The 144,179-nt window shown below is 40.9% G+C and overlaps 3 long non-coding RNA genes and 1 other non-coding gene across 5 annotated transcripts; all 4 read right to left on the reverse strand.

Moving 5' to 3' along the window:
• Positions 1 to 7,746: 7,746 nt before the first annotated feature.
• TRNAT-GGU (transfer RNA threonine (anticodon GGU)) lies at positions 7,747 to 7,818 on the reverse strand. Its single transcript has one exon. It is a non-coding gene; the product is annotated as a tRNA-Thr (tRNA).
• Positions 7,819 to 11,654: 3,836 nt separating this feature from the next.
• Positions 11,655 to 69,333, reverse strand: LOC116150707 (uncharacterized). The gene is made up of 5 exons (XR_010379401.1): positions 69,277 to 69,333; positions 38,621 to 38,776; positions 14,941 to 15,073; positions 14,332 to 14,403; positions 11,655 to 11,952 (listed from the first exon to the last, which is right to left on the reverse strand). It is a non-coding gene; the product is annotated as an uncharacterized LOC116150707 (long non-coding RNA).
• Positions 69,334 to 112,928: 43,595 nt separating this feature from the next.
• Positions 112,929 to 120,143, reverse strand: LOC135320153 (uncharacterized). Its single transcript, XR_010379402.1, has 5 exons — positions 120,078 to 120,143; positions 119,419 to 119,521; positions 117,282 to 117,373; positions 116,622 to 116,724; positions 112,929 to 113,024 (listed from the first exon to the last, which is right to left on the reverse strand). It is a non-coding gene; the product is annotated as an uncharacterized LOC135320153 (long non-coding RNA).
• Positions 120,144 to 122,032: 1,889 nt separating this feature from the next.
• Positions 122,033 to 125,269, reverse strand: LOC135320154 (uncharacterized). 2 transcript variants are annotated; one of them, XR_010379403.1, is made up of 3 exons: positions 125,125 to 125,269; positions 122,828 to 122,919; positions 122,033 to 122,278 (listed from the first exon to the last, which is right to left on the reverse strand). It is a non-coding gene; the product is annotated as an uncharacterized LOC135320154 (long non-coding RNA). The 2 variants fall into 2 exon arrangements; XR_010379404.1 differs by lacking the exon at positions 125,125 to 125,269 and adding an exon at positions 124,583 to 124,597.
• Positions 125,270 to 144,179: the final 18,910 nt, after the last annotated feature.

Below are 144,179 nucleotides of genomic sequence, written 5' to 3' on the forward strand. Positions count from 1 at the left end.
TATTTTCCCAGAAATGGAGTCACCATCCCCACCATTTCCCTGGGAGGCTGTTCCATTCTGCTATGAACTGAACTGTGTCCACCCTCCTCAAATACATATGTTGGGATCCTAACTCCTCAATGTGACTGTGTTTGGAGATAGGGCCTACAAGAAGGTAATTAAGAGTAAATGAGGTCATAAGGGTGGGGCCATGATCCAATGGGTTGGTGCCCTTATAAGAAGAGGCACCAAAGGGCTCATTCTCCCTCTCTCTGTGCCCTCACACAGAAGAGGCCATGGGTAAACACAGCAAAAATGAGACAGTCTGCAAGCCAGGAAATGAGCTCTCACCAGAAACCAAACCTGCTGACACCTTATTCTTGAACTGCCCAGCCTCCAGAACTGTAAGAAAATTAATTTCTATTGTTTGAGCCACCCAGTCTGTGGTATTTTGTGATGGCAGCCTGAGCTGACTAAAATACACCTCAACTCCATTCTGCCCATTTCCTTCTCAGTGATGCCCTCTTACTACCTTGCAAATTCCTGTTAGGATTTACAGCCCTGAGTCAGAGGCACATTCTCAACTTTCCTTAGCAGCAGTTTCTCTGAGCTATACATACTACATTCTTTTAACCTCACCTCATTCTTCCAGTCGTTTTTGTGGCTCTTGTCAATACTTTATACAATTTGAACAAGTAAATTACTTGTTGAAAAATTGGATGTCTTTGGATGAAAAATTCCAAGTCTTTAAACCATCTTGCATCTGCAATGACAAGATATAAGTACTCAAACACTAATTGTATCCTCCAGTACAAACGTGTGTGCATATGTGCACATGCACATGCATATACACATTCTCTCTCTCTCTCACACACACACACACAAACACTGGATTGTCACATATTTCATGGACAGGGTGAAGACGCCAAAGGTGTTCAGGTTTCCTTGATTCTTCCCAAGTATAAATTCTGAGAGAACCCTGAGTTCCACCTCCCAGATCTGGTCCAAACATTTCTCTCCAATGACATTTTAGAAACCCCTCCAGGGGTTGGTTAAAGATGGCAAAATGCATGAGACCTACTTTCTGCTTATCCCCAAGCATAAATTTACTCCATTAAAAAGCATTAAATAGGAGCAGGAGTGGGCTGAGCCCCACCCAGAATCCTGTGTGAGAAAACCTGCTAGCTGTTCTGCTCTTGTTAGAGGCATTTAGAGAGAGCCCCTACTGGGAAGCTCCTCAGAGAGGGACGGACTGAATCCATTGGTATCTAAATGCCAGATGGGATCATTTTGGGAAATGCACCCTTTAGCTCAACTGACGAGAGGATGCTGAATTCACTGTCAAAACTTGCCCACATTCCGCTCCCCTCAAAGGAAACCTCAGAGACGAGGTACTAAAGTGGCCTTGAGCAAACAGAAGAGTACAAACGCCCCCTGCTGCCGTGCTGTTGCATTTGGTGTGTAGACAATGAGCTGCTGTGACACTGACAACAGCCCAGCTCTCTCCTTGTTGATTTTGGCTGAGGGCCTCCTAGGGACGGATCACTGCTGCTTGGGCCCACTGTGCATTTTCGTACTTTTTGATGCTATGTATTTCACCTGATTTTACTCCAGTGGTGAGGGGTGGGGTAAGCAACTGTCTATAGGACAGAGGTTGGGAAGAAGTGGCCACCTCCGCTTCCCTCTGGCACACACACAACACAGAGCCCTGCAGGCAGCAATGCAAAGCTGTCCATGAGAGCCAGCAGGGCTTGGCTCTGATGTATGTTACAATATGTTCACTTAGTAGCAACTTTTCCTTCCCGTTTGGCATCTGTGAAATCACAAATGTATCAATCATCTATCTATCTATGAAGGCTGGTAATGGCTTTCTTCTTCCAGCTCAATTGATACATGCAATGCATTAAAAGGAAATTATATGTGCCACAACTTCTTTATCCAGTTATCTGTCGATGGACATTTAGGCTGTTTCCATGTCTTGGCTATTGTAAATAGTGCTGCTATGAACATTGGGGTGCATGTACCTTTTCCAATTAGAGTTTCCTCCAGATATATGCCTAGGAGTGGGATTGCTGGATCATAAGGTAAGTCTATTTTCAGTTTTTTGAGGAATCTCCATACTGTTTTCCGTAGTGGCTGCACCAAACTACATTCCCACCAGCAGTGTAGGAGGGTTCCCTTTTCTCTACACCCTTTCCAGCATTTAGTGTTTGTGGACTTTTTAATGACGGTCATTCTGGCTGGTGTGAGGTGATATCTCAATGTAGGTTTGATTTGCATTTCTCTGATAATTAAAATGGAATACTATTCAGCCATAAAAAGAATAAAAGAATGCATTTGCAGCAACATGGATGGACCTGGAAATCATCATTCTAAGTGAAGTAAGCTAGAAAGAGAAAGAAAAATATCATATGATATTACTCATATGTGGAATCTTTTTTTAAAAAAGACACAAATGAACTTATTTATAAAACAGAGACAAACTCACAAGCATAGAAAACAAACTTAAGGTTACCAGGGGGGAAAGGAGGGGAAGGGATAAATTAGGAGTTCGAGATTTGCAGATACACACTACTATATATAAAATAGATAAACAACAAGGTCCTTCTGTATAGCACAAGGAACTATATTCAATAGCTTGTAATAACCTATAATGAAAAAGAATATGAAAAAAGAATATATATATAACTGAATCACTATGCTGTTACACCAGAAACTAGCACAACATTGTAAATCAACTGTATTTCAATTTAAAAAAAAAAAAAAGCAATTTCAAGAAATCTTTTAGTCAAAGAAGAAAGTTGTCAGCTATTGCTTAGCACTGTGATAACTGGCAATTTGTGTTCTTGGAGAGATATAATTAGCATACCTGCCACTGTGCTTCAGGCCAGACCTTTCTGGGAGAACATTTATAGAGCCATGTGTTTATTCTGCCTCTGTGTGAGGAGGTCTATAGATGCTCCTCAGTATAACACATCACAGTCGATAACTCCATCACGTGCAATCTGGATGTGGGCTGGGACCATCCATGTGCAGGTGCCAGTTCTGCCAGAGCTGGCGACAGAGACCAGATGGCTGCTGGGAGGCTTTCTGCCTCTCCTGATGCTCTAGACACACCCAGATGGGAATGCACTAGCAAACACACATGGTAGTTTCTCTGGATATGTTGATGCATGAATAACTGTCCTTCCTTCATGAAGTGAAGTTTCCTGTCACTGCTGTAACAAATTAACAAACTGTTATTTGGTGCCATGAAACAACAGAAATGTATTCTCTCACAGTTCTGGAGGCTAGAAATTGGAAATCAAGGTGTCATCAGGACCATGGTCCCCCTGAAGGCTGTAGGGAAGAATGGTTCCTTGTCTCTTCTAGCTTCAGGTGACCCCAAATGTTCCTTGGCTTGTAGCAATGTGATTCCAATCTCTGCCTCCATGTTCACAAGCCTTTTTTTCTCTTGTGTTTGTGTCTCAAACTTCCCTTTCCTTTCTTTTATAAGAGACATCAGTCATTGGGCTTAGGGCCCACCTAAGATGATCTCATCATTTTTACTGAAGTGTAGTTGGTTTACAATGTTGCGTTAATTTCTGGTGTACAGGATAATGATTCTGATACACACATACACACACACACACACACACACATATACACATCTATTCCTTTTCTTTTTTTTAATATTTTTTATTGATTTATAATCATTTTACAATGTTGTGTCAAGTTTATCTATTCCTTTTCATATTCTTTTTCATTAAAGGCCATTACAAGGTATTGAATACAGTTCTCTGTGCTATACAGTAGGACCTTGTTGTTTATCTATTTCATATATAGTAGTTAGATCTGCAAATCCCAAACTACCAGTTTATCCCTCCACCCTCCCTTCCACCTCCTGGTAACCACAATTTTATTTTCTATGTCTGTGAGTCTGTTTTTATTTTGTAAATAAGTTCATTTGTCTAATTTCTTTAGATTCCACATATAAGTGATATCATATGGTATCTTTCTTTCTCTTTCTGGCTTACTTCACTTAGAATGACAATCTCCAGGGCCATACATGTTGCTGCAAATGGCATTCTTTTATTCTTTTTTGTGACTGAGTAGTATTCCATTGTATATGTATACTACATCTTCTTTACCCAATCAGTATGATCTCATCTTAATTACCCCTGCAAAGACCCTATGTACACACAAGTTCACATTCATGAGCATTAGGGATTAGAACTTGGACATATCATTTTGGGAAATGCAATTCCACCAACTACAGGCAGCATATTCAAGATTCCCTGTGGCAAACTGACTCATTACAAATTTCAGGCTTCCTGAGATCACTTTTTTTCTTTTTTATGCCTCACAGACTAAGACTAAAGGCAGGAGCTTCAGTGAAAACATGGGCCATACTCAGAGGGTTTGACTTCGAAGCAGGGAAGGAAGGAGAATTTACAAGACCGTGAGATCTGGGCAGGCTGGAAACTCTACGCTTGCTTCCATTGACTCCTATAAAATCAAGATCTCTGTGGCCAGACCGCAGACAAGTGTTCTGAGGCTCAGAATAACCCACCTAAAATCTGCCAGCAGTCTGTCTATGGGACCACAAGGCCCCACACACTATGGTTGTTGAACAGACTGAGCGGTGCAGCCTCAGAGTCAACATTGTTAAGAGATGAAGGGAAGAAGGGAGTCATTATTCAGCTGTACGGTTGTCTTTAGGTAGAGCTAGAATAGATCATTTCCTCCCTGTGCTGCCCCCAACCTTGTAAGTGCCTGCTTTCCTCCGCAGGGAACAATCCCTTCCAGTTCCTAAATACAGATAAGTTTTAAAAGAAAATCCTCTGGAGAGCAGTAGCACCTGCGCTGAAATGCATGTCAAAAGTAGACGAGATCCTTTCCAGGAGCAAATCCGAACAGATGAAGTAAGAATAGAAGACAGCAAGGGCTGGCTGCAGGTCCCCCTGAAGAAGGAGGCTGAGGACACTCTAAAGACAGAAACTGGAAGTCCCGTTCGCCTGCAGCACCCAGCCTGTGCTGTCTGATCAGTTCCATGCAGGTGTGGCAGCTGGCTGATTCTGGGTCAGTCAGGCACCTCTTTCTGCCTCAGTTTCCCATCTATAAAGTAGGGATAAATATTTCCATCAATCAAGGATCTAGAATGGCTTCCCTGGATGCTGGCTTGGGCAATGTTTTACATGGAAACATTGATCTGGGAGACAAAAGTCAAGTTAGGCCACCAAAAAGACATCAGAAGAAGGGAACGTTTTGTTAAACCAAAGCTTTTTAAAAATTTTTTACCAAAATATAATTCACATAACAGAAATCTTACTATTTGTATGTGTGTTAACACTTAAAGAAAAAAGAAAAAAAAAGTCTCACTTCATGGAGGTCCCGGTTTCTTTTCCCTTTTTAAATTTTATTTTGTATTAAAGTATAGTGTTAAGTTTCAGGTGTACAGCAAAACAATTCTGTTATACATATACATACATATATATTTTCTTTACAGTTTCTTGTTCATTATATGTTATTGCAAGAAATTGAATATAGTTCCCTGTGCTATACAGTAGGTCCTTGCTGTTTACCTGTTTTGTGTCTGTTAATCTACAGCCCCCAATTTATCCCTCCCTACCCTTTCCCCTTTGGTAACCATAGTTTGTTTTCTGTGTCCATGAGTCCGTTTTTGGTTTATAAATAGAATTTGAATCATTTTTCCTTAGATTCCACATATAAGTGATATCGTATGATATTTGTCTGACTTACTTCACTTAAAATGATAATCTCTACGGACATCCATGTTGCTGCAAATGGCATTATTTCATTCTTTTTTAATCACTGAGTAATATTCCATTGTATATATAACCACATCTTCTTTATCCAGTCATCTATGGATGGACATTTAGGTTGTTTCCATGTCATGGCTGTTGTAAATCATGCTGCTATGAATGCTGGGGTGCTGGTGTCTTTTTGAATTATAGTTTTCTCCAGATATATGCCCAGGAGTGGGATTGCTGGATCATATGGTAAATTAATTTTTAGTTTTTTAACTCCACACTGTCCTCCATAGTGGCTGCACTGATTTACATTCCCACCAACAGTGCAGGAGGGCTCCTTTTTCTCCACATCCTCTCTATCATTTATTATTTGTAGACTTTTCAATGATCGCCATTCTGACTGGTGTGAGGTGATGCTCATTGTAGTTTTGATTTTCATTTCTCTGATAATTAGTGATATTGAGCATTTTTTCATGTGCCTATTTGGCCATCCGTATGTCTTCTTTAGAGAAATGTCTGTTTACATCTTCTGCCCATTTTTTGATTGGGTTGTTTGTTTTTGTGATATTAAGCTATATGAGCTGTTTGTATATTTTGGAAATTAATCCCTTGTTGGTCATGTCATTTGCAAATATTTTCTCCCATTCTGTAGGCTGTCTTTTCATTTTATTTATGGTTTCCTTTGCTGTGCAAAAGCTTTTAAGTTTAATTAGGTCTCATTTGTTTATCTTTGCTTTTATTTCCATTACTCTAGGAGCTGGTTCAAAAAAATACTGTTGCAATTTACGTCAAAGAATGTTCTGCCTGTTTTCCTCTAGGAGTTTTATAGTATCCGGTCTTACATTTAGGTCTTTAATCCATTTGAAATCTTACCATTTTAAAGTGTAGAATTCAGTGGTTTTTAGTACATTCACTATGTTGTGCGACCATTGCCACTACCTAATTTAAGAACATTTCCATCAGAAAAGGGAACCTTTTGAAAAAGAATTTCAGTGTGTAAATATTTTCTCTAAATAGAGAAATGATGAGCAAGGTGTATGGAGAAGACAATGCCAATTCCAGGAAATAAGCTAACGGATTCTTTCCGTAGAGCTAGGAACTCAGAGCAACACAGTTAAAGTCCCAGCACAAAAATGTTTGAGACAATATCGCTAGACACTCCCTGACAAGAGAATAACTACACTGGGAACAGCAAGAAGAAATCTAAGGTAGCTGAGAAAAAGCAAATAGGCTAAGAAATGAAGCAAGAGGGATTGCAGTTAGATATGTAGAAGAACTTCCTGACCATCATAGGGATAAAATGTTGATCAAAGGAACTATGGAACTCATTGACCAGAAATATTCAGAAACATGATATAAATTTCTGTTTGGTTTCCTAATTGCACAATAGTTTTCTCTTCCTCAGAATCTTTTAAGAGAAAAAATATCCTTTAATATATATATGACCCCCCCCAAATATATACATTAACCCATATTTGTTTTTTTATGGTTTTACTTAATAATGACTGGTATTATTTTCCTAGTATTGTAAGTATAATGATTATTATTTTATAGAATTATTTACTAATATTTGTAGAACATCTCTTAGATGACACATGCTTTCACACATGAAAGCTCATAAACACCTGTAAGTTAGTAAAAGAGTAATTGCCCAAGGCTGCATTTGGGAGTCCGTGTCCAGACTCCTTTAGCACCCTGTGCGGTCACACTGTGTCTCACCTCACACATGGCTGTTGATTTGTTTTCTTGGTGACAGTACTCAAAGATATTCAAAGGCAGTGACCGTGAACTTTTCATAAATGACTCTTCAGCATATACTCACAAGTCATATGCTCTCAACAACTGTGTGAATGGAAGAATGTCTAGTAAGGGTCTGGACTCTAAATCAGTACTTAATAAATGCTCACTAGCTCAATGACTGCACTGGTGAGACTATGTGGGATCTGCTCCATATTAATTGAGGATTCTCTTCTCTCTGGGCGCTCAAGCCTCACTTCACTTTTCCTCCCCTTAACAGAGGCACTGGGGATCGAACCCAGGACCCCATACACACCAAGCATACGCTCTACCATTGAGCTATACCCCCACCCCACTAAACGTCACTTCAGACAGCAGAGCAAAAGCTCCCAGAAATAGAGGAGGGGAGTGTAATTCCTCTGTAAGCAAGAGAATGGTCCATGGCCACTAGGTAATTCTCCCTGTTGTTTGTATCCAAAACTGCTTGTCTTCAACAATTTAGGCTTTGGGTTAGTCACCATTACAAACGTGCTAACTCCTTGGGACAACAGATTATTTTTGGTTTAAGGTTATGAATAAAAAGCAAGAGGGATTGGTAATGATGTCACAGCATAAAGATGAGGGAAATAATTTAATTTCCTTTCTCTGGAAGGTCAGTTCTCCCAAGGAGAAAAAAATTCTCCTTTAGGGTGTCAATACCCTTCCTGGCATCTTCCCCTTCTAGTTTGCTTTTCTCTGTCTCCTCTTGATCCTTAGGGAGGTGAGCATTTATAATTTAAAGATGATCAGATGATGATGTTGGGAAAGTGAGAGTTGGTGAAGGTGGGCAAAAACAGGCAGTGCTTTTTTTTTTAAGTGAAGTATAAGTCAATTTACAGTGTTGTGTTAATATCTGGTGTACAGTATGGTGATTCAGTAATACATATATATATATGTTCCTTTTCATATTCTTTTCCATTATAGGCTATTACAAGATATTGAATATTGTTCCCAAGTTTATACTTGTTTATTTTATTTTTTTAACATTTTTTATTGATTTATAATCATTTTACAATGTTGTGTCAAATTCCAGTGTTCAGCACAATTTTTCAGTTATTCATGGACATATACACACTCATTGTCACATTTTTTTCTCTGTGAGTTATCATAACATTTTGTGTATATTTCCCTGTGCTATACAGTGTAGTCTATTCTACAATTTTGAAATCCCAGTCTATCCCTTCCCACCCTCCACCCCCCTGATAACCACAAGTCTGTATTCTCTGTCTGTGAGTCTATTTCTGTCCTGTATTTACGCTTTGTTTTTGTTTGTTTGTTTGTTTGTTTTTGTTTTTGTGTTTTAGATTCCACATATACTTGTTTATTTTACATAGTAGTTAGTATCTGCAAATTCCAAACTCCTACCTGGTAACCATAAGTTTGTTTTCTATGTCTGTGAATCTGTTTCTGTTTGGACAAGCAATGCTTTTAAAAGGAAGAACAAAAGCATACACTTTAATTTCCTAAGTGTTTCAGGATGTGTCTTTAATAAAAGGAAAGAAGTGGCTACTTGTATGGTCATTTAGACACCGCATTTGCCAGTCTGTGCATACAAAGAGGCTTTGTGGAGGCAGAAGATGGCTGAGTCCAGCACATCTGTCCATATACCCACCTCCTCTAGAGGACATTGTGGGCAGGGGGTATAGCTCAGTGGTAGAGCGCATGCTTAGCATGTACGAAGTCCTGGGTTCAGTCCCCAGTACCTCCATTAAATAAATAAACTAAAGGACATTGTATGCTGATTGGTCTGACCCTCAGTGGTCTATGCACTCTCTGGCCCTGCATTGCAAGCTCTGGGATCTCAGAGATTAGCAAAGTGAGAAGGACAGGAAGAAGAGGAGGAAATCCAGCAATAGGGGCAGGGGTGACTTCAAATACAGCAGCGAAAGCATGAGGAGGATCACCTATTTCCAGGAATTAGCAATGATTAAAAAAATGAGAGGGTAGAGTATAGCTCAGTGGTAGAGTGGGTGCTTAGTATGCACAAGGTCCTGGGTTCGATCCTCAGTACCTCCATTTTTTTTAATTTAAAAATAAATAAATAAACATAATTACCTCCCCCGCCAAAAGATTTAAAAAGAAATGAAGTACACAAAATAAACAAAATGCTAGGAGACCAAACTTATTTACCAAAATGCATGACCAAGGTTTTCTGAAGATCTTGTTAGTTCTTCAGTCTACCCAGATCAAACCCATTGCCTTTTTTGCAAATTATGTGGGACTATTTTTTTTAATGCTTTCTTGGAGAAAAATACAAGCCACCACTTTTGTTAGTCTCTGTAGCCCTAATCTAGCTAAGGTAACAATATGGCAAAGGCTATGTATAAAGCACAGAAAATGCAATGGCAATGATCTTAAAAATGGAGGTTGTGTAGACATGACTGAAGTGATCAGTCAGCAGCCATTCCTTCCTGACTTTAGAATGAAAAGGATATTTAACATAGTGAGTATTCAGGATGAAGGAAAAGCCCATCTTATGGAAAGCTTTCTGTTGAAGGCTTAATTAAGAATCCTTTTTTTTTTTTTTTTTAGTGGGCTGAGGTAATTAGGTTTGTTTATCATTTTTTCAATGGAGGTACTGGGGACTGAACCCAAGTCCTGGTGCATGCTATGCACACTCTACCACTGAGCTACACCCTCCCCAAGACTCTTTACTGACATATATAAATAAGAAAAAAAATAAAAAGCATTTTTTTCACATTTAAATTTTGTCTAATCAGTTAACTGAGTGAAATCTGATTGACACAGTGAGTGTCATTGGCCTTCAATTTGGTAGCATGGTAATTTCAACATCATCAACTCTCAGCTACTGATGGCAATGAGGGATAGAAGAATCATGAAAATGGAACGGACCCATACACCCTTGGGCATATTCATAACTGAAAATCAAAAACCTTGTCCTTTTTACCCAAGGTCAACCCTGTGAGGAGACTCCTGGAAGAGGACCTGTGGCCACTCATGACAATATGATTTGAGGCCTTAAGAGTCCCCATCCCCACCCCACTCAAGGGCATCTTTCACCTGGGGTGACCATGTTTGAAGTTCTAAACATCAAGAGTCAGTCTCTCCATCCCTCTATGTCAGAAAAACTGTGGATAAAGAAAGCAGTTCCACAGAAAGACGATCAGTAACTCTTATCTCCAGCAAATGATTTGTAGTAAATTGCTTTTCACACTTTTTGGACACAGGGAAATCCGAAAATGACTTTAACTACAAGAATCTGATTTTATTTGCAGCTTACCAGTGGACAGGCAGCTGGATGGATGCTCATGGAACAGAAGAGCAAACAACTTTCAATTCAAATAAATCTCTATAAATAAAACAAAAAGAATCTGGTTTTAGCACAGCCTGGTTAAACATAGAGCTAAAAAATTCTAAATCAATTCTTTTAGACCCTTCCCAGAATCAGCGTTTCCATGTTACACGATTCCAAGGAGTGTGATGAAGCCATAGTCTATGTGAATAGTGCCCCCTGCAGTTGTACAGTTCACAGCTTGTGAGGCCATGTGTGAGATCCCCTTCCAGACCTCTCCAGTGAAATAACGATGTTGACCAGTTTGCTATGGAGATTTCAGAAGAGACAATTAGAACCACTGTGAGTGCCTCCCAGTTAGAGGGCTTGTCATAGAACCAGGAAAGATGATGGGTAGCATTAATAGTCCCTCTCCAAACTTCAGGGATTTTAACAGCCTTTTTAATCATCTTTGAGGTTTTTCAAATCAATCTTTCAGGAATGGAGCTAACACTGCCCCTAAGAAGACAAGGTAAAAATTACCACTGCTGGAACTACCCTGTTTGATCCTATAATGGTGAATACATGTAACTATGTTTGTCCAAACCCACAGAACGCACACCGCCAAGAGTGAACTCTGGGGTAAACTATGGACTTTGGGTGATAATGTGTCAACACAGGCTCATCAATTGTAACCAATGTACCACTCTACAGGGGGATGTTGCTAGTAGGGAAGGCTGTGCATGGGTGGGGGCAGGGTGTATATGGAAACTCTCTATACATTCCACTCAATTTTGCTGTGAACCAAAAACTGCTCTAAAAAATAAAGTTAAATTTTAAAAATTGTTTAAATTACCACTGGCCTCAACCAATGTTCTCGATCAGGAATTGTGTGGTATTTCTTCCCTTGAAAGCTCAACAGAACAGCAAACCACTGTTTTAATCCCAGATACCTCATTTGTATATCATGTTAAGTTTTCAAGTCAGTTTCACATCCATTTTTCAATTTGACCCTTCCAGTAAGAGTTGGTGTTGCTCACAGGAGGTAGATTAAACATTACTAGTCCAATAGGACAGGGGATGATGCTGGAATGAGGTAGGCTGAGGGACTTTTCTGTGGTTCCACAGTCAGTTGAGAGAGCTCCAGCACGGATCAACATTTCCTCCTCCACAGCCAGTGCATTTCCCTCTTCACAACGCTACCTCCAGGCCCTGCCAAACACAGCATCCAAATGAGACTTCAGCTGGGCAGCAAAAAAAGGCATACATATGTTTAGAGTATCATACCACATGCCAAAGCAATCCTGTTCTCCAGGAAGGAGAGGGAGTAACACTCCAGTATTTCTGCTGTTGGGCAGTAAAGGATTAACTCAGCAGGTCTGGGTTATGGGAACCCTGCACGTGCCAAAGAAAAGTTACGCCCTTTCCTGCAGCTCCTGGGAGAGAACCTCTAAGCCCCTGGAAGAGCCTGCCTGTTAAGAGCATCTCTGACTATCTGGGGCCTTGGCCATAACAGATATGTTATGCCAACAGTATGATTTATGGTGGGGGCCTTGGGTCATGTGGTGTTATTTGGCCTCTGGAGGGCTGGAGACTGAGTAGCTAAGGTCAGTCACATGGGTGCCACATGGTTGTCCCATGCCTATATGACTGGTCCCCTATAAAAACCCCATTTACCAAGGCCCCAGTGAGCTTCCCTAGTTGACCATACTCCATACACATTGTCACACTAAGAAAATTAAGCGCTGACCATTTGACTCCATTGGGAGAGCACAAATAGAAGCTTGCACCTGATCTCTCCTGGGCTCTGCTCTATGCACCTTTTTCCATTGCTGATTTTAATCTGTATCCGTTCACTGTAATAAACTGTAACTATGAGTTTAATAGCTTTGCTGAGTTCTGTGAGTCCTAATGAGTGATTAACCCTAAGGGTGGTCTTTGAGACCCCCCAAACACAACTGTGATTATGGATGAGGTCACTTACAAAACCAGACTGTTGCTGGCTTGGCAAAAATTCACATATTCATATACTCCTGCCCTCACCATCCAACCAAACCCAGGAATCTAGGATGTGCCCTTCACCACCCAGGGTTCACCCGGCAGACCCCAGACAGTAGCTGCCTTCTCTCTGTGCTCCATGTGCACACATCTCACTGTCCTACCACAAACCCACTAGAACCTTCCCAAGAGGGATCTCCCTCCAGCCAGCTAAATAGGGACCTGTCCCAAAGGCAGCTGGGCCACGATAAGGAGACAGTGTCACTATTAAGAGGCTAAGAAGCAAACACAACACACCTACAATTATTTCTGTTGAATGGTTCCAAGAGGGACCTTGGGCTTCCTACTTGATGACATACGGCCGCTGCTGTCCTGTGGAGGTGATTTGCAGTCTCATTAGCCCCTTTCCCAGCTGCAGCACAGCATGGTAACCATCTGTCTTGTTGGCTCATAGAGCACAGCCTGGGACCTTTGGGAAGTGTGCCTCATTCCACAGCTAGTCTTCTTCTTGACCAGACTATTAAACCTTGTCTGGCCGTCTTCCCAGCCCCAGCTTGTTAATACTAATGGTTTCATCAGCACCCAAATATTATTGCTAGCAAATGTAATTTCCACTTTGTTTTCCAACAGGCAATTGAGATGTTACACCTGAGCGTCCTGGCCAGAACCTGGTGCTGAGCTGTCTCTGGTTTACTTTATGGTGTCCACCCGTCTGCCTCCTGGGCTCTTTTCACCCAAGGTTGCAGAGCAGATCAGCCAGGTTTCCAACTGATTGCGTCCTCAGAGGGCCCTCTGTCTGAAGGATCTAAGATGGGAATCGGCACATATGTTCACATTTGTGAAGAGAGAGTAGGACCAAAATATAAATGACCTTGAGATTTCTGCTCCACAACAACCCCATAAAGCTGGCATTTTTAGCCTAATACATTCGGCCCTCCACATCCGAGAGTTCCACATCCACGCATTCAACTAAATGCCTATAGAAAATATTTCTTTTAGTTTCAGAAAGTTCCAAAACGCAAAACTTGCCTTTGCCACAGGCAACTGTTTACACAGAATTTACATTGTATTAGGTATTATAAGTAATCTAGAGATGATTTAAAGTATATGGGAGGATATGTGTAGACTACATGCAAATACTACACCATTTTATATAAGGGATTTGTGCTTCTGCAGGTTTTGGTATCCACGGGGTCCTGGAACCAATCCCTCATGGATACTGAGGGATGACAGTATTTTTTTACAAAGTCAAGCCCCAAGACTCAGGTTAAGTAACCTGTGCCACGTGGCACACATACCAAATGCCAGAGCTGGGATTCAAGCCCTGTCACCACGTGCTCAAACGCCAGGCTCTTTCTGGCCTCCAGTACTGCCTCTCACTGTGAACTAACCTATGTGAGGTTCTCCATCTAACCATGTGGCCTAGTGGGGGTGGACAATACATCCTGGGTCCAGGTAACTCTGGGGTTTTAGACTTCTCCCTCCTATGGTGGCCCTTAAGGACTCTCCTAGGAAACGGCTGATCGGGGTTTCCTTGGCAATCCCACAGCAGTTTGCTCACATTGTGCTTACTGTCCCAAAGATGTGGCTCACCTGGTACTGTATCCGATTCCTTAACAGGTTATTCATCGTCATGTCTTCTGCTTCTGGCATGATGGCTGCACACTGTAGGTAAAGATAATGCATCTCACTAATAATGAACTTAAATCACACCTAGAATGCTCCAGAAGTAGGTTGTAATTGTAGTAGTTGACTCAAAGACTTTGGGAGCTAGCAAAGCTTCAGAGGTTCTCATCCCAGGTTGGCCGGCTGTTTGGTGCACTTTAATTTCTTTGAACTTCGGTTTTCTCATCTGTAATTTCTGATCTCAGACTGCTGTTGTGAGAATTAAAGGAGGGAAGATGTTATGTAAAACACCCAGCACGACACCCCACACACATTGGGTACTCAACCAAGTGGGTGCACCTTTTCTCCTGCCTTCCCTTTGAATGCTAATTTAGGGCGTGCCTTTTGGAAGGTGGAGGTCTTTTAGAAACCCAGAAACTGCAGGGATTCAGAGCTTCTTCAGGTCTCTGCTAGTCTTTGGCTGTAAGTTCAGTAGACTGAAGCCATTAATGACTCACTTATCAGTCTCAACAAACTAACAGATACCGTCCCCCGCATACACGATGTTCTAGTAACTCAAGCAAAGGTATAACTTACCCTGTGAATTTGAGAAATGTCAACGTGCAATTTGGACAGCTCAGACTCAACTGCACACTTTAGTTTCCTTCTACATGGCAGGATGGGTTTTGGCTTGAATCATCTGAGTAAGTTCCTCTGCTCCCCAAGTTTCCTAAAACACATGTTTCATATTCTGAGTATAGACACTATGCAAAAAGGTATTATTTCACCTCCTGGGAAGGAGTGGGAGGAAATTGTGCTCTACACTGGAATTTGACACAACATTGTAAAATTATTATAAATCAATAAAAATGTTAAAAATAATAATAAAAAAATAAAAGATACTTAACAGGCAAATTTTAAAAAAAAAGTAAATCTCAGACAATGTCACACAGTTCCTCCAGAGCAAAGCTGAAAGGTGGTCTCTGGGTCTCCAAATTTTTGATCCTTTCAGCATATTTAAAGAAAGTGGTGACTGCACTTAAAAGCATCTAGGCTTTTAATATTAAAAAAAAAAAAAAGCTTTGCAGTTGTGCATTTCTTCCCTTTTGTGTAAAAACTTAAAATGATGCTGATGTAATAATGAGGTAATCACATGGTAAGAATTTTTATGCTGTCCATTCCCCAAATGTCAGATATGCTCATGCTTTGGATTTTTTTTTAATTGAAGTATAGATGATTTACAAGATTATATTAGTTTCAGTGATTCAATATTTTTGTAGATTATATTTCATTTAAAGTTGTCATAAAAATACTGGCTCTATTCCCTGTGCTGTACAATGTATCCTTGTAGCTTATTTATTTTGTATATAATAGTTTGTAACTCTTCATCCCTTACTCCTGTCTTGCCCTTCTCCTCTTTCCCTTCCCCACTGGTAACTACTAGTTTGTTTTCTGTATCTGTGAGCCTGCTTCTGTTTTGTTGTATTCATTCATTTGCTTTATTTTTTAGTGATAACATACAATATTTGTCTTTCTCTGTCTGACTTCACTAAGAATAATACCCTCCAGGTCCATCCATGTTGTTGCAAATGGCAAAATTCCATTCTTTTTTATGGCTTGAGTAATATTCCATCATCATATATATATCTCATATCATATCATATCTTCTTTATCTATTCTTCTGTTGTTGAGCATTTGTGTTGCTTCCATATCTTGGCTACTACAAATAATGCTGCTATTGGGGTGCATGTATCTTTTCAAATTAGTGTTTTCATTTTCTTCAGATATACACCCAGGAGTGGGGCTGCTAGAGCATATGGTAAGTCTATTTTTAGCTTTGGAAGAAACTCCATACTGTTTTTCATAATAGCTGCACCCATTTACATTCCCAGTTTTGCAGAAAAACGTGTTACAGCTCAGTGTTACAGCTCAGCTGTGACAGCAACCTGGATCTGGGCGAGAGACCAAGCAGCACTCAGAGAGTTGGAGAACTCAGGTTTATTATGCCACCCAGCCTACAGGAGTTAACACTCCAAGCTCTGGACCCTGTCTGTAGTTTACATAGGCTTTTAGAGGCTGCCAGTTTACACTTTGCAACATCATATGCAAATAAGGTATAACAAAAGTTGACTAATTAGGAACAAGCTTTGTATAAATGGACCAGTCAGGAGGGAGAGAAATAACCAATCAGGAGTGAGGGAAATGGGCCAATCAGGAGTGAGAGAAATAACCAATCAGGAGTGAGCTCCATGCAAATAAAGTACTACCAATGGACCAATCAGGAGTGAGGGAAATGGACCAATCAGGAGTGAAGGAAATAATGAATCAGGAGTGAGCTCAGGGAACCAACAGAATTTTAGGGGTAAGTTCTACTTTCCTAGAAGTAAGCTGTTTCAGAGGCAAAAAGTGAGATAGAGCCTCTGGGGCAGGGAACCGGATGGTGCTGGCAGGAGAGTAGTGGCTCTGCCTGGGGTTCATGCCTGTCTTTTTTTTTTTTAATGGGGGTTCCCACCTCACCATCAACAGTGTGCTAGTGTTCCCTTTTCTCCACATCCTCATGTTGTTTAAGACTTAGCATTTTGTACTCAGATAAAGCAGAAATAATAGGTCAGAACCTCTATTTTTCATTGCCAAGTGAGAGTGATGCTAATGAGGGGTCACAGATTCATTCATTCATTCACTCATTCAAGTGTTTCTCAGGCCCCTCCACTGCACAGAAGACTGTACTCTTCCAGGCTCCAATCAGGCAAGCTTCCTGCAGGAGGTAGTACAATGAGGCTCCATGAGGGAACTGGTGCTGATGGGTGAAGAAGCTGAGGGGGAAAAAAATGGAAATGATGACATCTGGTCTACCTAAGTCACAAAAGTTATTTTAGGAATTGTGTGGGATAATGTAGAAGGCATTATTTGAAAATAATGAACTGTACAAATAGTATAATCCAATAAGGAAAGAGAAATAAGACTGTGACCAACTAAGGCTGTAAATGCTATGCACCAAATTCACAGAACAGACATAAGTCTTCCAGAAGGCTACAGAGTGAAATATCACTCCAAGCCTTGGTAGTTGGAGAATAACCCTTGTCAGAGCTGGGGCTATAGTAGGATCTTTCATTTGTCCTGATCTTTTATTCTTTGGGTGAACGTATATTATTCCAGGACATCCATGTTATAACCTATGATTTCTTGAAATATAAATAGGGAGAGGGTGTTAGCCTCCATTTCACAGATAGGAAAGTCAAGGTCAAAAGAGGTGAATTTGGTGACATACTCAATGTCACAAAGCAACTCAGCCCAGAAGGTGGGAATCCATACAGCTGGGCAGTGGAGCTGGAATGACTGACAGCAATTACCATTTTAAGGATTAGAGAGAAGCCCTATTTGTACATCCTAGCCACTGATTTTATGGAGGAAGATGCTAAAAAAAAAATGGATGTCTGCAAATTACCTGCAGGGTTCAATCCACAGCTGGATGTCTCTTGCCCCATCTCAAGTTATTGAGAATTCTTAGCACCCCAAATCCCGTTCTAACCTGACCTACTGATTGCTCTTTATGGGAGGGTACTTCCTACTTCAAGAGTCCGGTGGAAGTAACTAGCACTAGGCAGGGGGCTGGAGGACCTCAGATCCATTCTTTCTTTGGGACTCCCGGGCTATATAATCCTAGAAAATTCCCTGAAATTACCTTTGGTGGAACCAACCTTCTCTTAGGTAAAACGGGAAGTAATACGCGTATCTTCTTGCCTCACCAAGTCGCTGGGTGATAGTGATAATGTACCAGGAGAACACAGTTAACATAAATGACCAAAGTGCCATACAAATGCAAGGTATGTTCCTAAGACTTTCTGTAGTAGCTGTTTTAGGACAGAAATAATACGCATGATAGCCAGGCAAAATTTCAAAACAAAAATGTCATAGGTGCCCCAGAGATGGGAAGGAACCAGGACAGGATCCCTTCTTTGCAGGTCAAGCAACAAGATGTGGGGAAGTGATGAGTGAACCCAGGCAAGCTCTCCCACAGCAGGAGCATCCAGTGACAGAGGCTGAACACTCAGGGCCCATCTTAGGAAATACGTAATTTCAGAGACAGGGGAAATGGTCGATTAGGTCAGGGATAAATGGGAAGGCAAAAAGTAGAGGAAAAGCTATTCTGATTAGGAGACAGCATGTCAGCCCACAAGAGCAGAGCTTTGTGAGCTTCCCTGCTGGGCCCCAGGGCCATGCTTCATGGATGCACCACAGATATTTGCTGAGTGAGGGAACAGACGAGGTGTGGCATGAGCAAAGGGAGGGGATGAAACAGTGGATGGGCTTCCTGGCGGGTGCCATGAGTGTTTTGTCCTTGACAAGTGATTACAGCTAGTGATGGCTTTATCCTTGGGCAAGTGAGGGGCTATTGGTATAGAGGCAAGATCAGGACAACCCTTCTTAGGCTGCTCTGGCTTTCAACAAATACTTTCTAGCCTCCAAGGTCAAAAGAGAGCATGAGTCACTAATGGGACAGAGATCTGCGTCAACAGGTATAGCTGAGGCATGGACACAGTTGCAGGAGGAAGTCTTTCTGAATGCAAGCCTTTGTCATATTTGCTGCATTTTGCCTGTTAATGCACTTTCACCAAGTGATACTTTGAACAAGAATAGTGCGACAGGGTGGGACGTCTGGAATGACAGTGTAAGGAGCTCAGTGGACCCTTTCCCCACTTAAAAAAAAAAAAACCAAACCACTTAATGGTGAACATTATAAAAAAAAACAATATAAAGTTCCTGGAAGTCATTCTAATATCATACAGCAAACTGAGCAGCATTTATTCCAGAAAGTCTAATAAGCTTGGTAAGAACAGTGAGAATCTATGGCATTTGAGCTAGACCCTGCCTTCTTCCCTCCCCTTCAACTCCCCCCACCCAGCTCTGTGTTAGTGCTGTGTTACAGAAGATTTAACTCCAGGAAAGCGCAGCCAAGAATATTGGGGGAGGGGGCTCCCTTTAACCACAACTTCCAATTAGAGTACAGTTTCACCCCAGGGGGGGGCAGTTATATCTCTCAACCCCCACCAGCTCTGTGTTACAGAAGCCCTATTTCATGGCAGAAAAGACTGGGGATTCCTTCCCCTACTCAAAGTGAAGGCTCATAAGGTAGCAGCTGTACCACAGGCAAGGCAATACTGGGGCCCTAATAGCAAGCCCCATCCTCAACCCCCCTCATAGGGCAGAGGTCCCATGCAGGTAGGGACAAGTGGAGAAGATGGCAGCTACAGTCCCCTTCAGCTTCCACTTGTAGGGTAGTGGTATTATTTTGGGAGAAGCAGGCCACCATCCCTGTCCCCAGCCATATCTCCAATGCAGGAGCACAGAAGTTCTGCTCAAGAGGAGAGGCAAGACTGGAGGACTTCATAGCTCTGCTGAGGAGCTGATTTTATTTGGAACAGAATGTGAAGTATAGGAGACCAGAAAATGCCACCCCAAAATATGACTTAGGAAATTAGTATAGGCCACCATAAAATACACCTCTTTGGCATAAGGATTATTTTGGGAACAACAGACACAGGATAAGCTCTGAAAACAGAGTAGAACTAACCCTTTTGTAAGGGATATTTCCATTTATAAAGGAAATCTCCATTTATAAGAGTGTCTCCCTCTTTGTACCAGGAAGAGAAGGATGACTAAATCACAAGAAACTCTTATCAGTGGAAAAGGCTCTCATTTAAATCTGAATAACAAATCTTATCACACTTTTTATTGTACTTTTCCTGGTCACCTCCCCATAACTGCACCTACACCCTTCTTTTGTCTTTAGTTGAAGATGGTATTTAAGCCTGAGTTCTAAACCATCTCTAAGTTACTCATTTTTCCCTGGCTATCTCCTATGTATACATGAGGTATACATGTTAATAAACTTTTGTTTGTTTTTCTCTTGCTAATTTGTCTTTTCTGGTGGTGACTCTAGCCAAGAACTTAGAAGGGTAGAAGGAAAACATTTTTCTCTCCTACAGGAGGAACCCATGCCTTAAGGTGTAGTCAGAAACAATAACAATCTTACTGTCAGACAATTATAAGAAAAGGCAAATAGTCTCAGGAAACTAGTACTAAAAGACAAAACAGCAAATCAGCCAGAAGTTTAACAGAAAGAAACAGGGAAACAGACAGCTCGAAAGTTCCCTATTAAGATCATACTTCTCCCTGGGGGTTGTGCATATGTGTCAGACTGCACCTAGTAAAAAGCAACTGATGCAGGCACTTGAGAGCTATTGGTCTCCACTAGAACATGCAGCAGAATGTAAAGCATTCACCACATCAATCATAAATCTATCAACAAATGCCTGAACACTTACTGGTGTAGGAGAGGAAAATGTTTTCCTTGACCCTCTTAGGGTCCCTGGCTGGGCCTGTTAATTAAACTGACAAAGACAGATTTAGAGGAGAAAAGCATACAAATTTAGTTAATATAAGTTTTATATGATATAGAAGCCTTCATAAGAAAATGAAGACCCAAAGAAACAGACCTAAGGATTTTTATGCTAGGTTTGATGAAGAGTGGACAGTCGTGGAGACTAGATCAAAGAGTATGAGGAAAGTGTAGTAAATGAGTGAAATTTAGCAAGGCCTGTTTGTTCAAATTCTTTTCAGCTCCCTTTACCTTTGGAGATAAGGATGCTCCTTTCCCCTGGGTAGAGGGAGGGCACCTCTCACATGAGAGTCTCATGACCTGCTTCAGGGAAGAAGGGTAGGGGGAAGGTCAGAGTAACATTATTATTTCTGCATTTTCTCAAATTCCTTCAACTTTAAAATATCCAGTATGCCAAGATGCCATATTTGGGGGTAGCATGTTCTGATCCACATTATTGGCTCAAGACGCATAAGCATGACCTCTAAATAGTCACAGATTGAATATTAAACTATGCTAATCTGGGACAAATTCTAGGAAGCCAGGCTTATAAATAAAAAATGAGGCAAAAAACTGAGCAGTGACATCAGAGACTGCACACTGTGAAGGAAATATACTTCACAGAATTAATCCAGGAAAGATATTAAACAAATAACAAAATAAAAACAAAAGCATTAAGAAGGCTCAGAGGAAGTACTGGGCTAATTAGTATTTAGAGTTGCTACAATATATTATGTGAAATGCCTAGTGTTCAACAGAAAGTTATAAGACATGAAATGAAACAGTAGAGTGTGATTCTTGTACAGTTTTTTTTTAAAAACAGGCAGCAGAGACCAACTTAAGGGGACCTAGATGTTGGACTTAGCAGACAAAGACCTCAAAACTTTATAAATACACTCAAAGAATAAAACAAACCATGTATAAACAATTAAATTTCTATGACAATGATTTATCAAATAAAGAACATCAATAAAGAGATAGAAATTATTTTTTTTAAAGAACCAAGTGGAAATTCTGAATTTGAAAAGTACAATAACTGAAATGAAAAAAAAATCACTGGAGGAGCTCAACAGTAGATTTGAGCTGGCAGAATAAAAAATCAGTGAACTTGAAGATAGATCATTTAAGATTATACAATTTGAAGGACAGAAAGGACAAAAGAATGAAGAAAAATGAGCAGAGCCTCAGAGACTGATGGGACACAATGAAGTAGAACAACATGCACATACCTGGAGTACAAGAGGGAGAAATGAACAGAAAAATTATTTGAAGAAATAACCACTGAAATTTTCTGTAATATAACACAAACCATTAATCTACATATCCAAAAATTCAGCAAAATGCAAGTAGGATAAACACAAAGAAATCCATGCCTAAACATATCATAATAAAAGTGTTGACAGCCAAAACCAGAGAAAATCTTAAAGGAGCAAAAGAAAAATAAGTGTACTCCACTGTAGGTGGGAATGTACATTTGTGAAGCCACTATGGAAGACAATATGGATGTTCCTTAAAAAACTAAAAATAGAACTACCATATGATCCAGCAATTTTACTCATATATAACCAGTGTATGTGTGTATATATATATATACTTATATATACCTACTCTTTTGTGTATCTTTTATATCCAGAAAAAAAATTAAAACACTAATATGAAAAGATACATGCACCTCAGTGTTCATAGCAGCACTGTTTACAATAGTCAAGACATAGATACAACCCAAGTGCCCATCAACAGACAATTGGTTTAAGAAGATGTGATTTTATCACCTCACACTAGTAACAATGGCCATCATTAAAAAGTCCACAAATGATAACTGACAGAGAGGGTGTGGAGAAAAGGGAACCCTCCTACACTGCTGGTGGAATGTAGTTTGGTGCAGCCATTATGGAAAACAGTATGGAGATTCCTCAAAAGACTAAAAATAGACTTATTATATGACCCAGCAAACCCACTCCTGGGCAGAGGAAACTCTAATTTGAAAAGATACATGCACCCCAATGTTCATAGCAGCACTAGATACAATAACCAAGACATGGAAGCAACCTAAATGTCCATTGACAGATGAATGGATAAGGAAGATGTGGTATAATTCTATAATAGAATACTACTCAGCCATAAAAAAGAATGAAATAATGTCATTTGCAGCAACATGAATGGACCTGGAGATCATCATTCTAAGTGAAGTAAGCCAGAAAGAGAAAGAAAATTACCATATAATATCATTCATACGTGGAATCCTAAAAGGGAAAAAACACAAATGAAACTTTACAAAACAAAAACAGACTCATAGACATAGAAAACAACATTATGGTTACCAAAGGGGAAAGGGAAGGAGGAAGGGCAAATTAGGAGTATGGGATTCAGAGATACAAACTACTATACATACTATATGTAAAATAGATAAACAACAAGGACCCACTGTATAGCACAGGGAACTATATTCAATATCTTGTAATAGCTTATAATGAAAAATAATCATATACATATAAAATTGAATCACTATGCTGTACACTTGAAACTAACACAATATTGTGAATAAACTATACTTCAATAAAAAAAATAAGTGTACTCCATTCTCTTGACACCGCATTGTTTCTCACTGGTTGTGATTCATCCAGTGTTGGGCAGGGGCAGCTCTGAAGATGGGGCTCCACACACCAGCTGAAACATATGAACTTATTCCTGGATCCTGTTCTGTGGTTATTCCTGAGATGTCATCTATATCAACATCATAGAGTTTTGATGCAGCCCTTCCACCTATTGCTGCCCTTTATGGGCTATGTAACTTAGGGCAAGTTACTTATTAGCCTCTCTGAGCTCATCTTCCAAATATCTAAGAGGACCTCGTCTCCCTACCTTGTCTTACTATTGTGAAAATTAGAAACAATATATGTGCAGTGTCCTGACTGTGGATGTTACTGCAGAATTGACAATAGCTGATCTTGGGGGTTTTTTGTTTTGTTTTGTTTTGGGGGGAGAATTAGGTTTGTTTATTTATTTATTTTAACAGAAGTACTGGGGATTGAACCCCAGACCTCATGCATGCTAAGTGCACACTTGGAAGAGAGTAGTTATTATGGGTCAAGTTTGGTGTGGTGATCCAGGAGATACGCCACCAGAGGATATGCCAGCACTGGAAGGTACAGGAGTACAAACTGCTGACCAAGTGAGCACCATACATTCATGACCTCCAAGGGCACAGCAGGGGTTGTGGTGATTTAATCCTAACAATGACCTTTAGTGCTGCCCAGCTTTAGTCCAGGCTACTGTCCTTAGGGCCTCAATTTGAGTAAATAAGCCATCTCCACAGCTTCTCAATAAACCTGTCTGATTCGTATGATGATGCCTGTTTTACAGGTAAAGCAGACATTGAGGTTTCAAAGGTGTGAATTCATCTACACAAGGTCACACAAGATGTAATAGGTAGAGCTAGACTGTAGGCTCAGAACCCTTTACTGGCAAATAAGAGCTCTTTTCCCGTACTCCGCTGCCCTTCAGATTCACATTTATCCTGTATGTATTGAATACCTCCTGCACACTGAGCACTTGGGCCATCAGGACTATGCATTCACTTGGACATTTCCTGTGACGTGAGGCTTTGACTTTAGCCAAGGTGTTAAGTGCGTTGATTTTTCTCTTGGTTTGGTTTGAGCTGTGCCCCCAGGAATTATAAGTACATAGTCTTCTAAGGAGCAAGTTCAGATAGCTCCTTGGTTCTCTATGACCCACCCCTGAGTTAATCTCTCCAAGATTCCAGAGGATCCAGTGTTAAGTAGTGGTCTAAGTTCTCAGAGCAGCCTGTCACATGATCAAATCCTAAGACTGCACCATAGAGTGACAGTTGGGACTTCAGAGTGGTTCCATTCTGCTCCAATGAGTGTGTTCTCCCATTATCGGCAGGTGCTTTTCATAATTCAGTAGAGAAATGGATGTGAGACAGGGAGGACAGCCCTCAGGTGACGATTGAGTCCTTTTTAGATTTGTTCTTATCTTACAGACCTTTCCTAGACACGGGCCCTCAAAGAATTCAACCTGAGGACACAGATCCTCAAAGAATTCACAGACCTCACACCCTGAACACAGACACCTAAATATCTCAAAATAAAATATTGAGAAACTAAGGACAGGGAGGTATAAATTAGGGGTTGGGGATTAACAGACACACATTACTATATATAAAACAGATAAACAACAAAGACCTACTGTATAGCACAGGGAAATATTTTCAATACCTTGTAATAACATATAATGGAAAAGAATCTGAAAGAAAATATATGTATGTATGTATATGTATAACTGAATCACTTTGCTGTACACCTGAAACTAGCATTGGAAATCAACTACACTTTAATTTTAAAAGTTTTTAATAAAATATTTTAAAAATAAAAAAATATATTGGGAAACAGAACAGTACAGAGTATAGAGATATCATACCTTGAATGCCAATCCTCAGACAACTCAGACTGAAACCTGGGAACATAGACTATCAAAGAATTCAAAAATGTCATGCCCTGAACAAAACCCCAAAGGCCTTAGACTCAAACTTTAGGATATACATCCTTAAAGAGTTCAAAGACCTCACACCTTGAACACAGATCCCAAAATCTCTGATTAAAAATTGAAAGAAAGTCAATTAAAGAGTCCAAAGACCTCACATCCTGAACTCAGACCCCAAATAATTCAAATTGAGCTTGGGACACAGAACCTCTAAAAGTTCAGAGAATTCTCTCCTTAAACATGAACTCCCAAACACCTTATACTTAGTGGAACACAGACTCCTGAAAGATTTTAGAGATTTCATATCCTGAATACGGTCTCACCAAATACCTCAGACTCAAGCCTTGGAGAAGAGACTCTCTAAAAGTTCAGAGACTTCATATCCTAATCATAGGCCTGCAATTGGCTCAAACTCAAAACCTGGGGCATTTAACTCCAATGAGATCAGACAACTCATACCCTAACCAGAGCCCACTAAATACTTAAAACTTGGTACTCCAAAGTTCAGGGACCTCACACCCAGAACACAGACCACAAAAACCTGAGATTCAAATCTTCAAAAACAGACCATCAAAGACTTTGAGGCACCTCACACCTTGACCACACAACTCTCTAACACCTCAGACTCAAATCTTGCAAAGCAGACCTTTGAGGAGTTCAGGGACTCATACCCTGACCAGAGTAACACAATACTTAAGTCTAAAATGTTGGTATACAGACCCTCAAAGAATTTGGAGACCTCACAGCCTGGACACAGACACCAGAATACCTCAAACTGAACCTTGGAACAGACCCAGAAAGATTTCAGAAACCTCACATACTGAATACAAACTGAAAATTACCTCACATGTAAAACCTAGAAACACAGATTCTCAAAGATTTCAGAGGTCTCATATCTTGAATGAGAACTCTATGAATACCTCAGACTCAAACATTGGAACACAGACCCCCAATGAGTTCAGAGACCTAATACCCTGAACAAGGACCCACAAATACCTCAAATTCAAACCTTGGAACAAAGATCATCAAAACATTTAGGAAACACAGACTCTGAACTGAGACCCTATCAAATACATTAAACTCAATCTTGAGGACAAATACACTTAAAGATTAAGAGGCTTTCACACTGAATGAAGAACCTGAAATATTTCAGACTCAAAACAACAAAAATTTCATAGACCTCACACCAAGAACATGGACTTCCAAACACCTCAGACTTAATACTTGAGACACAGACCCTCAAAAATTTCAGAGACCTCACATCCTGAACAAAGACCCCCTAATACGCCACATCCAAACTTTCGGTCACAGATCCTCAGAGATAGATATTTCAAGCCTTGAACACAGACAGCAAACACCTCAGACTAAAACCACAGGACACAGACTGTCAGTGTGTTCAGAGATTTCACATCAATAATAAGGCTCCCAATAAATCAAACTCAAACATTGAGATACACACCCTCAAAGATTCCAGAGACCTTGTATTAACCATGTCTTTTATTTTCTGTATTCTGATGCTTTGATAGCTGGGGCCTTGCTGACCCTAGAGGGACTGTCCCTCCCAGGGTTGATCAAGTCCTAGAAATAGTTAAAACAAAACAAACAGACAGACAAACAAATAAAATCAACTCACCCTAGAGAGTGCTTTTCAAATACAACCCAACTAATCCAGAGCTGACACTTCAACCACCTCCTCTATCAGGGTCTCACACTCCAGACCACTATTCCCCTGCCCTAATCACCTAGGGCCAGGTACTAGACAATGAGGGATAGCCTCTATACCCAGAGCCCAATGAAATTCTTCAAACTAACCAACTCTAAGCCTGCTTACCCTGCCTAGCCCATTCCTTCCTATGAAAACCACAATCAAGACTCTTGTCCACAATTTTCCCATCTCCCTCTGCCTTCTGACTGACCCTGGTGCTTCCTATGTGGCATCCAAGGTATGGCATGCCCCCTTCCGTTGAAATCTGTGAGTATAACAATCTATCTTTTCAGTGGCAGTCATTTCCTATCTGTTGGCCTTACCATACCCAAATTATAATAAAACCTACATTAAAACAGACTTCACATTCTGACCAGATTTCACCAAACACATATGCCTCAAAACTTAAAACATACAGTTTTCTGAACTTTTCAAAGAGTTCAGAGAATTCTAACCCTGAATGCTGACCCTGAATTGTCTCAGGCTCAAACCGTAGGATGGACCATGGAAGAATACAGAAACCTCACAACTTGAACCCAATTCCCAACTATCTCTGACTCAAACCAGGCAACACAGACCCTCAAAGAGTTCAGAGAACTCAAAACCTGGGTGCAAACAAAAAATAGCTTAGATTCAAAACTTAGAAAATAGACTCTGAAATACTTCAGTGAACTCACATCCTGAACTTAGACCCCCACGTACCTCAGATTCAGACCTTGAGACAGACCCTCAAAGAATCCACTTACTACACACCATGAATTAGGACCCCTAGTTAACTAAGACGCAAACTTTGGGACACACATCCTCAAAAAATGTAGGGATTTCACAAACTGAACAGAGACATCTAAATACCGCATAGTTAAACCTTGGAACACAGATCATCAAAGCGTTTAGAAAGCTTACAACCTGAAAAAGACCCCAAATACCTGAGATTTAAACCTTGGAACAGAGCTTCAAAGAGTTCAGAGACTTCACATCCTGAATATAGACTCCCCAGATACCTCAGATTCAAACCCTGGGACACAGAACCTCCTGCAGTTCAGTGACTTCATAGCTAGAACAGAAACCTCAAATATATCAGATTAAACTTTGAAAGAGAGCCTCCAAGAGTTCAGAGACCTCACTTCCTGAAAGCAGACCCCAAATACCTCAGACTCACACCTGGAACGTAGACCATCTAAAATTTCAGAGACCTCACACCTTGAACAGGACCTGCAAATACCCCAGACTCAAACTTTGTGACACAAACCCTCAAATATTCAGAGACCTCACACCATGAACACAAATGCTCAAATAGCTGAACCATTACAATGGGACAGAGCCTTCAAGAGTTTGGAGATAGGAGGCCCTGAACATAGACTCCCAAATACCTCAGACTCCTTTCTTGAAACACAGACCCTCAAAGATTTCATGGACTGCACACAAACCCCACACACCTCAGATTCAAACTCTGGAGCACAGATACTCAGAGAGTTCAAGGATTTCAGTCTGACTTCCCACACCAAACACCTCAGAATCAAATTTGGACAGACTGTCTGAAAGTTCTAAGATTTCAGACCTTGAACCTAGACCTCCCAAATAAATCATATAGAACACTGACTCTGAAGGATTTCAGTGACCACATACACTGAATTCAGAACCTAATTACTTCAGACTCAAACCTTAGAACACAGATCATCAAAGCATTTTCAAACCTCATACCCTGAAAAAGATTTTAAATATCTTAGAGTCATACCATGGAATATAGACCCTCAAAGATCTCAGAGACTCAACACCTAAACACAGACCAAAAATACATCACATGCAAACCTTGGGATAGAGACCCTATAAAATGCTGAGAGCAGCATTATTCATAATAGCCAAAAGATAGAAGCAACCCAAGTATCCATTGAGAATGAACGGAGAGACAAAATATGGTATATACATACAATGGAACATTATTCAGACTTAAAAAGGAAGGAGATTCTGACACATGCTACCACACAGATGAAACTTGAGGACATTATGCTAAGTGAAATAAGAGAGTCACAAAAAGACAAATACTGTATGATTCCACTTATATGAGGTACTTAGAGTAATCAAATTCATAGGAAGGAGAATGGTGATTGCCAGGGACAGGGCGGGGGTGTGTGGAATGGGGAGTTAGTGTTTAATGGCTACAGAGTTTTACTTTGGGAAGATGAAAAAATTCTGGTGATCTGTTGCACAACAATGTGAATGTACTTAATGAATTGTACACTTAAAAATAGTTGAGATGGTAAATTTCATGTTATGTGGACTTTACCACAATTCAAAATATAGGGATTGGGCAATGTTCACAGCAGAATGATTTACAATAGCCAAAACATGGAAAAAACCTAAATGTCCATTTACAGATGACTGGATAAAGAAGTTGTGGTATATTTATACAATGGAATACTACTCAGCCATTAAAAAGAATGAAATAATGCCATTTGTAGCAACATAGATGGACCTAGAGATTATCATACTAAGTGAAGTAAGTCAGAAAGAGAAAGACAAACATCATATGATATTACTTACATGTGGAATCTTAAAAAATGACACAAATGAACTTATTTACAAAACAGATCAGATTTACAGACATAGGAAAAAATTTATGGTTACCAGGGGGGAAAAGGGGTGGGAAGGGATAAATTGGGAGTTCAAGATTTGCAGATACCTACTACTATATAGAAAATGGATAAACAACAAGGTCCTACTGTATAGCCCAGGGAATTATTTTCAATATCTTACAGTCATCTATAATGAAAAAGAATATGAAAATGAATATATGTATGTACATGTATGACTGAAATATTATGTTGTACACCAGAAATTGACACAATATTGTAAACTGACTATACTTCAATATTAAAAAAGAGAAAAATATATAGGGATTGGTGATTTTACCTGGATTATCCATCTCTGCATTATCTGCTTGATTGTTCACCTTGGACCAGCCTATAGCTCCTCCTTAGTACAATATCGAGTTGCTTAGTCACCATCACTCAGAGGCAGCATCCACCCCATCGAATGTGGTTTAAAAATTACGAGGACACTAACACAATGGTGGAGGATCATCTGTTATTGTCCCCGTCCTCAAAGACAAAGAATGGTATGTAGTGACAATGAGTAGACAGAGACACAAAAATGAGGATTTGTGGAAAAGAGGGGATTGTAAATTAGAGAATCTCTCCAGTTTAAGCAAAAGAGCCATAGGGAAATATTATTTCTATCACTTCTTCAACTGAGCTCAAATTCCCTTGTGTATATGATCAACATAATCTAGCCAAATAACAAAAAAGAATTACAATGATTATTATAATTGTAATATTAACTCCCACTGCCTTTCACACATATATAGTGCTTTACAATATTTACAGCTTTTTTGTGTGACTTAGTTCATTTAATTCTTGAAACTGTAACAAGAAGACAAGATTGAGTCAAAAATCTCTGGCTTAGGATCAGTGGTTATGTAGGCATCTCTGGCTCCTGGGGTCATCACCTTTGCCATGTGACCTCCAAAACATTGACCTCTGGTAATTGTCTGATCTATGCTAATCTTCTATCTGCTTCTCTTGTCATATACCCCTTATAGATTTGATTTACAGTACCTAGTCCCTATCATCTATGATCTGTCATAAAGTTTTGCAAGGTTTACCTTTTAATAGTCCATCTAGAGTCCATCCACTACTCTCAGGCCTTTTATCATCTCGCAGTTGTACTATTTATTATAACATCCTCCCAACTAGTCTCTCTACTTCCATTTTGGCCCCTTAGTCAGCTTCATGGTGATTAAAAAAAAAGAAAGTTCGTTCAAAGTGTTTAAATAGAAAGACTTGAGTTAATGGTCCATTCACAGAGATTTTAGCAGAGTTAAAGGAACAAATTAAGGATGATGAGACATTTGGGGAATAGCAACAGGGAAAAGCCATTACTATCCCTAGATGCAGAAGGGCAAGAGGAGGAAAAGGTGTTACTGGAACCCAGTGAGACCTGGAGTGGGCAAAGAAGCACCAGCAGACAGGAGCTGGGGCTGTAAGGAGAGAACCATGGCCACCAATGGATCCACAGCTAGGCATGGAGGGAGTTGGAGTGGAGGAAAGACAACCACAAACTCTCTTTCTCTCTAAACACACTCTGATCTACTGGTACCCACTTCTCCCCCCACCCCAACATATATGCATTGTTCAAAATCAAGCAGCAGTTAGAGGATACAGTGGTTTAAAAAACATCTTCAAGTTCTTTTGCAGTCCTCTCATGAAGGGGTGAAGTCTAATTCTCCTCCACTTAAATATGGACTGGCCTGAATGACTCATCTGTAACAAATAAAAGGTAGTGGAAGGATGCTACATAATTTCTAAGGCTAGACCATAAAAGGCAATACAGCTTCTGCCTGGCTCTCTCTCTGAGGATGCTTACTTTTGGGATCCAGCCATGCTATGTGGAAGCCCAAGCCACCTAGAGAGACCAGGTATGGGCTGTATTCTGGCAAAAGCCCCTACAGAGGTCCCAGCTGGCAGCCAGCACAAACCACCAAGTAAGTGAGTGAGGAAGCCTTCGAGATGACTCCAAAAACAGCCAGCTGTCTGTCTGAAACCATATGAGAGATCCCCAACTGAGGACCGCCTAGCTGAGTCCAGTCAACTCTCCAATCTGTGAGAGAGAATAATAATAAATGATGGTGAAAAAAAATAAAAGTAATGAAGGAAGAGAAAAAAAAATAAATGATGGTGATCACTTGATGTCACTAGGTTTGGGGTGGTTTGTTATGCAGTTAGAGGTAACCAGAACTCTGAGAGTCTAGGGGATGCAGTCTGTGAGGGCTCAGCCTTTGGGCACAGAGCAAGGCAGAGAAGAAGCAGAAAGTGGATGCTGGGTAATACGTGGAGGATAACCAGCACAGCCCCCTTAAATCTCTCATCCACATTACAGCCAGAAAACCTTTCACTGGCTACTAGTGAAAGCCCAAGCCTGGGACACAAGGACTCCCAGGACCTTGCTTTCTCTGCTTTTCACTACCATCTCCAGGAATTCCCTGTTTTGTGATTTATTTTAATGGTTATACTGGATTCATCGTAATTCTCCCAACACATTATGCTGTTTCTTTCCTCCAAGACTTTGCTTCAAAGACTTTCCTTCTAGAATATCCCTTCTTTTTTTTCCCCCTCCTTAAGAAAAGTTTATCAAGAAACTTTCTATATTAAACACTGGCAAAATAATGAGTAACATTATTAATATAAACTTACAAATATGCCTTTAAAAAGATGTCATTACATACAGGTGGCCAATGGACACATGAAGAAATGCTTGATATCACTAATAATCAGAGAAATGCAAATCAAAACTACAATGAGGTATCACCTCACCAGTCAGAATGGCCATCATTCAAAAGTCCACAAACGATAAACGCTGGAGAGGGTGTGGGGAAAAGGGAACCCTCCTACACTGCTGGTGGGAATACAGTTTGGTGCAGCCACTGTGGAAAACAGTATGGAGATTCCTCAAAAGACTAGGAATAGACTTACCATATGACCCAGTAATCCCATTCTTGGGCATATATCTGGAGGAAACTATAATTCAAAAAGATACATGCACCCCAATGTTCACAGCAACATTTTTTTACAATAGCCGAGACATGGAAGCATCCTAAGGGTTCATCAACAGAAGACTGGATAAAGAAGATGTGGTATACATATATACGATGGAATATTACTCAACCATAAAAAAGAATGAAATAATGCCATTTGCAGCAACATGGATAGACTTGGGGGGTATTACTCTAAGTAAAGTAAGTCAGACAGAGTAAGACAAATACTGTATGATTTCATTTATATGTGGAATCTTTAAAAATGACACAAATGAACTTATTTGCAAAACAGAAACAGACTCACAGACATAGAAAACAAACTTATGGTTACCAGGGGATAAAGAGGGTAGGAAGGAATAAATTGGGAGCTCATCATTTGCAGATACTAACTACTATATATAAAATAGATGAACAACAAGGTCCTACTGTATACCACAGGGAACTATATTCAATAGTTTGTAATAACCTATAAGGGAAAAGAATATGAAAAATAGTATATATGTATATGTATAACTGAATCACTATGCTGTACACCAGAAACTAACACAACATTGTAAATTGACTATACTTCAATTTTTTTCAAATGTCATTAATGTTTTTTATTTCTTTTACAATAAATGTGATAATATATATAAAGCAGTCTGTAAATGTTGGCTATTATGACAATTTTAGCAATAAGAAAATTAGTGAATACTGACTAGAAATATGGACTATTCAGGATGTTCAGCAATTAACAAAATATCTCCCTTTCTTCCTTCCTCACTCTACTCAAAAATACCATCCAAAAAAATGTAACTGCCCAGGCAATCTGCTGGGGCAGGTCCAGATTCACTATCAGATGCACATGTGTGCAGTAGCCTCTCCCCTGAAGTAATGAGCCAGGTACCAGCCAGATGTGAACATAGACCCGTCTGTGACTATCCCACCTGGGAACTGTCTGGTGCAGTCCTAGCTCCATTTCTTAGCTATGATGCTTTTCTTCTCCTAGGAGAGCAAGGATGTAGCAGATAGGCTGGCTTGGCACTCACTGGATTTAAAATCTAAAAGTCTTCAAACTTGAGAATTTTCTTTCTTCACCAAGGTTCTGAGAGCCACAGACCACCTTCTGAATGCTCACACATAAGTGCTGGGAATACCTATGTGGTTTGGCCAAGTACCATCAGTTTGGGCTTCGGAAAACTATTGCTGTTTCTTTCCTCCAAGACTTTATGACTTTCCTGGTAGAATGCTCTTTCCTTTTTTCCAACCTGTCAATTGTGAATGTCACATCCTTTAAGAGCCTTGGCTGAAAATCCTATACGTATCTTTTTCTTATTCACTTTACCCTAATGTAATGAAATTCTCTCTCTGTGACTGTTAAGTCTGTCTGTCATACAGGGGAAGCTCCTGAAAGGTGGGGAGGAGCCTTTATTCATGAGGGTATCTCAGCACACAGCTACTGCCCCCAGTAGCATAATGGCAGAGATAGGACAATAAGCTTTTATTTTAAAGGAATTTTTAAGGAAAATGAAGAGGCTAAGGCAGAAGGTAACTTGTGCACCCTTAAAAAGCCTTTCTGTTAAAGGGAAAAAATGATTCTGACACTTATTAAAATGGTAAGGAAGATTTTATAAGGTACTATTGCAATATTTATATTAGGGAGTAAACACTTTTCCTCTGTTCTCTTAGTTTAAGTGATTGGGAACCTGCAAATTGACACAAGACAGTAAAAAAAAAAAAGTAGCGGAGTATGCAACCCCAAAATATGCCACTTTGGTATAAGGATCATTTTGAACTGAAGTTAACTGAGAAGAAGCAGGTACAAGAAAAGCTTTCTGCCTTCCTCATCTTTGCTCCAAAGTAGGACATAAATTTGTAAAGGCACCCCCCCAACCTTCCACCACCACCATCTCTCTACTAGGAGGGACAGAAGTTTAATCAATCACTGGAGATAACTCTACACCCTTATCATCCCGGAGGTGGCAGCAGAGGGATCTACATAACAAATTTTACTAAGTAGCCCTTATCTTCCATTAGTTCCCCCATATATTTAACTTCTCACAATTTGCCACCCTTAGAAACTCAAGGTCCTTTTCCTTTGTCTCATCGCTTCTCTAAAATGTTAAGATGATTGTTAAGATGCTACATAAGCCCAAGTTCTAAACACACATTTGAGTTACTCATCACTGAGTAGTCCCATTTATGTACATGAAGCATGCATTAATAAACTTGTTTATTTTTCTCTTGTTAATCTGTCTTTTGTAGAATATGAAAATGAATATTTGTATGTATATGTGTGACTGAAACATTATGCTGTATACCAGAAATTCACAGACACATTGTAACTGGATTATACTTCAGTTTTGAAAAATCTGCCCTTTTTTTCACTCTCATTTGCAAGATGTCAGCCAATGAACCTAGGATGGGTAAAAGAAACAGATACTTTTCCTCCCCTATAACAGATTAGCAAGAGAAAAGACCTATTTTTTAAATTCATGTATGTACATACAGGAATTCACAGAAAAATGTGATCTGAGGAGGCATTTAGAATTAGGGAAGGGGAGAGGAAGAAGGGAACTTATGGGAAAAAAATAACTTTGTGGAAAGAGAAAAAGGCCCTGAGGAGAACAGATGGGAGACATGGTAGTTTTGTAAAATACTGTTTATGTGATGCAGCAGCTTCTCATCTTTGATGATAAAAGTCAGTCTTCCCTGGTTGCTCTCAGAAAGAGGATTTATGACAGTTTAGTTCTTTGGGAAGGCTCTTCTTTTAGGCAGATAAGAGATTTCAAGAATTCAACTGCCTTCTTTTTCAAAACAATTTTTATGCCATAGTGGCTTATTCTGGACTCCATCAAGTGTCAAGACTATCACAATAGGGGAGAGAGATCGGGCTCAACTCTGAATACAACAAGGTCAAGTGGGAATTTATAGCCAATGGGCAGAATGAGGGGTCAGTGGATGGAAAATTACTAAGAGGAGACATCAAGGTTAGGGGGATTCTTGCTAAACCAACTCTACGGGATTCTTACGTGAAGGCAAGCCAGGGTCATCAGATATAAAGGGTGAGGGATATCTTTAAACTGACTTAGTAGGATTCTTGCTACAACTGGACTAAGCAGGCAGAAGACAGGGCCCAAGGACAAGGCCTAGTTGAAAAGAGGTCTCAGAGGAGCCTGACTACAGTTTGATCACAGAAAGAGTCTTTGTCACTTCTGAACTCAAATTGAAGCTCACTGTAGTATTTATCAGGTGTCATCTGAACTCCAAGGTCGCTCTGTGACGATGGCCTAAATACAGCCAGAGACACAAATGTGGCATTTGAGCCTTCTGGTTTTATATCTTAGCTCCATATTGCTTTTCCTGCTCTACTCACAATAAAGAAAGGAGAAATACCATCTAACCAAAAATGACCCAGGAAACCTATGGAATGGTAGAAAATACTTTTAAGCCATATATCTGATAAGGGGTTAATATCTAAAATGTATAAAGAACTCACACAACTCAATAACAAAAAAATCCAATTTTAAAATGGGCAAATGGGGAGGGTATATCTCAGTGGTAGAGGGCTTAGCATGCACGAGGTCCTGGGTTCAATCCCGAACACCTCTGTTAAAAATTAATTAATTAATTAATTAAACCTAATAAACTCCCACCAACAAAATTTAATAAAAATTTTAAAAATAAGTAAAAATTTTTAATTGGGCAGAAGCACAAAACAGACACTTTTCCAAGGAAGGGACCCAAATAGCCAATAGGTACATGAAAAGATCTTCAACATCTAATCATCAGGGAAATGCAAATCAAAACCACAAGAAGATATCACCTCATGCCTGTTAGGATAGCTATCATCAAGAAGACAAGAGACAACAAGTGTTGGTGAGGATGTGGCAAAAAGAGAACCCTTGCACACTGTTGGTATGGCCACCATTCTACAATAGAAAACGGAATGAAGATTCTTCAAAAAATTAAAAATAGAGCTATTCTATGATCCAGCAATCCAACTCCTAGGTATATATCTGAGGGAAATGAAAATAGGATATTGAACAGGTACCTGCACTCCCATATTTATTGCATTATTCACAATAGCCAATATATGAAAACAACCTAAGTGCCTATCAATAGATGAGTGGATAGGGGGAGGGTATAGCTCAGTGGTAGAATACATGCTTAGCATGCATGAGGTCCTGGGTTCAATTCCCAGTACCTCCATTAAAAATAATAAACAAACAAACAAACCCGATTTCCTTCCTGCCAAAAAAACAAAAACAAAAAAATACCAACAAAAAAAACCCCAGTAGATGAATGGATAAAGATATGAGCGGTGTGTGTGTGTGTGTGTATGTTACAAGGGTGGGAAAAATTTTTGCTTCTACTCTTCTAGGTTGTTTGGCTGGTCTAATAATTAAATTGACATAAGACAGATTAACAGGGGAAAAACAAATTTAATCTCAGACATACAGGAATCCCATAAAAAATGCAGAAAGGCGAATGACGTCCTTAGCCATCCAGAGCTAAGGAATTAGATAGGGGCCTGGAACTTCAAAGGAGAGGAAGGCAATTCACAGGATGATAAGAAAAGCAGATGTTTTCCCTGCTATGCGGGTAAGTCTTTCAGATAAAAGGCTATCTCTGGTAATAGCGCTCTTTCTGGACCAGGTCCCCTATCTAAATCCTTTTGGGCAGTTAAAGGAGAGGTTAAAAAAAACTTTCTTGAGTTTGCTGGGTTTTGATTGCCTTCAGCTTAAAATAATCCACAGTGTGGCACATTTTGGGGTGGCATATTCTGCTCCCCTTTAATATAATGAAATATTATTCAGCCACAAGAAAGAAGGAAATCCTGCCACTTGCAACAACATGGATGGACCTTGCAGACATTATGCTAAGTGATATAAACCAGACAGAGAAAAACCAATACTATATGATCTCACTTACATGTGGACCCTAAAAAAGCCAAACTTGTAGAAACAGAGAGTAGAATGTTGGTTACTAGGGGCTAGGAGGGTAGAGAATTGGGGAGAAGTTGGTCAAAGTGTACAAAGTTATGATTAGAAGATGAATAAACTCTGGAGATCTAATGTACAGCATTGTGATTAAAGTCAACAATACTGTATTATGTATACTTCAAATTGCTGGGAGACTGATCCTAAATGTTCTCATGACAAAAAAAGAAATGATAATTATGTGATGTGAGAGAAGTGTTAGCTGATGCTATGGTGGTAATCATGTTGCAACATTTAAGTGTATCAAATCAATTGTATACCTTAAACATACATACCATCATATGTCAATTGTGTCTCATTTTTAAAAAATGACCGAATGAGTGTTCATAAATATCCTCTCGATGCTATAAAACCTAAAGGGGCTGTGGGAATTCTATTGTAGAAGAAAATATAAAAATTATTTTTAAATAAAAGTATTTCTTAATAAGAAGAGGAACAAAGATTCTTGACGGTGATAGGGATCAGGACACGCTATCCCAAAATATGGTACCTTGACATACTGAATATTTTAGCTGATGGAGTTTGAGAAAAGAGCAGAAGCACCTTCCGTGCATCTTTCTTCACTGAGACAGGTCACAAAACCCTCATGTCTGAGGTGCCACAGATACACTCAGAGGAAAGGAGCATCCTTATCTCTGAAGACAAAGGGACACAGAGAAAAATCAAAATGGGCCTTGCTAAGTTTCCCCCAGCTTACTATACTCACTCTTTGACCTATCATATTCCTCCACAACTGTCTACTTTTCATCAAGCCCAGCATAAAAATCCTCAGGTCTGTTTCATCCAATCTTTATTTCCTCCAAAGGCTCCCATGTCACATAAAACTTATATTAAATAAATGCGCATGCTTTTCTCCTGTTAAACTATCTTTATTGTTTAATTTTCAGACCCAGCCAGGAATCCTAAGAGGGTCAAGAAAACCTTTTTCCTCCCTATGGCTGCATTCAGGGAGCTTTTGAGCAAAATTTGTAGGGGCCTGTTCTCACAGGAGTGGAACTTTTGGCTCCCACTAAACTATTTGTTGTGATGAGCCTTCCTAGTTCTCTTGTCTTTTTTATCTCCCCTCACATCCTCTTGCCCCCCACCATGCTTACCCGTGTCTCCATTCCTTTTCTCACCTCATTATGGCCCCCCAGGGGCCCTCTCCTCTGTAACTTGGTCCCTCAGCTTCCGCAGGTGGTTCATGAAACTCTAGCGACTCCTTTTGATTCACCAGAGCAAAGCTGTAGTCATTCAAATGACGAAGGAAAAGAGAGTGCAGAGGAAAAACTGTCCTGAAAGGGAAATTGAAAAGGACAGAGTTATTTTAAAAATTAAAGCCAACACAGAAAGATAAAATATACAAATTTCTCATCTCCTTCTTTTCTTCCCCCATCCCCTATACAGTTCAAAGCGATCCAAAGTTTTCCAAAAAACCTCACTATGAACAACTTCAGAGAAGACCTGCCTCAGTGAAAAGGTCTGTAGCCACAGGAACTAGAAGCTGCTAAAATCAGCTGATAGGAATCCTAAAGCTATTAGGATCAAATATGCACCCACTGGAATTCTGTGCATTAAAGATTTAGAGACTCTGTACAAACTACTATGTATAAAATAAGTAAGCTACAAGGATGTATTGTGCAGCACAGGGAATATAGCCAATATTTTATAATAACTTTAAATGGAGTATAATCTATAAAAGTATTGAATCACTATGTTGTACACCTGAAACTAAGATAATATTGTAAATCAAGTGTTCCTCAATTTTAAAAAAAATTAGAGAATCTAAAATCAAACCTTCTCTGTCACCCTGGAAAAAAAAAAAATCATTGTGTCTCCTGCTGATCATATGGCAAGTCCAACCAAATGGTTAAACTTTTGGGACTTCCTTACCCTTCCTGAATTCCTAGTCTTCTTCCTATTCTGCATGCCCTGCTTTTCACACCTCCATTCACCTGGCCAGAAGCCTTGTAGAGAAATATTTGTGTTTCATTGGTAACCTCTGAGTCACCTACAGCATGCCCATCCAGGGTTATCCTTCTGTGAGTCTAGCCCTGTTCATTGTCTTTGAGCTACTTTGCAATTCTTTGCAAGCTATAGGTAACTGATAGATATGTAAACTGTTTGGTAGTAATTCTAATTAGCTTCCTTCCCCCCAAAATGGAAAAACCAATGGAAAAAATGTTTTTTCCATTTTGGGGGGCATTTGCAATTCATCTCAACAATCTTTTACTTCATATAAATCTGTGCTGGTTTGAGTTTTGCTTTGAACCGGTCATAATATCTGTCTGGTTCTCTCATATCATAGAAGTGACAAAGACTCTCTCATTGACCAAACTTTGGTCAGGCTTCCCTGAGCCCTCTTCTCAGGTAGGCCTTGATGTTGACCCCACATCCTTGAAGGGCCTGCATAGCCCAGTTGTAGCAAGAATCCTGCTTAAGTCAGTTTAGAGAGTTCCCCTACCCTTGATATCCCATGACTCTGGCCTGCCTCCAGCAAGAATCCTGTTAGGTCGGTTTACTAAGAATCTCCTTGATGTTTCCTCTTGGTAATTTTCCATCCACTGACCCCCTCATTCTGCTCCTAGGCTATAAATCCACCGCTGTCTTTGATGTATTTGCATTTGAGCCCAGTTCTGTACTAAGGTCTCTTTCTCTCTAATGCAATAGTTCCTGAATAAAGCATGTTTGTATTGCTGTAACTACTGTCAGGCTCTGGTTCTCTTTAATAGAAGTAGAATTAATTCTTTAGCATGTGTTTATTTTCATATCTGTATGAGAGTCACGATTTTACCTTTCCAGACAAGCCCCAAAGCTTATCTGTCAGTTCTTCAAAGGAAAATTGATTCCATACATATCTCTTCCAGAAAATCTTTATGATGTGCTCCTTCAGTTCTGAACCATTGCATATTTGATGAATGTGTGATATGTTGCTTTGGTCTTAGGAAGATTTACTATCCAACATTAGATTGAGTTCCCAAGAATCCAGAGTCATGTGTTTCTTTGATATTCCCAAAGGACCTTGCACAAGACTCTGGTGGAATTTATGTTTGCAGAAATGGCCTCCTGAGGGTGTCGGTCTGACAGGCACCTCCACAAAGGCTGGAGGCAGGAATCATTCAAGCAAGGCCATGGAGCCCAGGAACAGCCATTAACATAACCCATGCTCTAAAGCTGCACAGTTTCATTGCCCTGGGGCCTCATTCAGATTGGAAATTCTTTCCCACACACAACACTCACTAATAAGCTTGTTTGTCTAATTCCTTCCTACAGCAGATTAGAAGCAATGACCTAAAAGTGGATTCTTAGCAACAGGCACAATACCAGAAGGGTAAGGGAAAGCTGCATGAAACAGAAGGAAAAGATTTTTAAAAGGAGTACATCAAATAAAATGAACCACTATATTGCTGGCCAGTTTTTTAAAAATAGAAGTCTACAGTGAGAATGAATATATGTATATTCGTGTATGACTGAACTATTGTGCTGTACACCAGAAATTGATACAACATTGTGAACTGACTATAACTCAATAGAAAATGTTCAAAAAGAAATAGAAGTCTACGGAAAGGAGCTTGGAACTATGTATAATATCCTCTGCTAAAGGTAAGGCAAAGTATAATATATTGTAGTAAATGTACTTCATATATATGAAGTACTTGTATACATGACATCGCCTCCATTCATAGGTATATCAGATAGATTTGCTATTACTGAAAGATACAGGATACATCCATATTATTGTTTGGTTAACATTATCATGATATCAGTACCAGTTAATATACCTGTATTAGCTTCTAACCATTAGAATACCGGGAGAAACCCTGGTCTTCAGGAAAAACAGCTGCTGGAGACATTATCTTATAGTCAGGAACTATTGCTACATCTTAACCACTGATGTGTTGTCTGAGGCCAATGTCCCAGAGCCCCTGCTTTGGGGTTCAAGATGACAGCAGGCCTTTTTTTCCCCAAAGCATGTCTTACAGGACGCCCAACTCTGGGCATTCCTAACTGTGCTAAGCTCTTCCCATGAAAGCAAACTTGGCCAAAATTCAGTTGCTATCATAAGACCATCACTTACATCTCTGGCCCCTATGGCCAAGGTTCATCTACCTTGTTTCCATGCTGTAGAGCAGTAGCTAGACAGGTGGAAACTACAGAAGACATCTTCTTAGCCTCTCCCCGACCCTACAGATCCCGTAGGGATAGAAGCCTTACCACTTCAGAACAGCACCCAACATTTGTCAACTGGTCACATTGCCTCCTATAAATTCTTCTAAGGTCTGCTTCACACAAAACTGTTAAATATTGCTCTAATCTAAATGCTGGTGTCCTGTTTCCTCTTCAGAATGACTGACTCTCCTGACTATCCAGCAGCCATTTAAACTTGAAGGATTCTTCATCCTGACCTGACTGATGGTCCTTTACAGCAGTGGTTCTCAAAGTGTGGCCTTCAGCATCATCTGGCACTATTTAGAAATGCACATTCTTGGGTCCTACTCCAGATCTTTTGAATCAGAAACTCCAGGAGTGGAGCCCACCAACCTGTGGTTTACTAAGTCCTCCAGGTGATTCTGATGCAAACTAAAGATTGAGAACCACTGCCCTAGACAACCCTATCTGATGTTGGTTGATGGCACATATCTTGAGAATAATCAAGGTATATTTTGTGCTGGCTATGCTATAATTTCTGAATATTCTGCTACTGAAGTTGCTCCTTTACCAGCAGCTCATTCTACTCAGATGGCTGAATGACAGCTACATCACAAGCATGTCACTTCACTAAAGATTTAAGAGTACACATCTAACATTCATCCCAATGTTCACAGCAGCACTATTTACAATAACCAAGACACAGAAGCAACATAAATGTCCATTGACAGATGAATGGATAAAGAAGTTGTATACACACACACACACACATACACACACAATGGAATACTACTCAGCCATGAAAAGAATAAAATAATGTCATTTGCGGCAACATGGATAGATTTGGAGATTTTCATACTAAGTGAAGTAAGCCATAAAGAGAAAGAAAAATACGATCCAATATCACTCATATGTGGAATCAAAAAAAATGAGACAAATGAACTATTTACAAAACAGAAACAGACTCACAGACATAGAAAACAAACTTAAGGTTACCAGGGGGGAAAGGGGGCTGTGGAGGGATAAATTGAGAGTTCAGGATTTGCAGATACACACTACTATATGTAAAATAGATAAACAATAAGGTCCTACTGTATAGGAAACTATAGTCAATACCTTGTAATGGCCTACAATGCAAAAGAATATGAAAAGAAATATATATATATATGAATCATTATGCTGTACACCAGAAACTAACACAACATTATAAACCAACTATACTTCAATTTTAAAAAAAGGGTACACATCTATACTGATAGGCATATCTTTGGAGATGTTCATGATTTTAGTACATTATGGAAACAAAGGTTTATTAACTTCTTCAGTCACTCCATATAAAGTGGAAGAAATGTAATAATTCATTGGAGACAATAGAATATCCAACTGAAATATCATTTATAAACAGAAGCTCATTCTAAAGATAATACTTTTAAAGCAAAAGGGAATTCCCTAGCTGACTATCATGTAAAACAAGCAGTCCTTACTGGTTTTGCTACCAGAGGTATTCTGAAGACACTTGCTCAGTCTGATTTCATGAATCCTGAATGGTTTATTCAAATATGAAAATCAGCCCCCTCAGAAAAAAAAATTATGATCAGCTTAAAACTGTCAAATATATGATAGACATTGGCATTGCCAAGATGGCTGCTTAACGTCACCAGAGGCCATCTCCAGACACTTACTGCTTTCTCTGTGAAATTATTCACAATGGTAGAGAAAAACTGGTTCAAACTTAACAAAAATATTGGTGAGGAAACTTTACTCAAGACAGGTGGCCAATTCTTGCCTTATCTGTCATTATCACAACCCAGGAAAAGTTATAAAGAACCCCTGCCTCAAAAATCATTTGAACATTTTCAAATGGATTTCATTCAATTGTCCAAATCACAAAGGTCTAAATGATACTGAAGGGAATTAAGATATGCCAAAATATGTCCCTTTGACATAAGGATTATTTTGAATTAAAGGCAACTGAAAATCAACAGATGCACAAAGAAGCCTTCTCAGAGCGTCTCTTATTACCTAAAAGCAGCAATTTCTGGGAAATGAGGCTGTCATAAATTCTCTCTTCAGGTTGGGTCTACCCCCAAGAGAGACCATGAGTAAACCTGCTATAAATGCGCTCTCCAGGGAAGGTTCACAGCCATGAAGAAGGCAGAAAGACCACTTGAACCTGCATTAACAAATATCACAAACTTATCTCCTGTTTGTTCTCCAAAAAACCCATTTGTCTCTTTCCTAAAGAAATCTATTTGTTCTTTCCATAAGAGCCTTTTCTCCCCGTTTTTCATTACTAAAGCATATAAGCCCCCAAATCTACCACCCCTTTGAACGACTTATCACTCAGCACTCCCGCATGTCTATACATGATGTATGGAAATAAACTGGGTTTCCTCTTGCTAATCTTTTGTCAGTTTAATCCACAAGCCCCCTAAGAAGAACTAAGAAGACAGAGGAAAAGTTTTTCCTCCCCTACAACACTTTAGTCATGGTTTGTGAGTTTTATGCTTGGATTGAAGCCTTCCCTTGCCAAAAGGCTAATACTGTGTCACAAAAACAAAAACAAAAAAGATAACAGATCTTGTTTTCCCCATCTGGATAGCATATTATTACTCTCTAGTGATAGATAATCTCACTTCACAGGTGAAATACTTAAGCATCTGTGTATAGTACTCCCATTAAAACAAATATTTCCTTGCCCATATTGACCCATAAATTTTTGGCAAACTTGAATGTGCTAGTGATCCTTTAAAGTCAAAATCATCCTGATTTTGAGAAGAGCTTAATCTCCTCTGATTTAAAAATCTAATCATTAACTCTGATGATGGTGTGATCTTCATCTCAAAATCCTCAGAGACTCTCCTCATAGGAAATGATTCCAGACCCTGTGAGACTGCGGTGATACCTCCTCTATTAGGCTCCACCTTGTTAATAATTCCAGCTTGTCAAATAGTGTCCAAAATGATATCATTGACTCAACAGGTGTAAGCTACATTCTCAAAGGGAATATAACCAGATACACCCTTCCATGATTTGCAGTCAGGAGACTAGGTTACTGGGAAGAGACCAATGGAAATGCACCTTATAACTGCACTGGCGAGGACCATTTCGGGTCCTTTTAACTACAAGTACCACATGTCTGGGAGAAAGAAGTTTTCCTTCACCCTTCTAGGTTCTTCTGGATGGTCTAAGAATTAAACTGACATGATTAACAGGAGGAAAAACAAACAAAAATTTAATAACATATATACACTGGAGAGACCCCAGGAGAACTAAGTAACTCACCAAAATGGCCGAAACCCTCACCTTAAATACCACCTTCAGCTAAAAATTCAATAGCTTATAATAACCTATAATGAAAAAGAATATGAAAAAAAAATAGATCTACGTATAACTGAATCACTATGCTGTACACCAGAAACTAACACATTTTAAATCAACTATACTTCAACAAAAAATTTGAAATTAAAATTTTAAAAATTTTTAAAATGAAAGAGGAATACCAAATGATATCACTCATATGTGGAATCTAAAAAAAAAAAAAAAAGGAAAAAGAAAAGAAAAAAGAAGACACTAATGAATTTATCTACAAAACAGAATCAGAAACAGACTCACAGACATAGTAAACAAACTTACAATTACCTGGGGGAAAGAGGGTGGGAAGGGATAAATTGGGAGTTCAAGACATGCAAATACTAACTACTATATATAAAATAGATTAAAAAAACAAATTTCTTCTGTATAGCACAGGGAACTATATTCAATATCCTGTAGTAAGCTATAACAAAAAAGAATATGAAAACAAATATATGTATGTATATGTATGACTGAAACATGATGCTATACACCAGAAATTGACACATTTTAACTGACTATACGTCAATTAAAAATAAATAAATATAAATAAAAACAAAGTACATGGGAAAAAAATTTAAAAATGAAAGAGGATGTTGGGGGTAGTGGTTTGGGACTTCAAAGGGGAGGAAGGCAATTCAGTGAAGGTGGAAGAGCAAATGTTTGGTAACAAATGTTTGCTGGGCCATGCACACAATGGGATACAGAATGAACTCTGATCTCTAGGCCCTGCCTAGAGTCGCCCCCACCATACCTAGCCCATATTCATCGCAGATATCTCTGGCGATAGCTCTATTCCGGAAATAGGCCCTTTATCTAAATTCTTTAGGCAGCTACAGGGGAGGTAAAAAGAAAGACTTCCTAAGTCTTCTGTTTCTTAAAAACAATCAGCCTAAATTAATCCTCATGCCATAGAGACACATTTTGGGATGGCAAATTTTGCTCCCTTACAGTAGGCACCCATGGGTACATGCAAGCAAGTGCCAATGATACAAACAACACAATTGTGCCTTTTTCAGTGTGCACTCCTGGGACTTTCTTTTGGTGTAATCAAATGGATTTCCTATCCTTGTCACATTAAAATATGCCCTACAGTTTGGTTACAGTCATTCAGCCTTAAAAAAGCATTCAAAACAGAACTTCCCAGTGCTCTCATTTTATTAATATTTTGACATGTCATCTTACCAGGACATATTCAAGACACTTTCACTGATTTGTGCAAGGATTTATACTCTGGCTAGGAGTTCTGGAACTAGATCATGTTATCCTAAATCTGTATCAGACTCTGGCTCAAACAGCCAAACAAATAGTTCAAGCATTCAAAGTACAACAGACCAGTAGAAATTTATCAGATAGAATTTTTATTTGCTCACCAGCCAAGGTGGAGTCTGGGCAATGGGTAACACATCTTATTGTACCTGAATAAATACCTTAGAAGTGGAACAATCAATCAATTAATTAAAAAGCCACTTGTAGTTTTGATTTGCATTTCTCTAATAATTAGTGAAATTGAGCATCTTTTCATATGAACTTATCTACAAAACAGAAACAGACTCACAGACATAGAGAACAAACATGGTTACCAGTGGGGAAAGGAGGCAGGAAGGGATAAATTGGCAGTTCAAGATGTGCAGATACTAACTACTATATATAAAATAGATAAACAAGCTTTTACTGTATAGCACAGGAACTATATTCAGTATTTTGTAGTAACCTATAATGAAAAAGAATATGAAAATGAATATATGTGTGTATATGTATGACTGAAACATTATGCTGTACACCAGAAATTGACACTACATTGTGAACTGACTATACTTCAATAAAAAAAATTTTAAGTAGACTGGCTATACTTCAATTGAAAAAAAGACACTTGCTTACCTAATATTGACCAAGTGAATCCATGTGAATTGCCCTCTTGGTTGGGCTTCAGCAAACTAGGAAGTTGGACATGAAGTGGATTCCAAGACTTCTTATTATTATCATCATCGTTAGGTTCTTTGCCCTCCTCCATTATCTAACATCCAGGTTCTTAAAATGTTGTTGCACAGCCACGATCCCAAAGCAGTTGTTAACAGATTAGCATCAGAAGGAACCTGCAGCCTTCATGGTCAGCCCAGCTTGGCTGCTTGAATGACTGAGTGGGCTAGTTGGAAAATTCTGGGAAAGTTGCTGGTGCAGGGCTGGCAGAGCTGAGATGGAGGTGCAAACTGAAGGCAGTGGAAGATGTACTACAGACACAGCCTGTCACACATTGTTCAGAATTTAACTCCCGAGGTCTCCTGGGGAATCCATACACAACTGAACTCTTCCTTAAGGACCCGGCCTGCTACCCAAGGGCAGAACACCCCAGCTAGTCCTTTGCTGCTTGCTAGCTCACTCAACAAGAGGCAAACAATGTTCACCATTTCCAAATATAGCTGTGGTTTTCCTTCATTCCTCACTCATCTCTCTTGTAGATAAAGCCTCTGTTACATAAAATCAATCTATTATTAGTTTTTTTGTATTCAAGTGAATCAGTATGATAATAATTAACAACATCTTCAGGTTCTTCTTTGACATACGCTACCTAACTTCTATGAGCCTCAGTTTCCTCATCTTGTAAAATGGGAATGTACAGCACAAACCCAGAGAAAATTGAAGTGAAATCACTAAAGTGCCAGTGCCCAGAACAGCATCTGACACATATGCAGAAAAGCTGCCTTCCCAGATGAAGTTGATGATAAAGGCCTTCAATTAGGCAAGCATTACAGGCAAGAAGGAACTTAAGCAAAATGCGTGGTGGAATCCTATTCAAGCAATTAACTATCGTGTGTGTTAAGCTCCCTGTTCTGGGGAAGATACAAAAAGCCAGATGTGATCCCTTTAAAGAAACAGAAAATGCGTTGGGGAGATAAAATACACTCACGAACCAGTACTTGAAGAACGTGGCCATGGTGGAAATTAACAACTGCAATAAATTGTGGAAAGGCAAAGGTGAGTGAAGGTAGTTCATGCAAGAATGCATGAAGCTGTGGAGGAACAGAATCACACCAACAGAGTTCCTCAGCACCACATGTGACAAGCTGATACCCTAAATGGAAACCTTGAGTTGTATAAGTTTGCTGTGCCTCAGTTTCCACAACAGTGAATAATAATACCTACTTCAGCGAGTTCTGTGCTTTAAATGTGATAATGGGTGAAAAGCACTTAGCAAAGTGCCAATATAAAGCAGGCAATATAGAGTAGTTGTTATCGTGATTTTGTTTATCTATTGTGAACATTGCCTTTCTATTCTTTATTCTCTCACCTCCCCCCTTGTAATCATGTTGGCAAAATATCACTGTGTTCCCAGGTTCATAAACATTCCTTGCTTTTTCTGGCTTCTACCTTTGTTTCTGCTGAATATACACCGTAACTCCCCCGCCGCAACCCCCCCCCCGCAACCCCCCCCCCCGAATCCTACCTCTCCCAGACATGCGCAGTATGGCCACTTGGTAGCTTTCAACGTCAAGATGAAATCGGGAAAATATTGCCAGTTTCATTTGCCCACCACTCAACATTTTTACCTTTACATAGCACCCTTCAAGGACAGCGCTGCGTTGTAATTGCTTTTGTAGGCAAAAGCCTCTTTTTGGTTTATGAGGCAAGCATTCTGCTTTATTAACATTTAGTTCCCCAGGGCCAGCCAAATCAAGACACATAGTAGGCTAGCTAGACCTCAAAAGTCAGAAATTTTTGATTTGGGTTTTCCAAGAGAAACGCCAAGTGGCTCCCCCTGCTTCTAGAGACCACTTGGGTTCTGCATGGCAGTGGGGTAGGCTATCAGTGGAACTGATCTAGGAATGAGAACCAACAATCTGACAATCAGGGTTCATTGTCAGACCTCATGGCATTTTGAGCAATAAACCTTTTTGGTGACTGAAACCCCTGACAATGGTAATTCATAATTCCTGGATTGCATGTGTTCTGGTGCCCATGTGAGTCCAAATGGCACAAAACTGTGTTGGGCGGCTGCCTGCTTGTTTTTCAAGGTTTCAAAACCTACACTAACCAGAGCATACTCAGCTCTAGCCTGGACTGATATAAGAGCTTTCATTGTGTAGGAACATATGAGGATTTTTTTTTTTTAAACAAAAGCCAAGTGTTCCCTTTGGATGAATTAAGTTCCTCAATCTCACAGTGAAATATTGCATTTGTCAGTTTCAATTCATTGTTTCTTTAAACATCACATATTCCTTTGCATATTTATTAGTTTCATTAAAGACACACTGCTTATCTTTTTCCTGGCCACCTCCTTAAAGGCAAAGGACTCAGTGAGGGGACTTTGGAGGCCCAGGTAGACAACCCTCCCTCTCTGCTGAGTCCCTCCAGCTGTTTCCCTTCCACTGGCTGCATCAAAAAACAAACCAACAATCCTCTTCCAGCTGTTGCTATGGAGTTTATGAAAACATATATTAAATTGAATAACTTTGGTTATGGTGTCCAAGCAGCAGTGGTGGTGAACGACTTAACTTGCTGAGAAATGTGCTTCATGGAGATCGACTCTTACCTTGGGCACCAGGAAAGATAAACAGGATAATCCAAAAGACTCCTGTGCAGTCATAGGAACCTGGAGCCATCTGGTCAGGACAAAAATAAACCAGCCATGAAGCCTGCATGAATCTCCAGGGTTTTGGGCCGACTGAATTAACATCACTTGGATCGAAGAGCAGAGGAAACTGGCAGCAGAGACAGCTGAAACGACTGTAATTAACATACACGGAGCAAAGGGCTTTTAGAATGAAATGCTTTGTATTGTCTGGGGCTAAAACCCAGACAATCATTTGAAAGTTCCCCAGCTTGATAAAGGCAAATCAAAGCATGTATTGATGGGAAGATAAACTCTGGTGCGGTACAGAAACACAACAAAACACAACAGAAAACAGAAATGTCATTTAATTGGCACTTCACAAACCAGAGGGCTCAGCCGAACAGAATGATTCAGCTGCCTTGTGTTGAGCAAGTCAGTATGTGATACCACTCTCTGAGTCTCTGCGGCTGGACTACATTTCTCCATTTTTCCATACATTTTCCAGATTTAGCAAATCACAATTAGGCAAGATTGGGAACACAGTTATGTTTTAAAAATTGTTTGTTGTTTATATAAAATTCAAACTTAATTGGAAACCCTATATTTCATCTGGAAACCCCTACTGTGGAAATAAAGAAAACCCAAATGATGATACAAAGAGGCTCTTTATTCAGAGCTTGCCATAGAAAGGGCATAGACTATCATCACTTGTGTTTGGCTGAGACTCAAAGGCAGGCGGGGGAGTGGAAAAGCTTGGTAGTGATAAAAGGAAAGACTTCAGGTGTGCCCTGTGGAAATAAATGACCAACCAAATGAGAAAAGCAAAGGCTATTTATTCCGAGCTTGCTAAAGCAAGAGAGTCAGACACTGTTACTTGTGTGTTGGCAGCAGAGAAGTGGGAAAGCTTTAAAGTGGAAAAAGGGGAAGGCTTCAGGTGTGCCTTGATTGGAGGCTGGTGATGTAGGGAAGCTGGAGGCAGGCTAACTAGGAGCGGGGCATCCTATGGGATTGGTTAGGGGTGCATATTTGGTTTTCTTCCTTTGGTCCTCAGTTGGAAGTAGGGACGAAAATTAGGGAAGCTGTCAGTTCTTAATCAAGTCCTTGCTGATTGTTACAGAAGTTATTGTTTAGCTTCCCGGATTGTCACTAGAGTTAGTAATCTGGCTTCCTGCAAGTCTGACTTCCAGCAGGCTGGCTTCCTGGGCTGGTTATGGGAGATAAGGGTTGATTTCCTGGGCAGGGTGTTGCAGATTGTGGGTCAAAGTTCTATTTTTATATATGGCCTGACCATTGTCCTTTGGTATATTCAGCCTCTCAGGCCTGATTGGAGGTTGTTGACAGGGAAAGCTGAAAGTGGACTAATTAGAAGTGAGACATCTTATGTGATTGATTTGGGGAGCAGATTTTGCTTTCTCTGGTTGGTCCTGAGTGAATAGCTGGGGCCCAAATTCAGGAAGCTGGCAGTCACTGATGAAATCCTGATGGTTTGGGGTCAATTCCTACAGAGGTTGTGGTTTGGCCTGCCCACAGGTTGCAACAGAGCTGCTGATTTGGCAAAGGACCTGAATAGACATTTCTCCAAAGAACTAGAACAAATGACCAGCAAGCACATGAAGAGATGTCCAACGTCCTTAGTCATCAAGGAAAGTGCAAATCAAAACCACAATGAGAAAATACTTTATACCCACTAAGGTGGCTGTAATTAAAAGACATAATAACAAGTGTTGATAAAGAGGTAGACAAATGGGAACGCTCATACATTGCTGGTGGGAGTGTAGAATGGTGCAGCTGCAGTAGAAAACAGTTTAGCAGGTCCTCAAAAAGTTAAACATAGAATTACCATAAGATCCAGCATTCCACTCCTAGGTATAGGAGGATTCCACCCAAGAGAAATGAAAATATAAATTCACACAAAAAAATTGTACACAAGTGTTCACAGCAGCATTATTCACAATAGCCAAAAAGTGGAAATAGCTTGTATGTCCATCAGCTGAGGAATGGACAAACAAAATGTAGTATATAGATATGATGGAATATTATTCAGCCATAATAAAGAATGGAGTACTAAGACATGGCACAATATGGTTGGACCTTGAAAACATTATGCAAAGTGAAAGAAGCCAGGCACAAAGGACTGCATATTTTATGATTCCATTTATACAAAATGGCCAAAATAAGCAAATCCATAGAGACAGGAAATAGATATGTGATTACCAGGGTCTGGGAGGAGGGGAGAAGTGGAAAAGACTGCTAATGGGTACTGAGTTTCTTTGGAGGAGGATGAAATTGTTCTAGAATTAGGTAGTAGTGATAGTTATACAACTTTGAATATACTAAAAAAAAAACCCAGTAAATTGTAGGGTTTTTTAACTCCTATATTCTCTTCACGGGCGTATTTTCTAGTCACCTCTTGTGTTGAGTGAGGCATGTCTTTTAACTTTTGCAGCCTTCCTGAATGTACACTCTTCTGGACATCTGTACAAAATGGACCTTCTTCTGGTTTCTTGTCCTTGTCCCATGTTCTTCTGCAGACACAGCTTAAATGTGTTCTATCTTGGTCTCTCAGTCCATTAGTTATGACTGCCAAATGCTGCTGGAGGCCCAAAGAGAGGAGTTGAGAATGTATCATGGGCCACTTTGTATAATAACCTAGTTCAAGTACTACTGTAAAAACTACAAAATACCCTAAATTTAGGAATTATGTTTTCTTCTTTCCTTGTATTCTGCTTTTCTCTCTACAGACTTAGAAAATGTAATTGTCACAGCCTCATATTATGAGGGAAACCCAGAAAACCCAAAATCACAGCTCTAATGCCCTCTAGTGCTCTCTGCTTCACCATCTTCAGATATCTAGCTTGTGTCTGATTTCTCTCAAGCAAGGCCTCCCAAAAGTGTCTGATCTACCAATCTCCAATAAACAGGTTGACTGTAAGATGATAAGAGCCTCATTTTTACCTCTCTCACTACCGCTACCATTTTACCAAAGGTCTACTAGTAACATACGTCCTCAACCAGCCCTCCTCAACCCTAGACACACATTCGAATACCCTGGGAAGTAATTTTTGAATATTGATGCCTGAACCCCAGGCCCAGATTAGTTGGTATAGGGTGGGGCCTGAAAATTGATATTTTTTCAAAGTTCTCCTAGGCAACTTCAGTGGGCAGCCAGGGTTGACAAACTTGTGGAAACCAAAATTAAAAACATAATACCATTTACAATTGTGCTAAAAAAATTAAGTAGGGGGGGTATAGCTCAGTGGTAGAGCACAAGCTTAGCATGCAGGAGGTTCAATCCCAGTATCTCCATTAACATACAAAAAAAGAAGAAGAAAGGGGAATAAAGGAAAATTAAATAGTTAGATATAAAGCTAAAAGTATGTACAGGATCTATATGCTGAAAATTACATAACTCTGACAAAATAAATGGAGAAACATATCATGTTCATAGATTGGAAGACTCAGAATAGTACAGATGTCAATTCTCTCCAAATAGATCTAGAGATTTAATGCAGTTCCTATCAAGGTTTTTTTGTACACATAAACAAGCTTATTCTAAAATGTATATGGATGATTATCGCTTATATGTGGAATCTAAAAAAAAGGACACAAATGAACTTATCTACAAAACAGAAACAGACTCACAGACATAGAGAACAATTTTATGGTTACCAGGAGATAAAGGGGGTGGGAAGGGATAAATTGGGAATTTGAAATTTGCACCTCTTGGGGAGTGATAGAAATGTTAGCTATCTTGATTGTGGTGGTGGTTTCATTGGTATATACATCTATCAAAAGTTAAAAAAATGTGACAATGAATATATGTATGTTCATGTATAACTAAAAAATTGTGCTCTACACTGGAATTTGACACAACATTGTAAAATGACTATAACTCAATAAAAAAAAGTTTTAAAAAGTTATCAAACTGTACATCTGAAAAAATAAATAAATAAATAAATAAATAAATAAATAAATAAATAAATAAAATGTATATGGAAAGGCACAAGCCCTAGAATAACAATAATAAAATAGAATTTTAAATAAAACATACCTAATTTTTAAATTTAATTTCTAAAATATTGAATTAAAAATAAAATATTTTTAAAACGAAGAACAAAGTGGGAGGAATCAACCTGATGGCTTACTATATAGCTAGAGTAATCAAGGTAATTATTGTCTTAGCAGAGAGATGGACATAGATCAAAGGAACAGAAATAAAACTCACGTAGACTCACACAAATACACCAAACTGACTTCTTTTTTCCAACTGACTTTTGACAAAGATGCAAAAGCAATCCAGTGGAGGAAGGATAGCCTTTTCAACAAATGGTGCTGGAGCCACTGGATATCCATAAGCGAAAAAAAAAAAAAGAACCTTGATCTAAACCTCAAACCTTACAAAAATTAACTCAAAATGGATTGTGGAGTTAATATAAAATGTAAAACTCTAAAACTTTTAGAAACAAAATATTGGAAAATAAATCTTTGGGACCTAGGACTAGATGAACAGATGTTAGACTTGACACCAAAAGCACAATCCTTAAAAGGAAAAATTGATGAGTTGGACTTTATCAAAATTAAAAACATTTCTTCCAAGGGGAGGGTGGAGCTCAGTGGCAGAGCGTGTGCTTAGCATGCACAAGTCCTGCGTTCAATCCCCAGCACCTCCATTAGACATAAACAAACCTAATTACCTCCCCACCAAAGAAATTTTATAAATTAATGATAAATACAAATAAATAAATTTTTTAAAAAATATTTCTTCTATTGAAAGACCCTGTTAAGAAAACGAAAAGACAAGTCACAGACTGGGAGAAGATATTTGCCAACTATATCCCCAATGAAGGCCTTACGTCCAGAACAGATAAAGAACTCTCAGAACTCCACAATAAAAAAAGCAAACAATCCAACTTGAAACTAGGCAAAAGACATGAACATATATTTCACCAAAGAGGAGATATGGATGGCAAATAAGTATCTGAAAAGATGTTCAACACCACTAGCCATTAGGGAAATGGAAATTAAGACCACCGTGAGATATCACTAGACACCTGGTACAACAGTTGAAATAAAAAATAGTGATAAATACCAAATGCTGGTGAAGCCACAGAGAAATTAGATCTTTCTATTTTGCTGGTGGGAATGTAAAATGGTGCCTCCATCTGGAGAAGAGTTGAGGGTAGAATGAATATGTACAAAGGGATAATATGAAGGGGTTCTTTCGTGGCGATGGGGACCAGTTCTGTATCTTGATTGTGGAAGTGGAATAGAACCACATGCATGTGCACACACACACACACACACATACAGTTTTTTTAAACAGTGAAAACTGAATACAGTCCGTAGTCTAATTAAGATTAATATACCACACCAGAAACTAACACAACATTGTAAATCAACTATACTTCAATTAAAAAAAAAGAATAATGTACCAATGTCAGTTTTGATATTATAATACAGCTGTGTAAGATGTCACCATTGGGGAAAGCTGGGTGAAGGATGAAGTTGTACTATTTTTGCAATTTCCTCTAAGTATATACTTATTTCAAGATAAACATTTTTTAACTTTAAGAAATATATCCCCCCAAAAGTCCTTTTGGTCTTCTAGAGTCTACTATTAAAACACAAATATCCCTGAGGGGGTGAAATCCTTAAGCAATTGCCTCCCAGCTATAGCTTTATCCGGCTCAGCTTTTTAGGTCATTTTCTGCCCTGAGAGCATTTTAGAATATATCAGGGGTGCTTCAGGAGACAGAAGGAGGGAGCCCCAGGAGAATGGGGAAGGGTCTCATAAGAAGGGGTGAATGTGCCAACCATCATCATCTCTTCCAATGCTCATGCAACATTACCCTTTCCTGTCTCAATATCTCTGCCAAGATCCATTGGTTTCATCCACACGCAGAGGCGGCAAGACAGAAATCAGCCTGAAATTCACTGCCTGCTCTTCTCTCACATCTGCCAGACGCTTGCTGTGTGCCTAGATTTCTCTTGTGAAGAACAGTTGTGCCAATGTGCTGTAGTAGCTTGGAATAAGTGGGCTAAAGAAGAATTGTAAAGTATAGTATATTCTGGAAATTAAACCTTTGTCAGTCGCATCATTTGCAAATATTTTCTCCCATTCCGTAAGTTGTCGTTTCGTTTTACTTCTGATTTCCTTTGCTGTGCAAAAGCTTATAAGTTTAATTAGGTCATATTTGTTTATTTTTGCTTTTATTTCTATTGCCTGGGTAGACTTCCCTAGGAGAACACTGCTGAGATTTATGTCAGAGAATGTTTTGTCTATATTTTCTTCTAGGAGGTTTATAATGTCTTGTCTTGTGTTTAAGTCTTTAAGCCATTTTGAGTTTATTTTTGTGTATGGTGTGAAGGAGTGTTCTAACTTCACTGATTTACATGCTGCTGTCCAGTTTTCCCAACACCACATGCTGCAGAGACTGGCTTTTCTCCATCGCATATTCTTGACTCCTTTGTCAAAGATTAATTGATTGTAGGTCTGTGGGTTTACTTCTGGACTCTCTATTCTATCCTTCAATAAAAAATAACAAAACAAAATAAAATAAAAATATCATAATGGCAAGCTTGGGTGATTAGAGCAGCTTGGGATTTTTAAAGGATTGAGAGTCTCAGTTTTTGACAGAAAGGCATCTGAATTGGGGATAGGAGGATCTCCAAATCCTTCCACATCAACAGGCTCCTCCTGTTGGTCTAGACTTTTGTTCCTGAGACATAAGGCTTTAGGAGTCACTTAGAAGTTGTTCCCCTGCAGAACATATAGAAACACATGGCGAACATTACTCCCTTTTTTTTTGAGATGTACATCTGAATGGCCCAACATCAAGGCAGGAGAAACCCCACTGTTCGGAAGGATTCTGGTTCTGACAACAGCAGGCCATTAATTTGGAGACAGAGACAACTGTTACAACTCAATGGCAGAAGCAGGGAAAATGTCTAACAGCTGATACACTCAAGTGTCTCAGCTACTGGTATCTAAAACCAGGCCACACAGAGTTGGAGGAAGGGCACAAGAGTTTGTCCGAGGAGACCAAGGATGAGGGGCTAAGGAAAGGGAAATGTATGCATTGTGACCAGGAAGAACTTTCTGATGAGCAGTATTTCTTACACTCAAATTGCTCTGTGTTTTACAGAACCTGGCCAGAAAGGGACCCTGGGCATGAAAAGGCAGAGAAACACCTGGAAATAAAGCAAGAAGCTCTGAGACAGAAGGTATTAAAGGAGCCAAGGGAGACATACCTGCTGGCAGCTTGATGGATGCAGAGGTGTCATGGCCCCTTCCTTCAACACTAACTGCAAAGTCATTGGCTTTAAGGAAAGGACACAAGACAGGGAATTATGACAGACATGATTTTCAAGGACTAGCAAGGATACCATCAGAGTAAAACCCTGAAGTGAACAAAGCCACTGAGGCTCATGATTAGTTTGCTGAAGCTAATGCCAGGTTGGTATTAGAAACTAGTGGAAATAGGGCTTCTGGTAGGAAGAGATGAGAACACTCAGTTTCTTGTTATGCAAAACCTATCCCCCCCTGAAATAGCTCAAATGTCCTACCATGGTTGAATTTAAGCTACAACACACAAATGTTTTAATGATACAGTCCTTTTCAATGACACTGTTGACTGGTAACGTGTCTGTGTTGGCTTAGAATTTAATTTCTGCCCTTAGATTGGCTTGCAGACTGTGCTTTTCAGTAAAATGGCATCGTTTATCAAGGTGCGATTGTGAATTCTCTCCAGATGTGTTAAGTGCCGCCGTCCTTAAAGCCTACTCTGCAGGGCCAAGGGGACAAAGCCATCTTACCTGAGAAGAGAGAAGACTTCTGAGGAAAGAGCTGTGAATAGCCCCTGGAGTGGAAAGGCACTCTGGAGAGAGGGAGCAGACAAACAGGGAAAGAAAGGCCCCCATACATGCCCAGCTACTTGAAGATGAGTGCCAGAACCTAGCATCCACTGGCATGCAGGCATGGGAATCCTCAGGCTAGCCCCTGGCCCAGGGCCATGCTGTAGAGCAGGCCAGGAGTATCTCCCTAGTTCTTGATATTCCTCTCTGTCCTTTTTGGAGACTTGCTCTCCAAAATGTTCTATGACCTGGGTCAAGAGGAACACAAGAGGAGATAAACAAGGCCCTACTGTAATGCACAGGGAACTATATTCAACGGCTTATAGTAATAAAAAAGAATATGTATATATGTATATGTATAACTGAATCACTATGCTGTACACCAGAAACTAACACAACATTGTAGATCAACTATACTTCAATTTTAAAAAATGGGGGGGATGATTAAAAAAAAAAAGGAGCACAAGAGAAATATTTCAAACAAACTTTTTCACACTGAGATATGACCCAACATGATTCCTTACCCACACTCCCACCTCCACTCTTACCTTTCAGTTCTTAAAGAAGATAACTGAAGTGAGCAATGTATAACTCAAAGGTGTTGGGGGTCTACGCAAATATGCAATAAAGCCCCTTTATTCACCCCATCCCTAAAACAGACATCTGACCATGATTGTTCTATCTCAGACTCTCTTTGCCCTGCGCTGGTAAGAGAACCCCTTTATCCTGCAAAGAATCCATTATCCTTACTGTTTGGATGGAGCTGCAACCATCTGCCCCTCCTGACCATGGGACTGGGACCTAAGCTGGCCAATCAGCATCAACCTCCCTCTTAAGCATAGTACTTGGATAAAGGGAGGGCACGTTACACAAATTAGCCAATCAGAGTCCTTCCTGGGACCTTTTTTTTAACCTACTAAGGAAGTTACCATGGGGCAGCCCTGATAATGCTATTTGAGTCCCTAGATCCAGCTGTGCTTTGAAGCATAGAACACACATTTCCCAGTTGTGTGAGTCAATAAATTCCTCTAAAAACTCTGATGTATGACAGAGAGGATGCAAAAAGCCAGCAGTTCTCATGAGTACTAACTATAGCGTTTGCCTTGTTGCTGTGTCCTTCTAGCCAAGTCACTCTGAGTCTTTGAAAACGTGGGGCAGAAATTGAGCCACATCCATTGGAGAGCTTGGATGGAAATAATGATGGGACAGTTAACATCAATGTGATGTTTGGGTGTAGAAACTTTCCGTGAATGCCTAAAATTACACCATAAAGGAATCTACCCATCCTGGGCAGATATATGGCCCCTCTTGCCAATGAAATTCATTTCTGCCTAAGTTGAATGCAATAAGCATGTAACATGAGGAGGCAGATGAAAGATCATAGCCAGAAGTTAGGTCAACTTTCCTACATGCCAAGGAAGAGAATTTCAGACAAATACAACCCAAAGCTGAATCGAGTAAAAAGTGTCTAACTGGAGGAAAATAATCCATATGGAAGGCTATCATCTTGTGACAACAAGGCAACCTCGGACACCTAGGTGACTCCCCCAGGAAGATGTTAGCCATGTGGATTTCTTTATAACCTGGCAGGAGAGGCTGTCATCTCCAGAGTCTGACATCAGAAGCTCCAGATAAATGAGCCCTTGTTTGCCATCTTTCAGAACATGGCAGCATAAGTTTAATTTAGACAAACCAGAGCCTAGAAGTAGACTCACAAAGCCTTCCTCACAAGGGAGCTGGCTCAATTTCAGATGTGGAGGCAGGACAAATAAAGTGCCCAGGAGCTGTGGGAACAAATGGCAGAGAGCAGTCCAAGTCAGTGGTTAGGTGAGTTGGATGAGGGGGCAGAGGAAGCTCCAATTTGAAGTGCCAAGGATTCCAGCTAGTTCTCAGAGTATGGCAGCAGGGTATCGAGGGGCTGGCTACACATGGATGGTGATTCTTGGAAGTCTAAGCAGATTGACAGTCATCCTCAGGGGCATCTTACAACAAGGAGCAAAACTATGGGTGTTGGACTAGCTATGGAAGCCAAAACTCGACCCCATGGGTAATCAGATTGGGAGAAGGTATTAGGATATCCTGGAAAGAGACAAACACAGAGTTGTAATCTGAGAGCATCCAGGAGAGGAGACATATCATCATGGCAGATACCCAGGCTGAAGAAATGAGACAGAAGTCTAGTTCTGTGAACTGGATAATGAAGACCCAGAACCACTTTAGAAGCAAGCAGAGCCCAACACTGAGCCCAGAACGTTAAAGGGGGGCTCCAGAAATTTTCGCTGAGAACACACAGAGTTTGTGGTAGAGAAGGAGGCAAAATTTAACCTCTAGGTGGGAACTCAGGGGTCCTTTTAGGAGAAAAGGATAATAGTTACTGGGAACCCAGCTGGAAAGGTCACTGGTACCATCCTGAAACCTCCCTCAGTTCTATGTATGCCACCATTAGAACTGGGTTTTGTTTTTAGCAAACATTCCTTATGAGAAAAATTCTTATTAGTATATGGGTCATAATTTAAATGGTTATATACCTTATACTTTAGTATGAATTTGCTTACATATTTCTTTCCTAAGAGCAGGTTTTGATGGAGGTTGGAAGAACTTATTCACACAGCAGAGTCTTACTAAGAGGCTAAGAGCCAGGCACTGTGCTATGCACTAGGGGTACAAAGATGAGGCAAAGCAGATGTGCTTCATCCGTGGAGAATTTTACAGCTTTCTAGATTAAAGGTGGGAAGGCAGCCACTAAAAGGAAAAAAAAAAAAAGATGTGCAAGAGGGAAGCTGGGTAGACTACACACAAATGTTTTCTTATTTTCCAGTGTTTCCAAATCTGACTCATTTATTTCTCCATGGAAATCCCACAGATGATCCTTGCCATCTTCCCACAGCCCTTAGCTCTAACTCTTCAATAGCATCAGGGCTTCTTGGTCCATGCTTACAGTCAGAGGTAGGGATGCTGGGAAGGTCATTTTGATCCTCTGATTTATGGAAAATGGGTTCCCTCAAACCTCTTGTCAAAATCCTTTCACTGCATCACAGCATCTCCTGACAATAGGCTGGTAGGGGCTATAATAACAGAGATTTATAATAACCCCAGGTCACTTATTCTCCAATGTCCACTACATAAAATTCAAACCCCTTTCAAGGCCTGGCTTTCAAAGCCTTCCACTCTCTTTAGTCTACATAACTGTACTAGATCTTTCATTACTCATCTACTTCAATTTTTTGACTTATGTATCCCAGAATATAATCTGTGCTTTCCTATTTCCATGTCCTTGTTCATGCCAGCCTCTCCACCAGATGCCCTACCACCACCATCTCTATATAAAGAATTTCTACCAATTCTTCAGTGCCATCCCATTCACAAAGTCATCCCCAATCTCACCTGCCAGAAAAGATCACTAGCCATTTTTGTGCTTGTACCATTCAAATGGCTGTTACCATATACCATCTTCTCAGATGGGTATTTTGTAACTGTCTTATCTGTCCTAATGAAAGACAGGGACTGTAATGCATATCCAGAAAATTCTGGGCATCATAAATATCTGATGAATTGAATTGAATTGAATTGAATTGAATTGATTGAATACATGTGGTTGACAGAAAGGTGGAGACCAAATCAAAGCAATGCTGTTTCAAAGGTTAGCCTGGTTGAGGCAGGCAAATAGGCCAGAGGAGAAACCAGATGGAGGCTGCAGAGGAACCAATTAAGGGACCTGTGATTACCATGGAGTGAGGAGATTAAAGTAGAGATCCAGATAGTAGAACTGGGCCTGGACAGGAAAAAGCAAACTGGAAAGGCCCTGCAAGCCAAAACATGGGGACTGGAGGAGATGAAGGATAAGGGTTCATCTTGGGGAACTAAACCTGGGGGTGCCCTAGACACAAATAAGCAGATAGCACTTGCCAAACTATGCTGTGCTTTTTCTTCTTTCTTGATTCAAGGTCTGAGCTTAGTTGATAACCATTCATTTTTTTATTGTGTTGAAAGGTCTTGGAAGTTTCTGAGGCACAGATATGCAGACTGTGTTCCTGGAAACCCTGTCCTTCCACCTCCTCCCACCATCCATGCTCTGTGGAGACATCTCAAAGCCACCAAGACTGTCAAGTGGCAGTAGAGGCAGGGTTCTGGAGCTCCAACTAACTTCACTTCAAGTACTCCACTTTGATTTATCTTGTATTTATGGAGTTTTCCATAAAATGTATCTTGAGAAGAAGAATTTGCTGTTTAAAAAGTGTTTTATATGACCCAGCAATTTCATTCCTTTCATTCAATAGAAATGAAAATATATGTCCACACAAAACCTTGTACGTGAAAATTCAAGGCAGCACTATTAATAACAGCCAAAAGGTAGATGCAAGCCTACGGTCCCTCAACTGATGAAGAGATAAACAAAATGTGGTTTATCCATGTGATGGAATATTATTCAGCCTTAAAAAAGGAACAAACTACTGATACATGCTAAAAATGAATGAAGCTTGAAAACATTATGCTACATAACAGAAGTCAGTCACAGAAGTCACATATTGTATGATTCTATTCATATGAAATGTCCAGAAAAGGCAAATCCATAGAAACAGGGAGTAGATTAGTGGTTGCCTGAGATTGGGGGTGGGGATAGGGAGTGACTTTTAACAGGCATGAAGTTTCTGTTAGCAGGGACAAAACTGTCCTAAAATTAGATTGTGGTGATGGTTGCTTGACCTTGTAAATACATTTCAAAAACCACTTTAAGAAGGTGAATTGTATGGTATGTGATTTGTATCTCAGTAAAGCTGTCTCTTCAATAAAAACCTTTAGAACCTTTTACTCTAGGGCAGTGGTTCTCAATGGGGAGCATTTTGCTCCCATGGGACATTTGGCAAAATCTAAGGATGTTTCTGATTGTCACAACCAGAGAGGTGCCACTGGTACCAGATAGAGGCCAGGGATGCTGCTAAACATCCTACAATGCACAGGATGCCCCAACAACAAAGAATTATCTGGCCCAAAATGTCAGTAGAGCCGAGGCTGAGAGACTCTGATCTAGGGTATAAGTGCTTTAAAATAAAGATGATTGTTCCTAATATTCTTACCAGGGTTTGCTGTTGTCACTCTTTTATGGCATTTGCTACTCACCCGCACCCCCTATACACCTGTGGGACTCGACTTTTTTAGCATCTTTTGTAACTGGCCTCTCAGAGCTAAAGTGGCCACTCGGATTCATGAATCCCTATGTTTATAGCAGTGATCAGCTCCTCCCCTCTCACAATGGTTAGAAACCACTTCAGGATTAGAGTCACAGCTCTTGAAAATATTTATGTAACAAACAGTTTTTCAAGATGGTTATGATTCTAGAAAATGGGCAGGGGATAGCTTAACATTCTAAATAAAGTACCATATTTTAGAAAGCAAAGAAACATCCATATTTTCTAGTCTATAAAATTTAAAATCTATGCTTTAAAAAGAGACCATACATGAAATGCATACACGAGTCAGCAAGTTTATGTATCAGTATACACTTGAACCTTGAATAACACAGGAGTTAGGAGCCCTGACCCCCTCTAAGCACAGTGGGAAATCTGCCTAGAACTTTACAGTCCCCTCTCCATATCTGCGGTCCCATCTGCAAATTCAACCAACTGCAGGTTGTATAGTATTGTAGTAGGTATTTGTTGGGGAAAAAAATCACATATATGTGGACCCAGACAGTTCAAACTCCTGTTATTAAATGATCTACCTCATATTTATACAAAAGGTGTATTATAAAGCTAGGGGATCTGGTGATATTGGGCAAGTACTTATAGCCCGGATCTAGATGAGGGCAAATGCCTATGGAAAAATTTTGTGACAGGCAAGTTGAAGTTCATGGAGAAAAGCCTCTGTATGGGGCCAACTCTCCCACACTGGGAAGCTGGAAACATCTGTTTTCATGAATCAGAACCTCTCTTGCCTGCTTTATTGGTTTCCCGTAGGGACACCTCTCAGATGTTAGAAACCTTATTCTTCCCACCTTACCCCCATCACACATCTAACAAAACCAATCCTCAAGAAAAACTGCTGACACGGTCTTCACCTGGAAATGTATACATCCTGTTGTGAGTATGGGCTGGGGGAGTGTACATTTCAGTGGGATTTGTTAGCCACAGCAACACTTGGATGTCAGTCTTTGCAACATTGTAGGTCCTGTTCTATTTCATATAAGCAGAATTATGTGGTATTTGGTTTTTTGTTTTTTGTTTGTTTTTTTTTTTGTGACTGGCTTATTTCACTTAGCTTAATGTCCTCAAGGTTCATCTGTGTTGTAGCATGGGTTGGGATTTGCCAGGACGTATCTTTTTTTTTTTTAACGTGTAAGTCTCCACTGAAGATGTCATAGACTTGCCCCAGCGCCCCAGGAGTCTGAGTTGGGACTCTCCCACTGGGGCTTGCCATACATTCTCCACCATCTTTTTCCTACCACTGATATTTACAACACCCTAATGTCTGCCAGGTCATGGCCCAAGCACTAGAGCTGTGTGAATTGCACCTTGAACCTGATACAGGCACGTTCCTGCTCTGGGTTCCAATAAATGCAGCAACCTTCTATGTCACCCGACACGTGGGCCAAAGCAATAACCCGCAGTGTCCAATATGCTGCCTGTAAAATCTGAAGAGGCCCACCAGGCACTATCCTTCCTCTGTGATGGGAGATGCAAGATGCAATGATTCATCTTTTATTTTGGAAGGGATGTTCTGGCACTGAAATCTAGACCACTGAAATCCTAACATTTTTAGATGTGTCAGAGTCCTGAATTTTCAGTGTTCATCTCCCACCATCTGGAGCACATTACCAAATCCCTCAGTGGGATGGCCAACCTCTTACCTGGTAACTGATGTAATAAATCAATGTGATGTTCTGTGAGGTGTCCAGACAGTCCCGATTATACTGTACTAATGATGACAGAAGACAGGAGAGTTAAAAGAGCTTTGGGGAAAAACTGTAAATTAATATTAATGTCCATTCTGTGTGACTGTAAACTGTATTTTTTTTAATTTTCTGATATGGATAGAAGAGGATGCATTTGACAAATCAAAGACCACAAATCATGTATCTGAGGCCATGTTAGTCTTCTCTAGTGATACCACACCTGGTTGCCACTGGGATTGTTGTTATTTGGTTGAGCTTGTGGCAGTCCACTGTCAACCCTCAGAATCCAGCCAATTTCTGCAGGAGCCAGAATGGCCAATGAGATGGAGAGACAATGGAGACCACCATTACTGCATCCTTTAGATCCTTAAAGGTGGCACTAATCTTGGCTATACTCCCAGGATATAAAATTGACGCTGATTTACTGCCTTTGCTGAGTGAAAGGTAGTGTTATGGGTTGAATTGTGGCCACCTGAGATTCATATGTTGAAGTCCTAACTCCCAAAACCTCAGAATGTCACCTTATGTGGAAATAGGGTTGTTGCAGATGGACTTAGTTAAGATGAAGTCATACTGGAGTAGGGCGGGCCCCTAAGCCAATATAACTGATGTCCTTATGATGTCCTTTGGAGACACACACAAAGGGAGAAGGCCATGTGAAGATGAAAGCGAAGATTGGGGTGATGTTTCTACAAGCCAAGGAAGGCCAAAGATGGCCAGCAAACCAGCAAAAGCTAGGAAGGGGCACAAACAGATTCTCTCTCACAGCCTCGGAAGGAACCTACCCTGCAAACACCTGACTTTGGACTTCTGGCTTTCAGAACTGTGAGATGATAACTTTCTGTTACTTCAGCCACCCAGTTTGTGGTTCTTTGCTAGAGCATCCCCAGGAAATGCACACAGGCAGTTCCAGAGGTTTCCACTTAGTCTTCCCCACTATCATAGCTCTTACCCCACAGGCCAAGGAACCAATACAGAAGTTGCACCAACTGTCCATTATCTCAATCCCAATTATACATTCAAAGACTGGCAAAATGACCACAGGTTGGAACTGTGGACTCAATGCCCCCACTGTAGACTAGACCAAGTCACACTTTAAGCTAGACTTGGGCAGGACTCCATTTATTACCAGGTCCTTATACATCCTCACTCTAACAGTGAGGCCATGATGACACTTAAAGTTTCCAGTTATCAATGTTAATTCAGACCCTGTGTCCAACAGTCCTTAAGAAATCTGTCACCTCACACCGCTCAGAATGGCCATCATTAAAAAGTCCACAAACAATAAATGTTGGAGAGGGTGTGGAGAAAAGGGAACCCTCCTACACTGCTGGTGGGAATATAGTTTGGTGCAAACATTATGGAAAACAGTATGGAGATTCTGCAAAAAACTAAAAATAGACTTACCCTATGATCCAGCAATCCCACTCCTCAGTATATATCTGGAGGGAACTCTAATTGGAAAAGATACATGCACCCCAATGTTCATAGCAGCACTATATACGATAGCCAAGACATGGAAGCAACCTAAATGTCCATCAACAAATGACTGGATAAAGAAGTTGTGTTATGTTTATACAGTGGAATACTATTCAGCCATTAAAAATAATGAAATAATGCATTTGCAGCAACATGGGTGGACCTATCATACAAGGTGAAGTAAGCCAGACAAAGACAAATATCATATGATATCACTTATATGTAGAATCTAAAAAAAAATAATACAAATCAACTTATTCACAAAACAGAAACAGACTCACAGACATAGAAAACAAACTTGTGGTTACCAAAGCAGGAAGGGGAGGGGGAGGGGTAAATTAAGAGTCTGGGATTCACAGATACTACTATATATAAAATAGAAAAATGAAAATGCCAGAACACCAGAAACTAACACAACATTGGAAATCAACTCTACTTCAATTTAAAAAAAATCTGTATATCTCCCTTCCCCAGTGTAGTTGTCCAAAACCAGTTACAGTGGCAGGAGCTACTGTTCATCCCACTAATCTCCCTCTTCTAAGTTACCCCTCAGGAACAGGGGCCCACCAGAATTTGGGGGGAGCAGCACCCTCATCATATGTGGAGAAGGGGATCCATTTGGCACAAGGGGTGGGCTGTGCAGACACAAACAAGAGCCATCCAGACCCTCTTCAAGCTCCTTCAGCACCTGCCTCAGCTTCAGAGAGCCACCTGGCCTGAAGATACAGCCTTCCCAGCACAGCACACAAGCAGTGACTGAGGGAGGAAGAGGGGATAAAGGCCTGACCAGCTCCACCCAACATAAGACACTCTGATGGGCAGTACTTAACTGCAATGGATTGAATGTTTGTGTCTCTCCAGAATTCATATATTGAAACCCTATGCCAACATGATGGTATTTGGAAGTGGGCCTGTGGGAGGTAAATAGGTCATGAAGGTGGGGCCCTCAAGTGGAATCAGTGCTCTTGTAAAAGAGGCCATAGACGTAGCTGGTTCTCTTTCTGCCAGGTGAGGATACAACAAGAAGATGGCAGCCTGCAGCCCCGAAGAGGACCCTGACTGGGACCCAACCACGCTGGCACCTTGATCTCAGACTTCCAGCCTCCAGAACTGTGTAAAATAAATATTGTTGCTGAAGCCGCCCAGTCTATGATTACTTATTGTAGCAGCACAAGCAGACTGAGACACTTACTCAAGGGTTCCCTCCTGGATTGGCTGGCTGAGGCTTTGTTAGGCTTTCAGTCACATTTCTACTTCTTCCTCTGCTCATTTCCACTTCTGTCCTGTTCTTTCACAGGTGTTGGTCCTTAATAAATGTCTTGCCCCCAGCTGTCTCCAGAGAATGCACCATGTGACATGTGTTCATTCCATATTTTAGAGTATTAGTGTTATTTTTAACTGTTTGAAAATTATACTTTAACAGAGATTTTGCAGGTAGTATAGGTGTGTTCTTTTTTAATCTACTTTTTTTTTACTCTTTTTGTGTGGGGGGGTTATTTATTAGGTTTATTTATTTTTTTAATGGAGGTACTGGGGATTGAACCCAGGCCCTCGTACATGCTAAGCATGAGCTCTACCACTGAGTTATACCCGCCCCCTCTAAGAATCAGTTCTTTATTAAGAGCTATGTGAGGTCAATTGATGTCTTTGCTTTTATCTCAAGCAAAACTGTTATTTTCCTTTCCTTGGAAGCAGATGGAGGCATGTGTGGAGAGGGGGCTACACTAAAGAATGTAACTCTCAATAACACTCAATAACATTGTAAAATGGGTTATGTTCCTTCAGGGTCTTCCCTTCTCCCTCCTCCTTCTCCTCCATTAATCATGTGAACTCTCACTGGGACCTGGGTCCCTCGCAAACCTCCAGGACCTTTTCCCCCATCAAACTCCCCTGACCACCAGAAGTGACCCATTCTTCATCATCCCTGTGGGTCACATCCCCTTAGACATGTGCTAAGTGACTCATTAATCAGGATCCACCAGGCTATTAATAGCTGCCAATAGCAATGTAAACAGTCCTGTTCCTATGCTTTTTCCAGAAGAGTATAATGCGGGGATTTTAGAGCCATGAGGGCACCAGGAGGGCAGACCATCATAAGTAGAGGCAGCCACAAATTATGGCTTCTCAGCAGCCACTTTAACATGGAAAAACAGAGAGAGATCAGAATGGGATTCTAAGAAAGGGTTAATGACAAGCACCACGCTGGGTTAGGCTCTCAGCAGCTACAGCGACCTGGGCTACTCCAGGAGCTGGAGAAATGGTGAAGGGACCTGAGAGGAAAGTGAGACTGCTCCAGCCACCTGCTTACAAAGTTCTGACTCTTGTACTGAGGCAATTCCAGACAAGTAACTGATTTAAACAGACCATTTACCCAGTCTGCCTTTGTCTTGGAGAAATTAGTCAGGATAAATGACAGCATCCTGATTAAAATAAACAGGAATCATTCAGAAATCTTGACAAAAAAGAAAACAAAACTGAGTTGACTACTGAAGGCTGTGTGGATGGAGACTTTTCTCTGTATGATGACCAATATTGGCACAACCAGAGAAAGTTATCTGGAAGAATACTTTTCTCTGTGAACTATCAATCTGATCGAGAGTTTGGTTCAATTGTGTATGCCTGTATTCACTTTTAGAGTTTGCTTTTTCCTCCCATCCTTTCCCATTTACTTTTAATTTTTGACTATGTAGCTTTCCCCACTTTCCTATGCATCACAAGAGGAAATGTTGGAAATATACGCTGCAAACACAAGAGTGTGTTGTTGCCTTTAGATAAAGATTTCTGTTGTGTTTTAAAACTAGATGGCAGTACGGTTTCCTGATAAACCTGGTTCCAGGTCCTTAGTGTATTTCTGCAACTAACAGCAAAAAGAAAACCCACCTGGGGAAATATTTCATTGCAAAAGCACCAACTGCTGGAAACTGGGTTCGCCTAAGGAGCCCTGCTCTGTGGTCCTGGGATCATAGGCCCTCCACCAGGGCAGGATTTCTGCTTAATAAAGTAACTTTTGTGAAATTTCCCTAAATCACAAATCCGACGACGCAATTTTAGCAATGGAGAGAATGAATGAATAAATGAATGGATGCATGAATTAATGAATGCAAGGAGGCACAGGCGCCTGCTGGGCTTGGGATTGAGTTGAGGGGTGAATATGGACCATGAGACTGCAGCTGCTCACACGAGGACAGACCCCATCACTGCTGCACTAAGAGGCATAGCTGTAAATTCTGTTACAAGAGTACCATCTTCAGCACCTTTGACAAGTGAACAGACTAAGTCACAAAGACGGGATTCGAATCCTTTCTCCACCCCGAAAGCCCTTCTGCCATAGCCGGGAACTCTGGCTAAGCAACCATTGCGCCTGCGTCAAATCAGCGGCCAACTGGAGTTCGGCGTGCGACCGGGGTGGGGTTGCGGGGAAGGCGGGCTAATGCCCTGTGAGCACAGAAAATCCTCAGGATTGGTAAAAACTCGCATTGACCAATCAGGTCCCAAAATGAGCCTTGAGGCCCGCTCACCTCTCCGCGGATCCAATCGCTTGCTCCTGCACGCTCAAGCCGCCGATTCAAAGGTAAAGAACCTAGAAAGGAGGAGACTGAGAAGCTGCGAGTGAAGCCTGGGCAAGTTGGCGGCCTCATTCCAACAGTGGGTGCCTGCCCGGGACTCGGATGGGAACCGAGAGGATGGGTGGGGGCTGCGGACTGCCGTTCCTGCCTCCATCACGAGCTTGTGCAGAAAACCCCCTACACGGGAGGTGGTAGCGGCCCGTAGTGTCCCCTCCAACCCCACAGTGGTTTCTTCCAAAGTAGACGCCACCTACCTAGTGGTACCTTCCAGAGCTGACTGTTCCATCTGCGCCTCCCGCAGTGGTATAACCTGGGGGACGGTTCTATCATCGACTTTTCATCTCTGCGTCCGGAGGCCCCCTACTGGTGTGATCAAGGAGGCTTCAATGCCAATACCCTGTGAACTGTTCCTTCTCAGCCTCCTCCCATTGTGTGGACCCTTCCATCTCTATCTCCTCCCACTCCACACCCACGTTCCCAAATGGACTGCTCCAGGCCTTGACCCTGAAGGCCTTGCAGAGAGCAAAGGCTAAGGACTACAACCCCCTGCCTTAAAGCTCCTGCCCCAGGAGTGGGCTGAGGATGTCGATCATTGGACAGCAATGTGGCAGCATCTATCAAAATAAAAAAACTGGAAATATAAAGAAGCTTTCACTCAATTAAAAAAAAAAAAGAATTGACGAAAATAAAAACTGAAAGTATCTTCCACTGGAATGTCAGCTCCACCAAAGCGGGAACATGTAGCTTTCTAGTTCCTTGAGTCTTCCCAACACCTAGAGCAGTGTCCGGCACAGAGTAGGCACTCCTTAAGTTGTTGAAGGGCTGACTCCTTAGATTCAGCAATTACACTTATAAGATTGTGTGCTAAAGAAACACACACATGTGCACATTACTGTGCGCACAAGGGTGGTACAAGCGAACTACCGATGGGCTGGGGAGTGGTGCTCTCAATGACCATTTATAGCCAACGACTTGCAGAGTAAAATTAATGACTAGGGTTCATGTTATACCACACAGCACCCGCTAGATATGATACAAAATGAGTGGGACTCTGTGTACCTGCAGGGGCAAGGGGGAGTGCCTTCTACAGGACACGCTGTTAACAGAGAAAAGCATGTGGAACGTGTGTGTTCAGAGAAAAGTGTCCGACCCCAAAAGGCTAGTGCCCGATCCCTGCTGGAGGAGCGGGGACTGGGCTTTGTTCACCGCAGATCTGGCTCCATACCGCTCGCAGGGCTATCCTAGGGGCTTGGGGCCGACTGGCTCAGGAGCCTGGGAGGGGGTAAGCCATTCGTTTCAGCTTCATTCATTCGCAAATGCTGTGAGCTGAGTGACCTTTATGACTTGGATGAAGATGCGATGAAAGCTCACCCAGACCAACAATGGGAGGACAAGAATCTCCAGATCCTAACAGTCTCTGGGGATTCAGGCCTCGTGGGGTGACCTACACAAGGCCCAGAATGAGGCCCTGGCACCACTTGGGCACTTGCATGGCAGGGAAAGGGGGTTCCATGTCAGTTTGGGAAGGGACCCTTAGGAGCCACAGGGAAATCTTGGAGCCTCAGTAACAGGAGTACCATCCGGAATGGAGGAGGGGACAGGGATGGTAAGGGATGGAGACTTAGCTAGGACTAAGGCTAGAACTCTCCTAAAGGGAGCACTTTAAGAAAGATGTAACAAAATAGGCACAATAAACTTCGGAGGGTAGTGCTGTCATCACCTCCACTTCATATATGAGGAGACTGTTGGCTCTTCTTCCCCAGTATCCCTTCTTGAACTTCCATGGGCTGCACTCCTAATTCAATGCTTTAAAATGATTTCATTAGCAAGCCCTTATTAAATATTTCTTATATGTCAGGAACTGTTCAAAATTCTTTACAAATATTAACTCATGGAATACTTTTCACAACAACCTAATGAGGTAAGTAGTTTTGTTTTCTCCATTTTATAAATGTGGCACCTGAGAAACAGAGAGGTTTAGTAACCTGCCAGAGGTCACACAGCTGGGAAATCATGGAGCCAGGATTTAACCCAAAGCCATCTGGATCCAGAGCTCCAGCCTCATAAGCACATACTGCGTTGCCTTTTTGTTTCCTTTTTGTGCTTGTGTGTGTGTGTGTGTGTGTGCCTCCCTCACCAGACTGTGTGACTCCTGAGGGTTTGTGTGATGCCTGTGGGACTGCCAGGTTTCCAGCAGCAAGGACATACTTGACATTGCATGGGCCTCCCTGAGCAGATGCTGATTTGGTGGAGTAACCCCTCCCCCTTCCATCCAGGAGCGGACATCCGGAGTGCCCTCAGTGTGGCACCATGGGGAGTGAGCTTCTGTGTACCTGACCCTAAGAAGACCTTTCTGGGCAGCTGGGAGAGGCCGAAGGGCCATGACCCCATTCCGACTAGTACAGTCATCTCAAATTTTCTGTAAGATCGAATCACTCGTTTTAAGTGAAATATTTTGGAAAGATTCTATCACTGCACAAAGTTGGAAACAATGTATTGCCACAGGAGGTAACTGTAAAAATAGACAGTGAAAAATACCGTATCTTATCGATTCTAAAATGCTTTTTTTTTCACATTTCAACATATCAGAAAACAGGAATGCATCTTTCAGTCACTGAGATAAGGCAATGGGTCATAGGTTAATTAGCACCCTTTCTTTCCTGAGGCTCACTTAAAATAATGGTGTGACACAGTCTATGGCATCTGAGATTTAATGAGATATGGTAAAAAAAAATTCCAAAACTTTAAATTTTAAAGAATAACTTTCTTTTAGGTAATCACAGATCTATCTCATTTGCAGTGTCCTAAGCACTTCTTTTTTCTCCCCAAATTTATTAAGACATAATTGACATGTACCATTGTATAAGTTTAAGGTGTACAACAACATAATGATTTAACATATGCATATATCGCTAAATGATCACCACAGTAAGTTTAGTTAACACCCATCACCTGACATAGTTACAATTTTTCCCTTGTGATGAGAACTTTTAAGATCTAGTCTCCTTGCAACTTTCAAATATACAATACAGGATTGTTAACTAGAGATAGTCACCATGCTGTACATTAGATCCCCAGGACTTACTTATCTTATAACTGAAAGTTTTTACCTTTTGACCACCTTCACCCATTCCCTAGCCACCGTCTTCAACCCCCCACCTCTGGCAACCAGCAATCTGCTCTCTGTTTCTATGAGTTTGTTTTTTCAGATTCCACGCATAAATGAGATTATCCAGTCTTTGTCTTTCTCTGTCTGGCTTATTTCACTTAGCACAATGCACTCAAGGTCCATCCATGTTAGTAGCAAATGGCAAGATTTCCTTCTTTTTTATGGATGATCCCAAGCACTGCTTAGGTGCCATCTCACTTAATCCTCACTTAGGCCCCTTAGAGGAAAATCCTGTCACCCCTGTCACTGGTGAGGACACTTGGGCCCAGAGAAGGCAGGCAACTGGCTCAAGCATCTAGCTCCGGCCGGGCAGAGCACAGCCAGGTGCCAAAACCCATGAGGACAGCAGCTGGGGCGGTCCTGGCATTCACGCAGCTCCAGACCTCTCAGGGTCTCCTACCTGTCCTCACAGACTCAGCCCTGCACCCTGTCATCCCAGCTCCTGCAGGACACTCACTGCAGCTCCTCCCCTCAGAAACCCTCTCCCTTCCCCCTAGCCCTGGGGGAACTGCCCTGGACTCCTGGTCTGGGTCTGGAGTTTCATCTGGATCCTGTAGAGATTTCCAGATGTGCCCCAACAGGGACCTTATGCGCGACCCCTGTGTGTGGGCAGGAGACAGGTGTCCTGCAGAATGTTCTGTCCTTGCAGGGAGCAGGGAGGGTCCTGAGGGGATGCTCTGAGGCAGCGCTGGGTGCTGGGTGAGAGGAAGCGAACTGGGGTGGGGGTGTAACTGAGGCCCTGTGACTAGGGCTGGGGGAGGGGCTAAAGAGGCCCCAGGGGTGGAAGGGGAGGCCTGGTGGCTGGTGAGGGGAGATCAGGGAACAGACATGCTGAGGTGTCTGGAAGTTCTGGTCCAGACACCTGCGCTCTTCATACTCTGCTGCCCATCTCCCCCCGGATGAGAGACTTTCACTCTCCCTGGCTGCCTCCTGCTCATGCTTAACAACTAGGCCACTTTAATGGAGGACAGAACTGCAGAGCTTTGTGTAAGGTGTGTTGAGGGTCATAATCCCCTGAGTTACATAGATACATAACCCCTGAATTATGAAGATTAAACCACAAATGTAAGATACCATGTTCTATGTGTATGAGAGAGACAGACACACAGACAGAGACAGACACACAGACAGAGACAGAGAGGGGGAGGGAAGGAGGAGAAACAGAGAGAGAATCAGACAGTCAGAGACACAGAGACAAGTGAAGCCAAACGGCCTCTCTGTAGGTTCATAAATGGTAGTGATTTGGCCACTAGCAGACCCTAAAATCCATCCTACAGTTCTAGCTCCCTGAATGGTCTATTCTAGGGGCAAGGGTATAGCTCAGTGGTAGAGCATGTGCTTAGCATGCACGAGGTCCTGGGTTCAATGCCCAGTACTGCCATTAAAAAATAATGATCCATTCTAAGGAGGTCTCCCCTGATCCCTCTGGGGGTCATGGTCATAACCTGAGGCAGGGGCTAGGGGCACAGGCTGCAAACAAACCTGGAGTTCTAACCCTCACACCTCCACTACTTCCCATCTGCATGACACTGGGCAAATCATATAACCTTGCTGGGACTCAGACTGTCAATTGTAAAATGAGGACAGTGGCATGTATAATTCACGCAAAGCACTGGCACACGGCAAGCCTAGGGCAAACAGTAACTGTTACGATCAACACTGTCACTATTATTATTCCTGGTGGCCATTGACTGTTGCAGTATTTTTCTCCTTTGTGGGATGGGGACCTTTGCCGCTCTCAGAGGTAGGCCCCATCTGTCCACCCCTACGGACCCATTTGAGGACAGTGACAGTTACCACAAAGGTTTGGGAGCAGGAAAGGAGGTGTGATACACAGAATAATGACCCCCTCCCCCAAAGATGTCCACATTCTAATCCCCAGAACCTGTGAATGCATCATGGCAAAAAGGACTTGGCAAGTGTGATAAGTTAAGAATCTTGAGCTGGGGAGATTATCCTGGATTATCTGGATGGCTTCTGTATAATCACAAAGATCCTTATAAGTGAAAGGAGGAGGCAGGAAAATCAGTGTCCATAGGACCATATTCTGGGTCATAACAAAATCTTAACAAATTTAAAACAACTGAAATAATTCACAGTATGTTCCTGGGCTATAATGGAACCAAACTAGAAATCAATGCCAGAAAAATATCTGGAAAATTTCCAAATGTTTGAAAATTAAAGACACTTACAAATAACCTATGAGTGCCTCAAAGAGTATGTCACAAAGCAAATTAGAAAATATTTGTATTAAATGACACTGAAAATGCAACATAACAGTATTTGTGGTTTGCAGCTAAAGCAGTGCTTAGAGGAACAATTATGACAGTAAATACTCATCTTACAAAGGAAGGTTATAGAAGAGGAAAGTTTCCCTTGACCCACTTAGGGTCCTTGGCTGGATCTGAAAATTAGAATGACAAAGACAGATTAACAAGAGAAAAGTATGCAAATTTATTTAATACAAATCTCACGTGACACGGGAGCCATCATAAGGAAATAAAGACCTGAGGAAACAGACCCAAGTAGTTTTATGCTAGGTTTGATTACAAGTGGACAGTCATGGAGAAATAGGATAGGGTCAGAGAGCATGTGGTAAGTGTAGTAAACTGGGGGGAAAGTTAGCAAGGCCTGTTTGTTCAGATTCTTATTAGGATTCCTTTATCTTCAGAAATAAGGATGTTCCTTTCCTTTCTCACATGAGGGCATATGATCTGTTTCAGGGAAAGGGGCAGGGGGAAGGTCAGAGTGACCTCCCTGCTTTTGCTGTCTTCTCAAACTCCTTCAGCTTAAAGTATTCAATAAGCCAAGGTGCCATATTTTGGAGTAGCACATCCTGAACCCCATCAATGATCCAAGCTTCCAACTCATGAAATTAGAAAAAGACAAACAAGCCTAAAGCAAGTTGAAGGAAGGAAATAATACAGACAAGAAATTAAGAAAATCGAAAACATAACAATAGAAAAAACTCAATGAAACTAACAGCTAATTGCTTGGAAAGATCAATAAAATTGATAATTAAAAAAAAAAAACTCTAGCCGGGCTAACCAAAACCACAAACAAATCAAAGAGAAGACAAATACCAATATCAGGAGTGAAAGAGAGACAGAGAGGGAAATAGGGAGTTAGTGTGTAATGGGTACAGGGTTTCAGTTTTGCAAAATGAAGAGTTTTGGAGATGTGATCGTTCACAATAATGTAAATGTACTTAATGCCACAGAACTGTACCCTTGTAAATGGTTACAAAGGTAAAATTTATGTTGTGTGTATTTAATCACAATTTAAAAATAAATAAATAGTGTTTTAAACTTAGCAATGGTTGTTATCAGTACCCCAAAGCAGGATGTTTCAGTGAAGGAGGAGGAGGCTGCTTACCCACAACTGCCGCAAATGCTGCAAGTACTGGAATTCCACTTGCCCATGGCCCTGACTGACCTGAGCTGAGCAGCCTAGAGAGGCTGGTGCCTCTTTTGGAAATTCATTATCGGATTCTCAGCCTCATGATGCCCAGCAGACACATCTGGTGGTCTCTGGTCATCCTGAGGCCTTTGTTCCTGTGACATAGACCAATTTGTGCAACTATAAGCTGTACTCAGGCCTAGATAACTATTTCTTCTCCAAAGGTCCCAAGCTGAGGGTGTTGACACCAATCTTCAGCATGGCTTCTGACCTGGACACACAGTGCCTGACAATGGTCTGTGATCCAAAGCCTGAGCAATAAAAAGAGATTTCCAAACACCTTGAATGGGTAGACTTGAGTCTAAACAGACCAGATGTCAGAGATTTGTCTTCCTCCATAAGAAAAAAAAATTCCCTACCTTCCCTCATTCTGTGTATTTTCTGTCTTCCCTTTGAGTGCTTCTTCACCTAAATTTCTAAATCAAAGACCAGTTATCAGATGACTTGTAGCGAAAACCAGACATCAACCAGTTTTCCTTGGCTTTCAGCTCATTGAAAACACTCCAAAGTTGATACAACCTAAGAATTTCTGCTCCCTTGGGCCATCTTTTGTCCTTTACAAAAGGTTATTGTCAAAGCTGGGGAGGCCAGGGTTTGTAAGCCCATGGGCAACATACAATTCCAGTGCTCTGTAAAGTCTTCCACTAGGGAGGGAAACAATGAGTTTCCAATATTTTGTAGGAATTTGCCATAATATTGGTATCAGAACTCAACAAAGAGAACTTAAATGGATAAGGTAAATTGTATGTTTATATTTTAAGCATCCATTAATTAAGGAAAAGTACAAAAGTAGGTGTTTTTTTTTTTTGCTTTTTATGTTTTTAAAAACTTTTTTGAAGAGAAAAAAATAGATTTCAAAAAAATCTCTTGGAAATCAGGTAGCTAATATAAAACATTTAATGGAAGACTTAAAAAAACAAGTTGAGCAAATCTTCCAGAAAGTTGAATAAACAGACAAAAGGAGTGAAACAATTTTTTTAAGTCTTAATAAGGTGGTCTAAAGTTAGATTGAGAAAATTTCCAGATACTGAGAACAGGGGAGAAAAGGCAAAGAAAATTATCAAAGAAATAATGCAAGAATGCTCCTAAAAAATGAAAGCCAAGTGTATCCAACACAAATGAATAAAAGACAAAGGGGTGTTACTGGAAAATTTCAGAATATGAAGAAAAAATAAAAATAAACAGTAAATCCTCAAAAAAGAAGACAACCCAGTAAAACATGTACAAGATATGTGAACAGACAACAATACATATTGATGAAAAATGAGCACATGAAAATATATGCTCAACATGTTGAAATGCAAATTCCAACCCCAGGGAGATGCCACTACACACACCCCTTTTAGAATGGCTAAAATGAAAAAGACTGACCATCCGAAGAGTTAATGAAGATGTGGAGCAACTGGAGCCCTCATACACTGCTGGTGAGGATGCACCACTTTGAAAAATATTTTGGCAGTTTGGCACTAAGGTTGTAGAAATAAATAAATCAATAAACTCCAGAGGAATTAAAGAAAAAGAATCTATGGTAATGGAATACTCCCTAGCCATAAAAAAGAATAAAATAATGCCATTTGCAGCAACATGGATGGACTTGGAGATTGTCATTTTAAGTGAAGTAAGCCCAAAAGAAAAATGCCGTATGATATCACTTATATGTGGAATCAAAAAAAAAAAAAAAAAAGAGGCACAAATGAACTTATCTACAAAACAGAAACAAATACACAAAGAAAACAAACTTATGGTTACTGGGGGGAAAGGGGGTGGGAAGGGATAAATTGGAAGTTCAAGATTTGCAGATACTAATTACTATATATAAAATAGATATACAAAGGGAGAGGGTATAGCTCAGTGGTAGAGTGTGTGCCTAGCATGCACGAGGTCGTGAGTTCAATCTCTGGTACCTCCACCAAAAGTAATAAATAAATAGATAAAACTAATTACCTAGCCCTCCAAATTTTTAAAAATAAATAAATAAAATAGATACACAAAAAGTTTCTACTGTATAGCACAGGGAACTATATTCAGTATCTTGTAGTAACCTATAATGAAAAAGAGCATGAAAACGAATATACGTGTAGATATATATATATATATCTGAAACTTTATGCTCTGCACCAGAAATTGACACAACATTGTAAACTGACTACACTTCAATTTAAAAAAATCAATGATACATTTACAATAAAAGGAATTTATGGGGCAAGCAGAGCAAAGAAAAGTATTTATGATGAATTTGAAGTAAGACAGAAGAAAATACTGAAAGCAAATAGATAAGGAGAAGTACACAGGGGTTTAAGAATCCTGGGTTGAAAACTAGCTGCACTGGGGACTAGTGCTTTGACCTTGAATAAGACACTTATCTTCAATAAGATACTTATCTTCTCTTATCCTCAATTACCTGATCTATAAAATAAGGATAATAGAGGGATGAATTTTTTTTAATGAAAGAGGGATAGTAACAGAGAGACTAACATGTACTTATAGTGAAGAAGTACCAGAGCACATACATCATCCCCTAGGAGAAGCCATTCCCTGACCACCTGGGTTACAGGGCTCTCCTGTTCTGAGCATCCCCTCGCTCTCCCCTGTCACTGCTCTCATCATCCTTGTTCTGTCATTACCTTCTGGATGGTTCTTTACTCATTAATTCGGAGCTCTTTGAGAACATATCCTGGCAGGAATCAATCATTCCTATGTCCTCAGAGCCTGCCTATTCCAGATTCCCAGCAGGTGCTCAGAAAAGATTGTTTTTTGGCTTTGGATTGGGTTTGGGTTTGGGTTGTTTGTTTGGGGTTGTTTTGTTTTGTTTTGTTTTTGGTCTGAGTGATGACGACAGGCAATGCTCATTTAATCAAGTATAGTGATGATAGGATTCAGGACACACTGACCTCAAAATATGGCACCCTGGCATGTGGAATATTTCAAGTTGAAGTCATTTAAGAAACGGCAGGTACAGGCAGGATTTTCTGACCTTTCTCTGAAGTAGGTCATAAGACTCTCACGTGGGAGCTGCCCTCCCTCTATCTGAAGGAAAGGAGCATCCTTATCGCCAAAGACACAAGGACACTGCCAAGAATCTGAACAGACAGGCCTTGATGTTTCCCCTAGTTTACTATACTCAGCTCACACTCTTTTCTATCTTACCCATGTTTCCAGGACTTTCCACCCTTCATCAAAAATAGCATAAAACGCTTAGGTGTAACCATTTCTTCAGGTCATGTAAAACTTACTATATTAAATTAATATGCTTTTAACTCTTGTTACTTTTCCTTTGTTTCAATGGCCCCAGCCAAGAACTTAGAAGGGTAGGGAAAAATATTTTTTTTCCTCCCTATACCATTATTAAACCAGCATTTGGTTATTGGAAACAATACATTATAAACAAGAGATCATAGGAAATATCTCTGTGCAAACTTCTGTTCTCTTAGAGGGAGGTGTGCAGGAAAGTTACCTCAGCAGGCTTGGGTTGCTCCAATCCTGCACATACCAAAGAAGACTGCCTCCAGTACTGACCCTTGGATGGCTCCTAAGAGATAACCTCTGAGCCCTTGGAATATTTTGCCTTCTTGAGACCTTGGGCCACACTGTACCAGCAGGATTGAGTAAGTTTATCCTAACAATGTGATTTACGGTGAATATCTGTTTTTGCTTTGGGGACATAGCATCTGAGTAGCTGAGGACAGTCACATGAACTCCGCATGCCTATGTGACTAACTCCCAAGAAAAAATATGGACCCCCAAGGCTCAGATGAGCATCCCTGGTTGGTAAATGCTTCACATGTATTGTCCCACATCATTACTGGGAGAATATATAAGTGTGTCCTCATGCAATTCTCCTGAGAAGGGACCCCTGGGGAGGAATCTAGCACCTGGTTTCCCTTGGACTTCACCCCACACACCTTTTCCCTTTGCTGATTCTAATCTGTAACCTTTTGCTGTGATAAACCGAACCATGACTGTTAACAGCTTCTGGGCCCTCTGAGTCCTTCTAGCAGATCATCAAGCCTGAGGGTGGTCTTGAGGATGTCTGCCACAGGGAGTGATTGCTCTTTACCCCACACTGTTTCAGAAGCATCTAGTACCAGGGTATTGCCTACTTTTATATTTATAATGGATCTTAGTCACTGCTTCTTTCTCAGATCAACCTCAGTTAGGGGCTCCTTTGGCTAATTCGCTAAGGTCTTCCCATATACAAAGGGGCTGAGGAAAAAACTAAGCTCTCAGTAAACACTTCTTGAATAAACAACACTGTCAATCTGGTTATTTTAGTTTTAAGAGTAAGGCATAGATGTCACTTGGCCTTGCAGCAACAGAATCAAGTATGTGAACCCAGTGATCAGTGAGTATGGGAAGCCCAGTTGACTTCTTCCACCCTCGTGAGTCTCCGCTCCTTATTTTCCTCCTGCTTGTGGCCACCCCCACTCACCACTTTTTTCCTAGGTCCCTTCCCTGTGCTCCCCTTTTGCACTTCAACTGCCCTTCTGTTTATGAGTCTCTCTGCCCCACCAATGTAACATTCCCCATGGAAAACACCACATGTATCCATACGTTATTTCCCTTATTCACCACAGTGGTAATTTAGTGTAAATATTTTAATTCCTAATTTAGAAATGAGGAAACAGACTCGAAGGACATAGTTACCTTTCCCAACATCACACAGTGTATGTTAGAGCCAGGATCAAAACCAATGGCTATTCCATACCATGGCCTATAAGGAGACAGAGTAGGCGGGACCCAAGTCATTTTGCCTCAGCAAGCTGTCCTGGTCCCATTCCTTCTTCCTACATTCTAATCCTTTCATCCAGGTCTAGGCCTAGGAACTTCTCATATATTTTCTGCCAAATTAGGATACCTGACATTTAGTCACATTTTTTAATTTGAACCATAGAATTTCAGTCCTTTTAGATCAGGAAATATTTTTGACCCTATGTAAGAGGGAGAAATGATTGCTGATCATAATTAAAGCTCTATCATTCCTTAAGCAGGGTGAATTCTAAGTAAGGTCTTTTTTCATAACTGTTTTTGGTGTCTGAGGATACAAATGGGAGCTGCGAGATGTAACCTGCTGCCGTTTTGTATTAATAGGGGTATAGGGCTGGAATCAGGCAGTTGTGGGGTTCTGAGTGAAATCTGTGACAGTCAGGCCAACAGATTTTGCAGAGGAAATGTACTTGTTGCTGCTCCCTCCCAACCTCTAAATAACTCCAAAGGACAGGTATTTGCAGGGGATGTTGTGGCATTTTGCCATGAGGCTTAAGGGATATTTCTTTTCTCTGTCTCCCGATAAATTGCCCCCAAAAGGTTTAGTAATCTACTCATATTTTTCTGTAACACTATATGTCTCTCTATAGCAGATCAAACAAAATATAATATTTCCAAAACAGGAACAATTTTCAACAGAATCAAATACCTAGGAATAAATTTAACAAAAGATGTGCAAGAATTCTTTGCACAAAACCGCAAAACTTTATTGAGAGAATTTGAACAGGTACATTTCCAACATAAGAACACCCTACATGGTTACAGCTTGTCTTCGTTTAAACCTGTGGTTTCCCTTCATCTGTAAGACAACATTTGGGAATATTACTTAAAATTTTATTTAGATGGCACTAAAGCATACAGAGGACACTACAGTTTCAGTTTTATAACATGGACTAAAACCAGAACCCTAAGGGTGACCCTTGGCTTATATCCAGTTAAACCTCTGCAGAGACTCTGAAGGTAGACTTTCAGACACATTAATAATATTTGCTAAACACATCATTCTTTCTACTGGTACAGAGAAACAAACCGACTGTTCAAGTTCAGAACTGACTAAACCCAATGCTTCTATTCCGAGGTAGTTTTAAGTGGAAAGCAACATTTTTTATACTTTTAGTAAAAATCAAAACAAGTGAAACACCTAGGAAACAGAAGGAATTTTTAAAATTTCATATAAATGCGTTGACTTGAATAACATTCTGAATATAGGATATCTAAAACAGTAACATCACACTTAGAATTGCTTAAATGAAATAAAGAGAAAGGCTAGTATTGCATTTGTTTCGGCTCCGTCTGTGGAAAAGTGCAAAACTGTTTCTAGGAGCTAGCGTAAGTCACCCTTATGTGGTAGTAGGTTAACCATTTGTCCCTGTTTTCATCCATACTCCTGCTGTAATTATGAACGGTGGCTCTTTACATTCTTAAAAGCACTCCAGTTTGTATAATGTATCAAATAGTTCCACTAGTTTTAAGTCAGTACCATCAAAGGTAACATCAAATTGTGAAGGAAAATAGTACCGTTTCTCGTGGGGTGGAAAAAAGGGGGAAAAACCTGGAAAGCCATATGTACACATAGAAAGGTAAAGAGAGACAGATAATATACTCCATATCTGCTTGCGTCTTTTTGGTGTTCCTTATTAGGTATACTTGGCCTTCTGTCTACTCTCTGCAAGACTCTCTAAACTAGTGGATCTTCTACTCACAAATATTTTCTAAAAGAGCAAGCTCTTTGATTTGTTGATTACTTGGATTATTTTTCCTTTTCCTAATGCTCACACTTTAAGCATTTTCTTAAGACTCTCTTTCCTTTTCCCTTAGGTCTACACGTTTTTGACCTTTGATTATTTTTTATATTGGACACACATGTAATTTATAATCTTTTCCTTTTTTAATAGCATATGTATTGAAGGCTATGATCTTCCCATGAGTATATTTTAACCATATTCAATAGGTTCCTGAAAGTAGCCTGAAAACTATCTTTTAATGTAAAGAGTTTGGAATGGGCCAGGAATGTAATGAAAGGTAATTTACTTCCTAAACATCAAGTGCTTCCTTTAAATTCAGAAGCTATGTAATTAATAGTTGGTAATCTGCAAAACACACACGTAAGACACACTTAACTTGATTACTCAGGAAGTACTTCAGTTATGGTCTTTGCATTTCAATCTTACCAACCTGATACCTCGGGACACAAAATTTTCATGCCACATGTCACATGGTTAGAGATGATTATATCATAGTGCCTGCATTTTCTTAGGAAGACTGGCTCATTAAGACTGACAGTGGACAGTGGGATAGAAAGTGTGCTAAGCATATGCATCCTGCACCCGCCTTGAGCATCACTGACTATCTGCACTTTCTCTACCTGATCAGACATAGAGACTAGAAACTAGATTGTCTCTTGAAAGTTTAGTAATTAGTCATTTGAGGCTTCATTTGGGGAAGGATTTAAAATGCAACTGTTCACATTTTTGTCCATTATATATCAATAAAAACTGGAAGGAAAAAAAGACAAAATGCAATTGTTGAGAGCCAGAGATTTCAGAATTTGGCGGAATCTGAGGATGGGCATTCACAACTCCTACAGAAAAACAACCGTCAAGCAAAGTGTTCCTTTTCTTAGTAGTGAGGAAACGTCCACTCAGGTGTTGTAACTTGACTCAGGTCAGAGTTTGATGATTTATCATAAATAAAATCATGTATCTTCGTGTTCAATGCAACAGAAACAGAGTATGCAAAAATCAGACCTGAAAATGATTTTTAAATATCTGATTTGAATTCACTATTTTTATAAGAGCAAAGATGGGTTTAGAAGTTAAGGGATTGGCCCAGAGTCACAGAAATTGGGTTAGAGCTGGTACTGGAACCTACTTCAAGGCTTCAGCATATGTCATACAAACTGATGTGTGTTACAAATGCACTACGTGTATGTTAAACGCAGAACTCTACAAAAGCATGTGAAATTTAACAACTGTTGGTTAAAGGACTCATACTTAAAAGTAAGAAAATATTTTCATCTTTTATAATCCAGTATGGCTTTAACAAATTTGTTTCTATACCTGATAGTCCAGTAAGTCAGGCACTTAAGGTCGAAACTACATTTCAAATCACCTTTATAAGTGAACTCTGTTATAAAGAAACAGTACTGTTACTCATGTATCATTAAAAATAGTATATTGTGGAAACAGACACCCTATAATTTGCACACTTAATGGAGAACATACCTGCTTCTGGCATTTTAAAAGGGCTCTGGCTTTGGCAGTCTCTTCCCATTGAAACCGCGACCACGCTCACGCCTAGTCTTTGGCTTAGCCACTTCCCGTTGATCAGCTTCCGGGACAGGCCCTTGCAAATAAAAAGTTGATCAATTTAAGAACTGAAACATGAGATACGAATAAGAGTTGATAACATTCACTCTTTCACTGTTCACGAAATAAAAGCCTTAGGCTCGTGTGGAAACAAATGTGATGCTGAAGAACCACAAGAGCATTATTTCAGGAGTCTGTTACCAGAAACTAAGAAACCAGGGTTTCATTATCCTCTTCCTTTCCCAAGACTGCCCTCACACAACTTAGGTGCTCCCTTTGTACCTGTCTGTGTTATACGTGTGACTGTACTTATCAGTGAGTTGTTTGGGTCTCTCACTGGACTGTGAGCTCAAGGTTGAAACCATGTCTCTCAGTTTACTCAGCATGTTACACGGAATGATTAAACAGTAAGTGTTGAGTAGGGGAAAAAGACTCAGACAATACCTCAAATTGATTAACATTCTGCAAACCAACTGCTGTATCCTCTTCAAAAATGTCAGTGTCACGAACGACAGAAAAACTGAAGAATTATTCCAGACGAAAGAAGACTAAATAGACATGACAACTAAATGCAATGCATGATCCTGGACTGGACTCTGGATCAAAAGCAAAATTCTATCAAGGGAAGTATAGGGACAACTGGGGAAATCTGAGTATACACTGAGAAAATTTTAATGATTGCATTTTCCTATGGTCGAATTTCCCGATTTAGGACAGTGATTAGCCAAGAGAATGACTTTTTCTTTCTTCTAAGGCTATATATATACACTAATGTACTTAGGCTAAAGGGTCATAACAGTTGAAACTTTATCTAAATGACTCAGTCTTAATAATAACAAACATATCAATAAGTGTGTATGTGTGTGTATACATATACACACATGGGGAGGGGAGAGGGAAGAGGATATGAAACCAATGTGGTAAAAATTTAATACTTGGCAAATTGAGGTGAAAATAGATGAGTTAACTGTACTATTCTTGCAACTTTTCTGTAAATTTTATGTTTTTTGGGAATATAAAGGAAAAATTAAAGTGAATACTTGACAACTGCATTGTACTTGAGGAAGACGAGGTTTTTTTTATTTTTGGCAGGGGGCAGGTAATTAGGCTTCTTTCTTTATTCTTAGAGGAGGTACTGGGGATTGAACCCAGGACCTCATCCAGGCTAAGCATGTGCTGTATCACTTGAGGTATACCCTCCCCTCTACTGAAGAAATAGAACGAAGCTGGACGAATAACCCCCCCAAACCTCAGACAAGAATACTGGGCTACAGGAATCAAAACAACATGGTATTGGCATAAAAACAGACACGTGGATCAATGGAACAGAACAGAGAGCCCAGAAATAAACCTACACACTTATGGTCAATTAATCTTTGACAAAGGAGGCAAGAATATACAATGGAGAAAAGACGGCCTCTTCAGCTAGTGGTGTTGGGGAAGCTGCACAGCCGCATGTAAATCAACGATGTTACAATCCTCCCTCACCGTGTACACAAAAATAAACTCAAAATGGCTTAAATACTTAAACATAAGACAAAACAGTGTAAACCTCTAGAAGAAAACATACACAAACATTCTCAGACATAAATCTTAGCAATGTTCTCCTAGGAGGTGCAACCCAGGCAACAGAAAAAAGGAAATACAAACAAATGGGATCGAATGAAACATATAAGATTTTGTACAGCAAAGGAAACTTATGGACTGGTAGAAAATATTTGCAAACAATGTGACTGACAAGGACTTAATTTCCAGAATACATAAAGAGCCCATACAACTCAGTAACAAAAAAACCCAAACAACTCAATCAAGAAATGGGCAGAAGGCCTAAACAAACATTTCTCCAATGAAGACGTACAAATCGCCGATAGGTATGAGAAGAATGCTAAATGTTGCTAATTATCAGAGAAATGCAAATTAAACCTACAGTGAGGTGTCATCTCACACCAGTCAAAATGATCATCATTCAAAAGTCCACAAATGATAAATGCAGCAGGTTGTGCAGACAAAAGGGAACCCTCCTCACCTGCTGGTGGGAATGTAATTTGATGCAGCCACTATGGAAAACAGTATGGAGATTCCACATAAAATTAAAAATAGACTTACCCTATGATACAGCAATCCCACTCCTGGGCATACATTCGAAGGAAACTCTATTTTGGAAACACACACCCCAATGCTCATAGGCGCACTATTTACAACAGCCAAGACATGGAAGCAGCCTAACTGTCCATCGACAGATGATTAGAAAAGAAGATGTCCTATATATACACAATGGAATACTACTCAGCGCAAAAAAAAAACTGAAATAATGTCATATGCAGCAACATACATGGCCCTGGAGAAGGTCATTCCAAGTGAAGTAAGCCAGAAAGGGACAGAGAAATATCATATGATATCACTGATATGTGGAATCTTTTTCAAATGACATAAATGAGCTTATTTACGAAACAGAAACAGACAGACATAGAAAACAAACAAATGGTTACCATGGGGAAAGGCGAGGTTGGAGGGATAAACTGGCAGTTTTGGATTTCCAGATATTAACTACTATATATAAATAAAACAGGTAAACAAGGTCCTACTATACAATTCAGGGAACTATGCTCAATGCTTTTTAATAGCCTATAATGAATAAATATGAAAACTTATATACATAACTGAATCACTATGCTTTACACTAGAAGTTAACACAATGTCACAAATCGATTACACTTCAATTAAAAAAAAACTAAAGCTATCTTTAGGCCCAAAAGTCATGAATGCAACATTCCACCAATGAAACATGTAGAAAAAAGTACCAAAATTAATTGCAAAACTATTTATGAATAATAGCAAATATACTGTGTAACAGTGAGCATAAAGGAAATAGGGTAGAAAGAAATGAATTGACATTGTTGTCAGTTACAATCTGGAATCCTTTAACAGTGGCCTGAGTTATACAAATGTTTTGTTTCAAAATACTACATATCCAGGAAAAATAATTTATCTCATGTTGATTGGAATAATTCAGCTTTGGGTTTTTCTAACCATAGAAGGATTTAACCACCTTTTAAAAGGTGGATTAAGATCATATAAAACCAGCTACTTGTACACAAGTATCCTAAATTATCCAGCTTTTATCAAACATACCATATAAAAATTTCAATTAAAGAAACAGTGGCCATCATTCGTGATTCATTTCTGATGTCTCTATCCAACTCCATCAAACTATCTACTCCTGATACAAAACTGAGCTAAATCATACCATAGTCATCTGAGTTTTAAGCAGAATCATTCACCATTCTTTACGATAAAATAGGTGGGAGGAAGACACAAATTTTGGCATGAAATACAAATTTTGTATTCAATATTCAACTGCTCTCTGATAAACAAGATCCGTGTGCCTCAGTTTTCTCATTTATAAAGAAGGGGGAAATTTATTCTAGTGAAGGATTCTCTTAAACTGCAAACTACACCCTCTTCACTTTTCCAGTCAATTCTCAGGGAGTGTTTCAGATCCCTTTCTGCTGTTTCCTTTCCTTCTGTTATTGGCATATCAACATGCATGAGACATACACGTACACACACACATACACACACACAAACACACACCCCCACAAGACACATCCCTCGTTCCTTTTCCTTCACCTTCCACTGCAGATGCTCCTTCATCCTTTTTCTCTTCACCAGGTCTAATGTCCTGACTTGTACTTGGTGGCTCCCATTCTTGAGGTTGCTTATCACCGTGGGCCTACACATATGTGTGTGTAAATTAAAAAGGTCAGTTACTAACACATGCCAACAATACAAAATATACACAACACAGAGATACATTTGACTATCAGTAAATCAAAACATATTTCTCCAATACTATTGGGTATAATTTTTCTTCATAAACTTACTTTTCCCATGGTGATGCTACTCCAAGGAATGTTACTAGCACTTTGGAAGCTATTTTAATCTATGTTGGGAGGGATGTGTGTGATCAGTTGTTAATAAGCATGAGAAGGAAGTCATCAGTTATATTCCCAGGGAATATAACAGCATCTATCCAGGCAACACCAGAACGTCATCCCCCTGGATCAACGTTCTGTATCAAACAGAAGACCTTTCAAGGTGTATCTGTATTGGTTCCACAACTTGTCACAAAAATTAATTTCTACTAATAAAAAACATCAAATGTTTTATTTATTTATTAATGGAGGTAATAGGGATTGTACCCAGGACACTGTACATGTTAAGCACACACTCTACCACTGAGCTATACCACTCACTCCCCACCCAAAAAACCAATTGTCAAAACACTTACAGCCACAGGCCCAACTAGATTGACACATGCTTGATCATAACTTCTTTTCCTAGGTTTGTATGTTGACTTTACTCTCCGAAAGATATCTCCCACTGAAAATAAAATATTGTGCTTTGGAAAATGCATTTAAGAGGATAATTATATCTGAACACTTCCATGGCCAAATGGTGATGCACACTAATTTTTGAATTTTGAAAATAAGTCTCAAGGTAATTTAATTGTGTGTGCTTTCCAATCATACCACATCTGACAACTTGCAAAAGCAATTGTTTATGTCATGCCCAAGCTGACAGTAAAATCACCATAGGACACATGGGAAAACACAAGAACACATTTCTGAAAGGGTTGGGTTTCACAACGTGATTCACCATCATGGAGATATTTAAGAAAATACTACTACAGAAAATGGCTATTATCAAAAAGTGGAAAGACATCAAGTATCGGGGAGGATGTGGAAAAAGGAAACCCTTGCCCACTGTTGCTGGGAATGTAAATTGCTGCAGCCACTGTGGAAACCGTAGAGGTGTCTTAAAAAATATACACACACAGGCACACAGTGGAATACTACTCAGCATTAAGAAATGAAATAATGTTATATGCAGCAACACAGATGGCCCTGGAGAATGTCATTCTAAGTGAAGTAAGCCAGAAAGAGAAAAAAAAATACCATACAATATCACTTATATACGGAATCTTAAAAAATAACACAAATGTGCTTATTTACAAAACAGAAACTGACTCACAGACATAGAAAACAAACTTATGATTTCCATGGGGAAAGACGAGGTGGAGGGATACACTGGGATTTCTGGATTTGCAGACAGTAACTACTATATATAAATGAAATAGATGAACAAGGTCCTAATGTGTAGCATAGGCAATGATATTCAATGTTTGTAATAGTTTATAATTTAAAAATATGAAAATTTATATATATAACTATATTCATCACTAGGCTTTACACCAGAAATTAACACAAATTTGCAAATTGATTACACTTCAATTAAAAAGAAAAACTAACGCTATATTTAGGTCCAAAGGTCCTCTATGCAACATTCCACAAATAAAACCCATGTAGAAGAAAGTACCAAAATTAATACTAAAATTATTTATGAATAACAGAAAATATACTGTCTAGCAGTGAGCATAAGGGAAATCGGGTAGAAAAAAATGAATCAGCATTGTTGTCAGTTACAGTCTGGAATTCTTTAACAGTGGCTGGACTTATGTAAATGTTTTGTTTCAAAATACTACATATCCAGGAAAAATAATTTGTCTCATGGTAATCTTAAAATAATTAATCTTTTGATTTTTCTGACCATAGAAGTATATACCCACCTTTTAAAAGCTGCATTAATTTCATATAAAAGCAGCTACTTGTATGCTAGTATCCTGAATTATCCAGCTTTTATCAAACTTATCATTAAAAATATGAATAAAAGAAACAGTGGTCATCATTCATGATTCATTTCTGAAGTCTCCATCCTACCCCACTGACCTATCAACTCTTGGGCCAAAACAGAGCTAAATTATAGTACACACATTTGAGTTTGAAGCAAAATCATTCACCTTTTTTTTACAGTAACATAGGTTGCAGGAAGACACAAACTTTGGAATGAAATACGAATTTTGTCATCAACAATCAAGTGCTCTCTAATAAACATGATCCGTGAGCTTCAATTTTTGAATTTAAAAAATGGGGAAATTTATTCTAGTGAAGGATTGCCTGAAGCTGCAAACTACACTCTCTTCAATTTTCCAGCCAATTTTCAGGCAATGTTTAAGACACATTTCTGCTGTTTCCTTTCTTTCTCTTACTGGCATATCATTATGTATGAGACATACACATACACAAACACACACATACATACACACACACACACACACACACAGCCAAGAGGCATTCCATTTCCATTTCCCTTCACCTTGAAATGAAGATGCTCCTTCATCCTTTTCCTCTTCATCAGGTCTAATGTCCTGACTTGTAGTTGGTGGCTCCCTTTCTTGAGGTTGCTTATCACCGTGGGCCTACACATATGTGCGTGCAAATAAAAAGTTTTGTTACCAGTACGTGTCAACGACATAAATATACAGAGTACAGAGATATATTTGAGTATAAGCAAATCTAATATTACTTCTTCAATACTAGTTGGTATACTTACTTTTAATAAACTTACTTTTCCAACAGAGACGCTACTCTAAGAAAAGCTATAAGGATTTTGGAAACTATTTTACTCAATGTTGGGATACATGTGTGCAATTGGTTGTTAATAAACATGAATGGGAAGTCATCACTTCTACTCCCAGGGAATATAACAGCATCCATCAAGACAACACCAGAATATCATCCTCCTGGATCAACGTTCTGTATCACACAGAAGATCTTTCAAAGTGCGTCTGTGTTAGTTCAACATCTTTTCACAAAAAATAATTTCTACTAATAAAAAACATCAAATGTTCATTCATTTATTGATGGAAGTACTGGGGATTGAACCCAGGACATTGTACATATTAATCACCCACTCTACCTCCCCCACCAAAAAAATCAACTGTTAAAACACTTACAACCACAGGCTCAACTGGATTGTCACATTCTTCATCACAACCTCTTTCCTTACGTTTGTATGTTGACTTTCTGCACCAACTCATATTTCCCACTGAAAATAAAATATTGTGATTTGGAAAATGCATTTAGTAGAATAAATATACTTGAACACTTCCGTGCCCAAATGGTGATACACACTGATTTTTGAATATTGAAAATAGTTTGAAAATAAGTCTAAAAGTAATTTTATCCTGTGTGATTCCCAATCACACAAAATGTGGAAACTTGCAAAAGCAATTGTTTATGTCATGCCCAAGCTGACAGGAAAATCAACATAAGGCACCTGGGAAGAGAAGAGCACATTTCTGAAAGAGTTTCCTTTCACAAGTTGATTTACCATCATAGAGATATTTATGAAAATACCACTAGAGAAAACAGCTATTATCAAAAAGCCAAAAGACAACACGTATTGGTGAGGATGTGGAAAAAAGGAAACCCTTGCCCACTGTGGCTGGGAATGTAAATTGCTGCAGCCACTGTGGAAACCATAGAGGTGTCTCAAAAAACTACAAATAGAACTACCACAATGACTTAGCAATTCGAATCCTGAATATCTATTCAAAAGAAATAAAAACACTATTTCAAAAAGACACATGCACCCCAATGTTCATACCACTACTATTTACAACTGCCAAGATATGGAAGCAACCTAAATGTCCATCAACAGACAAAGGGATAAAGAAGATATTGGTATATACACACACACACACATACACAATGCAATACTACTCAGACATGAAGAATGAAACTTTGCCATTTGCAATAATATGGATGGGCTTGCACATGTTACGCTAAGTGAAATAAGTTAAACAATGAAAGGTAAATGCTGTATGACACCGCTTCTATGTGGAAACTAGAAAATAGAACTAGTCAATATTAAAAAAAAAAAAAAAAGCAGATTCACCAAAATAGAGAAAAACTACTGTTACTAGTGTGGAGAAGGAGTGGTAGATGGGCAATGTACAGGGGGAGGAGTAAGAGCTACAAATAATTAGCTATAAATTAAGCTACAAGGACATATTGTACAAAACGAGGAATACAGTCAATATTCTATAATAACTTTAAACACACTATAAATTTTAAAAATACGATTCACTGTACTTTACACCTATAACTTACCTAATACTGTGCATCCCCTATGCTTAAATTAAAAGAAAGAGAAATTACCACTAGAGAATTAATACTTGAGTAACTACCATTTTTGGCACACTCTCATTTATTAAGGTCTTTCTCGGTCCCCCTCAATCACATTTTATTGGAACACAAAGCCACACTTCTTTCACAAACGGTAACCGGCTATTTTTGCACTAAAACGGCAGGGTTGACTGGTGGCAATACAAACTCTGTGTAGCACTCTCTTATCTGGCACAATGCTCAATGCACTACAAATCTCAGGACATAGTCAAAACCACACATCTGTCTGTTTCTAGGCCTTTCCTTTACCATAACCTTGTCCCCTGTCACTACCCTGGGCCCCAGTGGCGACTTCGGATTCTCTGCACTGTCGGCACTTTCAGTGTCTCCGGGACACAGATTCCGCAAATAATGCCCTCAAGGCTCAACCCGTCTTCACCCGACTCCCTGCCGTCCGCCTCCCACTGTCCCCCTGTTCCCACTGCCACCTCGACAGCCATGGCGGCAGTGACACCTGTGAGAAGGACGACGACCTCGATAACCGTTCTCCTCCAAGGCCGCTGATCGCACCGCCAGAAGCCTGCTGACTCCCGCTCATACACACGCACACTTAAACTCCCGGCAGGACGGACCTGTGACCTAACAGGTGATCGCAGCCTAGTAGAAACAGCCTCCAGTCGGACAGCCCGGCACCCAGAACGCGTTGTACATGCTACACCCCGAGGACCGACGGAAAGGCGCATAGCCCTGAGCATTTGCAGTGTGTCTCCTGTGCCGCGTGGGCTGGTTTCCCCGCCCTCCACGGGACCCCACCAAGATTCCCAGATCTCTGCTCTGCGGACAGTTCGTGGTGCCTCCAGGGCTCAGATAACACAAATAACACCCCCAAGAGACATCCCATTTTCATCTGACCCCCACCCCTCAACGGCCCACCATCTTTCCTTATCCCAGCCCTGCCACCAGGACAGAAATGGCTGTTGCCACACCTGTGAGGACAACGACTTCAAGGACCCTCCTCCTCAGAGGCCACAGATCGCACAATGACCCCCCGCAGCCCCGATCCGTGCAAAGCCTGCTAGCTCCCCATCACACTCACGCACACTTAAACTCCCGGCAGGACGGATCTGTGGACCTACCAGGAGATCGCAGCCGAGTAGAAACAACCCAGACGGTGAGACGCGATGTGCACAGCTCCGCACCCAGAACGCGTTGCACACGCTGCACGCCGAGGGCCGATGGAAAGGCGGGCAGCCCCGGGCATGCGCACTGTGTCTTGCCTCAGCCGCGTGAGCCGGTTTCCCCGCCCTCTAGGGGCCCCCACCGAGATTCCTGGATCTGTGCTCTGTGGCACTTCTGGTGCCTTCAGGGCTCAGATATGCAAATAATGCCCCCAAGAGTCACCCCCTCCCCTCCCCTGCCCACCGTCCTCCCTTGTTCCAAGCCCACCACCAAGACCAGGCCTGTGGTGGCTGCCAGCAGAATGCCTGCTAAAACAGAAATGGCAATATACTCAATAGGATTTACACAACACCGAGAGTCATAACCTATTATTCAAAATGGCCAGCGTGTGACTAAAAATTACTCAAAATACTCCAAAACCGAAAGAAAAAAAAAAAAAAACAACCATATGACCCAGCAATTCCAATCGTCGACATATATCCAAAAGAAAAAAAAAAAAACTAACTCGAAAAGATACACGCACCCCAATGTTCAGAGCAGCGCTATTTACAACTGGGAAGATACGGAAGCAACCTGGTGTCCATCAACAAAGGGATACAGAAGTGGTACATATATACGATGGAATACTACTCAGCCATAAAAGAGAAGAAAATTTTCCGTTTGCAGCAACAGGGATGGGCTTGCAGCATATTGACCTAAGTGAAATCAGTTAAACATACAAAGACAAATACTGTATGATATCGCTTACATGTGGAATCTGAAAAATACAACCAGTAAATATAACAAAAAAGAAGCGGATTCACACATACAGCGAACAAACTACTGGCTACTTAGGAGAAGGAAGGGAGGAGGCGTAATATACTGGGGGAGGAGTAAGAACTACAAACTTGAGGTATAAAATAAACTACAGGGTTATATTGTACAACATGGCAAACATAGCCAATATTCCATAATAACTATAAACAGACTAAAACCTTTAAAAATGTGGATGACTATATTGTACACCTGTAACTCACCTAATATCGTACATCAACTATACTTAATTTAAAGGAAAAAGAAATTACCACTAGAGAGTTAATACTTGAGTAACTGCCATTTTTGGCACACTCATTTATTTAGTGCTTTCTCGGTTCCCCTCAATGAAGTTTTATTGGAACACAAAGCCACACTTGTTCGTTTACAAACTGTCTATGGCTATTTTTGTACTAAAACGGCAGCATTGAGTGGCGGTAGTAAAAACTCTGTGTATCACTCTCGTCCCTGGTACTCTGCTTAGGGCACTGCTAATTTCAGGCCACAATCAAAACCAAACGTCAGTCCATTTCTAGGCCTTTCTTTACTGGTAGCTTGCCCACTGCCCCCTGTCTGGGGTCCCATTGCCTACTTCAGATTCTCAGCTGTGTCCGCAGTTTTAGGGCCTCTGGGACCCAGATGCTTCAAATAATGACCCCAAGACTCACCCCATCTTCACCCGACTCCCTACCCTCCACCACCCACTGTTCCTCTATTCAAGCCGCCACCTCGAGATCCATGACCAACGTGACACCTGTGAGAAGGACAATGACCTCGAGGACCCTTCTCCAAGGCCACACATCGCACCGCCCGAAGCCCGCTGGCTCCCTCTTAGACGCACGCACACTTAAACTCCCGGCAGGACGGATCTGTGGACCTACCAGCTGACTGTAGCCGAGTAGAAACAGGCCAGACAGTGAAACACTAGGCGCACCATTCGGCACCCAGAATGCGCTGCACAGTCTACACGACGAGGGACGATGGGAGGTGAGCAGTAAAGAGCATGCGCCGTGTCTCTCTCCTGTGTCGCATTGGCCGGTTTCCCCGCCTCCCATGGGACCCCACCAGGATTCCTGGATCTCTGCTCTGTGGACAGTTCCTGGTACCTCTAGGGCTCAGATATGCAAATAACACCCCCAAGAGTCACCCCTCCCCTCCGCCACCCACCGTCCTCCTTTGTCCCAGCCCCACCATGAAGATGATGGCTGAGGTGGCTGCCAGTAGAATGCCTCCTGTAAGAGAATTGGCAAAACACTCCATAGGATTTACACAAGATCAAGAATCTCGTAACCTAATATTCACAGTGTCCAGTATATGATTAAAAATTACTCAGAATACTCAAAAAGCTAAAAACTGAACTACCACATGACCTAGCAATTCCACTCCTCCATATATATCCAGAAGAAACAAAAACAATAATTCAAAAAGATACACGCACCCCAATATTCATAGCAGCGCTATTTACAATTGCATAGAAATAGAAGCAACCTAAATGGCCACCAACAGATGATTGGATAATGAAGCTATTTTATATATATATATATATATAAAATATATAGTGTCTATACAGATAGACATAGATAGATCTATATACATACATATAGAATGGAATGTTACTCAGCCTTAAAACAGAACAAAATTTTGCCATTTGCAGCAACGTGGAGGAACTTGGAGGCGATTCTGTGTAATAAGTCAAACAGGGACAAATACTGTATAAAATCACTTATGTGTAGAAGCTAAAACATAAACCAGTGAATATAACCAAATACTAGAACCAGATATAGAGAACAAAATAGTGTTTACCAGTGGTAGGAGGGGCAAAATAGAAGTCAGACAGTAGGAGGAACACTCTGTTGGATGTAAGATATGCTCAAGGATGTACAACATGGGGAATAAGAGCCAATATTTTGTAATACCTGTAGGTGGAAAGTGACCTTTAAAATTGAAGTAAAAATACTGAAACTATGAAAAAAACCAGGGAAATCTAAGCTCACATGGGAAAGAAAATCAATGCAGAAAAGAATGAAATGCTGGGATTATCTGACAACATCCTCAAAGCAGCTAATGTAAAAATGCTTCAACAAAGCAATCATGCTCACGTTTGAAACAAATGTAAAAACAGAAATACTTAACACCAAAACACAGAGAGAGAGAGCTTATATTTCAAAAAACAAATGTAAATTTTAGAAGGTGAAAATATGATAACCAAATAAAAATCTCACTGCATGGGTTTAATAGCACAACGGAGATGAAAAGGTGAACTTGAAGACAGAACAACAGAAATTATTCAATCTGAACAATTCAGGAAAAAAATTGATTGAGAGAAAAATGAACTACATCTCAAGGACCTGTGGGAAAATACCAAAAGATGTATAATTTTTAAACAAAACATATATAATTTTCCTTCAGAAACCTAGGAAAAGTGAAAGAATATGGAAATTAAAAATAAAATTTTTCAAGTAACGATTGTTGAAAACTACACAAATTTGGCAAAAGACATAAACCTACAGATTCAGTAAGCTAAGCAAACACCAAACAAGTTAGACCCAGAGAAATCCATACCTGGCCATATTAGAATGAAACTGCTGGAAACTGAAGACAAAAAAAAAAAATCTTGAAAGCAGAGAGCAAAAAAAGGTGCATTACTTACAAGAGAACAAGGATTCAGTTGACTGCAGAATTCTTATCAGAAATCATGTAGGCAAGGAGGAAGTGTCTCAACATTTCTTTTAACTTTTCTTGCTTGAGTCATAGTCATTTTACAATGTTGTATCTATTTCCAGTGTAGAGCACAATTTTTCAGTTATACATGAATGTACATATATTCATTATCACATTTGTTTTTGCTGTGAGCTACCACAAGATCTTGTATATATTTCCCTGTGCTATACCTTATAATCTTGTTTATCTAGTTTACATGTGCCTGTAAGTATTGATAACTTTTGAACTCCCAGTTTATCCCTTCCCGCCCCCCAACCCTTGGCAACCATAAGTTTGTATTCTATGTCTATGAGTCTGTTTCTGTTTTGAATTTATGTTTTTGTTTTGTTTTGTTTAGATTCCACATATAAGTGATCTAATATGGTATTTTTCTTTCTCTTTCTGGCTTACTTCACTTAGAATGACATTCTCTAGGAAAATCCATGTTTCTGCAAATGGTGTTATGTTGTCGGTTTTTGTGGATGAATAGTATTCCATTGTATAAATATACCACTTCTTCTTTATCCAGTCATATATCAATGGACATTTAGGCTGCTTCCATGACTTGGCTATTGTAAATAGTGCTGCTATGAACATTGGGGTGCAGGTGTCTTTTTAAAGTAGGGTTCTTTCTGGATATATACCCAGGAGCAGGATTTCTAGGTCATATGGGAAGTCTACTCCTAGTCTTTTGACGAATCTCCATACTGTTTTCCACAGTGGCTACACCAAACTGCATTCCCAACAGCAGTGTAGGAGGGTTCCCATTTCTCCACAGCCTCTCCAGCATTTGTCATTTGTGGACTTTTGAATGATGGCCATTCTGGCTGTTGTTTTGATTTTCATTTCTCTGATAATTAGTGATATTGAGCATTTTTTCATGTGCCTATTGATCATTTGTATTTCTTCATTGGAGAATTGCTTGTTTAGGTCTTCTGCCCAATTTTGGATTGGGTTGTTTGTTTTCTTTTGTTTGTTTAAGTCGTATGAGCCACTTATATATTCTGGAGATCAAGCCTTTGTAGGTTTCATCTTTTGCAAAAATTTTCTCCCATTCGGTAGGTTGTCGTTTTGTTTTGCTTATGGTTTCCTTTGCTAAGCAGAAGCTTGTAAGTTTCATTAGGTCCCATTTATTTATTCTAGCTTTTATTTCTATTGCTTGGGTAGACTGCCCTGGGAGAACATTTTTGAGATGTCTGTGAGGTAATGTTTTGCCTAGGTTTTCTTCTGGGAAGTTTATTGTATCTTGTCTTATGTTCAAGTCTTTGATCCATTTTGAATTTAGTTTTGTGTGTGCTGTAAGGGGGTTTTCTACTTTCATTGATTGACATGCTGCTCTCCAGTTTTCCCAACACCATTTGCTGGAGACTATCTTTATTCCATAGTATACTCTCGCCTCCTTTGTCGAAGATTAGTTGACCAAAAGATTGTGGGTTCATTTCTGGGCTCTCTATTCTGTTCCATTGGTCCATATGACTGTTTCTGTACCAATAGCATGTTGTCTTGATGACTGTAGCTCTATAGTATTGTCTGAAGTCTGGGAGAGTTATTCCTCCAGCCTCTTTCTTTTTCTTCAGTAATGCTTTTGCAATTCTAGGTCTTTTGTGGTTCCATATACATTTTATTATGATTTGTTCTAGATCTGTGATATACATCCAGGGTAATTTGATAGGTATTGCATTAAATCTTTAGATTGCCTTGGGCAATATGACCATTTTAACAATATTGATACTTCCAATCCAAGAGCATGGGCTATCCTTCCATTTTTTAAAGTCTTCTTTAATTTCCTTCATCAGCGTTTTATAGTTCTCCATGTATAAGTCTTTCACCTCCTTGGTTAGATTTATTCCCAGGTATTTTATTGCTTTTGGTGCTATTTTAAAGGGGATTGTTTCTTTACTTTCTTTTCCTGTTGATTCATCATCAGTGCAAAGAAATGCAACTGATTTTTGAACGTTAATCTTGTAACCTGCTGCCTTGTTGAATTCTTTGATTAGCTCTAGTAGTTTTTTTGTGGACTTTTTAATGTTTTCTATATATAGTATCACATCATCTGCATATAGTGACACTTTTACCTCTTCTTTTCTGATTTGGATCCCTTTTATTTCTCTCTCTTGCCTGATTGCTGTCACTAGGACTTCCAAGACTATGTTAAATAGGAGTGGTGATAGTGGGCAGCCTTGTCTTGTCCCAGATTTTAGAGGGAAGCTTTTGAGTTTTTCACCATTGAGTACTATGCTGGCTGTAGGTTGTCATATATAACTTTTATTGCATTGAGATGTGTTCCCTCTATACCCACTTTGGTGAGAGTTTTTATCATAAATGGGTGTTGAATTTTATCAAATGCTTTTTCTGCATCTATTGAGACAATCCTGTGTTTTTTGTCCTTTCTCTTGTTGATGTGATGTATGACATTGATTGATTTGCATATGTTGAACCACCCTTGTGTCCCTGGAATGAACCCCACTTGATCACAATGTATAATCTTTTTTATGTGCTGTTGGATTCTATTTGCTAATATTTTGGTAATGATTTTTGCATCTATGTTCATCAGTGATATTGGTATGTAATTCCCTTTTTTGGTAGTGTCTTTGCCTGGTTTTGGTATCAGGGTGATGGTGGCTTCATAGAATGAATTTGGGAATACTCCCTCCTTTTCAATCTCCTGGAAGAGTTTGAGAAGGACTGGTATGAGTTCTTCTTTGTATGACTGGTAGAATCCCCTGGTAAAGCCGTCCATTTTTGGACTTCTGTTTGTAGGGCAGTTTTTTATTGCAAATTTGATTTCATTTCTAGTGATTGGTTTGTTCAAGTGGTCAGTTTCTTCTTGATTCACTCTTGATGGACTGTATGTTTTCAGAAACTTTTCTTTCTCCTCTAGGTTATCCATTTTGTTTCCATATACTTTTTCATAATATTCTCATATGATATTCTGTATTTCTATGTTATTTGCTTATTTGTGCTCTCTTTTTTTACTTCTTTGTGAGTTTGGCCAGAGGTTTGTCAATTTTACTTACTTTTTCAAAAAACCAGCTTGTTGGGTTTTTTTTTCTCTTTTTTTAATCTCTATTTTATTTATTTGCTCCCTGATCTTTATTATTTCCTTCCTTCTGCTGACTTTTGGGGTTTTTTCCTCTTCTTTTTCTAATTCTTTTAGCTGGTGTGTTAGATTGTTTATTTGAGTTTGTTCTTCTTTTTTGAGGAAGGCCTGTAATTCTATAAACTTCCCTATTAGCACTACCTTTGCTGTGTCCCATAAATTTTGTGTAGTTGTGTTTTCATTTTCATTTGTCTCAAGGTATTTTTCACTTTCAAATTTGATTTCCTCATTGACCCACTGGTTTTTTCATAGCATGTTCTTTAATCTCCATGCTTTCCTTTTTTTCTCCTTTGTTTCTTTGTAGTTGAGTTCTAGTTTCATTGCATTGTGCTCACTAAAGATGCTTGAGATAATTTCTGTTTTCTTTAAATTATTGAGGCTTCTTTTCTGCCTGAGTACATGATCGATCCTAGAGAATATTCCATGTGCACTTGAAAAGAATGTATATCTTATTTCGGGGGAGTGTAATGCTTTGAAAATATTCACCAAATCTAATTTTTCTATCGTATCATTTAACTTCTCTGATGCCTTATTTATTTTCTGTCTGAAAGATCTCTCTAGTGATATTAATGTGGTGTTAAATTCTATGACACTGATTGTATTCCCATCATTTTCCCATTTTAGTTCTGTTAGTACTTGTTTTATTTACTTAGGTACTCCTATATTGGGTGCATGTATATTTATGAATGTAATATCATCATCCTGTATAACTCCTTTAATCATTATAAAATGTCCTTCTTTATCTTTCTTTATGGCCTTTGTTTTAAAGTCCATTTTGTCTGAAATCAGTACTGCTACACCTGCTTTATTGGCTCTTCCATTTCCATAGAATATTCTTTTCAATCCTTTTGCTCTCAATCTGTATGTGTCCTTCTCCCTAAAGTGGGTCTCTTGTATGCAGCATATTGATGGTTCTTGCTTTACTATCCAGTCTGCCACTCTGTGTATTTTGACTAGAGCATTTAGTCCATTAACATTTACAGTAATTAATGATAGATGTGTGTATATTGTCTTTTTGAACTTATTTTTGCAGTTGATTTGATATTTCCTCTTTGTTCCCTTCTTCTTCTTTTTTTTTTTTTTTTTTGTTGTTTGGTAATTTTCCTTTGTATTATCATGGATTTTATTTAGTTTCTGTGACTCCCTTGTAAGTTTTTGGCTTGTGGTTACCCTTTTTTGTAAGTCTATTAGTCCATTACTATAACTGTTTCTATTAAACAGATAGTAACATGATCTCAAGAACAAAAAATTTTAAAAAGAAAGAAATATACTCTATATTTTCTTGCTTCCCTCTCACACTCTTAGTGATTTAGATATTTATTCTATTTCTAATTCATGGTAGTTATCACCTTTCCAGTTATGAGTTTCTCATTTCTGTAGCATCCTGCTTCTTTTCTATTTAGAGTAGACCTTCCATTATTTCTTTTAGCATGGGTTTAGTGTTGCTAAACTCTTGTAGTTTTTGCTTGTCGGTGAAATTCTTTATGTCTCCTTCTATCCTAAATGATAGCCTTGCTGGATAGAGTATCCTAGGCTGCATCTTTTTTTCATTCAGGACTTTGAATATATCTTGCCACTCCCTTCTGGCCTGCAGTGTTTGTGTAGAGAAATCAGCTGAAAGCCTTATGGGGGTTCCCTTGTAATTCACTCTTTGTTTATCTCTTGCTGCCTTAAGGATTATTTTGTTATCCTTGACTCTGGCCATCTTGATTATGATATATCTTGCTTATGATATATCTTGCTATGGGTCTGTTTGGGTTCTTCCTGTTTGGGACCCTCTGAGCTTCCTGTACTTGGATATCTGATTCCTTCTTTAAGTTTGGGAAGTTTTCAGTCATGATTTCTTCAAATACCTTCTCAATCCCCTTTGCTCTCTCTTCCCCATCTGGAAACCCTATTATTTGTTGATTGTCATGCTTTATATTATCCTTTAGGCCCCTTATATTGTTTTCATTGATTTTTATTTTTCTCTCAGCTGTTCTGATTGGGTGCTTTCTGTTAACCTGCCTTCTAGGTCACTTATTCATTCCTCTGCCTCATGTAACCTGCTTTGTACAGCCTTTAGATCAGCCTTCATCTCAGCAAATGAGTTTACCAATTCTACTTGGTTCTTCTTTATAGCTTCAATTTCATTTTGACATATGTTATATCTCTAAACCCTATCTCTTTTAGTTCTGTCAGTAATTTGATCACTCCTTTTTTGAAATCTTGATCTAGTAGGCCATCAATGTCTATATTATTGATAGTTCTTTCAGGGGATTTCTCTTGCTGTTTTAATTGGGAGTGGTTCCTCTGCTTCTTGATCTTGCTTATCTCTCTCTGGCACTGTGGCTTATGCAGTATCAGTTATCTATTGTGGTCCTTAAGGAGTTTATTTGTTTATCTTTGTCATGCCTATGCAGGAATAAAATTTTTTAAAAAGAGAGAATTTTAAAAGAAGTGAGAAAGAAAGGTTTGAAAACAGTGTATAATCAATAATAGAAGAGCTAGTTGAATCAGAATAGCACTCGAGTTGAGACGTCTTAAAAAAGAGGGGGATGTGTTCTCATGGAGACTGTGCACTCTTAATGATTTTATCATGATGTCTTTCTATCTTTGCCCTGTTTCACGAACTCAGCTTCCTGCTTCCAGAGGCCCTCCATTGGCACCCCTCATCTGTGCTGCTCCCACTGCCTGTCGGCAAGCAGATCACACCCCCTCCCAACACTGCACTCAGGTGGTGTGCTCTTACATGGTGGGCAGGCAGGTCACTCCCCCTCCTAATGACGTGATCAAATGCAGTGTTGAGGCGAGGTAGGTGGGCAAATCTCACCCCCTTCCAGCACCACAATCAAGTTCTGTGCTCCTACCAGGAAGGCAGGTAGCCACCAGGCCTCTCCTGGCACGCAGTCACTCCCCTGCTCTGGGCAGCTGCCCGTTCCACCTCGGGTCCACCATCTATACATGGGCTTGGAGAAGATGGAGGAAAAGCCCTGTCCCTGCTCCAAGCCAAAACTCAGCTCCCTGTTTGTCTTGGCAGAACAAGTTCTCTGAGGTACCAGGGCAAAAAGATCCTATATGCCTCGGGCTTTAAACAAGTCTCATTCTCGCCTTTGAGGCTGCTAAACTCTTAAATACAGATTCAGGTTTTGACCACATTCCCACCTGAGTGATAAGCCCCAGCGGATATGGGGGCAGTGGCTGAGTTCTGCCTCTCCTCTCCTGAAAACTTAACATGGGTTTTCAGAGATAGCGGTATGGCCCCTATTCCCCCCAGCATATATCAGCCATTTTTCTTTCATATTTTATGGAGGGCTCAGTATATTTTGCCCTGTGTACACACTCATCCAAGGTGCACAGCACCTTGCATTCCACTGGGATTGCCTCTGTGCAGCCCGCCCTACTCTGCTTCCCAGCTCAGGCAGCCTATCCCGTCCCCCACCTGCCACTTTGACTATAGGGCTGGGAGTTGCGAAGATCCTCTGTGCCTGTTTAACTTAGTTCTATCGATCAAGGGGTACTCCATACAGATCTGAGCCCCAAGGGTTTCCCTTCCATCCAGCTGACCTCTCCGTTGGAGAGGGGTGAGACCCAATGAACGAGCACTATACATCCTTTGCCACTCCCTCCTCGTGGGACCGATCCTGTACTTTTTTGCTTTTTCTTCTTTCCTTTTCTCCTACCAGATTCGTGGTGTCTTTGTCTTTTCAAGAGGGCAATATTCTGTCTGAGTGCAGCAGGTGCTCTGATTGGCTGGGTGGTTCCGTGGATGTGGCTTTTGGTGTATTTGTGGGAGAGGGTGAGCTGTGAGCGTCCTTCTACTCCACCATCTTGCCCTCCTCTCTCAACATTTTTTAAATGCTGAAAGTAATGAAATCTCAACCCCAAATTCTTCATCTAGCAAAATATTTTTCAAGAAAGCGCATGTTTAAAAAAAAGTGCAGAAGAAGAAAAAGAAGAAGAATGTGTGGTTAGCAGACCTGAAAGAATTGCATCCAGAATCCTTCAGCCAGAAGGGAAATGATACAACAAGGAAACTTGGAACATTATTAAGGAAGCAAGCACTGCAATGAAATTGGTAGGTATTTGGCCACATATACTAGACTAGGCTTCTCTTTTTGAAGTAATTAGAAATATATTTGAGGGGGAGGGTACACTCAAGTGGTGGACTGCATGCTTAGCAAGCATGAGGTCCTGGGTTTAATCCACAGAACCTCCTCCAAAAAACACAGAAATAAGAAACATAATTACTTCCCCCTCCCAAAAAAACCCACACAAAAACTAACTAAATAAATAAATACAATATATTTTAGGATTGAAAGGAAAAATTTAAACATTATCTGATGGGATTTCAATGTATATCATTGTAATATATAAGACAGCTATAACATAAAAAGTGGGAGAATAAAGGGACCTATATGGTGGTACGATATCTACTTCCCTGTGAAATGGTGAGATGTCAATTCTCAGTAGTCTATGAATAGTTAAGTATGAATATTTCAATACCTAGATGAATCACTTTTAAAAATATACAGAGATGAAGTTAAAAACACAATAGATATGTATTCTGGTCAAGATGATGCAGTGGCAGGAGCACGAGCTTGCCTCTCCTCGCAACTAGAAAGAAACCGCAAATGACTGTTTGAAAACTACTGAAAAAAACAAGACTGGAACCTAGAAAAGAAGACCACCTTCAACTGGAAACATAAAGAGAGAACGACAGCAGGATGTTACAAGGGGCATCCTCTCGATCTAATTGGGCCCCATATCTGCCAGCTTGGCAACCCACAAGCTGAGGGATAATTAAGTTACAGAAGCACTCCCACAGGAGTGAGAGTTCTAAGCCCCATGTCAGGCTTCACAGCCCAGGATTCTGGCATTGAGAGGAGAAGGAGACCCTAGGACAACCTGTTTTGAAGACCAGTGGGGCATACATTCAGGAGATGCTGTGACTGGGGTAAACACAGATTTCACTCTCTTGGGAAGTGAACACAGAATCTGGCATATGCTAGGTCCAAAGGCAGAGGCAGTGATTTCATAGGAACATGGGCCAGGCCTGCTGGCTGGTTTGGAAAAGTCTCCTGGGGACATAGGAATGGCTGCGGCTCACCAAGTGCACATAAAAGCTGGTGACGGATATTTCATAAGTGTTCATCTACATGACCTGTCCTGGAGGCTGACATCTTGATTGGATCATTAGCACCAAGACCTAGCCCCACTCAACAGCCTGTAGGGAAGCCTCAGGCCAAACAACATACACGGCAGAAACACACCTCCACCCATCAGCCCACTTCTTAAGCAATAAACTTTTCTAGACAGGGTCTTAAGCACCAAAGGTCCAGGACCAAGCTTCCCACAACAGTGGGCAGGCTCCTTCTGCCAGGAATCCTGCATAAGACTGTACTCTAGGCTCATCCGCCAGGGGAAGATACCAGAAATAAGAAAACAACAATCCCAAAGCCTGTGGGAGGAAGCCACAAACACAGGCCAAACTCTACAATCGGACCGGCTGGACACTGGCCCGTGGGTTCCAAGAGAGGAGTGTACTGGTGGGACGTATAGGACATCTCCAACAGAGGGCCACTTCTCCAACATCGAGAAATGTAACTAACTTACCTAAAAATACAAATAGAAAGACAGACAACATGAGGCAGCAGAGGAATATCTCCCAGGCCAAGGCACAAGATAAAATCCCAGAAGAAATAAGTGATGAGGACACACACAATTATCTGAGAAACAGTTTAAAGTAATGATGGCCAAGATGTTTAGAAAACTCAAGAGGAGTATACATGCACAGAGTGAAGTTTTTCTCAGAGTTGGAAAATATAAAGAATACCCAAACAGAGTTGAAGAATAAAATCACTGAAATGAACAATACACTCCAAGGAACCAAGAAAAGACTAAATGAAGCAGAAGAAAGGATCGGTCAGCTAGAAGACAGATTAGTGGAAATCACTACTGTAGAACAGAAAACAGAACAAAGAATGAAAAGAAATGAGGGTAGTTTAAGAGGACTCTGGGACAGTATGAAGCACTCTAATATTCACATTATAGGGGTCCCAGAAAGATGAGAGCGAGAAAGGACCGGAGAAATTTTGGAGAAATAATAACAGAAAACTTCACCAACTTGGGAAAGGAAACAGTCACCCGAGTCCAGGAAGCACAGAGAGTACCACACAGAATCAACCCAAAGAGGAACACACATACTCATCAAATTGACAACAATTAAGGATAAGGAGAAAATAATAAAATTAGCAAGAGAAAAGCAATGAATAACATGGAAGGGAACTCCCATAAGGTTATCAGCTGATTTTTCAGCAGAAACTCTACAAGCCAGAAGGGAGAGGCATGATATATTTAAAGTGATGCAAGGGGGAAATTTACAGCCAAGAATACATTATCCAGCAAGGCTCTCATTCAGACTTGATGGAGAAATCAAAAGCTTCACACATAAACGAAAGCTAAAACATTTCAGCACCACCAAACCAGCTTTACAACAAATGTTAAAAGGCCTTCTCTATTCATCAAACCATGAGGAAACACAACAAACGGAAGAAAGAGGAGAAAAAGAGAACTACAAAAGATTGCTTTGGCTGTCTGGGGTCTTTGTGGTTCCTTATAAACTTAGGAATCGTTTGTTCTAGTTCTACGAGGAATGTCACGAGTATTTTGATGGGGGTTGCGATGGATCTGCAGATTGCCTTCAGTAGTGTGGGCATTTTCATAGTGTGGATTCTTCCAATCCAAGAGCACAAGAAACCTTTCCATTTCTTTGTGTCATTTCAGTTTTTGGAGTATAGGTAAGTTTTTTTCTAGGTATTTTCTTGTTTTTGATGTAATGGAAATGTCAAAGCCAGTTATAAAATTCTACTTTTTGAATTGAAAAAAAAAAGTGAATGAAGGGCTGCAAATGGAAAAATAGCCTTCTTTTTAATGTTTCAGTTGTATTCCATTACATATATACATAGATATGCTGCATCTTCATTATCTGTTCAACTATTCATGTGCACTTAGGATTCCACCATATCTTGGCAATTATAAAAAACGCTGCTGTTAATACTAGGGCGTATGTATCTTTTCAAATTAATTCTTCTTTTGTGGTTGGCTTTATTCCTTTGATAACTATGTACGTTTAAAACGCTAAAGCTCTGGCTCTTCCTTAGGCAGCAGCCAAGGCAGGACAAGAGGACCTGGTGCAGCAGGAGATCCACCAGGACTGGGTGAACCGGGAGTACATTGAGGTCATCACCAGCAGCATCAAGAAACTCGCAGACTCTCTCAACTCGTTCGATATGCCTTGCTGTTCAAGACTAGCAACACTAAACAAGAGATTGACAGCTCTTCAATGGAAAAATAAGTATGTTCAAGCCTGGGTGACAAAAGGTGAGACCCTCACGTAGAATCGTGCCACACTGCTGCTGGGAATTTGCTTCTACAGAACACAGGCCCACGTGGGAAAGGCCCCAACAGCCTTCAGCTCCTTCCTCTCTCCTTACAGGACAACGGGCTTCTTCTTGTTTTTCTTTTTTTCAAAACAGTGGCCTTTGGGCTCTGCTATGTACACCCAGGAGCGTGAGGTGGCACGTTGGGAGAGGACCAGGGGAACTCTCGGCAACAATGTTAGGCGTTTTTACCTTTTCGGAAACATTTTGCAGAACTACTTGTCAACGTATTTGAGGCGCGAAGAGCCAAAAGCTTGAGGCTCTGCCACGGTCCTCCCCACCTCTCTCTCTCCCTTTCCTTGCAGCTCTCATCGCCTCTGCATTAACTCTACAGTCTTTGTCTCCTCCTCACCTTTGGCTGGGGTGGGAAGCAGTCCTGGCTGAGACGCTCACACCCCGGCAAGGTGGCTGCCAGAGAATGTTGGTGCTAACACACCAGTTTCTTGTCCTTTGCGGGAGGTCAAGTCCAGGCTTCCACTTGGCTTGCAAAGGGACATTTTCAGAGTTATCTTTCTGTCATTTGGGGTGTCTTTGCCTCTCTTATTTCCCTAATAAACCCTGAAACTTGATTAAAAAAAAAAAGCTAAAGTACTAAACGTTCTTGGAAACAATGAAGAGTACATATATGGAAATTCAAAAATCTATGTGCAGTAAAAAAATGATCTATCAAACCATGAAACACACGGAAGAAACTGCAAAGACATATTACTAAATGAAAGAAGCCAGTCTGAAAAAGCTACAACCTGTACCTTTCCAACAAAATGACATTCTGGAAAAGGCACAGCTACAGAAACAATGAAAAGATCGTGGTTTCCAGGGGCTTAGGGAGAGGGAGGCAAAGAGGAATGAATAGATGGAGCAGAAGGGATTTTAGGGCAATGAAATTTCTCTGTATGATACTATAGAGGTGGCTACACGTCATTCTGCATTTGTCAAAACCCATAGATTGTACAACATCAAGAGTGAACCCTAATATAAACTATGGAATTTGGTTGATAATAATGTGCCCATGATGGTTCAATTATATGAAATACGCCACACTGATGAGGGATGTTGACGGTAGGGGAGTACATATGTGTGACTGGGGAGGGCTGTGTGCAAACTCCCTGTATTTTCTGCTCAATTCTGTGAACCTGAAACTACTGTAAAAGAATAAAGTCTATTAAATAGAAATTTTAAAAAAGAACTCCATCTTAGCTGAATAAAATAACTTGATTTTTTTAAAAAAGAAATTAAATTTAAAATTTTAGAAAAACATCAAATTACAACTAAAGTCATCATATACACCATCAGTTCTGTACTCAAACACTTCAGGAGCTTGTGCGCTCCTGAATAAGGAAAAGAGCAAGGCTCTGCATTTAGAACTGGAACCCCCAAATCTGCTTCTTACTGAAGTCAGAGATTCTCAATTTTGTCAAAACTCTGCCTTATCCTCTTTGTGAGGATTTGATGACGTCATACATGTACAGAAAGTAGCACAAAGAAATGGCTAACAGATGGTACGTACTCTATAAATGTGAGTTTTTATAGTAAAACCTATTATTAGATAAAAGAACTCAATAAATGAAGCTATAGTCAGCCGTTTGTGACCATACAGCACAGCTCAAAAGCATCTAAGGGAAGTTAGTGAGAGTGCCGACCTCTTTTTTTATGGTTTCATTTTTTATTTTTCATTGGAGTATATAGTTAACTTCCAATGTTGTGTTAGTTTCTGTTGTACAGCAAAGTGATTCAGTTGTATTTTTGCAGATTCTTTTCCATTTTAGCTTATTACAAGATATTGAATATACTTTCCTGTGCTATAAAGGTCCTTGTTATTTATCTAGTTTACACATAGTAGTGTGTATGTATTAATCCCAAACTCCAGTTTATCCCTCCCACGCCATCCCCTTTGGTAACCATAGTTTTCCTACATCTATGAGTCTATTTCTGGTTTACAAATAAGTTCATTTGTACCTTTTTTTAAGATTCCAGATGAAAGTGATATGTGATATTCGTCTTTCTCTGAAAGACTTACTTCACTTTGCAGAACAATCTCTAGGTCCATCTGTGTTGTAGAGTGATAACTTGTAACTTTCTGTGTACAGAAGATCAGTGTCAGCACAGAAACAGGAGCAGGTAGCTTTTAGAGTGACAGCATCATTAGAGGCATCTTGCAGGGGAGATGGGCACCTCCCAAAGCTGGAAGAGATGGGAACATGCAGATGCGCCTTCTGTCTCTGCCTTTTCAGCAGGGATCCAATCTTAAGAGAGAGAAGCAATCCAGAAACAAGTGATCACAAGAAAGCCTGGCCCTACATTACTCACAGCCTTGCAGCTCCAGAGAACAGAAAAAGAGATTTTACACCCCAAGCCTGTGTGAAGCTAGCATAAACTTGATACTAAGTCCCAGAAAGAGAGTAGATAAAATAAAAGTATAGGCTAGTGTCACTCATGCGAATATACATAAAAATCCTAAACAAATTATTAGGGCATAGATTACTCATGACCAAAGTGTCTTTACCTTAGGAATATAACGTTGGCTTAAAACATGGAAACGTACCGCTGTAATTCAACACATTAACTGACTGACAGAGAGAAAAAAATCTTATGATCTCAATAAATGTACTTCTAGTGTTTGATCAAATTCGACATATATTCAAGATGAATACTCTAAGCAAACTAAGAATAAATGAATTTACTCTGATAAAGTGTATCTGCCGAAAAAGGCACATTAAACATCATGGTGAAATGTTGAAAATTTTCCATTTCTCATCAGGGCTAAGGCAAGGATGTCCACTATCACCAGTTCTATTGACCGTAATTGTAGTGGAGGGTCTGCCCGATGACATAAAATGAGAAAAGGAAATAACAGCTATAATGTTTACAATGGCAGGAACAAAACTGTTATTCTTATTCAAAGATGATATGATTTGCATGTTGAAAATTACATAAAGATAAACCTTAGGAATTAAACATACTTAGCAAGATTGCTGGGTAGAAAAAAAAGCAATATACAAAAATTATGTCTCTCTACACTAGATCAAACAAAATATAAAATTTCCAAAACAGGAACAATTTTCAACAGCATCAAATACCTAGGAATAAATTTAACAAAAGATGTGCAAGAATTCTTTGGGCAAAACTGCAAAACTTTATTGAGAGAACTTGAACAGGTACATTTCCAACACAATAACAGCCTACATGGTTACAGCTTGTCTTCAATTAAACCTGTGGTTTCCCTTCACCTGTAAGATAACATAACATTTGGATATATTAGTTAAAATTTTGTTAGATGGCACTAAAGCATACAGAGGACACTACAGTTTCAGTTTTATAACATGGACTAAAACCAGAACCCTAAGGGTGACCCTTGGCTTATATCCAGTTAAACCTCTGCAGAGACTCTGAAGGTAGACTTTCAGACACATTAACAGTATTTGCTAAACACATCACTCTTTCTAGTGGTACAGAGAAACAAGTCGACTGTTCAACTTCAGAACTCACTGAACCCAATGCTTCTGTTGCGAGGTAGTTTTAAGTGGAAAGCAACATTTTTTTAATACTTTTGGTAAAAATCAAAACCAGTGAAACACCTAGGAAACAGAAGGAATTTTTAAAATTTCATATAAATGCGTTGACTTGAATAACATTCTGAATATAGGATATCTAAAACAGTAACATCACACTTAGAATTGCTTAAATGAAATAAAGAGAAAGGCTAGTATTGCATTTGTTTCGGCTCCGTCTGTGGAAAAGTGCAAAACTGTTTCTAGGAGCTAGCGTAAGTCACCCTTATGTGGTAGTAGGTTAACCATTTGTCCCTGTTTTCATCCATACTCCTGCTGTAATTATGAACGGTGGCTCTTTACATTCTTAAAAGCACTCCAGTTTGTATAATGTATCAAATAGTTCCACTAGTTTTAAGTCAGTACCATCAAAGGTAACATCAAATTGTGAAGGAAAATAGTACCGTTTCTCGTGGGGTGGAAAAAAGGGGGAAAAACCTGGAAAGCCATATGTACACATAGAAAGGTAAAGAGAGACAGATAATATACTCCATATCTGCTTGCGTCTTTTTGGTGTTCCTTATTAGGTATACTTGGCCTTCTGTCTACTCTCTGCAAGACTCTCTAAACTAGTGGATCTTCTACTCACAAATATTTTCTAAAAGAGCAAGCTCTTTGATTTGTTGATTACTTGGATTATTTTTCCTTTTCCTAATGCTCACACTTTAAGCATTTTCTTAAGACTCTCTTTCCTTTTCCCTTAGGTCTACACGTTTTTGACCTTTGATTATTTTTTATATTGGACACACATGTAATTTATAATCTTTTCCTTTTTTAATAGCATATGTATTGAAGGCTATGATCTTCCCATGAGTATATTTTAACCATATTCAATAGGTTCCTGAAAGTAGCCTGAAAACTATCTTTTAATGTAAAGAGTTTGGAATGGGCCAGGAATGTAATGAAAGGTAATTTACTTCCTAAACATCAAGTGCTTCCTTTAAATTCAGAAGCTATGTAATTAATAGTTGGTAATCTGCAAAACACACACGTAAGACACACTTAACTTGATTACTCAGGAAGTACTTCAGTTATGGTCTTTGCATTTCAATCTTACCAACCTGATACCTCGGGACACAAAATTTTCATGCCACATGTCACATGGTTAGAGATGATTATATCATAGTGCCTGCATTTTCTTAGGAAGACTGGCTCATTAAGACTGACAGTGGACAGTGGGATAGAAAGTGTGCTAAGCATATGCATCCTGCACCCGCCTTGAGCATCACTGACTATCTGCACTTTCTCTACCTGATCAGACATAGAGACTAGAAACTAGATTGTCTCTTGAAAGTTTAGTAATTAGTCATTTGAGGCTTCATTTGGGGAAGGATTTAAAATGCAACTGTTCACATTTTTGTCCATTATATATCAATAAAAACTGGAAGGAAAAAAAGACAAAATGCAATTGTTGAGAGCCAGAGATTTCAGAATTTGGCGGAATCTGAGGATGGGCATTCACAACTCCTACAGAAAAACAACCGTCAAGCAAAGTGTTCCTTTTCTTAGTAGTGAGGAAACGTCCACTCAGGTGTTGTAACTTGACTCAGGTCAGAGTTTGATGATTTATCATAAATAAAATCATGTATCTTCGTGTTCAATGCAACAGAAACAGTATGCAAAAATCAGACCTGAAAATGATTTTTAAATATCTGATTTGAATTCACTATTTTTATAAGAGCAAAGATGGGTTTAGAAGTTAAGGGATTGGCCCAGAGTCACAGAAATTGGGTTAGAGCTGGTACTGGAACCTACTTCAAGGCTTCAGCATATGTCATACAAACTGATGTGTGTTACAAATGCACTACGTGTATGTTAAACGCAGAACTCTACAAAAGCATGTGAAATTTAACAACTGTTGGTTAAAGGACTCATACTTAAAAGTAAGAAAATATTTTCATCTTTTATAATCCAGTATGGCTTTAACAAATTTGTTTCTATACCTGATAGTCCAGTAAGTCAGGCACTTAAGGTCGAAACTACATTTCAAATCACCTTTATAAGTGAACTCTGTTATAAAGAAACAGTACTGTTACCCATGTATCATTAAAAATAGTATATTGTGGAAAACAGACACCCTATAATTTGCACACTTAATGGAGAACATACCTGCTTCTGGCATTTTAAAAGGGCTCTGGCTTTGGCAGTCTCTTCCCATTGAAACCGCGACCACGCTCACGCCTAGTCTTTGGCTTAGCCACTTCCCGTTGATCAGCTTCCGGGACAGGCCCTTGCAAATAAAAAGTTGATCAATTTAAGAACTGAAACATGAGATACGAATAAGAGTTGATAACATTCACTCTTTCACTGTTCACGAAATAAAAGCCTTAGGCTCGTGTGGAAACAAATGTGATGCTGAAGAACCACAAGAGCATTATTTCAGGAGTCTGTTACCAGAAACTAAGAAACCAGGGTTTCATTATCCTCTTCCTTTCCCAAGACTGCCCTCACACAACTTAGGTGCTCCCTTTGTACCTGTCTGTGTTATACGTGTGACTGTACTTATCAGTGAGTTGTTTGGGTCTCTCACTAGACTGTGAGCTCAAGGTTGAAACCATGTCTCTCAGTTTACTCAGCATGTTACATGGAATGATTAAACAGTAAGTGTTGAGTAGGGGAAAAAGACTCAGACAATACCTCAAATTGATTAACATTCTGCCAACCAACTGCTGTATCCTCTTCAAAAATGTTAGTGTCATGAACGACAGAAAAACTGAAGAATTATTCCAGACGAAAGAAGACTAAATAGACATGACAACTAAATGCAATGCATGATCCTGGACTGGACTCTGGATCAAAAGCAAAATTCTATCAAGGGAAGTATAGGGACAACTGGGGAAATCTGAGTATACACTGAGAAAATTTTAATGATTGCATTTTCCTATGGTCGAATTTCCCGATTTAGGACAGTGATTAGCCAAGAGAATGACTTTTTCTTTCTTCTAAGGCTATATATATACACTAATGTACTTAGGCTAAAGGGTCATTACAGTTGAAACTTTATCTAAATGACTCAGTCTTAATAATAACAAACATATCAATAAGTGTGTATGTGTGTGTATACATATACACACATGGGGAGGGGAGAGGGAAGAGGATATGAAACCAATGTGGTAAAAATTTAATACTTGGCAAATTGAGGTGAAAATAGATGAGTTAACTGTACTATTCTTGCAACTTTTCTGTAAATTTTATGTTTTTTGGGAATATAAAGGAAAAATTAAAGTGAATACTTGACAACTGCATTGTACTTGAGGAAGACGAGGTTTTTTTTATTTTTGGCAGGGGGCAGGTAATTAGGCTTCTTTCTTTATTCTTAGAGGAGGTACTGGGGATTGAACCCAGGACCTCATCCAGGCTAAGCATGTGCTGTATCACTTGAGGTATACCCTCCCCTCTACTGAAGAAATAGAACGAAGCTGGACGAATAACCCCCCCAAACCTCAGACAAGAATACTGGGCTACAGGAATCAAAACAACATGGTATTGGCATAAAAACAGACACGTGGATCAATGGAACAGAACAGAGAGCCCAGAAATAAACCTACACACTTATGGTCAATTAATCTTTGACAAAGGAGGCAAGAATATACAATGGAGAAAAGACGGCCTCTTCAGCTAGTGGTGTTGGGGAAGCTGCACAGCCGCATGTAAATCAACGATGTTACAATCCTCCCTCACCGTGTACACAAAAATAAACTCAAAATGGCTTAAATACTTAAACATAAGACAAAACAGTGTAAACCTCTAGAAGAAAACATACACAAACATTCTCAGACATAAATCTTAGCAATGTTCTCCTAGGAGGTGCAACCCAGGCAACAGAAAAAAGGAAATACAAACAAATGGGATCGAATGAAACATATAAGATTTTGTACAGCAAAGGAAACTTATGGACTGGTAGAAAATATTTGCAAACAATGTGACTGACAAGGACTTAATTTCCAGAATACATAAAGAGCCCATACAACTCAGTAACAAAAAAACCCAAACAACTCAATCAAGAAATGGGCAGAAGGCCTAAACAAACATTTCTCCAATGAAGACGTACAAATCGCCGATAGGTATGAGAAGAATGCTAAATGTTGCTAATTATCAGAGAAATGCAAATTAAACCTACAGTGAGGTGTCATCTCACACCAGTCAAAATGATCATCATTCAAAAGTCCACAAATGATAAATGCAGCAGGTTGTGCAGACAAAAGGGAACCCTCCTCACCTGCTGGTGGGAATGTAATTTGATGCAGCCACTATGGAAAACAGTATGGAGATTCCACATAAAATTAAAAATAGACTTACCCTATGATACAGCAATCCCACTCCTGGGCATACATTCGAAGGAAACTCTATTTTGGAAACACACACCCCAATGCTCATAGGCGCACTATTTACAACAGCCAAGACATGGAAGCAGCCTAACTGTCCATCGACAGATGATTAGAAAAGAAGATGTCCTCTATATACACAATGGAATACTACTCAGCGCAAAAAAAACTGAAATAATGTCATATGCAGCAACATACATGGCCCTGGAGAAGGTCATTCCAAGTGAAGTAAGCCAGAAACAGAAAGAAAAATATAATATGATATCACTGATATGTGGAATCTTTTTCAAATGACATAAATGAGCTTATTTACGAAACAGAAACAGACAGACATAGAAAACAAACAAATGGTTACCATGGGGAAAGGCGAGGTGGAGGGATAAACTGGCAGTTTTGGATTTCCAGATATTAACTACTATATATAAATAAAACAAATAAACAGGGTCCTACTATACAGCACAGGGAACTATGCTCAATGCTTTTTAATAGCCTATAATGAATAAATATGGAAACTTATATACATAACTGAATCAGTATGCTTTACACTAGAAGTTAACACAATGTCACAAATCGATTGCACTTCAATTAAAAAAAATGAAAGCTATATTTAGGTCCAAAAGTCCTCTATGCAACATTCCACAAATGAAACCCATGTAGAAAAAAGTACCAAAATTAATACCAAAATTATTCATGAATAATAGCAAATATAGTGTCTAGCAGTGAGCATAAAGGAAACGGGGTAGAAAGAAATGAATCGACATTGTTGTCAGTTACAATCTGGAATCCTTTAACAGTGGCCTGAGTTATACAAATGTTTTGTTTCAAAATACTACATATCCAGGAAAAACAATTTATCTCATGCTGATTGGAATAATTCAGCTTTGGGTTTTTCTAACCATAGAAGGATTTAACCACCTTTTAAAAGGTGGATTAAGATCACATAAAACCAGCTACTTGTACGCAAGTATCCTAAATTATCTAGCCTTTATCAAACTTACCATTTAACAATATCAATTAAAGAAACAGTGGCCATCATTCATGATTCATTTCTGATGTCTCTATCCAACTCCATTGAACTATCTACTCCTGGGCCAAAACTGAGCTAAATCATGGTACATTCATCTGAGTTTTAAGCACAAACATTCACCATTATTTACGATAAAATAGGTGGGAGAAAGACACAAATTTTGGCATGGAAGACAAATTTTGTATTCAATAGTCAAATGCTCTCTGATAAACAAGATCCGTGTGCCTCAGTTTTCTCATTTATAAAGAAGGGGGAAATTCATTCTAGTGAAGGATTGCCCTAAGATGCAAACTGCACTCTCTTCACTTTTCCAGTCAATTCTCAGGGAGTGTTTAATATCCCTTTCTGCTGTTTCCCTTCCTTCTGTTATTGGCATCTCAATATGCATGACACATACACATACATACATATACACACACACACACACACACACACACATTCCCACAAGACGCATCCCTCTTTCCTTTTCCTTCACCTTCAACTGCAGATGCTCCTTCATCCTCTTTGGCTTTACCAGGTCTAATGTCCTGACTTGTAGTTGGTGGCTCCCATCCTTGAGGTTGCTTATCACCGTGGGCCTAAAGAGATGTGTGTGCAAATTAAAAAGTTCAGTTACTAACACATGCCAACAATATACATATACACCATACAGAGATATATTTGACTATCAGTAAATCCAAACATATTTCTCCAATACTATTGGGTATAATTTTTCTTCATAAACTTACTTTTCCCACGGTGATGCTACTCCAAGGAAAGTTACTAGCACTTTGGAAGCTATTTTAATCTATGTTGGGAGGGATGTGTGTGATCAGTTGTTAATAAGCATGAGAAGGAAGTCATCAGTTATATTCCCTGGGAATATAACAGCATCCATCCAGGCAACACCAGAACGTCATCCTCCTGGATCAACGTTCTGTACCACACAGAAGACCTTTCAAGGTGTATCTGTATTGGTTCCACAACTTGTCAGAGAAATTAATTTCTACTAATACAAAACATCAAAAATTTTTTTATTTATTAATGGAGGTAATGGGGATTGAACCCAGGACGTTGCACATATTAAGCACACACTCTACCACTGAGCTATATACCACTCCCCCCTGAAAAAAAAATCAATTGTTAAAACACTTACAACCACAGGCCCAACTGGATTGACACATGCTTGATCATAAATTCTTCTCCTAGGTCTGTATGTTGACTTTACTCTCCGAAAGATATTTCCCACTGAAAATAAAACATTGTGCTTTGGAAAATGCATTTAAGAGGATAATTATATCTGAACACTTCCATGGCCAAATGGTGATGCACACTAATTTTTGAATTTTGAAAATAAGTCTCAGGTAATTTAATTGTGTGTGCTTTCCAATCACACCACATCTGGCAACTTGTAAAAGCAATTGTTTATGTCATGCCCAAACTGACAGAAAAATCACCATAAGGCACATGGGAAAAGACAAGAAAACATTTCTGAAAGGGTTGGGTTTCACAACGTGACTCACCATCATGGAGATATTTAAGAAAATACCACTACAGTAAATGGCTATTATCAAAAAGTGGAAAGACAACAAGTGTTGGGGAGGATGTGGAAAAAAGGAAACCCTTGCCCACTGTGGCTGGGAATGTAAATTGCTGCAGCCACTGTGGAAACAGTAGAGGTGTCTCAAAAAACTACAAATACAACTACCATAGTGACTTCGCAATTCCACTCCTGAGTATCTATTGAAAAGAAAGAAAAACACTAATTCAACAAGATACGTGCACCCCAATGTTCATACCAGCACTACTTACAACTGCCAAGATATGGAAGCTACCTCAATGTTATCGACAGACAAAGGGATAAAGAAGATGTGGTATATATATATACATATATATATATATATATATATATATATAGAGAGAGAGAGAGAGAGAGAGGGAGGGAGGGAGGGAGACAATGGAATACTACTCATCAATAAAAAATGAAATAATGTCATATGCAGCAACATAGATGGCCCAGGAGAATGTCATTCCAAGTGAAGTAAGCCAGAAACAGAAAGAAAAATATAATATGATATCACTGATATGTGGAATCTTTTTAAAATGACATAAATGAGCTTATTTACAAAACAGAAACAGACTCACAGACATAGAAAACAAACATATGGTTACCATGGGGAAAGGCGAGGTGGAGGGATAAACTGGGAGTTCCGGATTTGCAGATAGTAACTACTATATATAAATAAAACAGGTAAACAAGGTCCTACTGTACAGCACAGGGAACTATACTCAATACTTTGTAATAGCCTATAATGCAAACATATGAAAACTTATATACATAACTAAATCACTATGCTTTATACCAGAAATTAGCACAACATTGCAAATCAACTACATTTCAATTAAAATAAATTAAAGCTATATATAGGTCCAAAGGTCCTGTATGTAACATTCTACAAATGAAGACCATGTAGAAAAAAAGTACCAAAATTAATAGCAAAATTATTTATGAATAACACCAAATATAGGGTCTAGCAGTGAGCATAAAGGAAATGGGGTAGAAATAAATGAACCAACATTGTTGTGAGTTACAATCTGGAATCCTTTAACAGTGGCCTAAGTTATATAAATGTTTGTTTCAAAATATTACATATCCAGGAAAAATTATTTGTCTCATGTTAAACGGAATAATTCAACTTTGGATTTTTCTAACCATAGAAGGATATGACCACCATTTAAAAGCTGCATTAAAGTCATATAAAACCAGCTATGTGTATGCCAGTATCCTGAATTATCCAGCTTTTATCAAACTGACCATACAAAAACATCAATTAAAGAAACAGTGGCCATCATTCATGATTCATTTCTCAACTCTTTATCCTTCTCCATTGAACTATCGACTCCTGGGCAAAAACTGAGCTAAATTATAGTACTGAGTTTTAAGCAAAATCATTCACCTTTTTTTATGATAAAATAGGTGGCAGGAAGACACAAATTTTGGCATGAAAGACAAATTTTGTATTCAATACTCAACTGCTCTCTGATTAAAAAGATCCGTGTGCCTCAAGTTTCTCATTTTTAAAGGGGGGGATATTTCTTCTAGTGAAGGATTGCCCTAAGATGCAAACTGCACTCTCTTCACTTTTCCAGTCAATTCTCAGGGAGTGTTTGAGATCCCTTTCTGCTGTTTCCTTTCCTTCTGTTATTGGCATCTCAACATGCATGAGACATACACACACACACACATACACACACACACACACAAGAGGCATTCCTCTTCTCTTCCCCTTCACCTTCAACTGCAGATGCTCCTTCATCCTCTTTGGCTTTACCAGGTCTAATGTCCTGACTTGAAGTTGGTGGCTCCCATTCTTGAGGTTGCTTATCACCATGGGCCTACAGATATGTGTGTGTAAATTAAAAAGTTTTGTTACTAACACATGCCAACAATATAAATATACACAATACACAGATATATTTAATATCTGTAAATCGAAAGATATTTCTCCAATATCATTGGGTATAATTTTTCTTCATAAACTTACTTTTCCCATGGTGATGCTACTCCAAGGAATGTTACAAGCACTTGGGAAGCTATTTTAATCTATGTTGGGAGGGATGTGTGTGATCGGTTGTTAATAAGCATGAGAAGGAAGTCATCAGTTATATTCCCTGGGAATATAACAGCATCCATCCAGGCAACACCAGAATGTCATCCTTCTAGATCAATGTTCTGTACCACACAGAAGGCCTTTCAAGGTATACCTGTATTAGTTCCACAACTTATCACAGAAATTAATTTCTACAAATAAAAAACAACAAATGTTTTATTTATTCATTAATGGAGGTAATGGGGATTGTACGCAGGACGTTGTACATGTTAAGCACACACTCTAACACTGAGCTATACCACTCCCCCAGAAAAAAAAAAATCAATTGTTAAAACACTTACAACCACAGGCACAACTGGATTGACAAATGCTTGGTCATAACTTCTTTTCCTAGGTCTGTATGTTGACTTTACTCTCCGAAAGATATTTCCCACTGAAAATAAAATATTGTACTTTGGAAAATACATTTAAGAGAATAATTATATTTCAATACTTCAGTGGCCAAAAGGCGATGCAACCTAATTTTTGAATATTGAAAATAAGTCTCACGGTAATTTAATTGTGTGTACTTTCCAATCACACCACATCTGGCAACTTGCAAAAGCAATTGTTTATGTCATGCCCAAGCTGACAGAAAAATCACCATAAGGCACATGAGAAAAGACAATAAAACATTTCTGAAAGGGTTGAGTTTCACAACATGGTTCACCATCATGGAGGTATTTAGGAAAATGCTACTAGAGAAAATGGCTATTATCAAAAAGTCAAAAGACAACATGTCCTCAACAGGATGTGGAAAAAAGGAAACCCTTGCCTACTGTGGCTGGGAATGTAAATTGCTGCAGCCACTGTGGAAACCATAGAGATGTCTGAAAAAAAAGTAGAACTACCAGAATGACTTAGTGATTCCACAACTGAGTATCTATAGAAAAGAAAGAAAAACACTGATTAAAAAGATACATGCACCCCAATGTTCCTATCAGCACTACTTACAACTGCCAAGATATGAAAGCTACCTCAATGTCCATCAGCAGGCAAAGGGATAACAAAGATGTAGTACATGAAATACTACTCAGCAAGAAAAAATGAAATAATGTCACATGCAGCAACACAGATGGCCCTGGAGAATGTCATTCCAAGTGAAGTAAGTCAGAAAGAGAAAAAATTACCATATGATATCACTTACATATGGAATCTGAAAAAATAATACAAATGTGCTCATTTACAAAACAAAAACTGACTCACAGACATAGAAAACAAACTTATGATTTCCATGGGGAAAGACGAGGTGGAGGGATATACTGGGAGCTCTGGATTTGCAGACAGTAACTACTATATATAAATGAAACAGATGAACAAGGTCCTAATGTACAGCACAGGCAACTATATTCAATGCTTTGTAATAGTCTGTAATTAAAAAATATGAAAATTTATATACATAACTAAATCACTAGGCTTTACACCAGAAATTAACACAACTTTGCAAATCGATTACACTTCAATTAAAAAGAAAAACTAACGCTATATTTAGGTCCAAGGGTCCTATATGCAACATTCCACAAGTGAAACCCATGTAGAAAAAAGTACCAAAATTAATAGCAAAATTATTTATGAATAACAGCATATACACTGTCTAGCAGTGAGCATAAAGGAAATCAGGTGGAAAGAAATGAATCAGCATTGTTGTCAGTTACAGTCTAGAATCATTTAACAGTGGCTGGAGTTATGTAAATGTTTTGCTTCAAAATACTAGATATCCAGGAAAAATAATTTGTCTCATGTTAATCTTAAAATAATTAATCTTTTGATTTTTCTGACCATAGAAGTATACACCCACCTTTTAAAAGCTGCATTAATTTTCTATAAAAACAGCTACTTGTACGCCAGTATCCTGAATTACCCAGCTTTTATCTAATTTACCATTTAAAAATATCAATTAACAGTGGCCATCATTCATGATTCATTTCTGAAGTCTCCATCCTGCTCCACTTGACCTATCTACTCCTGGGCCAAAACGGAGCTGAATTATAGTACACACATTTGAGTGTTAAGCAAAATCATTCACCTTTTTTTTTTTCACAATAACATAGGTTGCAGTAATACACAAACTTTGCAATGAAATACAAATTTTGTCATCAAGAGTCAAGTGCTCTCTATTAAACACGATCCCTGAGTTTCAATTTTTGCATTTATAAAATGGAGGAAATGTATTCTAGTGAAGGATTGGCTGAAGCTGCAAACTGTACTCTCTTCAATTTTCCAGCCAATTTTCAGGCAGTGTTTGGAATCCATTTCTACTGTTTTCTTTCTTTCTCTTATTGGCATATCACCACGTATGAGACATACACATACACAACACACACATACACACAAACAAACACATACACATACACACACACACACACCCAAAAGAGGCATTTCTCTTCCATTTCCCTTCACCTTGAAATGAAGATGCTCCTTCATCCTTTTCCTCTTCACCAGGTCTAATGTCCTGACTTGTACTTGGTGGCTCCCATTCTTCAGGTTGCTTATCACCGTGGGCCTACACATATGTGTGTGCAAATAAAAAGTTTTGTTACCATTAAATGTCAACAAAATAAATATACAGAATACAGAGATATATTTGACTATAAGCAAATCTAAAATTACTTCTTCAATACTAGTTGGTATACTTACTTTAATAAACTTACTTTTCCAACAGAGACGCTGCTCTAAGAAAAGTTACAAGGATTTTGGAAGCTATTTTACTCAATGTTGGGAGGGATGTGTGAATTCGTTGTTTATAAGTATGGGAAGGAAGTCATCAGTTATATTCCCAGGGAATATAACAGCACCCATCAAGACAACATCAGAATGTCATCTTCCTGGATCAACGTTCTGTATCACACAGAAGACCTTTCAAAGTGCGTCTGTGTTAGTTCAACATCTTTTCACAAAATATAATTTCTACTAATAAAAACATCAAATGTTCATTCATTTATTGATGGAAGTACTAGGGACTGAACCCAGGACATTGTACATATTAATCACCCACTCTACTACTGAGCTATACCCCTCCCCCACCAAAAAAATCAACTGTTAAAGCACTTACAACCACAGGCTCAACTGGATTGTCACATCCTTCATCATAACCTCTTTCCTTAGGTTTGTACGTTGATTTTATGCTCCAACTCATATTTCCCACTGAAAATACAATATTGTGATTTGGAAATTGCATTTATTAGAATGAATATAATTGAACACTTCCATGCCCAAATGGTGATGCACACTGATTTTTGAATATTGAAAATAGTTTGAAAATAAGTGTGAAAGTAATTTTATCCTGTGTGCTTCCCAATCACACAAAATGTGGAAATTTGCAAAAGCAATTGTTTATGTCATGCCCAAGCTGACAGGAAAATCAACATAAGGCACCTGGGAAGAGAAGAGCACATTTCTGAAAGAGTTTGCTTTCACAAGTTGATTGACCATTATAGAGACTTTATGAAAACACCACTAGAGAAAACGGCTATTATTAAAAAGTCAAAAGTCAACATGTGTTGGGGAGGATGTGGGAAAGAGGAAACCGTTACACACTGTTGCTAGAAAAGTAAATTGCTGCAGCCACTGTGGAAACAGTAAAGGGGTCTCAAAAAATATAAATAGAACTACCATAATGACATAGCAACTCCACTCCTGGGGATCTATTGAAAAGAAAGAAAAACACTATTTCAAAAAGATACATGCACCCCAATGTTCATGCCAGCATTACGTACAACTGCCAAGCAAAGAAGCAACATAAATGTCCATCAACAGACAAACGGATAAAGGAGACGTTGCACGCACACACATATACATAAAATGGAATACTACTCAGACATGAAGAAGAACAAAACTTTGCCATTTGCAATACTATGGATGGGATTGCAGCATGTTACGTGAGTGAAATAAGTTAAACAATGAAAGATAAATCCTGTATGATATCGTTTATATATGGAATCTAGAAAATACAACACCTCAATATAAAAACAACACTATATTCACCAAAATTCAGAAAAACTACTGTTACTAGTGTAGAGAAGGAGTGGTAGATGGGCAATGTACAGGGGGAGGAGTAAGAGCTACAAATAATTAGCTATAAATTAAGCTACAAGGACATATTGTACAAAACGAGGAATACAGTCAATATTCTATAATAACTTTAAACACACTATAAATTTTAAAAATGTGATTCACTATATTTTACACGTATCACTTAGCTAATACATGCATCCCCTATGCTTATATTAAAAGAAAAAGAAATTACCACTAGAGAATTAATACCTGTGTAACTACCATTTTTGGCACACTTTCATTTATTAAGGCCTTTCTCGGTCCCCCCGCAATCACATTTTATTGAAACACAAAGCCACACTTGTTCTTTGTCTGCACTGAAACGGCAGCGTTGACTGGTGGCAATAAAACCTCTGTGTAGCACTCTCTTAACCTGGCACAATGCTCAGTGCACTACAAGTCTCAGGACACAGTCAAAACCACACATCCATCCGTTTCTAGGCTTTTCCTCTACCGTCACCTTGTCCCCTGTCCCTACCCAGGGGCCCCAGTGGCGACTTCGGATTCTCTGCACTGTCGGCACTTTCAGTGTCTCCAGGACACAGATTCCGCAAATAATGCCCTCAAGGCTCAACCCGTCTTCACCCGACTCCCTGCCGTCCGCCTCCCACTGTCCCCCTGTTCCCACTGCCACCTCGACAGCCATGGCGGCAGTGACACCTGTGAGAAGGACGACGACCTCGAAAACCGTTCTCCTCCAAGGCCACAGATCGCACCGCCCGAAGCCCGCTGACTCCCGCTCATACGCACGCACACTTCAACTCCCGGCAGGACGGATCTGTGACCTAACAGGTGATTGCAGCTGAGTAAAAACAGCCCAGTCGGTGAGACTCCATTCACGCAGCCCAGCACCCACAACGCACTGCACACGCTGCACGACGAGGGACGATGGGAGGCGAGCAGTAACGAGCATGCGCACCAACTCCCTCTTGTGCCGCGTGGGCCGGTTTCCCCGCCCTCCACGCGACCCCTCCAGGATTCCCGGATCTCTGCTCTGTGGACAGTTCCTGGTGCCTCCAGGGCTCAGATAACTCAAATAACACCCCCAAGAGTCACCCCATCTTCATCTGACCCCCACCCCTCGACCGCCCACCATCTTCCCTTCTCCCAGCCATGCCACCACGACAGCAACGGCTGTCGCCGCATCTGTGAGGACAACGACCCCGGGGACCCTCCTCCTCAGAGGCCACAGATCGCACAATGACCCCCCGCAGCCCCGATCCGTGCAAAGCCTGCTAGCTCCCCATCACACTCACGCACACTTAAACTCCCGGCAGGACGGATCTGTGGACCTACCAGGAGATCGCAGCCGAGTAGAAACAACCCAGACGGTGAGACGCGATGTGCACAGCTCCGCACCCAGAACGCGTTGCACACGCTGCACGCCGAGGGCCGATGGAAAGGCGGGCAGCCCCGGGCATGCGCACTGTGTCTTGCCTCAGCCGCGTGAGCCGGTTTCCCCGCCCTCTAGGGGCCCCCACCGAGATTCCTGGATCTGTGCTCTGTGGCACTTCTGGTGCCTTCAGGGCTCAGATATGCAAATAATGCCCCCAAGAGTCACCCCCTCCCCTCCCCTGCCCACCGTCCTCCCTTGTTCCAAGCCCACCACCAAGACCAGGCCTGTGGTGGCTGCCAGCAGAATGCCTGCTAAAACAGAAATGGCAATATACTCAATAGGATTTACACAACACCGAGAGTCATAACCTATTATTCAAAATGGCCAGCGTGTGACTAAAAATTACTCAAAATACTAAAAAACCGAAAGAAAAAAAAAAAAAACAACCATATGACCCAGCAATTCCAATCGTCGACATATATCCAAAAGAAAAAAAAAAAAAACTACCTCGAAAAGATACACGCACCCCAATGTTCAGAGCAGCGCTATTTACAACTGGGAAGATACGGAAGCAACCTGGTGTCCATCAACAAAGGGATACAGAAGTGGTACATATATACGATGGAATACTACTCAGCCATAAAAGAGAAGAAAATTTTCCGTTTGCAGCAACAGGGATGGGCTTGCAGCATATTGACCTAAGTGAAATCAGTTAAACATACAAAGACAAATACTGTATGATATCGCTTACATGTGGAATCTGAAAAATACAACCAGTAAATATAACAAAAAAGAAGCGGATTCACACATACAGCGAACAAACTACTGGCTACTTAGGAGAAGGAAGGGAGGAGGCGTAATATACTGGGGGAGGAGTAAGAACTACAAACTTGAGGTATAAAATAAACTACAGGGTTATATTGTACAACATGGCAAACATAGCCAATATTCCATAATAACTATAAACAGACTAAAACCTTTAAAAATGTGGATGACTATATTGTACACCTGTAACTCACCTAATACCGTACATCAACTATACTTTAATTTAAAGGAAAAAGAAATTACCACTAGAGAATTAATACCTGTGTAACTACCATTTTTGGCACACTTTCATTTATTAAGGCCTTTCTCGGTCCCCCCGCAATCACATTTTATTGAAACACAAAGCCACACTTGTTCTTTGTCTGCACTGAAACGGCAGCGTTGACTGGTGGCAATAAAACCTCTGTGTAGCACTCTCTTAACCTGGCACAATGCTCAGTGCACTACAAGTCTCAGGACACAGTCAAAACCACACATCCATCCGTTTCTAGGCTTTTCCTCTACCGTCACCTTGTCCCCTGTCCCTACCCAGGGGCCCCAGTGGCGACTTCGGATTCTCTGCACTGTCGGCACTTTCAGTGTCTCCAGGACACAGATTCCGCAAATAATGCCCTCAAGGCTCAACCCGTCTTCACCCGACTCCCTGCCGTCCGCCTCCCACTGTCCCCCTGTTCCCACTGCCACCTCGACAGCCATGGCGGCAGTGACACCTGTGAGAAGGACGACGACCTCGAAAACCGTTCTCCTCCAAGGCCACAGATCGCACCGCCCGAAGCCCGCTGACTCCCGCTCATACGCACGCACACTTCAACTCCCGGCAGGACGGATCTGTGACCTAACAGGTGATTGCAGCTGAGTAAAAACAGCCCAGTCGGTGAGACTCCATTCACGCAGCCCAGCACCCACAACGCACTGCACACGCTGCACGACGAGGGACGATGGGAGGCGAGCAGTAACGAGCATGCGCACCAACTCCCTCTTGTGCCGCGTGGGCCGGTTTCCCCGCCCTCCACGCGACCCCTCCAGGATTCCCGGATCTCTGCTCTGTGGACAGTTCCTGGTGCCTCCAGGGCTCAGATAACTCAAATAACACCCCCAAGAGTCACCCCATCTTCATCTGACCCCCACCCCTCGACCGCCCACCATCTTCCCTTCTCCCAGCCATGCCACCACGACAGCAACGGCTGTCGCCGCATCTGTGAGGACAACGACCCCGGGGACCCTCCTCCTCAGAGGCCACAGATCGCACAATGACCCCCCGCAGCCCCGATCCGTGCAAAGCCTGCTAGCTCCCCATCACACTCACGCACACTTAAACTCCCGGCAGGACGGATCTGTGGACCTACCAGGAGATCGCAGCCGAGTAGAAACAACCCAGACGGTGAGACGCGATGTGCACAGCTCCGCACCCAGAACGCGTTGCACACGCTGCACGCCGAGGGCCGATGGAAAGGCGGGCAGCCCCGGGCATGCGCACTGTGTCTTGCCTCAGCCGCGTGAGCCGGTTTCCCCGCCCTCTAGGGGCCCCCACCGAGATTCCTGGATCTGTGCTCTGTGGCACTTCTGGTGCCTTCAGGGCTCAGATATGCAAATAATGCCCCCAAGAGTCACCCCCTCCCCTCCCCTGCCCACCGTCCTCCCTTGTTCCAAGCCCACCACCAAGACCAGGCCTGTGGTGGCTGCCAGCAGAATGCCTGCTAAAACAGAAATGGCAATATACTCAATAGGATTTACACAACACCGAGAGTCATAACCTATTATTCAAAATGGCCAGCGTGTGACTAAAAATTACTCAAAATACTCCAAAACCGAAAGAAAAAAAAAAAAACAACCATATGACCCAGCAATTCCAATCGTCGACATATATCCAAAAGAAAAAAAAAAAAAAACTAACTCGAAAAGATACACGCACCCCAATGTTCAGAGCAGCGCTATTTACAACTGGGAAGATACGGAAGCAACCTGGTGTCCATCAACAAAGGGATACAGAAGTGGTACATATATACGATGGAATACTACTCAGCCATAAAAGAGAAGAAAATTTTCCGTTTGCAGCAACAGGGATGGGCTTGCAGCATATTGACCTAAGTGAAATCAGTTAAACATACAAAGACAAATACTGTATGATATCGCTTACATGTGGAATCTGAAAAATACAACCAGTAAATATAACAAAAAAGAAGCGGATTCACACATACAGCGAACAAACTACTGGCTACTTAGGAGAAGGAAGGGAGGAGGCGTAATATACTGGGGGAGGAGTAAGAACTACAAACTTGAGGTATAAAATAAACTACAGGGTTATATTGTACAACATGGCAAACATAGCCAATATTCCATAATAACTATAAACAGACTAAAACCTTTAAAAATGTGGATGACTATATTGTACACCTGTAACTCACCTAATACCGTACATCAACTATACTTTAATTTAAAGGAAAAAGAAATTACCACTAGAGAATTAATACCTGTGTAACTACCATTTTTGGCACACTTTCATTTATTAAGGCCTTTCTCGGTCCCCCCGCAATCACATTTTATTGAAACACAAAGCCACACTTGTTCTTTGTCTGCACTGAAACGGCAGCGTTGACTGGTGGCAATAAAACCTCTGTGTAGCACTCTCTTAACCTGGCACAATGCTCAGTGCACTACAAGTCTCAGGACACAGTCAAAACCACACATCCATCCGTTTCTAGGCTTTTCCTCTACCGTCACCTTGTCCCCTGTCCCTACCCAGGGGCCCCAGTGGCGACTTCGGATTCTCTGCACTGTCGGCACTTTCAGTGTCTCCAGGACACAGATTCCGCAAATAATGCCCTCAAGGCTCAACCCGTCTTCACCCGACTCCCTGCCGTCCGCCTCCCACTGTCCCCCTGTTCCCACTGCCACCTCGACAGCCATGGCGGCAGTGACACCTGTGAGAAGGACGACGACCTCGAAAACCGTTCTCCTCCAAGGCCACAGATCGCACCGCCCGAAGCCCGCTGACTCCCGCTCATACGCACGCACACTTCAACTCCCGGCAGGACGGATCTGTGACCTAACAGGTGATTGCAGCTGAGTAAAAACAGCCCAGTCGGTGAGACTCCATTCACGCAGCCCAGCACCCACAACGCACTGCACACGCTGCACGACGAGGGACGATGGGAGGCGAGCAGTAACGAGCATGCGCACCAACTCCCTCTTGTGCCGCGTGGGCTGGTTTCCCCGCCCTCCACGCGACCCCTCCAGGATTCCCGGATCTCTGCTCTGTGGACAGTTCCTGGTGCCTCCAGGGCTCAGATAACTCAAATAACACCCCCAAGAGTCACCCCATCTTCATCTGACCCCCACCCCTCGACCGCCCACCATCTTCCCTTCTCCCAGCCATGCCACCACGACAGCAACGGCTGTCGCCGCATCTGTGAGGACAACGACCCCGGGGACCCTCCTCCTCAGAGGCCACAGATCGCACAATGACCCCCCGCAGCCCCGATCCGTGCAAAGCCTGCTAGCTCCCCATCACACTCACGCACACTTAAACTCCCGGCAGGACGGATCTGTGGACCTACCAGGAGATCGCAGCCGAGTAGAAACAACCCAGACGGTGAGACGCGATGTGCACAGCTCCGCACCCAGAACGCGTTGCACACGCTGCACGCCGAGGGCCGATGGAAAGGCGGGCAGCCCCGGGCATGCGCACTGTGTCTTGCCTCAGCCGCGTGAGCCGGTTTCCCCGCCCTCTAGGGGCCCCCACCGAGATTCCTGGATCTGTGCTCTGTGGCACTTCTGGTGCCTTCAGGGCTCAGATATGCAAATAATGCCCCCAAGAGTCACCCCCTCCCCTCCCCTGCCCACCGTCCTCCCTTGTTCCAAGCCCACCACCAAGACCAGGCCTGTGGTGGCTGCCAGCAGAATGCCTGCTAAAACAGAAATGGCAATATACTCAATAGGATTTACACAACACCGAGAGTCATAACCTATTATTCAAAATGGCCAGCGTGTGACTAAAAATTACTCAAAATACTCCAAAACCGAAAGAAAAAAAAAAAAACAACCATATGACCCAGCAATTCCAATCGTCGACATATATCCAAAAGAAAAAAAAAAAAAAACTAACTCGAAAAGATACACGCACCCCAATGTTCAGAGCAGCGCTATTTACAACTGGGAAGATACGGAAGCAACCTGGTGTCCATCAACAAAGGGATACAGAAGTGGTACATATATACGATGGAATACTACTCAGCCATAAAAGAGAAGAAAATTTTCCGTTTGCAGCAACAGGGATGGGCTTGCAGCATATTGACCTAAGTGAAATCAGTTAAACATACAAAGACAAATACTGTATGATATCGCTTACATGTGGAATCTGAAAAATACAACCAGTAAATATAACAAAAAAGAAGCGGATTCACACATACAGCGAACAAACTACTGGCTACTTAGGAGAAGGAAGGGAGGAGGCGTAATATACTGGGGGAGGAGTAAGAACTACAAACTTGAGGTATAAAATAAACTACAGGGTTATATTGTACAACATGGCAAACATAGCCAATATTCCATAATAACTATAAACAGACTAAAACCTTTAAAAATGTGGATGACTATATTGTACACCTGTAACTCACCTAATACCGTACATCAACTATACTTTAATTTAAAGGAAAAAGAAATTACCACTAGAGAATTAATACCTGTGTAACTACCATTTTTGGCACACTTTCATTTATTAAGGCCTTTCTCGGTCCCCCCGCAATCACATTTTATTGAAACACAAAGCCACACTTGTTCTTTGTCTGCACTGAAACGGCAGCGTTGACTGGTGGCAATAAAACCTCTGTGTAGCACTCTCTTAACCTGGCACAATGCTCAGTGCACTACAAGTCTCAGGACACAGTCAAAACCACACATCCATCCGTTTCTAGGCTTTTCCTCTACCGTCACCTTGTCCCCTGTCCCTACCCAGGGGCCCCAGTGGCGACTTCGGATTCTCTGCACTGTCGGCACTTTCAGTGTCTCCAGGACACAGATTCCGCAAATAATGCCCTCAAGGCTCAACCCGTCTTCACCCGACTCCCTGCCGTCCGCCTCCCACTGTCCCCCTGTTCCCACTGCCACCTCGACAGCCATGGCGGCAGTGACACCTGTGAGAAGGACGACGACCTCGAAAACCGTTCTCCTCCAAGGCCACAGATCGCACCGCCCGAAGCCCGCTGACTCCCGCTCATACGCACGCACACTTCAACTCCCGGCAGGACGGATCTGTGACCTAACAGGTGATTGCAGCTGAGTAAAAACAGCCCAGTCGGTGAGACTCCATTCACGCAGCCCAGCACCCACAACGCACTGCACACGCTGCACGACGAGGGACGATGGGAGGCGAGCAGTAACGAGCATGCGCACCAACTCCCTCTTGTGCCGCGTGGGCCGGTTTCCCCGCCCTCCACGCGACCCCTCCAGGATTCCCGGATCTCTGCTCTGTGGACAGTTCCTGGTGCCTCCAGGGCTCAGATAACTCAAATAACACCCCCAAGAGTCACCCCATCTTCATCTGACCCCCACCCCTCGACCGCCCACCATCTTCCCTTCTCCCAGCCATGCCACCACGACAGCAACGGCTGTCGCCGCATCTGTGAGGACAACGACCCCGGGGACCCTCCTCCTCAGAGGCCACAGATCGCACAATGACCCCCCGCAGCCCCGATCCGTGCAAAGCCTGCTAGCTCCCCATCACACTCACGCACACTTAAACTCCCGGCAGGACGGATCTGTGGACCTACCAGGAGATCGCAGCCGAGTAGAAACAACCCAGACGGTGAGACGCGATGTGCACAGCTCCGCACCCAGAACGCGTTGCACACGCTGCACGCCGAGGGCCGATGGAAAGGCGGGCAGCCCCGGGCATGCGCACTGTGTCTTGCCTCAGCCGCGTGAGCCGGTTTCCCCGCCCTCTAGGGGCCCCCACCGAGATTCCTGGATCTGTGCTCTGTGGCACTTCTGGTGCCTTCAGGGCTCAGATATGCAAATAATGCCCCCAAGAGTCACCCCCTCCCCTCCCCTGCCCACCGTCCTCCCTTGTTCCAAGCCCACCACCAAGACCAGGCCTGTGGTGGCTGCCAGCAGAATGCCTGCTAAAACAGAAATGGCAATATACTCAATAGGATTTACACAACACCGAGAGTCATAACCTATTATTCAAAATGGCCAGCGTGTGACTAAAAATTACTCAAAATACTCCAAAACCGAAAGAAAAAAAAAAAAAACAACCATATGACCCAGCAATTCCAATCGTCGACATATATCCAAAAGAAAAAAAAAAAAAACTAACTCGAAAAGATACACGCACCCCAATGTTCAGAGCAGCGCTATTTACAACTGGGAAGATACGGAAGCAACCTGGTGTCCATCAACAAAGGGATACAGAAGTGGTACATATATACGATGGAATACTACTCAGCCATAAAAGAGAAGAAAATTTTCCGTTTGCAGCAACAGGGATGGGCTTGCAGCATATTGACCTAAGTGAAATCAGTTAAACATACAAAGACAAATACTGTATGATATCGCTTACATGTGGAATCTGAAAAATACAACCAGTAAATATAACAAAAAAGAAGCGGATTCACACATACAGCGAACAAACTACTGGCTACTTAGGAGAAGGAAGGGAGGAGGCGTAATATACTGGGGGAGGAGTAAGAACTACAAACTTGAGGTATAAAATAAACTACAGGGTTATATTGTACAACATGGCAAACATAGCCAATATTCCATAATAACTATAAACAGACTAAAACCTTTAAAAATGTGGATGACTATATTGTACACCTGTAACTCACCTAATACCGTACATCAACTATACTTTAATTTAAAGGAAAAAGAAATTACCACTAGAGAATTAATACCTGTGTAACTACCATTTTTGGCACACTTTCATTTATTAAGGCCTTTCTCGGTCCCCCCGCAATCACATTTTATTGAAACACAAAGCCACACTTGTTCTTTGTCTGCACTGAAACGGCAGCGTTGACTGGTGGCAATAAAACCTCTGTGTAGCACTCTCTTAACCTGGCACAATGCTCAGTGCACTACAAGTCTCAGGACACAGTCAAAACCACACATCCATCCGTTTCTAGGCTTTTCCTCTACCGTCACCTTGTCCCCTGTCCCTACCCAGGGGCCCCAGTGGCGACTTCGGATTCTCTGCACTGTCGGCACTTTCAGTGTCTCCAGGACACAGATTCCGCAAATAATGCCCTCAAGGCTCAACCCGTCTTCACCCGACTCCCTGCCGTCCGCCTCCCACTGTCCCCCTGTTCCCACTGCCACCTCGACAGCCATGGCGGCAGTGACACCTGTGAGAAGGACGACGACCTCGAAAACCGTTCTCCTCCAAGGCCACAGATCGCACCGCCCGAAGCCCGCTGACTCCCGCTCATACGCACGCACACTTCAACTCCCGGCAGGACGGATCTGTGACCTAACAGGTGATTGCAGCTGAGTAAAAACAGCCCAGTCGGTGAGACTCCATTCACGCAGCCCAGCACCCACAACGCACTGCACACGCTGCACGACGAGGGACGATGGGAGGCGAGCAGTAACGAGCATGCGCACCAACTCCCTCTTGTGCCGCGTGGGCCGGTTTCCCCGCCCTCCACGCGACCCCTCCAGGATTCCCGGATCTCTGCTCTGTGGACAGTTCCTGGTGCCTCCAGGGCTCAGATAACTCAAATAACACCCCCAAGAGTCACCCCATCTTCATCTGACCCCCACCCCTCGACCGCCCACCATCTTCCCTTCTCCCAGCCATGCCACCACGACAGCAACGGCTGTCGCCGCATCTGTGAGGACAACGACCCCGAGGACCCTCCTCCTCAGAGGCCACAGATCGCACAATGACCCCCCGCAGCCCCGATCCGTGCAAAGCCTGCTAGCTCCCCATCACACTCACGCACACTTAAACTCCCGGCAGGACGGATCTGTGGACCTACCAGGAGATCGCAGCCGAGTAGAAACAACCCAGACGGTGAGACGCGATGTGCACAGCTCCGCACCCAGAACGCGTTGCACACGCTGCACGCCGAGGGCCGATGGAAAGGTGGGCAGCCCCGGGCATGCGCACTGTGTCTTGCCTCAGCCGCGTGAGCCGGTTTCCCCGCCCTCTAGGGGCCCCCACCGAGATTCCTGGATCTGTGCTCTGTGGCACTTCTGGTGCCTTCAGGGCTCAGATATGCAAATAATGCCCCCAAGAGTCACCCCCTCCCCTCCCCTGCCCACCGTCCTCCCTTGTTCCAAGCCCACCACCAAGACCAGGCCTGTGGTGGCTGCCAGCAGAATGCCTGCTAAAACAGAAATGGCAATATACTCAATAGGATTTACACAACACCGAGAGTCATAACCTATTATTCAAAATGGCCAGCGTGTGACTAAAAATTACTCAAAATACTCCAAAACCGAAAGAAAAAAAAAAAAAAAAACAACCATATGACCCAGCAATTCCAATCGTCGACATATATCCAAAAGAAAAAAAAAAAAAACTAACTCGAAAAGATACACGCACCCCAATGTTCAGAGCAGCGCTATTTACAACTGGGAAGATACGGAAGCAACCTGGTGTCCATCAACAAAGGGATACAGAAGTGGTACATATATACGATGGAATACTACTCAGCCATAAAAGAGAAGAAAATTTTCCGTTTGCAGCAACAGGGATGGGCTTGCAGCATATTGACCTAAGTGAAATCAGTTAAACATACAAAGACAAATACTGTATGATATCGCTTACATGTGGAATCTGAAAAATACAACCAGTAAATATAACAAAAAAGAAGCGGATTCACACATACAGCGAACAAACTACTGGCTACTTAGGAGAAGGAAGGGAGGAGGCGTAATATACTGGGGGAGGAGTAAGAACTACAAACTTGAGGTATAAAATAAACTACAGGGTTATATTGTACAACATGGCAAACATAGCCAATATTCCATAATAACTATAAACAGACTAAAACCTTTAAAAATGTGGATGACTATATTGTACACCTGTAACTCACCTAATACCGTACATCAACTATACTTTAATTTAAAGGAAAAAGAAATTACCACTAGAGAATTAATACCTGTGTAACTACCATTTTTGGCACACTTTCATTTATTAAGGCCTTTCTCGGTCCCCCCGCAATCACATTTTATTGAAACACAAAGCCACACTTGTTCTTTGTCTGCACTGAAACGGCAGCGTTGACTGGTGGCAATAAAACCTCTGTGTAGCACTCTCTTAACCTGGCACAATGCTCAGTGCACTACAAGTCTCAGGACACAGTCAAAACCACACATCCATCCGTTTCTAGGCTTTTCCTCTACCGTCACCTTGTCCCCTGTCCCTACCCAGGGGCCCCAGTGGCGACTTCGGATTCTCTGCACTGTCGGCACTTTCAGTGTCTCCAGGACACAGATTCCGCAAATAATGCCCTCAAGGCTCAACCCGTCTTCACCCGACTCCCTGCCGTCCGCCTCCCACTGTCCCCCTGTTCCCACTGCCACCTCGACAGCCATGGCGGCAGTGACACCTGTGAGAAGGACGACGACCTCGAAAACCGTTCTCCTCCAAGGCCACAGATCGCACCGCCCGAAGCCCGCTGACTCCCGCTCATACGCACGCACACTTCAACTCCCGGCAGGACGGATCTGTGACCTAACAGGTGATTGCAGCTGAGTAAAAACAGCCCAGTCGGTGAGACTCCATTCACGCAGCCCAGCACCCACAACGCACTGCACACGCTGCACGACGAGGGACGATGGGAGGCGAGCAGTAACGAGCATGCGCACCAACTCCCTCTTGTGCCGCGTGGGCCGGTTTCCCCGCCCTCCACGCGACCCCTCCAGGATTCCCGGATCTCTGCTCTGTGGACAGTTCCTGGTGCCTCCAGGGCTCAGATAACTCAAATAACACCCCCAAGAGTCACCCCATCTTCATCTGACCCCCACCCCTCGACCGCCCACCATCTTCCCTTCTCCCAGCCATGCCACCACGACAGCAACGGCTGTCGCCGCATCTGTGAGGACAACGACCCCGGGGACCCTCCTCCTCAGAGGCCACAGATCGCACAATGACCCCCCGCAGCCCCGATCCGTGCAAAGCCTGCTAGCTCCCCATCACACTCACGCACACTTAAACTCCCGGCAGGACGGATCTGTGGACCTACCAGGAGATCGCAGCCGAGTAGAAACAACCCAGACGGTGAGACGCGATGTGCACAGCTCCGCACCCAGAACGCGTTGCACACGCTGCACGCCGAGGGCCGATGGAAAGGCGGGCAGCCCCGGGCATGCGCACTGTGTCTTGCCTCAGCCGCGTGAGCCGGTTTCCCCGCCCTCTAGGGGCCCCCACCGAGATTCCTGGATCTGTGCTCTGTGGCACTTCTGGTGCCTTCAGGGCTCAGATATGCAAATAATGCCCCCAAGAGTCACCCCCTCCCCTCCCCTGCCCACCGTCCTCCCTTGTTCCAAGCCCACCACCAAGACCAGGCCTGTGGTGGCTGCCAGCAGAATGCCTGCTAAAACAGAAATGGCAATATACTCAATAGGATTTACACAACACCGAGAGTCATAACCTATTATTCAAAATGGCCAGCGTGTGACTAAAAATTACTCAAAATACTCCAAAACCGAAAGAAAAAAAAAAAAAACAACCATATGACCCAGCAATTCCAATCGTCGACATATATCCAAAAGAAAAAAAAAAAAAACTACCTCGAAAAGATACACGCACCCCAATGTTCAGAGCAGCGCTATTTACAACTGGGAAGATACGGAAGCAACCTGGTGTCCATCAACAAAGGGATACAGAAGTGGTACATATATACGATGGAATACTACTCAGCCATAAAAGAGAAGAAAATTTTCCGTTTGCAGCAACAGGGATGGGCTTGCAGCATATTGACCTAAGTGAAATCAGTTAAACATACAAAGACAAATACTGTATGATATCGCTTACATGTGGAATCTGAAAAATACAACCAGTAAATATAACAAAAAAGAAGCGGATTCACACATACAGCGAACAAACTACTGGCTACTTAGGAGAAGGAAGGGAGGAGGCGTAATATACTGGGGGAGGAGTAAGAACTACAAACTTGAGGTATAAAATAAACTACAGGGTTATATTGTACAACATGGCAAACATAGCCAATATTCCATAATAACTATAAACAGACTAAAACCTTTAAAAATGTGGATGACTATATTGTACACCTGTAACTCACCTAATACCGTACATCAACTATACTTTAATTTAAAGGAAAAAGAAATTACCACTAGAGAATTAATACCTGTGTAACTACCATTTTTGGCACACTTTCATTTATTAAGGCCTTTCTCGGTCCCCCCGCAATCACATTTTATTGAAACACAAAGCCACACTTGTTCTTTGTCTGCACTGAAACGGCAGCGTTGACTGGTGGCAATAAAACCTCTGTGTAGCACTCTCTTAACCTGGCACAATGCTCAGTGCACTACAAGTCTCAGGACACAGTCAAAACCACACATCCATCCGTTTCTAGGCTTTTCCTCTACCGTCACCTTGTCCCCTGTCCCTACCCAGGGGCCCCAGTGGCGACTTCGGATTCTCTGCACTGTCGGCACTTTCAGTGTCTCCAGGACACAGATTCCGCAAATAATGCCCTCAAGGCTCAACCCGTCTTCACCCGACTCCCTGCCGTCCGCCTCCCACTGTCCCCCTGTTCCCACTGCCACCTCGACAGCCATGGCGGCAGTGACACCTGTGAGAAGGACGACGACCTCGAAAACCGTTCTCCTCCAAGGCCACAGATCGCACCGCCCGAAGCCCGCTGACTCCCGCTCATACGCACGCACACTTCAACTCCCGGCAGGACGGATCTGTGACCTAACAGGTGATTGCAGCTGAGTAAAAACAGCCCAGTCGGTGAGACTCCATTCACGCAGCCCAGCACCCACAACGCACTGCACACGCTGCACGACGAGGGACGATGGGAGGCGAGCAGTAACGAGCATGCGCACCAACTCCCTCTTGTGCCGCGTGGGCCGGTTTCCCCGCCCTCCACGCGACCCCTCCAGGATTCCCGGATCTCTGCTCTGTGGACAGTTCCTGGTGCCTCCAGGGCTCAGATAACTCAAATAACACCCCCAAGAGTCACCCCATCTTCATCTGACCCCCACCCCTCGACCGCCCACCATCTTCCCTTCTCCCAGCCATGCCACCACGACAGCAACGGCTGTCGCCGCATCTGTGAGGACAACGACCCCGAGGACCCTCCTCCTCAGAGGCCACAGATCGCACAATGACCCCCCGCAGCCCCGATCCGTGCAAAGCCTGCTAGCTCCCCATCACACTCACGCACACTTAAACTCCCGGCAGGACGGATCTGTGGACCTACCAGGAGATCGCAGCCGAGTAGAAACAACCCAGACGGTGAGACGCGATGTGCACAGCTCCGCACCCAGAACGCGTTGCACACGCTGCACGCCGAGGGCCGATGGAAAGGTGGGCAGCCCCGGGCATGCGCACTGTGTCTTGCCTCAGCCGCGTGAGCCGGTTTCCCCGCCCTCTAGGGGCCCCCACCGAGATTCCTGGATCTGTGCTCTGTGGCACTTCTGGTGCCTTCAGGGCTCAGATATGCAAATAATGCCCCCAAGAGTCACCCCCTCCCCTCCCCTGCCCACCGTCCTCCCTTGTTCCAAGCCCACCACCAAGACCAGGCCTGTGGTGGCTGCCAGCAGAATGCCTGCTAAAACAAAAATGGCAATATACTCAATAGGATTTACACAACACCGAGAGTCATAACCTATTATTCAAAATGGCCAGCGTGTGACTAAAAATTACTCAAAATACTCCAAAACCGAAAGAAAAAAAAAAAAAAAACAACCATATGACCCAGCAATTCCAATCGTCGACATATATCCAAAAGAAAAAAAAAAAAAACTAACTCGAAAAGATACACGCACCCCAATGTTCAGAGCAGCGCTATTTACAACTGGGAAGATACGGAAGCAATCTGGTGTCCATCAACAAAGGGATACAGAAGTGGTACATATATACGATGGAATACTACTCAGCCATAAAAGAGAAGAAAATTTTCCGTTTGCAGCAACAGGGATGGGCTTGCAGCATATTGACCTAAGTGAAATCAGTTAAACATACAAAGACAAATACTGTATGATATCGCTTACATGTGGAATCTGAAAAATACAACCAGTAAATATAACAAAAAAGAAGCGGATTCACACATACAGCGAACAAACTACTGGCTACTTAGGAGAAGGAAGGGAGGAGGCGTAATATACTGGGGGAGGAGTAAGAACTACAAACTTGAGGTATAAAATAAACTACAGGGTTATATTGTACAACATGGCAAACATAGCCAATATTCCATAATAACTATAAACAGACTAAAACCTTTACAAATGTGGATGACTATATTGTACACCTGTAACTCACCTAATATTGTACATCAACTATACTTAATTTAAAGGAAAAACAAATTACCACTAGAGAATTAATACTTGAGTAACTACCATTTTTGGCACACTTTCATTTATTAAGGCCTTTCTCGGTCCCCCCGCAATCACATTTTATTGAAACACAAAGCCACACTTGTTCATTTACAAACTGTCTCCGTCTATTGTTGAACTAAAATGGCAGCTTGAGTGGTGGTAGTAAAAACTCTTGTATCAGTCTCCTCCCTGGTACTCTGCTCGGGGCACTGCTAATTTCAGGACACAGTCAAAATCAAACATCGGTGCATTTCTAGGCCTTTCTTTACCGGCAGCTTGCTCACTGCCCACTGTCTGAGGCCCCACTGCCTTCTTTGTTTTCTGTGCCCTGTCGGCATTTTTCGGGCCTCCGGGACCCAGATGACTCAAATAACGCCCTCAAGTAGCAGCCCGTCATCACCTGTCTCCCTACCCTGTACCTCCCACTTTTCCCCTATTCAAGCCGCCACCTCGAGAGCCATGACCACCGTGACACCTGTGAGAAGGACAATGACCTCGAGAATCCTTCTCCTCCAAGGCCACAGATCGCACCGCTGGAAGCCCGCTGGCTCCCTCTCAGACGCACGCACACTGAAACTCCCGGCAGGATGAATCTGTGGACCTACCAGCTGATCTCAGCCGAGAAGAAACAGACAGGACTGTGAGATGCAATGCAAACAGCTTGACACCCAGAACGCGTTGACACACTGCATGCCAAGGGCGGATGGGAAGGTGCACAGCCCCAGGCATGCGCACTGTATCTGGCCTGAGCCACGTGGGCCGGTTTCCCCGTCCCCCATGGGACCCAACCAGGATTCCCGAATCTCTGCTCTGTGGACAGTTCCTGGTGCCTCCAGGGCTCAGATAACTCAAATAACACCCCCAAGAGTCACCCCATCTTCATCTGACCCCCACCCCTCGACCGCCCACCATCGTTCCTTCTCCCAGACCTGCCACCACGACAGCAATGGCTGTCGCCACACCTGTGAGGACAACAACCTCGAGGACCCACCTCTTCATAGTCCACAGATCGCACGACCATCTGCCGCCGCCCCATATCCACACAAAGACCACTAGCACCCCCTTACACGAATGCACACTTAAACTCCCGGCAGGACAGATCTGTGGACCTACCAGCTGATCGCAGCCGAGTAGAAACAGGCCAGACAGTGAGACGCCAGGCGCACAGTTCAGCACCCAGAATGCGCTGCACACGCTACACGACAAGGGAAGATGGGAGGCGAGCAGTAACGAACATGCGCACTGTCTCTCTCCTGTGCCGAATGGGCCGGATTCCCCACCTCCCATGGGACCCCACCAGGATTCCCGGATCTTTGCTCTATGGACAGTTCCTGGTGCCTCCAGGGCTCAGATATGCAATTAACGCCCCCAAGAGTCACCCCTCCCCTCCGCCGCCCACCATCCTCCCTTGTCCCAGCCCACCATGAAGACGATGGCTGAGGTGGCTGTCAGTAGAATGCCTGCTGAAATAAACTGGCAATATATTCCATAGGATTTACACAAGATCAAGAATCTCGTAACCTAATATTCACAGTGTCCAGTATATGATTAAAAATTACTCAGAATACTCAAAAAGCTAAAAACTGAACTACCACATGAGCTAGCAATTCCACTCCTCCGTATATATCCAAAAGAAACAAAAACACTAATTCAAAAAGATACATGCAGCCCAATGTTCGTAGCAGCACTATTTACAATTGCACAGCAATAAAAGCAACCTAAATGTCCACCAACAGATGACTGGATAAAGAAGCTATTTTATATATATATAGTGTCTATACAGATAGACATAGATAGATAGATCTATATACATACATAAAGAATGGAATGTTACTCAGCCTTAAAAAAGAACGAAATTTTGCCATTTGCAGCAACGTGGATGAACTTGGAGGTGATTATGCGAAATGTAATAAGTCTAACAGGGAAAATTCCGGACAATATCACTTATGTGTAGAAGCTAAAACATAAACCAGTGAATATAACCAAATACTAGAACCAGATATAGAGAACAAACTAGTGTTTACCAGTGGTAGGAGCGGCAAAATAGAAGTCAGACAGTAGGAGGAACACTCTGTTGGATGCAAGATATGCTCCAGGATGTACAACATGGGGAATAAGAGCCAATATTTTGTAATACCTGTAAGTGGAAAGTGACCTCTAATATTCTATTTAAAATTAAAGTAAAAATACTCAGACTATGAAAACAACAGGGAAATCTAAGCTCACATGGGAAAGAAAATCAATGCAGAAAAGAATGAAATGCTGGGATTATCTGACAACATCCTCAAAGCAGCTACTGTACAAATACTTCAACAAAGCAATCATGCTCACGTTTGAAACAAATGTAAAAACAGAAATACTTAACACCAAAACACATAGAGAGAGAGCTTATATTTCAAGAAAGAAATGGAAATTTTAGAAGGTGAAAATATGATAACCAAATAAAAATCTCACTGCATGGGTTTAATAGCACAATGGAGATGAGAAGGTTAACAACAGAAATTATTCAGTCTGAACGATTCAGGAAAAAAATTGATTGAAAGAAAAATAAACAAAATCTCCAGGACCTGTGGGAAAATACCAAAAGATGTATAATTTTTAAACAAAACATATATAATTTTCCTTCAGAAACCTAGGAAAAGTGAAAGAATATGGAAATTAAAAATAAAAATTTTCAAGTAATAATTGTTGACAACTACACAAATTTGGCAAAAGACATAAACCTACAGATTCAGTAAGCTCAGCAAACACCAAACAGGTTAGACCCCGAGAAATCCATACCTGGCCATATTAGAATGAAACTGCTGGAAACTGAAGACAAAAAAAAATCTTGAAAGCAGAGAGAGAAATAAGATGCATTACTTACAAGAGAACAAGGATTCAGTTGACTGCAGAATTCTTATCAGAAATCATGTAGGCAAGGAGGAAGTGTCTCAACATTTCTTTTAACTTTTCTTGCTTGAGTTATAGTCATTTTACAATGTTGTATCAATTTCCAGTGTAGAGCACAATTTTTCAGTTATACATGGATGTACATATATTCATTGTCATATTTTTTTTGCTGTGAGCTACCACAAGATCTTGTATATATTTCCCTGTGCTAGCTCTATCGTATAATCTTGTTTATCTATTCTATATGTGCCTGTCAGTATCGACAAATTTTGAACTCCCAGTTTATTCCTTCCCACCTCCCACCCCTTGGCAACCTCAAGTTTGTATTCTATGTCTATGAGTCTGTTTTTGTTTTGTATTTATGTTCTTTTTTTTTTTTTTTTTTTTAGATTCCACATATGAGCGATCTCATATGGTATTTTTCTTTCTCTTTCTGGCTTACTTCACTTAGAATGACATTGTCCAGGAACATCCATGTTGCTGCAAATGGCATTATGTTGTCGGGTTTTATGGCTGAATAGTATTCCATTGTATAAATATACCAATTCTTCTTTATCCAGTCATCTGTTAATGGACATTTAGTTTGTTTCCATGTCTTGGCTATTGTAAATAGTGCTGCTATGAACATTGGGGTGCAGGTGTCTTTTTCAAGCAGGGTTCCTTCTGGATATACGCCCAGGAGCGGGATTTCTGGGTCATATGGGAAGTCTATTCCTAGTCTTTTGAGGAATCTCCATACTGTTTTCCACTGTGACTGCACCAAACTTCATTCCCACCAGCAGTGTAGGAGGGTTCCCTTTTCTCCACAGCCTCTCTAGCACTTGTCATTTGTGGACTTTTGAATGATGGCCATTCTGGCTGCTGTGAGGTGATAACTCATTGTAGTTTTGATTTTCATTTCTCTGATAATTAGTGATGTTGAGCATTTTTTCATGTGCCTATTGATCATTGGTATGTCTTCCTTGGAGAATTGCTTGTTTAGGTCTTCTGCCCATTTTTGGATTGGGTTGTTTGATTGTTTCTTATTAAGTCGTATGAGCTGCTTATATATTCTGGAGATCAAGCCTTTGTCGGTTTCATTTGCAAAAATTTCTCCCATTCTGTAGGTTGTCTTTTTGTTTTACTTATGGTTCCCTTTGCTGTGCAGAAGCTTGTAAGTTTCATTAGGTCCCATTTGTTTATTCTTGCTTTTATTTCTATTGCTTGAGTAGACTGTTCTAGGAGAACATTTTTAAGATGTATGTCAGATAATGTTTTGCCTGTATTTTCTTCTAGGAGGCTTATTGTATCTTGTCTTATGTTTAAGTCTTTGATCCATTTTGAGTTTATTTTTGCGTGTGGTGTAAGGGAATGTTCTAGCTTCATTGCTTCACATGCCGCTGTCCAGTTTTCACAACACCATTTGCTGAAGAGACTGTCTTTATTCCATTGTATATTCTTGACTCCTTTGTCGAAGATTAGTTGACCAAAAGCTTGTGGGTTCATTTCTGGGCTCTCTATTCTGTTCCATTGTTCTATATGTCTGTTCTTGTACCAATACCATGCTGTCTTGATGACTGAGGCTCTGTAGAATTGTCTGAGGTCTGGGAGAGTTATTCCTCCAGCCTCTTTCTTTCTCTTCAGTAATGCTTTGGCAATTCTAGGTCTTTTGAGGTTCCATATAAATTTTATTATGATTTGTTCTAGTTCTGTGATATATGTCCTGGGTAATTTGATATGGATTGGTTATATCTGTGGATTGTCTTGGACAGTATGACCATTTTAACAATATTGATTC

This window comes from Camelus dromedarius, chromosome X (genome assembly GCF_036321535.1).
Source record: "Camelus dromedarius isolate mCamDro1 chromosome X, mCamDro1.pat, whole genome shotgun sequence".
In the NCBI taxonomy this organism is placed as follows: domain Eukaryota; kingdom Metazoa; phylum Chordata; class Mammalia; order Artiodactyla; family Camelidae; genus Camelus; species Camelus dromedarius.